The 144,179-nt window shown below is 39.0% G+C and overlaps 5 protein-coding genes and 1 pseudogene across 6 annotated transcripts; 3 read left to right on the forward strand and 3 right to left on the reverse strand.

Annotated features, from left to right (window-relative positions):
- Positions 1–7,904: 7,904 nt before the first annotated feature.
- LOC149832512 (AP-2 complex subunit sigma-like) lies at positions 7,905–11,633 on the reverse strand. Of its 2 annotated transcripts, XM_090012486.1 has the most exons (6): positions 11,486–11,633; positions 11,294–11,392; positions 11,153–11,203; positions 10,719–10,892; positions 9,153–9,212; positions 7,905–8,175 (listed from the first exon to the last, which is right to left on the reverse strand). In XM_090012486.1, the coding sequence occupies exons 1-6, from the start codon at positions 11,486–11,488 to the stop codon at positions 8,134–8,136; spliced, it is 429 nt and encodes a 142-aa protein (XP_089868612.1). In that variant the 5' UTR covers positions 11,489–11,633; the 3' UTR covers positions 7,905–8,133. The 2 variants fall into 2 exon arrangements, with proteins under 2 accessions (XP_089868612.1, XP_089868613.1); XM_090012487.1 differs by lacking the exon at positions 9,153–9,212 and having other exon boundaries at positions 11,486–11,614.
- An 8,261-nt stretch (positions 11,634–19,894) lies between these two features.
- Positions 19,895–22,718, forward strand: LOC149832513 (putative pentatricopeptide repeat-containing protein At2g01510 pseudogene; annotated as a pseudogene).
- Positions 22,719–27,294: 4,576 nt separating this feature from the next.
- Positions 27,295–33,300, reverse strand: LOC149832514 (hexokinase-2, chloroplastic-like). Its single transcript, XM_090014551.1, has 9 exons — positions 32,911–33,300; positions 30,777–30,927; positions 30,476–30,658; positions 29,204–29,278; positions 28,804–28,959; positions 28,585–28,680; positions 28,259–28,389; positions 28,013–28,091; positions 27,295–27,774 (listed from the first exon to the last, which is right to left on the reverse strand). Exons 1-9 carry the CDS (start codon positions 33,177–33,179, stop codon positions 27,442–27,444), a joined length of 1,473 nt encoding a protein of 490 aa, XP_089870677.1. The 5' UTR covers positions 33,180–33,300; the 3' UTR covers positions 27,295–27,441.
- Positions 33,301–38,323: 5,023 nt separating this feature from the next.
- On the forward strand, positions 38,324–40,417 carry LOC149832515 (WEB family protein At1g75720-like). The gene is made up of 2 exons (XM_090013259.1): positions 38,324–38,440; positions 39,899–40,417. Exons 1-2 carry the CDS (start codon positions 38,324–38,326, stop codon positions 40,415–40,417), a joined length of 636 nt encoding a protein of 211 aa, XP_089869385.1.
- Positions 40,418–58,984: 18,567 nt separating this feature from the next.
- LOC149832516 (protein ANTHESIS PROMOTING FACTOR 1-like) lies at positions 58,985–98,494 on the forward strand. Its single transcript, XM_090014552.1, has 11 exons — positions 58,985–59,076; positions 59,190–59,281; positions 94,379–94,479; positions 94,547–94,647; positions 94,742–94,808; positions 94,888–94,987; positions 95,065–95,181; positions 95,251–95,388; positions 95,501–95,585; positions 96,909–96,958; positions 97,206–98,494. Exons 1-11 carry the CDS (start codon positions 59,070–59,072, stop codon positions 97,359–97,361), a joined length of 1,014 nt encoding a protein of 337 aa, XP_089870678.1. The 5' UTR covers positions 58,985–59,069; the 3' UTR covers positions 97,362–98,494.
- Positions 98,495–122,750: 24,256 nt separating this feature from the next.
- Positions 122,751–125,473, reverse strand: LOC149832517 (uncharacterized). Its single transcript, XM_090012488.1, has 2 exons — positions 124,716–125,473; positions 122,751–123,535 (listed from the first exon to the last, which is right to left on the reverse strand). Exons 1-2 carry the CDS (start codon positions 125,431–125,433, stop codon positions 122,880–122,882), a joined length of 1,374 nt encoding a protein of 457 aa, XP_089868614.1. The 5' UTR covers positions 125,434–125,473; the 3' UTR covers positions 122,751–122,879.
- Positions 125,474–144,179: the final 18,706 nt, after the last annotated feature.

The raw sequence follows: 144,179 nt of genomic DNA on the forward strand, positions 1-144,179 counted from the left end.
ATCTTCAAATGGATATCCAGTGGGTTACTGCACTAACCATTTGTTCCCATGGATAACAGTATGAAGCTTCGTAATGGATATGGTTTCCGAACCGATCTTTATACAACAAGGTTTCAAGCTTGGCACATACTAATCTCGTTGAGGTGATGACCCATGCAAAATGTTCGTTCATATGTTTAATGACCCTCTCGTCGTTTTAATCTGACTAGAGGTGCAATCATATCAGATTTAGTGGGACCTTGTTACAAAATCTGACGCATCATGTTAAGACATGGATCTTAAAATTGGATTTAAAAGCAAATACTGAACGAATTAGGGCTTACATTTTTGAATTTATAACCCAAAGAAACCGCACCCAGCACAAAGACCTGGTCGGGCTGGCTGAGCCTGCCATGCCTATGGTCATCGTGCCGGCAGCGTAAAACAATGAGGTTAGGATACCTGCCCCCAGAGCCTATGCTACACATTGGCTTGCGTAGAGAGGCGACGCCCATGAGAATTGAACCTTGACTGCCCGTCTACCTGCCAAAGCACCACCTCACTATTGCACTACCTTACAACCTACACAATCCTCCGTTCTTGGTGCGGAAGCAATTTGCTTAGCTTTACATCCGTCCCAGGGTATCATTTTCAGGACATCTGTAGGACACGCTCATACGCATTGGGTACACCCTATACATGTATCATAAATCTTTACTGAGCGTGACATTGGATCTATCAATTTTTTTGAAACGTCATAAATTTTCGGTCTGGTAGCTTTAGTAAATGATTCACATATTTGGACACCACTTTCTGTCTCATCTAGATATAGATCCCAATTAAATCTGATCTGTTTCCGTGTAATATTCTTGCTATTTTCTTCTTCGTTTTTGTTGGATGCAAATTCAACTCTATTACATTTGATCAATCTCAATCCGGAGTCATCAGATTCGAACGTGTTGCCTCATCCTTGGTCCAACCCATTTTCACCCCAGCACTGTTTTTTTCAATAATTTACATTGAGAAACTGGATCTACGGACACTGGTTTAACTTGTCGAGCCTACAGAGGTCGGACCAGGTGATCGTGAAAACATAAAGCTTTTGTGTTCTAAAATCATCACCGTCCATGGCCTTAATATTTGTGCCATGATGGCATTAGCTTTTCTGGCGGGCCCCACTTTTTACTCCGTGATGAAAGCTACGATGGTAATGATTTCAAAAACACAAAAAAATTGGTGTTTTGAAGTATCACCTGATCTGACCTCCCTTCCCGAGGTTTCACTCTGATGAAGCATGCACCACCTAGGGATGACAGTGGACCGGGGGACAACGGGGCTCCGCCCCGCCTTGCCCCGTTTGAAGCGGGGATGGAGGCGGGGATGAAGGTTAAAATTTATCCCCGTGCGGGGATGGAGGTGGAGATGGACTTAAGTTTTTCCCCCTCCGCCTCATCTTCAATTCTTTAAGGGATGACTATAGACTAAGGGGAAACGGGACTCCATCCCGCCTCACCCTCGTTTGGACCGGGGATGGAGGACATGAAACGGGGATGGAGGCGGGGGTGGAGGTTGAAATCCATCCCCATGCGGGGATGAAGGCAGGGATGAAGGTTCGAATTTTGAAACGAGATGGGAGGTAGAGACCTTGTCCCCCCCCCGCCCCCAGCCAGGTCCACACCACCCCTAATTGAATTGAGACTAGGTGCAATTAGGGGTGTCAACGGGACCAATTAACCCTATAGAGTTGAGTATGGTGATAAAGAAGAAGACCCGAGTATGGATCCGGATTCAAAAGTCTGATTAATACATGGATCGGTATAGTTTGTGAAATTTTATATCAGACACAGCCCGACCCGAGTTCAGACTAAGACCCATAAATTTTCAATGTAAAAATGAAAAAAAAATTATTATTTTGTCGGGTATGGTTCGAGTCTGGTTCATGTAGTTCTTATCGGGTCCGAGTATGGTTTCTCTTATAGCGGACTTGATTATACTCAGGTCAGGAACCGATATCATACCCAAAATCGAGTGCAAGTCTGATTTTACCTGGATCTAGTGTGCTGCTACACTTATCACTTTCCATTGGCTGTTAGGTTGCGCAGCTGACAGACTGTATCTCAAAGATGGATGAAAAATCAGTTGCAGCAGCACACTAAAAGTTTGCAATCACATTGCACCTGATGCCCCTCCTTAATTCGACTCTCTAACTAGGATGATGCCCTTGTGGGCTCCCCACCACTGTTTAATGTTTAGGTAATTGTTGGAGGGTACATTGAGTCGGGATCGGGTGCAATCACATAGCACAAAATTTGTGCATTAAGAACCTGATCGCCCTCCTTCAGGCCTATCCCATGATGGAGGAGGGTGATCAGGTGCTTAATGCACAAATATTTGTGCAATCATGTTGCACCTGATCTTTTCACGGGTACATGGGCCAATAATGAGGGACTCTGTTATTTTCCAACTTCTAATGAGGGGGGGGGGGGGGGGGCTTGTCCAATGTTTGACCTCAAAGAGTGAAATTATTTGATGCCCGTGAGGATGATAAGGACGACAGCTCTGAGACATGGTTTGACCTACTAGACTAAACCATTTTGTTGGCCCCAGCTTTAACTTGGTGGGCCCGGACATTCACCGGGGATGGTAGTCTGGAAAGCGGACCAAAATTCAGGACCTAGACATAGATTTACTGGGCTCAACATGACCCTGGTGAGAATCGGCAATCCCCACTGATTTGATCCCTTGCCTGATTCAGCTCTCTTATAAAGCTGATCAAACTTGATCATGCTTTCATGTTAGTCGGTTGTCGGGTAAACTTGGGGGTTGGGACCAGTCAGGGAGTTGAGCCTGAGAACATGAATCATGAGTCAACTAGTCACAGTTACTAGTAGAAAGAAGAAACTTAACTATCACAAAGTTGAAAATAATTTGGTACCACCAAAGTTGATCAATTGGGAAGCTGAAGACATGTTAACCGGGGCAACGTCATTGAGCATTGGTGGTGTAAGTTAGTTGACTGAGTCCGCCCAAGCACCAACCAGGTCTTATGAGATCAGCCATAACCGCCAAGTCTGTCTTGTCTTGATAAGTTTCATCAAACAGCCACAGCTCAGCTATGGTTTTTTTCTAGTAATTTGCTTGCCCAATCCGAACAGGATTTTGGGATCCAGACCAGCTCAGAGCCGGCTTAGGCCCAGACTATTCACAGGCTGGACAGCCCCATCCAAAATGGACTTGGGTTGGCTGGCCGTCCTGGCCATTAGAAAAGGCAGGCAGCCCATGACCCGGTCTGCCCAGACAGGAGTTTTGAACCGCAGCCCCACGGTCCAAATGAACTAGCCAGTTTGACCAGGCCAATGCCAAACTGCTCGGCTTGGTCCCAGGCTGGCCCATTACCCATAGGGATGGCAATCGGGTTGGGTTGGCAGGTCATGTCGTGTCGGCGGGTTGGTGGGTCAGCATACCTCAATACGAACCCGACCCATTTATTAAATGGGTAACCTGACATGACCCGTTTAATAAACAGGTCGGGTCAACACGACACGGTTAACCCATTTTATATAGAAAGTATGGTACTGCCCGGAAGAAAGGGCTTCGTTGTCTGCTTGGAAGGCTTTGCTTCGAAGGTCGACCTCTGGAAGCAAGACGGTCATGGTAATCCAGATTATGGTTGTTGCCGTTGGGGCTCAATCTCAGTTGTTGGTGCTTGGATTCCATCAATTTCCATTGATGGGATGCTGTCGTAGAATCACTTGAGAAAAAAATGGGTTTGGTCACCAAAGGAGAAAGCGTTTGGTCTACCTTGAAGCTTTATCGCTCAGAGTAGAAGCTATCATCGTTTTCATTGGAAGTTTCAACCCGGATTGAAAGGATTTAGGGAAAAGATCAGAAGGTGAGGCGAGAGAAGAAAGGGGGCAAGGACAAGAGGGAGCTGATGAAGGAGGGAGGGAGCGAATGAGGGTGGTGCCAAACCAAGAGGAGGAACAAGAGGGGGGAGAGAAGAGGGTGGTGGTGTGCGCCTGTGCGGTGAATCGTGATGGCAACAAGATGGAGAGGACTCAGAGGAGAGGTCTCTGACTCTTCGGCTCTCGGCTGCGGCTGGGTAGAAAGGATTCAAGGAAGGAATGAAGTATTTACACTTTAGGAAATTAGGGTTAGATAATTAAATACATACGGGTTGCGGGTGGTCGGGTTCGGGTAAACGGGTTGACTCACCCGCCTAACTCGTTTATTAAATGGGTAAGTCGGGTTGACATACCCCTAACACAAACCCGACCCGTTTAATAAACGGGTTAGGCGGGTCGACCCATTTACGACACGAACCTGTTTGGGTCCGTGAATTTCTATGGGCAAACAAAATCATTTTTTTGAGATCTATCACTTGGATTTGAAATTTAATAGCCTCTGATATTACTATGAATTTTTATGGAGATATAGCTATTCGTTTTGATAGTCTTTCACACTCATGAACAATATAAAAATTCTTATATTATACAGTTCTTGATTTTAGATAATATCTTGACTTGTAAATTTATTTTTTTAAAATCAAGTGCTTGATTATGATATGAGATGTTAATCATATATATGTTGATCTGAAATTTTCCATGAATATGTTGTATATATGCATACAGATTACTTGTGCATAATGGCATATGAGACTGTATGTTAAACATGAAAATTAGGCCAAGTGGTATGCATAATCATGCATGTGTTATTCTATGAAATTTATGGTTCATGCTAAATTGAAATGAATCTCATACATTATGGAGTGTGGTATGTGACATGTGTTATGTTGTAAGTCATGTGAGGTATGCATACATGAGGTTCGAATGCGAGTTAGGTTTGGTGGAACCAATGAGGTGTTTGTGAGTACCGGGTTTGACTTTGTTAAACATGCTCATATACACACATACTTTAACTGAATTCTTGGGTGCTTCTTACTAGAGAGAGCGTTCCTTGAGTTTGGTTCAAATGAACTATATTAGGACATCTAAGTGACTATAGGAGGTGTGGGTTCTTGCCTTGTAAGATTGTGGTTTGAGCTGCTCATAGTGGAGCTTGAGACTGTTGAGCCTGGTGCAGAGTGCACCTAATGTCTAGTTGAATATATTGCAAATAATACCTAATAGCTCATTTGTTCTAGTGACATACTTTAGAGAGGGTAGGAGGTATACTTGTAGACTAACACGTTTTGAAGGCATTGACACTTTTTGAGCCTCCAATAATCGATGTAGGGGATTGAGGCTGTCAATTTATCCTAGGTAGACAGTCAAGCTCTACAGAGTCAGAATCGATTTTCTGGACCACTGTTAAGTTTCCCTCTTGGTTAAAGATCACTTCAGTAGATGTTTTGCCTGACTCTTCAAATCGATGGGTTAATTAAAATATGCAAAATAATAAACTCTCATCTGATTACTGAGTTAAGATTAAGTTATGAATGTGCACTTTTCAGGAAAGGAAAAAGAAATAATGCATTAAATTAGGTTCATAAGTGGTAAAATAATTTATTTAATGTTGACCTAAAATTCTACGCATGTTATGTATAATTCATGGTTCATGCATATGTTGGCATATATGGATCTGTTTGATTGTGATCTTGACTACTAATAATATGATGCAGGTACATCACTTGATGGTAGGAATGAATTATTGTGTAATCCTGTATGATTAAATTATTATTGTTGTAATCTTTAACTGTGTTGAGTTTATATGCTATGATATGCTATGATTTATTTGTATTTGAAAATATGTATGTTTTATGTATTCTTTTCATGCCTATGTGTAGGGTGTTTTTCTACTAGGGTTGTGGCTAATGCTTATATATTTTGATATTTCAACCAATAAATTAGATGACGATGACAGGAGACTTTGGGTGATGTCAAGATGATCATAGTCCTTTAGATTGTTGGATGAACTAAATCATTTTATTTGCTTTATTATTTTTTCTTTAGTTTTGTAAACTCTAATATTTGGAAGACAAATATTTGATTTATTATAATTTAATTAATGATTTGATTCAATTATTCTAGTCTTTCAAGTATGTATTGGTAATTGTAACCCGTCCAAGATTTGAATCGAATAAAAAAAAGAGTTTTCGTTGTGTTCTTAAAAATCTTGTAAAAGGATTTTTTTAAAAAAAATCTTCTAAAATTTTCGGTTTCAAAAATTAAGGCGTTACAAAACTGAGCCTGTTGACACCCTTAATTAGCACCAAAAAGTCTCTAGGAAAAGAGAGAAAAAAGCCAAACTCAAAGAGTGTAACATTTCTTTACAGATTATTGAGGATATATTATCCCTATAATTGCTAAATGGGGAGAAGCTTGATCATGAACAACCAATGTTGGGCTTACCTGGGCTCGTTTATTAATAATAAATATATTTTATATTATATGATAAAGATGGTTGAAGTGTTTGCCGTGGATGCAATAAATTAAGAGTTCAAATCCTATTGCTTACGAGTTTCAAACAGGCATTTATTTTGCAAATGAGTGACTTTGAACTTGGCTCAGTAGATTCAGGTGCCATTACATGGTACATTTTTTGTGCCCTAGGCATATGATCGCTTCCATCAGGTCATGGGCCCCATACCTGATAATGAAAAGATTTTGTGCAATTAAGCACTTGATCACCCTCCATCTTGGGAACAGGGCCTGTCAGGTGTGGGTTCCACTACCTGATGGAGGGCTATTGAGTGCTTAATGCACAAATTTTTGTGCATTCATATTGCACCCCATCCACAGGCCTTATACCCAAGATGGAGGGTGATCAGGTGCCTAAGGCACAAAAAATTGTGCTCAACTTTTAATATATATATATATATATATATATATATATATATATATATATATTGACAGAGAAAGCTGGGGTTCGAAAACCCCCACCAGTTATATAACCATATGGATTCCGTACTCAAGGTGATGTGCACAAACTGCTCCTGCCACACAAGCGGAGCCCCTGTTGGTAAAAAAAAAAACTTGTGGATGCTCGGCTCGTTCAGCTCGGGCCTTTCATGAGCTCAAGCTGCCCTCGGCTTGATACAAGAAATGGGCCAGGCTTGAACACATTTTTCGGTTTGTTAGGCTCGTTTGCCAGCACTAGCGGCAAGTACCAAGGGATCATTCACTGAACAAGACAGTAACTACCACTGTAACGTGAAAGTCTTCTCTTCAAAATGTGCTTCATCTTTTCTTTTAATTCTAGAAATAAAGCTGATTTTGTACCATTGGCAGGAATATGACATAGTGGATTAAACTTCCAGTTTGTATTTGTTGTGGAATTGTGTTTCTTCAATCTGCCCCTTTTGTTTTTCCCTGCATGGCTACCAATGTGAATTCCCATCAAACTCATATTTTGGATGGTCTTATGGTTAATCCAAACACAGCTTATTTGAAGAACTGAAATCCAGAAAGAATAATGCTGAGTAGTAGGACACTCTTCGGTTCCCACTTTTGCTAACCAACACCTCTCTTTTAAACCAACCACCCCTCCCCCACAAAAAAGAAATCATTCCCATACCGTATTGGTTCTTCACCAGGATATTTCCAAGATCTGATTTTGGCGACCACTCCTTAACACCAATGCCACAATCCTCACTCCCCAGAAAATCTCGACAAGGAAAAATCTCATGATATTTTGAAAAATCTGCTTTTCCCCAAGAAAATGTTAGAAATATAAAATTATACAACATATCTAAGTATAACTAAAAATATATATTATCACGAAATTATTTTTAATACTTTTTTAGCATGATGAAATCATGATATTTACAGAATAAGTGATATTTTGAAAATATCACCCGTTTTGGTATTATAAAATTTTAAAATATTGGCAATAATTGTGATGACATAGCTTAGTGTTCTTGTCATTTTAATGGACAAATTTTGAAGAAAATGAATAAATTTTTATTTTCTCACTAGGCAAACATATTGCTTGAATCCACACAGGCCTGTCCATATAGACAGAGAATAGCCATTACATAAACATAATCCTTTACATGGTCACCACAAGAACCCACTCCGCAAAAGACAGTCCACCAATAGCCTCACAATTCATCAATCTCTGCGGAGAATGCATGGTCCTCCTAAGAAGGCTTGCTACTGTTTTTTCTCTTCTATGGCCTCTGTGGAGATGTAAGGATGCAGCCAAGTAGGCTCTTTACTCTTGCTTTTCCAATTCTCCCATCCTCTCAATGATGGCCTGTCAAATATATAAAATTGTGAAGAAGCCGCCCTAAAAGTAGATGCCTGTGCTATTTCTCTTTTCTAGGCTTGTTTCCACCCTCTTTTTTTGGTCTTTTTCGTTGCAAGCTAAAGGAAAAACACTTGAAAGGATTCAAAACCGAGACCACTTGGTTAAGATAGTCAGGTTCTACCAATCCAGCTACCACAGCACCGAGTAAAAACATAGAAAAAGGCAATACGAAGGTTATGAGCACCAGAAATCAGACCTTGTTTTTTTTTTCTATATGTTAGTAAAGGCTGTTAATAGAGGCCAGATAACAGCATCATAACATTGCATATGCACTTGTGAAAACTGGCATGAGCAAACCATGGCTTTTATGAGTTGAAATAAATGGATGGATTTGAGATTTCCAAGGATTTATTCAATGACGGACATTTTACAAGTTCTTCCAAGTTTGAAAAACCAAATTTCTATGTAGTAGAACCTTTCACTTTTTTGCTGTTTTCCCTATAGTTCACACAAGTTGAGAGTTCTATTAGACCCTCACATGTGTTATGTGTGAACGAGATATAGATTGTACCATGTTTTATAAGTTTTACCCATTTGGTAAGTTTCTGCCAACTCACTCATACGCGAGTTAAAATGATTTTTGGGCTGCAAAACATGGAATAATTGAAACTAGGCATTATAAATTTTATCAAAAATGTATTTGTCTGCAATATATAATTTTAAAACTAGACATGGTTCCCAAAATGTGCAACCAAAGATAACTTAAGCTACATTTTCATCATATTTTTGAACTTATTAAGCTTTGCAGTCACCCAAACCATAATTTTCCTTGCACCAAAATGGAAAAAATGACCGGTTCTAATGTAATGGTAGATTTAAAGAGAATGGAAAAAGAAACTTCCAATATTGAGCTAAGACTAGGAAGCAGGAACTAAGAAATTCAAGACATCAAAACCAACACATGAGAGAGAGAGAGAGAGCACCCTTTTGCTTGTTTCTTGCAATTCTCCAGCAAGAATAAATTCATCTAGTATCAAATATACCTGAAACATCAATAATATTTTTGAAAAGTAAAGGTCATCATCATGAATAGTTCTACAAAAAGGAAAAATGTATTATTCCATGCATGAAGAATAAACGCACACACAAATGACATAACAAAGACAACCTATTCCAACAGGATGCACATAGGAACAAAGCAAGACATGTTTGGAAAAACTTAAACATGTACACATTCCCCAAAAGAAATTTTAAGCCCCTCGTGGGAGGTAGAAAAAAGATGATGCAATATAGAGAAGAACCTTTTGCAATCATTATATTAGTAACACTAACTACATTTCTTATCAATAATGATCATCATTAAGCTACATGAGGTCATTGCAAGTCTTCTTTTTTCATCGTTTCCAATATAAAGCTACAACCTCAGTTACCCTACAATCTCTCATATCTCCTATTATAGCCTCCCTCCAAGTTTTCATTGGTATTTTTCTTTAGTTTAATTCCTTTTGCATATGTCATGTCAACCTTTGTCACTAACATTATAATAAGCTTTCGTGCAATATGTCTAAACCACTTAGACAACGATAATTTTTTTTATTTTATTTGAAGTAAACAAGTATATTAATTTTCAATCTTCTTTATTATTTCCTCTATCCATCTTAAAATGGAAACGTTGCAACATGTTTCCAACCAATTAAAATTTCTTATGAGAAGACATAACTGCTAAATAAGAAACTCTTTCCAACCACTGTAGTCTTGTAGCCAACACTCTTTGCACTAATGCAATAGCTTGCCAACTAACAAGATACAATGATAAATATCTAGCAATATTATTCCTTGTCCAGTACAAAGCTTAGTTATTAAATGAAAATGCACTGATTGAAAGCAACGTAGACTAAGGTCATCTACTTGCATTGAATTCAAAAGACAAATCGTTCCCTAGATGTGTGCAAACTACAACCTTTTGAGTTCAAGAATATATGATTTGAAAGTTAATAAAGCAGTCCCACAAAACAAATGAATTCACATAAACATAATTAAGTGGGATATAGGTCTAAAATTATGCTACTTTGACCAACCATATTACAACCTATGTCACAGAAACATGCCCAACACTCAAGGGGCAAATCTTATGTCCGTACGACACGGATCCGAAAGTGGGACATGGTGTGATTCATGTAGGAAATAGTCAACACTGTGTCTGTAATGGATTATATATATGTATGGTTGTGTCCCTGAATCCTAATTTTTTAAAAATTGTTGTATCGTACTAAGCGAATTAATCTGCATGTGACATAGATTAGAACATAAACAAAATCAACAAATCATTCAGAAAAGGAATATCCATGTCTATATGCAGGACATTCCACATTTCTATGATGTAATTTCCTCTTTAAAGCATACCCCAGCTTGCCTATAAAAAAAAGTTCCTCTTAAAACATACGAGTTCGGTGAAATGTATACCATATGACCAAATCAGAAATCGGCATCTCCAACACATGAAAAGTGTTTAAGAGGAAAAATTATAAAATGGAAAGACATGGGCAGACCTTGTGAAAATTGAAGACCAAATCGAGCTCACAGACATTGCTAAAGAAATGGTCCAGTATCTCAACAAATAAATGAATGCACTCCAAGTAGGCCAGCTCATTATCTGTGATATCAACACACATCGAAAAGAACAATCCGGCGTATCGCCTGTAGATAACCTTGTGTGTGCGGAACTGCATATTTCAGAAAAAGAAAAATAATTAGCTAGATAAAACCACGTTTGCGTACCGATTAAAAGATAACACGAAAACAAAATTATAAGAAATAAAGCCAAAAATCCCCCACTCTGCATTCACAACGAAACCGCTCTTCATTCAAAAACCAAAATTGGACACGAACAGCCCTCAAACTGTGTTAGTAGAAGATGTGTTCACAACCAAAAACGAAAAACTAGAAAAGGAAAGAATCAAAAAAGAGAAAGAAGAACTCCAACCTCGACGAAATTGGTGAATTTGGGATCTCTGTTCACCACCAAACGATGGACCTGCGGAACCCAAAACCCATGGGAGAAAATCGCTATTAATCATGACAGAAGTAACGAAATCCCTACAGAGAGAGAGAGAGAGTCTAGCACCTCGTACTCGACCTTGTGCTTCTCCGAATCCTCCAGGGAGACGTAGTACTTAGCCAGGCGGGTCTTCCCTTGCCTGTTCTGGAGCAGAAGAAACCGGATCTGCCAAACGCCAGATAAACAAAAACGAGAAATTTAAAAGCCTCGGTTTTTCCTGCAAGAAGCTTAAAAAAGGAGCTTAAATTGAGATCTTACCATTTCTACCAACTTCCCTCTTTCTTCTTCCTTGGGTCCAAACGGGATCGAGGAAGGAATGAGGGATCGATTTCTTTCTGTCTATAGTTTTCGGTACGAAGAATGAGCGCGGAGAGAGAGAGAGAGAGAGAGAGAGAGAGAGACCTCCTGCAACAGTCTCCAATTTAGGGGTTAAAACGGGTGGGATTCGGTTAGGATCCTGCTAGATTCGATGAGGTAAGATTGGATCCGTATCCGAAAGACAAGTGATAATACTGGATCCATAAAAAATAGAAGTTACATGTAAAAAAGTGTAAATGTATCGGATTTTGATTCTGATCAATTTCAGATCCGAAATAAAATATCGATCCAAATACGACCCGAATAGTAATTCGATTGAACCAATCCAAATGCACATTCAGATTTTACTTAAAAGAATCCAAATCCGGAAATAACATTCGGACTCGGATCAGATATCGGATCGATTTTCAGCCCTACCGGAATTCTCCATTTTTAGTAAATCGGCTCTAGTCACGGTGTTGAGGTTTGTTGCAAGTCTCATAGTGGTTTTTAGATCAGGATTAGATCTGGACCTATATGACACTAGACCAGATGAAAACAGGTCGGATATGGGTGGGATAAAGCTTGACCTGATGCTATATCCATGTCTGAGGGACCGGGTGTCCTGATCTGGAAAGTGTAGGTTGGATCAGGAACAAATATGATCAGGTCCATTCGGATGTCTGACAAACCCAAGTAACCAAATGTAGCTGGATTTGGGTTGAGAAACGGCATAACCTGACTTGTTTTACTTTTCCTAAATAACAACGGGATTTCACGATGGATCCGATACCACAGAACCTCAGATCCTACTTGGGTCCAGAACTTTAGTATGTAGCATGGGTCGGATCCATGGGGATGCTTGTTCGGCCGTCTATTCACATCTCAAAAACCAGGCAGAATTGGTTAGAGCGGATTGGGTCAGAGGTGCCCCTAACGGTATTGAATCCACATGCCATCATGGATGCTGCCCATTTTTAAACAATTCCAAATCCATCCATGTACAGCACGGGTTGTCTTCCAAGATCCAAGTCCGGATCAGGTGCAATCACGTGGCACAAATTTTGTGCATTAAGCACCTGATTGCCCCTGTCCCCAAAATATAGGGTGATCATGTGTTTAATGAACAAATTTTTGTGCAATCATATTGCACCTGATCTTTTCACTCCAAGATCCAGTCAGAGAAGGAGCCGATGACACATACAATAACCCGGATTCATACGAGACATGAGTTTTGCAAATTTTTTAAAAAACTAAGATGTGGATCTGGTTTTGATTTTTTTTTTAACAAAACCATTATATATCTGGATTTAACTGATATCTGAATTTGATTACATGTAAGGGAGGGTGGCCGTGGGTCCCCACCCAGGGTTTTCCACGCTTTGGCACTCGTCTTAAAAAAAAGATTACAATGTATAATAATGGATTTGGTATGAGCATTTTACAATCCCGATTCGAATCTGAGTTTAAATTCATTTAGCCAACATCCTCTAGCTCCCTGGGGGCAAGGGGTAAGGTCACGGAGTTTTTACGCTGCCAAGACAGTGATCGATAGTATGGCAGGAGCAGACAGCACTGCTGGGTCTCTTAGGGTATGTTTGATGGCTTGTCCAGGGTTGGACGAAATGAATAAAAAAGATGAAACAAAACATTGATTCTGTTCATTCCGTAACAACTGTTCCAAGTCCAATGTTTGTTTCAACCGTACTCATAAGCTATGACCCAAAATGTCCGTTGTTTGATGATGATGTGTAGACAACTTGGACAGTCATGGATAATGGGTCGAATTACTTGGTTTTGGATAGTATGACCCAATCTGTCCACCATTTTACATGCTTTAACAAGTTTATTATGGTCAGAACAAGTAGCCGATTTATTCACCAAGTCAGTTGGACGTGATGTGTTTGAGAAGTTACAATTCAAGTTGGCAATAGCTGATCCAGGATTACCAACTTGAGGGGGCCTGTTAAAATGGAAGTTCGGCTAAATGCAAATCAGTTATACAATTCAAATTCAAATCTAAGATTTGAATTTGAATTTTCCAAATCTTCATCCGGATAAACCAAGAGCTACCTTCCTATTATTTCTCATTCACAGCATTGAATGAGATATGATAGCTGTAACGTTACCTTATGTAAATAAATACCATACGTAGGCAGTTATCCATATGTAAATATAAAATGAATGGTTCAGCGTGGTTACGTACCACAGTTTTCACCATCTTAGTTCAGTATTGATCCTCTTGGTTTTAACAATATGAATCCAATTAGGAAATTACGTATAAAATCATGAATTTTTAGTTTGCTGTGAATATGGATTTGAATTTTAGGAACATAATAACCATCAAGTGAAGTTGCATTTCTTATCAAACCCTTTTACACTAGCAATGATTTTAATTAATACAGACATTTGATCAACATTTGGACAGATTGCTTTGTTCTTAGGTCCATTCCAAGCACTCGAGTTGCTGTTCAGTGTTCTTCCGGACATAACTAGTGATAAATTCTCTCAATCTTTGCATTGCATGAGTGCAGATCAACTGTTGGTGGTTCTTCTTTTCCTTGCCTATCACATTAGTTTGCTATTTCAATCATACAAGAAAATATCATGTAAACAACCAACTATTGGTCATGCTGCTTTAGCAAGTTCCAGATGGTGGTGTTACAAGTGTGCAATGGGATTGCATCAACTCTGTGTGGAGCACTGTGTTGCTGTTCAGGCATCATCAAATGATGGATGGTTCAAGAACATTCTTATAGCAGGTGGCACTTTGTGTTTGCCTGGTCTTTCAGGTAAGCTGTTTTGATGAATTTCTCTTTCTTTGTGTGTATATATTTACCCAACCTTGTTTTTTATCTTAATGGCTCCGTATTCCTGAATAGAAAAGTTCTATTTGCTTCTCTCTCTCTCTCTCTCTCTCCCTCTCTCTCTCTCTCTCTCTCTCTATATATATATATATATATGAGAGAGGTTTTAGCACAATTTGTTCACTAAAAACTATTTTATATAACTTTCTGCATCATTGGAATAGCAAAATTTTAACCTGAAATTGATCTGGCCATCAATGTTCTGTTGTTATAACAAGATTCTGCAAGTCGTTTTCTTTGTTCTTATTTTTTCATTCCCTGAAATATTCCTATTTTATGTACTGTGGTTGCACTATTATAACTAAGGTTTCTCAGGTTTGAACACGAATAGAGCCATCTCCCTACTAGCTTGTCAGGAAAATTCTAAAACGCATGGTAGTTGTTGCCATTTACACTAAATCTGTTTATCTGGTTGACTTTTTGAATCCCTTTAGTATGGCACCTTTATCAAACATGGATCAATTGCATTTTCTGTAAGGGCCACCGATGACACTTGCAGTCATTATACCAAAACCTCATTCAATAACATGTTTGGTAAAAAATGTTGCATACTACCCGTCAAAAACCAATCAAGCAGGTAATCCATTTAAGGGAGGCCCATGTTAAGCAGGTAAACCAATCAATCAAGCAGGTAATTTTGTGCATAGTGTACCAATCTCAGCAGCTTCTCATCCTTTGAATCAGGTAGAGCTACCCACCAACTGCATGATATGATGAATGTAGTGTATACCCACCAACTGCAGCCTCCTTAGGAACATCAGGGACCTTCAATTCTACAACCTCATTTCTCTTGGTAGAGTGACAAAGAAAGATCAGTATTTGTCAGAAGAGAAGCCAATGGACCATTCAAGTTATTTTGGAGGAATCCGCCATTGGCAGACACTCCAGAACTTGCAAAAAAGTTCAGATTTTCTGTGCTAAGGCCTGATTGTGATGTACCAAAACCAACCGAAGTGTATACCTGTGGAGGACCTTTTATAGTTGTGGAACTGGAACTAGAACTAGATTTAGGATTCCATTTTCTGTCCAAGATTGCACCACCAGATTTACTGTTCCTGCCTGATTTTGAAGAAGCCTTATCAACATTGCCTCGATGGCTATTTTCAGCTTGATCAAACTTCAATCTAAAATGTACTCTTTTGAAATTATTTAAATGGTGCTTTCTATGGGAATCTGGCTTAAATGCTTCTGATGAACATTTTGTCTGTGGTGTACTTACAACTGGTTCCTTGCTAATAGCTGACGACTCCTTTGGAAGACAAAAAGAAGAAATTCTGGAATCCCCAATGACATCTTCATCCTTTGACCTTATAGAAATAGGACAACAAGGGAAACACATTGCCTCATTTGAACTCACTGTCTCATTTGGCAACGGTTCTAAAGAATGCAAATTTTCAGTGTTTTGAATAGTGGAAGATGCATTGCAGGTGGTAAATTGGGGATTCTACTCACAATAGGCCCAGAGAGAGGAGTTTTATGGGATTGGATTCTTTTCCACACAATTCCTTGAATGCAAACACCTCAGAGAGAGAGAGAGAGAGAGAGAGAGAGAGAGAGAGAGAGAGAGAGAGAGAGATGGTTTTCACCATCTTTCTTTTACATCATTGGAATTAGATTCCACCCAATTCGATGGATCCAAATACACCCAAGTGGCATCAAGTGGTTACCTCGCCGAACTCTCCAATTTCTCTCCCTCTCGAGAGACTTTGAACTACTGAACCATAACCCAAGCCATTTTCCTCCCACATTGGAGACGAGAGAGAGAGAGCAAAGCCATGCCCCCACTGAACCTATGGTGCCACCACCTCCACTCCCTCCCCACCAAACGCCTCTTCCTCGCACCCCCTCCCTCTCTCATCCACACCCCCTCCGTCGACCAAATCGATCGCGTACCTGTACGAATCGGACGATCAAGAAGGAGGGGATCGAGAGAACTAGGGCTCCCGAATGCAGGAATCGAACGACGAGGAGGATTAGATGGAGAGTCCGAGAAAACTAGGGCTTGCAGTCGAGAGAGGGAAAACACTCTCAGACCTCCTGCGAAACTCCGAAGGAGAAGAATGGGGCTCAACGAGGGCTTCCGTTTCAGCACAAGCACAAACGATGGCACGCCCATCGATGCACGAAATTTTTTTGATCGGTTCCCTCTGTTCCTGTTCTTTTTGTAACAGGGGGAGTGGATCGACAATTACACTGTATATTGGAAGCGGCGGACACGCAGAACGCCGTCCGCTGTGTCCAATGTTTGTTAAAAAAATGTTCTAAAAGTCTATTTCATCCCGTGCGACGCACATGACGAGCCATCAAACATGCCCTTAAGGGCGGTTTCTCTTTTGAAAATATAAAAAAAAACAACCTACTAGTTGGATCTGGTATAGGCTTTATGTGACCCAAATCTGGGTCATTTACATCTCTAGTAGGGCAATGCGATCCGGCCTCCCAACAAATTGGGAACCTCATATATGAGGATTTGACTCATCTGAGATCCTAAAAAATACTTAAGATCCTTGAATTTCTGGTCCGATTCAAGGGGAGAGGAAGTCAGATCAGAAATATGTGGATCTTAGATCCGAGGGTCTCAAATGCACCCTTGCCTAATCGGCTATTGAAATGGGTTAATTATGACATTTTTATGTGTAAAAAAATAAAAAATAAATAGAAGAGGAGATTGGGTAAAAGTTTTTACGTGCTTACTCGGTTCCAGGTCCAGAGCTAACAAAAATGTGGCCATCTATGTTTCATATTCGGATAAGGACTGTTTGTGTATCTGACAACAAGGGCCGTATCCAGTTCAGATCTGAAATGGGACTCAGACGATTGTGTCCCAGGCCCAGTAGGTACAATCCACTCAATTTTTACACGGATTTGCAGCCGTATCGGGTCCCATTTCAATCTGATCTTGGCACATTGGGTTGGGACTCGTTATGGTCCATGTTGATATGATAAAGACTTACTCATGAGATTCATAATGTGATGGATTTATACAAGCTTCACCACTCCACATTATTCATATGTGTTCAAGCAGTTTGCAGTGCATAAAAATCAAATGCTGGACACAAAGAACACATCTTCTTGTGCAGAAATTAGTACAGTTGTAGTAGAACAAACAAAATATGCATTCTGTCTGTTATGTTCTATTGTTCTGTTCAATCTTGAACGCGTAATCAAATATACCCGTGTTGTACATGAAAGTTCTCAAAGTTTCAATTACAAAGCCGAAGCAAGAGAGAGACTTGGTGGTTGGTAAAAGCTTGGTTGAGACCGACGGGGGCTCTACTTGTCTGGTAAGGGCAGCTAGTGCACGTCACCTTGTGTTGGGACGTTGCAAGTTCGAATACTAATGATATAATTGTATAACTGGTAGGGTTCTGCCTAACCCCAGCTTGCCTTTCAAAAATGAAAAAAAAGGATGGTTGAGGCTCCTAACTCCCAAGGCAGCATGCCCTAAAGAAGTGGCTTCCTTAGTTAAAGAAAAAAACACACAGTTAGACTTTTGAAATGTTTAAAAAAAAAAAAACACTTCAAGTTTTTGACAATAAGTAAACCCTAGATACTTTTTTTATTAACCATGAAAAAGTTTAAGTGTGTTTTAAAAAATATTGAAAACTTGTGTGTTTTTTATTATCACCCAAAACTTAGGTGTACTTTTAAAATGTTTCCTTATATGAAAAAGACTTTGCCCACTTTTTTATGCCACTTATTTATAGGGTTTATATTGACAACCGTAAGGTTTAACAGGTTGGATCTGATCCTTAATTGTATATGATCTAGTTGTGGACAAGTCCTGATACAAGTCAGATCTAAATTATGTGAACTTGAACAGTTATTGGATATTGGCTACCAAACCACATCATGAAGGGCTTGGAAAAAAGTTTTTTTTTTCACTAAACGGAAAACTGAAAATAAGAGTACAAATCAAATTGGTTCCAACTTAGAGACACCAATCCAAATCCAATCAAGGTTCCACAGGAAACAACCGGACTCCAATCTCATCTTATTATCCAAACTGATCTTGCTTTACTTGGTCATATCCTAAAAAGGAACCATATTCAACTGAGAGATTTGACCAGATTCGATTCACTTTATAACAGAGTTTCAAGATAACTAGCAAAAACAACCCTCCTAATGGAGGGTTTAGACTCTCTCTCTCTCTCTCTTCCTAAAACCCTTGATGTCCCCCCTTGCCCACAAGGGAGTACGCCCAATCTGAACCTTGCATCAAGGAAAACCACGATTTTAAACTTTTGATGTCCCATCAACTTGGTAACATCACAAGTCGCTCCTACCATATGAGCGGAGCTCTTGTGGGCCTCTCATCCATTTTTAAGAAATAGTAAGAGGGAAATTGGAACTTGTAAACGAATAAAATATGTAAACTAGTATGAAGTGAACCTAGGTTTTTATATAGTTTTTTGCAAAATTTGACCCTTGTCCATTTGCTTAGAATCGATTATTATTGAACCATTGTAATCGGATCAAGAAATGTGATTTTGTATATGTGAAAATTTATAAAAAATTTGAGTAGTTGATTTTCAAGCTTTAAAAGATTCTTCTTATACATCATAATCGGACGGATGATCTAAGAGTTTTTCTATAAAACCAAACATCTAGATCACAAAAGTATGGTGAAATTAAAAAAAAAAAATTATAAAAATTTCGATGCATATCAGTTTACATATTTTTATTAGTTTACATATTTCAGTTACCCATAGTAAGAAATAATATTCTTGTATAAGAATAACCTTTTAGTAAATAGGATCTAGAGGTTGCAAAGAGTTGAGCTAACACCAAAACCTCAGTTCTCCTCTCTCTCTCTCTCTCTCTCTCTCTCTCTCTCTCTCGGGAGTGTAAATGAGTCAAAGCCAAATCAAGCATGTTTGCCTAGCGCGACTAGGTCTCTCATCCTGAAGGTAGTTTCTCCTTGTACAAGAAAATGAAGTAAAAAAACTTACGTAAAAATTGTGATTGTGAATCACAAGGTAATGTCAACCTTGAGATCTATTTTCACAGAAGTAAAAAACAATCACAATCACAACATTTACTTTTGAGAAAGTGTGGTGATTGTGATTTACAATCACATGGCATTGTAAACATGAGTTTCTTTTTTTTGTTTTTTGTTTATTACACGGAGAAACTAAACTCGAGAAGAGAGATTACGGTACCTATGGTTGCCATTTTGGCAACATAAAATTATGTGGATGCTTCCCTCAACCTTCATGAAACCTCCTTTAGGTTGTTTCACATTTTCATGCTCAAGTTTAAGCCTAGCTAGCCAAGATGGAGCTTGATTTGGTTTCAGTAACATGCTTTATACCAATTTCAATGTCAATTTAAAGCTTGATTGGTCCTCACCTCATAAGAACGTTTTCGTGAAGTGCCTATTTTAAAATGTAAATAAAGGTATAAAACAAAAGCTTAATCAAAAGTCAAAACAGCGAAAACGCAGTTTTTGAAAAGACGATTCACTTTTATGGAAATTTCTCCAAGGGAAAAAAAAAAAAAAACCATAACGACGTCGCTCAGAGGTTGTGCTTCGGAAGCGAGGACCCTTCGCACCGCTCCCTCGCGCTAATGATCCGACCCTTCCACGCTTCGCGCATCCCTCGCGCTTTTCCCTCGTCTCGCTCGTTCTCGGCGCCATTGCTCCGCTCGCTCGACGACGAATTCCTCGAGATAATCAGCTCTCTGTGCGAGGGCAAGCGTCTGAAACAAGCCGTCGAGTTCCTCCAGAAAATGGAAGAAGTTGGCGTTCGGAAACGCTTCCCCGTCTACGCTCGCCTCCTGGATGCCTGCGTCGACCTCAACGCCCCTTCAGAAGGCAAATTGGTGCACACCCACATGAAGAAAACCGGGCTTCAGTCTTGCCTCTTCATGAACAATCGCCTGCTCAACGTCTTTGCGAAATCTGGGTGTTTGCAGGACGCGTGCCAATTGTTCGACGAAATGCCTCAACGAGATGCCTATAGTTGGAACACTATGATTTCCGGCTATGCGAACCATGGTCGTTTAGACGTCGCGCGCAAACTGTTTGACGAAATGCCGGAACAAAACCATGTCTCCTGGGCGGTTGTTATCGGCGGGTGTGTCCGAAACAGGCTCTTCTCCGATGCGTTCCTTCTGCTTCGGCAGATGGGTCGCTCTGGTTCCCAGCCAGATGTCATCGTTTACACCGAGGTTCTTCGTGGGATGGCTGCTGGTGAAGTTCTGGAATGTGGGGTGCAGGTGCATTCTGTGGTTATCAAGGTGGGGGTCTATATGGAGGAATTGGTAAGGAATACTACGCTTGATATGTACGCTAAATGTGGTGACATGGTCTCTGCCAGGCGACTGTTTGATGAAATGCCTGAACCCGACGACGTGTCGTTTAATTCTTTGATTGCAGGATACACGAGGGATGGTGATGGACGAACTGCTATGGAGTTCTACCGGAAGTTTATTCAGACTGGTTTGAGGATTTCTCAGTTCTCGTTTGCAGCCATACTGAGTGGATGTGCTGGTGATTCTGCACTGCGGGAAGGTGAACAGATCCATGCCCATGTTGTCAAGACTGGCTTTGAATCTAATGTTTTCACGGGAAATGCAATTTTGGATATGTACATGAAGTGCAGGTGTCTTGAGGCCGCCAACAAAGTTTTCTCATCAATGTCTCTGCATGATGGCATCTCATGGAATGGCATGATCAGTGGTTACAGCAGGGAAGGCTACTCCGAAGCAGTGTTCGATTCCTTCAAGGAGATGTTGAAAATTGGTGTTTCTCCATCCCAATTTACGTTCTCTAGCATACTAAGCTCCTGTGCTGGTATTTCCTATATTAACTTGGGCCTGCAAGTTCATTGCCAAATAATCAAAACCGGTTTTGAATCCCAAGTATTTGTTAGTAATGCTCTTGTTGATATGTATGCAAAATGTGGCTTACTGGAATCTGCCAGGTTTATATTCGAGAACAGTTTGAACTGTAACACTGTATCATGGACAGCACTAATTGCTGGTTATGCCCAGAATGGCTGTAATGAAGAAGGTTTGAGGCTTTTCATTGATATGCAAATATCGGGCTTTAGTCCAGATCATGCTACAACAGCAGCCGTTTTAAAAGCATGTGCATGCTTAACTGCACTGAATTGTGGGAAACAGATCCACGCCCACATGACAAAAGCTGGCCTTGGCTCGAATGTGTTTACTGGAAGTGCACTTGTAGGCATGTATGCGAAATGCGGGAGCCTGGATGATGCTGTGAAATTCTTCATGGAAATGCCTTCCTGCAACTCGGTTACATGGAATGGAATAATTGCTGGCTATGCACAGAATGGTGAAGGCAGAAAATCACTTGATTTCTTCTATAGGATGCTAGAAGATGGCACCGAACCAGACAATGTAACTTTTGTTAGTGTGTTGCATGCTTGCAGTCATGCTGGTATTGTGGATGAAGGTTTTAGAATTTTTGAGTCAATGTCCAAAATTCATGGCATCAGTCCAAGAGCTGACCATTATGCCTGCATGGTTGATCTTCTTGGACGCTGTGGGCGTCTAGAAGAGGCTGAGAGGTTCATAGATGAGATGCCATTTGAAGCAGATTCGGTTATCTGGTTGGCTTTACTGGGTGCATGTCGGACTCACAAGAATATTAGGCTAGCCGAGCGTGCTGCTAATAAAGTGTTTGATCTTGAACCTGACAATGCAGCTCCTTATGTTCTGCTGTGCAATATGTATTCATCAGCAGGCCTTTGGGATCAAGTTCCAAGAGTGAGGAAGCTAATGAAGGAGAGAGGAGTGAAGAAGTTAACTGCTTGCAGCTGGATTGAAGCACATTCTTCTACACATGTTTTTGTTTCTAATGACAGGATGCATCCACAACTAAAAGAAATCCATGATAAGATTGATGAGTTGATGGTGGAATTGAAGAAATCTGGGTATGTCCCTGATAAGAATTATGTATTGCAGGATTTGGGGGATGATGAAAAGGAGCCATCTCTGTCTTATCATAGTGAGAAGCTGGCAGTGGCATTTGGGCTTATCAGCACTGTTCCTTTGGCACCCATTCGGGTAATGAAGAACCTTCGAGTGTGTGGTGACTGCCACAATGCGATTAAATTGATATCGAAGATCTCTGATAGGGAGATAATACTTAGGGACTCAAACAGGTTCCACCATTTTTCTGATGGAATATGTTCTTGTGGAGATTACTGGTGAAGGTAAGCATTCTCTTCTTTCTCTGTTCATTCTCTTAAAGCCTGTATTACTAGTAGCTAGTCTGAGCAATGCAAGAAATGGCAGGATCTCTTAATGAGATGAATGAGTTTCTGAGGTCATTTTGAATAAAAGGGTGTTTTATTTCGTTGTGTCATCATTGAATGGGTAAGCGAGATTTTGTTATTTTATAACTTTTTTTACCACCACCAGCATTGCCATCATTACCATACCAGCACCACCATCTACCACCATCATCCACCACTGCCCCCATCTACCATCATCACCACTACCCTCCGATCTTCTTTTCTTCTTCATTATAATTGAAATAGTTGGTCATCCAAACATTCATTTAATTAAAAGTAAAGTCAAGGTTCTTCTTTATAAAATGTGATTAAATTTATATATGTAAATAATAAATAAAAATTATGTCCAAACAGGGATGAACACTGTCTAAACTGCCAAGGGATGGTCTGATAAGCTTTGCTTTTTCCTTTTCTTTTTCAGCTCAGTGCAGCTTCAACCTTGCTGCAGGGTTCGTTCCCCCATGGGTTTCGAACTTGTGACGTCCTGTCAACTTAGTGATATTCACAAGTTTCCCTTACCAGATAAGTGGATTCCTTGTGGGTTAGTGTCACTTCTTCTTTACAGATCATTTTTTTTACAATTTATCGTTAAAAACGTTTATTTTTCATGCTTGACCGAGGCATTGACTCCATCTTTTCTTTTTTCGTTTCTCCCTCTTTCTTGTTACGTTGCATTTGTGCAGGATACCTGCCTTACAACATGGCTTGAACAAGGGTCTCATGGTTGAGGGAGTTCCGTAGTCCATATTATTGCACCAGAGTGTCTACCATGCCATTTCTTCATGAGTACTGTACATATATAACATTAAACCTACTTCTCATTCGTTTATGCCTTCCTGCTGTTGTCTTTGCATTGTTTTATTGACAGGCAAGCTGGGGGATAACCCCTGGGGTTTGAATCCGAGACCCTTCCATTATAATAGTGCCACCTAACCCTCCAACCATCCACTGGTTTTGTGATGACAACAATGGCATTTTGTTTTCAAGATAAATACATTGTTGCACTTTTATAGGCATTATATCTAGGGATTTAAACTGTTCGGGTGCAACCCGATACCCAACCTGAATCTGAGTCCATTAAGCGGGATTGGTAGCCAAATATGGATATTAAGTTTTGCATTCAAACCCGAACCTGAATCCGACTAAAAACCTGACCTGATTAACTATAAATACCAGGTTTTAAGCTAATCAGATCTGGGTTTGGTTTCATCTTTTTTCATCCGAATCTGAATCCGACTCCGAACCTGATTAAGTTGTACTTGGTAATGCCTAGATCTGACCGAAGCCCGAACAGTTTACATCCGTTACGCAGATTATGTTCATTTTCTCTATTAGTTTTTTTTTTGTGACAAAAGAAAACCCTCACGAACTCCCGGTTGAGGACACAACAACCCAGTCTTACGTGTCCCAAACATGATAAAGCAATGGAAGCTCCATGCACCAGCAGGATTTGATCCTGGGCTTCAGCTTGACACAGGACCCCGCTGACCACATGGGTAACCATTGGGTTTTCTCTGTTGGTTGTTATTCCACCCCTTTTTTTATTTTCATTGTTAAGAGCATTGAAAGGGCTGAATGAGCCAGGTTTTCCCTGCTCAAACTTCACTTGTTTGGCACAGTATGTGCTTGGGCTACAGCCTGAGCTTCCACAGCAAAAGCTTGATCCGAGCTTGAGCTGCTCTATCACGAGTTGCCAGCTCAAGATGGACCCAACTCATTTTGACTTAAAGCATATAATGTGTAGCATTCCTGGCAATCATTTTTCTCTCTCTCTCTCTCTGATATATATATATATATATATATATATATATATATATATATATATATATATATATATATATATATATATATATATATATATATATATATATACCAGCCAAATATGTAAACTAGTATGTACTCAGATTTTCATAAGTTTTTTTTCTAAAATTTCACTGAAATGGATGCAATCTAGATGCTTGGTTTTATTGAAACGGACTCTAAGATCATCCTATTATGATGTATAAGAAGTATCTTTTAAGGCTTGAAAATCAATGACTTAGATTTTTAATAAATATTGCATATAAAATCACATTTCCATTCAATAGTTGATTCCAAGCAAATAGACATCTGTAAGGTTAGATTTACAAAAAATCCTATGAAATCTTGATTCATACTAGTTTACATATTTTGATGGTTTTTTTTCAAAGGCAAGCTGGGGTTAGGCGGACCTCTACCAGAAAACAGCTGCCTCATGTGGCAGAGGGATTCAATCCTGAGGCTTCAGCTTGACATAGGACCCTGCCTACCACATGGGGTACCACCTCGGTGGATATTTTGATGGTTTACATATTCCAATATATATATACTCTTTTGAGTCTCTCCTGGAACCTGGTTTGAGTACAAAACACTGCTTAGTCAATTTAGACTCTCAAATTTTACCTGAATATAAAATTAATTTTAACTCAAATTTAAAAGTTAAAACTAAAACAAAATCGCAGGTGTTACAGGTTTACTCGGACTTGACCCAGACTAAACCCGGGTTCAGGTATGATGACAAATAAGAAGACCCGATTAAGGCTCGGGTCTGGACCTGAAGGTCCGATTAATACATGGACCAGGGTATAGTTTTTGAAAATTTATACTAGATTCAAACCCGAATTATGATTAAGACGTGCAATTTTTCAATGTAAAAATGATAAAAAAAATATTATTTTATCAGGTATGATTCGGGTCTGGTTCTTGTAATTTTTATCGGGTCCGAGTATGGTTTTTCTTATAGTAGACCAGATTAGACTCGAGTCTGAACCTGATACCATACCCGAAAACCTGAATCTAATCTAAGTCTGGTTCCACCTGGGTCGAAACCATGCGAAAGTCGTTGACACCCCTAGTGCTAATAAGCCATCATACGCTTCTTTAGTGTAAGGTTGAGGTCCAAAGTTATTTTAGTTTTTTGACATATTCAACTCTTTGACTTAAGATTCTACTGGTGAGACGGGTTAGGGTAGGTTGAAACCCAACCTGGATCCAAACCATATTTCATTTGTATTGTAGGGTGTAGCGTCTATAAAGGAAGAGACATGTATTTCAGACATGAAATGAATGTGGTAATTGCCGCAAAAGTTAGGACATGATGGAACATATATGTTTTTAATAATATAAAATTATATGTTTAATCATTTTAATATATAATTTGTATTTATGAATAAAAAATACAAAAACCATCCCGTGAATAGCATGTCACGTGATGTGTGCCTATTTTAAATCGAACTTGAGTCGTCCACAAGGGCTCCACCCACTTAATTAGGTGGATCGGTTTAAGGCATTCAAGTTGAAAGATTGAAAGGGGAGGGCAAAGAGAGTAATCTAACTCAAAACAGACACAATTAGAGCTTTCGAATGTTTTTTTGATAGGCAAACTGGGGTTAGGCAGACCCTACCAGTTATACAATGATACCATTGGGATTCGAACTTGCAACATCCCAACACAAGGTGGCGTGCACTAGCTTCTCCTACCAGACGAGGAATTAAAGCTTTCAGTTGGTCAGATCTGCGGCTGGAAGATGAATAGCCAGGTATGAGTATAAAAGTACAGACTCTAGTAATATTGAGGTCCGTAGAGCCCTTAACTGGTGGGTTCCTTAAGTAAGGGCTTGGGTATTGGTGATCCGGGCACTCGTCCATTAAGTGACCCGATTCTCGGCGAGGGTTCCTTGTTATCGAAGAAAAAAATATATTGAAGTCAGATTGTAGTTGACTCAAATATTAGTTAGGTTGTGTTGAGATATGATTTTTTCTGATATTTGATTCGGCCTGAGCCTACCCAAGTATATATTTTATATGTATTTTTAAGTAATAGATTTGAATCTGGATCAGGTACAAGTCCATACATAGGAAAACAAAATACAAAGCGAAATGTCCGAGCAGGTTGGAGAGAAGATGCCCATGTATGGGCACAAAATTGACAGTACGGTTTCATGTAGTGAGTTGCTTTAGAGATTTGACCTATTGGTAGTCAGAGATCTAGGTAGGCCTGTCAATAGGCTGGGCGCGACGGCATTCTGACCCAAAGTGCATCCAAGAGGACCCAGGTTCGGGCTAAATGAAACAGGTCTGATTAGCTATTTGGTTCAGACCCACAGGATCCCAGTAGAACATGGACTGAGTCTGATTTATGAATATTTAAATCAGACTTGGGTCCACCCCAAGTTTCTATTAAATGTAACACAATGCCTTTTTTTTTTGGCAAGTAAGCCATATTCAACCAATTATTATGATTTCATAAATATTTAATAATAAAGAACCTCTACAGCTCGTGTCTCAGAGATGCAGATATGACCATCTTCCAGTTCCGAGTACATACTATCTTAGATCTAATGAAAAGATAAACTAAATAAACTAATCTTGAATAATGCTACAGAAATACAAGATGACCACCACCGAGGTGGTATCCCATGTTGTAAGCAGGGTCCTGTGTCAAGCTGAAGGCCCAGGATCGAATCCCTCTGCCACATGGGGCGGCTGTTCTTCTGGTAGGGGTCCCCGCCTAACCCCAGCTTGACTTTCAAAAAAAAAAGAAATACAAGATGACCACACAATAGTTCAGAAACAAAAAAAAATTTATTCCCCGTACAAGATGACTAAACAATAGTTCAGAAACACAACAATTTTTATTCCCCATCTAATACTTCTTTGTTATACTTCAATAGTATGCAAGCAGCTCTTGATGCTTTTGAGTGGCGAAAAACAAAAAGGAATGCAAAAGAGCAAGCTCAATTAGGCACTGCTCCAACAACTACTACACGTACTTTGAGTTTGCAGCTGCTAAGAGTGCTGCACCAATTCCAGAGCCATCCTTGGAATGTTCTATAAACACATGCCTTGACATATCTGGTCCAAGCAACTCGGAGACAGCTTCCTGGATGTACTTTTGATACTGAGGATAATGCTCATACAGGCCTCCATCCATCGCTACAACAGTTCTCTTGCCAAAAATTAAGCCTTTTGAATCTTCTTCCATTTTCTGCAGGACCCCGACAATGCCTGCACCAGCCAACCGCCCACCGCGCTTCACAATGGTGTCGCACACTTCCACAACAATCTTTCTCGCACTTAATGAGCAATCAGTAACCTGTAAGCCACATTTTAATTGTTTAGTTCTCATCAGATAGGATGTTCTCACATAATCAAGAGGACAGTGAGTTGAGTTCAGACTTGCGTTTTTTTTTTCAGGTCGGTTACAAGACTGTGTAACTCGGCTAACTCGGTCAAGTTGCAAGTCTCTCGTGTCTCTAGACCAAAACTCACTGAGATTTCGATCAAGTTACCCAAGTTTCAGATTAAGAAGCAAATTATGGAGCTCAGATTACCCCAACATCATTCAAGATCGAACCAACTTCTTCCAGATCAGGTGAGGCATCCTGCTGCATGGCACAGAGGTCAGGTGTCCTGAAAGAGAGACACACACGGCCATGAGGGTTGCAGCTTGCATGTTTCTAGAAGCATATAATGTGGTGACAAACAACTATATAAGAATAAATCAACCATCAAATGAGCATAAAAAATGTATAGCGCACAAGGCTGGCTCTAACACACAATGACAGAGTACAACTTGCCTTAATGTAAAAGGTGCAGAAAGCTTGTCTGGAACAGAATCCCCAAACAGACCACCTGTTTCAGCCATCTTATGCAGAACTCGTCTTGCAATTTCTCCCAGGTACATGCCCGAGATTGTCTTCTCAAATATCTAACCCATGTAAACATAAACATCGAGGAGTAAAAACTATGGAACCTAAATCAAGAATGGCTGGCTATACTAATACCAAAACTTGGTGACTTTGCTGAGAAATTACAAATTGCTGTTTGCACAAAATGGAGTCATGTTGTGAGTTCTGACAATATCTTTGTTTAATGGATAACTACGACGAACATGTGCACTAACCTGCTCACCAGGGTTTATGCTTGCAGCATCAAGAGCTTTGTCATACTCGGTTAAAGGAAGACCATTTGAAAATGCTCCCCATTCAGTGTTGATTATCTATATATAGACACCAACTCTTTTGCAGTTAATTATGGTTGGTTGAGAGGGACCAACACTCAATTTAGTATCATACAGAAATCTACCTATGCATATAGAGAACTAACACAGTCCATTACCAACCATTTTCCCAGATGCAGGTAGAACACCATTTAGTTTTGGAATGGCATCAACACGCTCAACATAACATGCATTTGTTCCAGTCCCTAAAATTACAGCGACCATCACATCATCATCCCAATAGCGTGCACCAGCTAAAGTCCCCACAGTATCGTTAACCTATCAAGCAGAAACAGAATATATGTGCTACACAAATCAATTGCGTAGAAAATGTAGTACTGAAGCTATAAACAATGCATTTATTCTCCCTTGTAAGGGAGAACATTATGTTAATGCACCTTAAAAAAAGTTATGAAAAAAAAAACACTTTTGAAGTAATCACATGAACTCTTACTTGAAATAACTTTGCGAGAGAAAGTAATATGAACATTATAAACCCAAAGGTGCAACCTGGAAAACCTACCAGTGCAGAGACTCTCATATCTAGACCTTTCCTTTCCAAAGCTTGATTCAAACAAGCAACTACATCCTTCCCTGCCTGTCAATAGGACAGCCCATTGTTAATAATCCAAACTCTATAATAAGGAAGCATACTAAAGATAATACAATAGTTAAAACATAAACTTGTGTTGGGTTGAAAACAAAATCCTTGTATTTGTTTCCAATGGTCAAGAAACTTCCTAGATAATGAAATAGAAGAGATGAAGTTTTGAAAAATAGTAGTTCAAAAACTGAAATATAGCATCGAGCCATCATCAATTTCCGTTAGTCCTAACCTATGTCACATAGGTGAGGGTGCGGATGCGGCACTTTAAAAAAACTTGGGTGCAGGGGTGCGGGGAGGATATATATATATATATATATATATATATATATATATATATATATATATATATATATATATATATATATATATATATATATATATATATATATATATATATATATATATAATTTTTAACAGTTTTAAGTTAACACTGTGTATTTGTGTATGTATATATATATATAATATAGATAAAAATGGACTTGATTAGGGTTAACTGAATCTACTTTTGGATAGAAATGGACTTCAGTGTGGTTGACTTCACCTAACACAAAGGAAGTTGTGTCCAAGTGTCGCACCCGCCTGGGTGCGGGTGCAACGCGGGTGCGGTGCCCTGTTAGAAGAGTCCGTGTGACATAGGTCCTAACTTATAAATAACCTAAGTAACTGTTGCCTAGTCATGCAACTAAACAAATTGTTCCTATTAGCAAAAGTAAAGGGACAACCTAGCTCATTTTGCATCCAGTTTCTATGGGAAATTCTAAGACGCAAACCTATGATGATATGGAAAGTTGAGCAAGTCAAGACCAGTCTGTTTCTTGAGTGGTATAACTTCTCAAGTTAACAAATTTTCCTACCTGCATAAGTCTGCCCCAAAACAAGCTTGGCCAAGTCATTCTGCAAATCTATCCAATCAATTTCCTAGTGACTCTAGATTCCAGGATGTGTTAAGTGGCAAAGTGCAGACTATACCACCATGTTAATTTTTCCTGAAAATCATTCACCGAATGAGTTCCCAGAACAGTTCCATTCCAGCAGTTTCATGATAAAAAGAAATTTCCTACAAATATATCTAGAACACATTAAAAAAATATGTTCTTTAGGAGCACATCATCTCCATTATGATGAGTACAACATTACATCCTAGATGCCATGTAAAGTTGGTTTGTAAAAAGAAACTTGACTACTCACTGTTCCAGAGACAGCAAAACCTTTGGTCCACTTTATTAAAATGCCAGAATCAATGGAGGTCTGCTTCACAGGAAAAGAAAATGTGAAACCAATCTCCCTTTTCCTCCCAGGAGACAGGTGAAACCTCTCACCTTCTGTTTCAACAAATCTCCCAAGCACTGAGGCAATGAAATCAAACAATTCCTGCTTAAATGTACATATGAACTCCATGAGGAAGAGGAAGAAGAAGAAGAAAAAAGGACTACACAAATATTTGGTGTATGGAAGTACACAAATCAAAAGAAAAGGAACAATATTGAACCTCGGTGGTACCAAACATCAGTTCCTGAGGAATGGAAACTTGCTCAAACTCTGTACTGACGACTCTGTCATCCTTCCCTCCCAGTTGCACCCGCAGAACTCGAAAGTTTGTACCACCAAGATCCAAAGCATAATACACACCCTGCTCATTACTTTCAAAAACCAAGAAATGACACAATTAAAGCAAAGGAAATTGAATGAGCTAAGATTAAAATGAACAAATCTGCTAAACCAAGTCCTGAATTGATGCTTGAATTGCCATGAATTGCAACATCAAACTCAAAGGAAGCGAGGTGAAATACTGAAAAGTAATAAATGAAAAAGGAAAATGAGTAATATTGCTAGTCATGAGGGGTATTTCCCATACTTTCCTAAGAACAAACAATATCAAGATCAAGAGTGTGATGTAAGCATGCATAAAATGAAAACCAATCACTTAACGAAATGATCAAAGTTGTAAGTGAAAATCGCGAATTCCGTGCAGCATCAGAAGCCAATGAAAAAACTAAAACCAATTAACTTCATGAATCAACCATTGTTATCCGCCTTGTCACAACATGGGATTGGCATTGGTAGTGCATATTTCACCACTTCGTTCTATCTAATGCATCCAAAGCAATAGAGCCATGAGATTTGACCAAGTAGAAAGGTAAAAAAAACTGTGTCCAATCAAAGAACCGACTTCCCTCAGACCAAGGGTGTTCATTCTAAAAAAGAACGACCATCAGCTATGTAACATTGGTGCTTCTACCGAGCCCATCTACCAGTGTCATACCCATACTGGCAATGGGTACTCCGGTGAATGGTTAAACTGGGTTTCAAACTTAACTTTATCCATCTCATGATCCAAGAAATATGCAGTCTATACATAAAAAATTATCTACTGTTAACTATACATTCGCCCATAACTATTCATTAGTTACCTTTACGCCTTTGACATGCTTTAGATTTTTAATTCGTATTTGACAGTCTATAACTTCATATTTAGAGCATTTTGTAAAATGGAGCAAAATTGTGCAATTTTTCATGTGCATATACGTATAATCATGTACCCATCTTTCTAGAAATTTCTGTGTACTAGCACCATAACTATGTGACATAGACCATCAGCAATAGGCTTGGTACCATCTACATACGACCAGCATTTTGTCTAAGGTTCTCCATCCTTTCCTTTTGAATGCGTCTATGAACACTAAAGATGTAGAATCCATCTCAGACAAATAATCCAATTTTGCATAATATCAGTCCTTTGAATACCCCGAACCAGGAATCTAGCATACCGCTACCCGAAAATCACACAACCAACCACAATATAAAGTTTGAGAATTCCCACTGCAAGCAACTAAAGCTGAATACTTGTTTCTTATCAGATCAACAATTCTATAAAGGCAGAAAGATGGGGTAAAAGTCTTTGGATTTGTCTGCATGGCCCTACTTATCTAGAAAAGCAGGATTGATTGGGATAATGCATTCTTCTCCACAATTCAATATCCCAACTTATAGTTATTCTTCAATAAGTGATTGCCTCCAATCACTCCCATGAATAAAAAAGAGCAGAAAAGATCAACCATGCTCAGAAAATAAATCTCAAGACAACCTGCACAACATTCAAAAGGCTTTATAGATCGATCCCCAAAAAAAATATCAAAATTAAAAGGAGAGCACAAACTAAATTCGTAAATTCCATCTCCAAACTAAACTAAACAAAGCACCAACTTCCAGTCTCCATTTGAAAAATTCGAAAAAAGAACAAAGAAATCAAGGATCCTGATGGTGGGGCACATTGATCCCAACAACAACAAAAATCGTAATTTTTTACTCGAAACCAAACTGAACATAATTCCAACTTCCAACCACCATTTCAAAAAGGAAGAAATCAAGGATCTTGAAGGTGATGTTGGTAGTGCAGATTGATCATTGGTTGCAATAAAAAAGAACAGAAATATTAAAAAGAGAGAGTGAGTGAGAAAGGAACCGAAATCTGTAAATTCTCACGTTAAAATAAACCAAACAAAATTCCAACTTCCAATGGCCATTTTGACAATGCCCCCCCCCCCCCACCCACCAAAAAAAAACAAAAAGGGAAAAAAACCATGAAATTGAGGATCTTGATGATGGTAGTAGGGGTTGCATACCCGGTGGGAAGGGAGTCGACGTAGCTGAGGATCATGGGGAGGTTGCTCCCGGCTTCGGCGGCGAGTCCCGCGCGCATATCGCCGGCCATGGCTCCGGCGACGCTGCGGAGGAGGGGAAGAGGGGTGGCGCAGCCCCTCCGGAAGTGGTCGAGCATGGGGAGAGCCGGAGAACCGCCGCCGGATCGCACGGCACACCGGAACGCCGCTCGGCCCCTCCGTCGTCCCGGCGAGACCAGTGCCGCCGGGAGCACTGCGGCAGCGGTGGCCATCACTCCTTCGTTTCGTTTGGCCAAACAGGGGCCGCTGCTTCAATGGCGCTGGCAGAGACAGCTCACACACTTCCCTTGGGATCGCAGTGAGACCGAGCGAGAGAGATTTCAATTACTTTTCGCATTTATTGCGTTTATTTTTATTTTTTTCCTTTTTTTTAGAAGATTCTTTTTTAATTTTTTCCTTCTGTGTGTATATATATATATATATAGAGAGAGAGAGAGAGAGAGATGAGAGGGTGAGGACATTTCATTTTCACTTTTTTTGCATTTATTAGGTTAAATTTTTATTTTATTTTTTTCCTGTTTTTATGTTCTTTTTTTTTGGGGGGGGGGGGGGGAAGGTATTCAGATTGTCTACCTATCTTTGTGGCTGATTTGTCAAGCTATGAAAAGCTACCCAACTCGTTCCATCATTTTCAAGTGATATCTCGACGTTGTTAGTGTTTCAAGAATAAATATCGATGCCTTATGTCACAAGGACATGCCATTTTGGTAGTATGTCTCTTGCGACACGAGCGGACACGTAAACACCGATACCTATGACTCTATGAGTATGGATAATATTTTATTATTTTAAAGTTTTATTTTAATAAAATATATATTTTAATATTAAAAGATCAAAAATTTAGTTTTAAACCCGCATCGTGCGTTCTTGTCCAATGTGTTTTGTGACATGGTTGACAGTAGGGGTGTCTATGGGCCAGATTTACCGGACCCCCCGATCCGAACCAAACCCTGATAAATAATAAGACCCGATTAAGACTCGGGTCCGAACTCAAAGGTCCGACTAATACATGGACCTGGGTATAGTTTGTGAAATTTTATACCAGACCTTGATTAAGACCTGCAATTTTTTAATGTAAAAATGATAAAAGTATGGTTTTACCCAGTATGACTTTGGTTTTGTTCATGTAGTTCTTATTGGGTCTGGGTATAGTTTTTCATATAGTAGACCCGATTAGACTCAGGTCCGCACTCAATACCATACCCAAAAATCTGGTCCATGTCTAGTTCCACCTTAATCTAAACCAAACCAAACCCAACCGGTTGAGACTCCTAGTCGAGGTTTTATGTTGACAAACACTACGAGTAGGACACACATCATCTGAGCGGCAATCTCACCCAACGTTTACAACCACAAATCTCACCCCTTTGTACTGTAGCTCAGTACAAGTAGGACCCACAAAGGGGTGGGGTTTGTGGTTGTGAATGCTGGGTGTGATTGCTAATCTCACCCAACATTTGACAGGATCCGCTCTCATCTGATTGTATATTTTGGCAAATAAAAAAATGGATGGTTTTTTTTTCTAACTATCTAGAAACAGAAAAAAAGAAATGATCAATTAAAGGTCGAATGGGATATCAGGATGATCATAATTGATGGGTTTAGGGTTTGAATCTCTCTAGGATTTTCTAGCTTGTATTTGAATATTGGATCTATATTAGATCCATATCTAATTAAATAATGTATCAAGATGGGAAACTTGGTTAATTTAGGGTTATCAAATTGCTTAATTTAATGATATCAAATAGCAGGGGGGCTCCCCCATGGTTGGTAGGAGCTGTCAGTGCACGTCTCCCTGTGATGGGACGTTGAAGGTTCAAAACCCGAGTGGTAGATTGAATAATAACTGGTGAGTGTGTCTGCCTAACCCCAGGTTGCCTTTCTAAAAATTAGAAAGTTTCTATTTTGATAGGATTACAATTCTCATATATTTATAGACGAGAAGGGTGAGAGTCAAATCATAGTTGAATTGGAATGTTAATTTCCTTTATTTCTAATTATTGTTTTCACTCATTCAATTACTTTCCTAATTTCTGTTATTTCCTGCGTAGGGAGTAGACGGTAGAGGTAGATTTTCTTGTCACCTCAGATCAAGTTTACATTAGGAAGGCATACAAACAAGAAAGAAAAATGAAGAATTGGCTAAAATCTTTAATGGATGAGCTGCTCATAAAGTTGACCTAGCTAAGTGCAAACGAGGGGTGGTGAGCTCAGCTCGGCTCATGTAGGCTGGTCAAGAGCAAAGAAGAATTTTTTTGAAGGAAGAGTGCCAATGATGATATCAATATGCGCAGCATCAATAAGACAATATATAGGGTTTGAATTATAATTTCAACAAAACTCAAGTCAAGAAACCACATTCAATAATTTGAGCTTTGGATGGTAGAGCCTTCCAATTCGTGACAATTTGACATGGTACCTGCCATTTTGTTGAAGTCCTTTTCGGTCTCAGCTGAGTGATGCAGAGCCAACTTGAGGTTATTCTCTGTCTATGGACACGAGTCACAACACATAATATATGATGTCACGTTCAAACTATATGTTTCATATCAATTTAACGATTTTAAAAAATCAGTAATAAATATAATTTTATATATTAAAATATCAAAACACTATTTTTGTCAATAACAAATCCGTGTCCTTTTGTCCCCACCTTTTCTCTGAAAAGTGAGAGTAGATCAGGTTATCTGTCAAACCACTTTAACATACTGATTTCACATTTTCACCATGTTGGACATTTCAAATTTGGTCCAACCCTAGTAACTCGATTTGACACCGACACACTAATGAAGGCTTTAGTGAAAAGTTAGTAGGAAGAGGCTAAGCTAAAAGTTTACATTTAATATGGCAGGTGAAGGGTTCATATACATTTTAAATATTATGTATATTTAAACTCCGACTATAAAAAAGGGATCTCATTGCTTAATGAGAACAACCAAGGTGTCTTCTTTCTCTCATTTGTGTTCAGGACCCTCATTATCGACTTGACAACCTGAGCTCATTGTGAGCGTCGATAGGCTAAGAAGAACGCCGTGCACCTGCACCGTGCACCAACGCTCGCTCTTTTAATGGCATGTATTCTTGCTTTTTATATTAAGGTTCTAGTTTCTATGAACACCAACACACCATTCATTGCTTCATCCCACAAGGACCATACATTGTGGATGATGAAGATGCTAAATCACTTTTCCTATCACTTGATCCGCTCTGGACAAGTTGTACATTCATGTCTAGAAGACTCTCTACAAGTGTTGTGTCCTTATGATGTAGGGTGTAACCTTATTACTAAAAAAATTTAAATAACAGGAATGTCATGGTATCCTCTAACTTGCCAAGACCATCCTCATCATTTATTTCACAATCATGATTTGACTTGCCAACGTCCTAAGGCGGTTACCTAGTTTGTTGCACAATCCATAGGTGAACCACCAACCTCTGTTGCCTGTCAAAAGAAGAAATTTCTAATTCTGAGCTAAGAAAAAGGGGCACTCTTTTCCTCTCAAAACAGCCTTGAAAATTTTTCCTACCTCCAAATATTTTATGCATCGCCTCTTTGCCCACACATTGGCATGAATCTGTGGCTTGTCAAAAGAAGAATTTTCTCATTCTGAGATAGGAAAAAGGGGGCACTCTTTAAAACTCAAACACCCTGAAAATTTTTCCTACCTCCAAATATTTAATGCATCGTCTCTTTGCCCACACATTGGCATGTCCAATAATAAATTTAAAAACGCAGATTCAATTTGGTTTCTTAATATTCTTTTAAAGGGTTTAAAAAATCATTTGTTTTCAATATTTTTTTTATTTTCAAATGACACCTGTGATCTGCCCCCAAAGAGGTTTGGCATAGTGAGATGAGGCCTAAGCCGCTAGGCAGGTGGAGTAGGCTCAAATCTCATGGGCAAGCCAAAGCATAACAACTCCCTGGGTCAAGGGGTAGGCCCACAGAGTTTTATGTTGTCAGGATAGCTATCGTGAGTAGGCAGAGCTAGCCCTGCTTGGTCTCTGATTCTGAAGACTGTTTCTATGAGTAAATATAAAAAAAAATATTTGATGGCAAAGGTTGATATCGATTGGATTTTTTCATTTTTTATAAGAAACTGATTTACCTAGTGAACCGATTTTAACATCATTGAACAAGGGTCGTTTTAAGATGATAAGGGATATACAATTTGTTGATCCAGGTGCGGAATTTGTCATATTTTGATGTGAAGATCAAGACCAACTTCCCGTGCCTGAGTTACCTCAACCATTCATTCTTTGATATAGACAAGTTCGAGATGCTCAGTTTGGCATCCGGGCCTCCTATATGTTTGTGTTTGTTTCAGCCTCTTTCCTTATGAAAGAGACCCTCTTTCTCATGGAAAGAGGTCTCTTTCTCACATAAGGTGAAATGAACACTCCCATGAGAAAAAAGTGGCAGGGCTCACTCATTAAATGAAATAGCATCAAATATTAAGCCATACTTACTATTCATGAGAATGGGGTCTAAATCGGTATGATGAAATTGAGTCAGAGTCTTAAACTAGTGCCTTGGATTAGGGGCATCAATGGGTCGGGTTTGACTCAAACCCAACCCGTACCAAACCCTATAGGGTCAGGGTTTGGTGATACACAAAAAGGCCTGATTAGAATTAGGGTCAGACCTGAAGGGTATATGATTAATTAATCTATGGAGCCATATATGGTTTGTGAAATTTCATACTAGACTTGGGCTCGACCAAAGTTACGATTAAGATCCACAAATTTTCAATGTAAAAATGATAAAAAAATATTATTTTACCGGGTCTGGTAATTCATGTAATTCTTATAGGATCCAAATATGGTTTCTCTTATGGTGGGTCAGATAGACCTGAGGCTAGACCCGATACCATCAACTCAAATTAGATTTGGGTCTAATTACATCTGAATCCAAACCAAACCCGACCCGTTGACACCCCCTAGGATATTGTCTAGAGGTTTCAAGAATTCTCGTGACGCCCCTTTATTATCGAGTTGAAATGGTATATTTGTTAACCAACACTCAGTGAAGAGTGCGCCCAGGGATTGTTTTGTAATTTTCCAATGGGGGGGTGGGCCCCTTGTGACCTATTTGGGGTCTCCCTCTTGACAAAGCCAAACCTATAACTTCACCTTCAATTCACAGAACACACAGGTGAAGTGGACGTTAAGAAACGAAGCTCATTATTTTGCATTAATAAACATCTCTCTCTCTCACTATCGACCCCTTAACTAACTACTAAACATCACCTCTTATATGATAAGAACAACACACACTTTCGCATTCATATTCCCACATCCTCCTCTCCACCAGCCCAACTCTTTCCTTCTGTAAAGAAACATAGCTTGCACCATCATGGATAACAGGGTGGAGATTGACACACGAGCCCCCTTCCAATCTGTGAAGGAGGCCATCCTTCTCTTCGGGGAGAGAGTCTTAGCAGGAGAAATCTATGCCAACAAGATCAAAGAGGTCTCTCTCTCTCTCTCTCTCTCTCTCTTTAGATTTTTTATGTACTCTTTAGATTTTTCTTTTCAAGATGGATGATTAAATGACTGGAATCTTATTCCAAAATTGGTTGTTTATCTTATGCAGAACTGGATTTTATCCCATATCCATCCAAATTAGATTCAGTTTAGTTGTATTTGGTAAAGCCAAATCATATCCGATTATAATAGGATGCAGATATGATTTTGACTTTTGATACCTGATCCGACAAATATCCAAATTAATTTGATGGATATCTGAATCCATTTACATGTAAAAAAGCAGATCTGATATGAGCTTTTCGCCATTGGAATCTATTTAATTAGCCAACATCCAATTAGTCAAATATGGTATTGGCTACATCATATACGAATCCAAACCGTTTACCTTCCTATAATGCACCTAAAATCAGGAAACTTTGCCCTTCAAAGCACACACCTTATAAACATAGTGAAAAAGTGTCAGTGAGATTTTAGCACTGACAAAATATCACAATATTTTGAAAATATTATGGTACTTTTTGCTTAAACGAAAGTATTACAAATTCTTCATGATATGTTTTTATCAGCAAATCCTCAACAACAGATTTTAGCAAAATTTGATTTTTATTTTTTAGTTATACCCTCATAAAATTTTTAAATTTATTTTATCTTTTCATATTTTGCTAATACAAGCAGGAGAAATAAATAAATTCAATCTCATGTGAAATTAACATCAATTCAATTGCGGTTTTAAACTTTTCTGATCACTATGTCATGACTGGAATTGGTTACTACTTTATCATTATTTTGTTTAACTAGATTTGGAAGCTCCAATATATTTTTGTCTAGACCATGATGACCTGAAAATCAATATAATCCAAGTTTAATTTTACCTTGCGTAACATCACAAACGCACTTAAGGATCCCCATCAACAACAAAAACATTGGAGTTTCATAGTTTGGTCACATTGTGCATCACATAGCATTTTTTTTTTTGAAAGGCAAGCTGGGGTTAGGCAGACCCACCAGTTATTCAATGTACCATTGGGTTTTGAACCTGCAACGTCCCACCACACTGAGATGTGCACTGACAGCTCCTACCAACCACGAGGAGCCACCGTTGGTAACACACAGCAATTTTAGTGGTAAGAGAACATCCAAGTTTTTGAACATGCAATGCCCACGATGACCAAACTAACAGTGGATTTTGTATGGGTGGGTGGTCCATGTAAAATGACAAACTTTTATTTTTTTTTATATTTACACCGAGAAACCAACCCCAGTATCAGAGATCTAGCTGCGGCTGACTTTGCCTGCCGTACTTACAGTCACTGTCCTGCCAGCGTAAAACCCCATGGGCTTACCCCTTGCCCTCGGGAGCTGCCAATCCACCTGACCAACTTGATTAGGCATCTTGAAATACTTCAGTCACAAAAATCCATTCTCTGTTCTCTTCTTTCAGATAAATGTGAACTCAAATGAGTTTGGAAGTGGGTCTTCAAAATTATCCTTCATTGCAGCAGAGCTGGAGCAGACGAAGCAGAAGCTGAAGAAATCAAGAGAAGAAACTCAAGCCATGTCTGAAAGCCTGAACTCTTTTATCGAAGAGCTCGAGGAAACAAAGAAACAGCTCGAGAATTTCAAGGCCAAGGAATCAGAAGATCATCAACCAGAGGAAACAGAGATCACAGACATCGAATTCGTCGAGGAAACAAAGCAGGATGTTGCAGAGTTTGAGCAGAGAAGGAAGACATATATCAGTTTTGTGGAACCCCCACCTTCTATTGGTGAGGTTCTGAGCTCAGGCATAGGTCCTTCTTCAATGTGGAGGGAAGAGGTGCACATGAATGATACATGCTCTTCATTGAAAAAGAAGAAGAAGAAGAAGAAGAAGAAGAAGAAGAAGCCATTGATTCAATTCATAGGAGGGATCTTCTCCAAAAAGAAGGGTTCAGAAAATGTTGCTTCTCTAGTAAATTAGATTACAACATTTTGTTAATTGGCATTTTGTATTCTTAAATCTCTTTATGTTGACTTTATAAATAGGCCAACCTCATGTAAATGGGACAAGGCTTGATGACGATGACCATCATAAGTTTACAAATGAAATTGTTGTGAAGATAACTGGTTTTTGGAACGGATAGATTTTTGTGCTTTGTTTGTATTTTTGTCATAGAGACAGAATTAATTTCCATGGTTGATTTCTGATTTTCTAGATGCCATTTTTGCTTTACCCTTCAAGAACTTGGATTTCTGTTTCTTGTCCTCTGTTTGGTGAACATGTAGATGTTGGACCACAGTGACAAATGTTTATAAAAGAAACAGCCAAATTCGGGTGAGAAATGAAAATTAGCATAGTTCACATGTTTTTATCAGCAAAATATCTTCAAAAAAATAAACACATTCCCTCATTTTTTTCACAAATAACTGTTAAAAACGCATAACGTGATATTTTGAAAATATCACAATATTATGGCGTTTAAAACAGGGATCTAAAACTGAACATGTCAGGTGACAAATCACGGTTGCCCATTGTCAGGAAGCCGGAGCTGGCTTTGTCTGCACAATTATTACATTTAGCTACCTATATTTGTCACCTTTTCAAAGACACACTTGGTCCTAAAACTCAGAGTTGACAATTAAACGACTGAATGCCCCTTCAATTCTTGCCTTTTTTTAACTCGAGAAGAATGAGTTATTTATGATTATACAAAAAAGTATGTTATTTTATCCAAAAAAGATAAAAATGTGATTTTCACGCTATAGAGGGAAATTGAAATGCATAAAGAAAAAGAAAGTTGACTGAACATTTTTTCGTAAATATCTGATAAGTTGGATGGATTTTTGTAATTCACTTTATAAGCACTAAGTGAAGACATGGGAGTGTATACATGGCTTCCTTAAGTTAATTGCAGTGTTGATTTTGTATTCTGTTAGGGTCAGACTAAGCCCAGGAAGGATCAGGTGCAATGTGATCTCTCTCTCACAGAGTGGCCATTGGGTCGGGTACTCGACTGGTATATAGTAGGTTACTGACCTAACAAGGGCCAGGTTTAGCTGTCCTGTGCAGCCCAAGTGTTAGCCTCGAGCTGGCCCTATGTAAGGCCAAAACAATATCTGAATAATGCCTTGATTGGCCCATTTACTAGTTGGTAGGGATGCAAACGGATCGGATTCGAAACAGTTAAATACATGGGGACTACTCGGGTTGGACCTTCCCAATGCCCTCTCTCTTTCTCATAAAGAGGGCTTATACTAATCAAAGAGTAAGTACGAGGTTGAGCAGGAGTGGGCTTCACAATTGAAGCTGTCAGAGCCACCCCATAAACTAAAATCTTTGTCACAGAGAGAAAGATTCCTTCCAGAACGGCCTAATATTTTATGAAAACCCAGGTGTTTCTTGCCTTTTAAACTGACACTTTCAAGTTCTAGAACTGAACTTTTACATGCTTGCAAACTGGTTATGACCTTAACTTGATCGGATTCTAGATGTGATCACCACTCATTGATCTAGTTCAAACAAATTAGGTTTGCAGCATACAAGGCTCAGTTCTAGGTCAACTAAGCAAAGAACACACAGACCTGACCTGACCCAATAAGATGGCTCATGACCCTCAGGGCAGGGCCAAGTTACGGCCTAAATGGATCATGGTCGCCGATGCCTAGCCATTGATCAGTACCCTACTTTTTGGTTGCAAAATGGGCTTTTTGGTTGCAAAATGGGGTCCAAACCCATAATTCCTGCATCTTCCCAATATTTCCACTAATGATACCCTCCCTTTTGTTTATAATAAATGTTACCTTGGTACATTTTGCACAAAGCATCCCTTGTTTAGTTTATTACCGATGCTCTCCATTGATCTCTTTTGAACATGAGAAAAGATAACCACTTTTCCCACTTTAACTACTTTAAATGGTAGAGAGAGCCATCCTTGTAACTTTATTTTTTGTTGTTCCACTGTAAATAATCATCTTGGTCTCCTTACATCATTCACATCCATATCCATGATAGGTCGGCACAAACATCAAAGTTTGCTTTTAGTTTTTTAGTGTGCAAACTTTTACACCCCTCTTTCAGCCCAATAAATGTTCTCATCTTAGTTGCATTTTGAGAGAGAGAGCCGAACTATAACCATCAACATTATGAAACGAAAACAGGTTCAACCAACATTGAACCATGAAATCAAACACGGGCCCAAGACATGCCAAGGAGCCCCAAAAAAGGAAAAAAAAGAAAAGGAGAGATGCAAGGAGAAAAGGAAGAAAGAAACAAGAAGCAAATACAGTTAGGCGACGAGCATCACCCAGGATCATGAATGGTCCCCGGAGGCAGATGGTGTTGCAGATCAGGGATGTTGATGCGGAGAATGACGTATACGTCCGCCAAAATTAGGTTCACCATTTTGTTGAACACTGCCGGAATATGCCGAAAAACAGCGTTGTTGCGAGTCATCCATACGGCCCACCATGACGAGAGAAGCCAAGTTCGCCAAATAATACGCCATTTGTTGCAATGACGAACTGGTTGAGGACCCCACAACAAATCATTGGCGAACGATTCCTGACGCACGCTGACCCCCGGCTTATTCCAAGTCACCTTAAAAATGTTTTGAAAAACAGAGCACTCCCAAAAAAGGTGAAAGGCAGATTCTTCAGCCGCCTCACACAACACACATTTACTCGGCAGATGAAAACTGATGGATTTGAGGAAGTTGTCAGTCTGCACCCGATTGTGTAAGATTAGCCACGCCAGGAAACATGATCTCGGAGTGGGACCCTTGCCCCAGATCAGGTTCGTCGGAAACCGGTCCACCCCCGACGGAAGGAGAGCGAGGTAGCCTTCTTTAGAGCAAAAAGATCCGTTCGGAGCAAGGTTACGACCAAAGAACAGAGACTGCGATTCAACATTGCCATTATGAGATAGAACTGCAGACCATGCTTGGATCCATGATCGGCGAAGCTTTGACATAGATCGTTGACTCACGCTTGTGACCCCCACCAATGATTCCACACCACCGTATTTAGCTAGAAGCACGCTTGCACACGGAGACCCAGGTTGGTGTGCAAGCCAGCTCTGCTTCACGACAAGAATCATACTCCTCAGCCGGGGGTCCTTGATTCCCAAACCTCCCCTATTTTGGGGTAGTCGAAGAGTGTCTCACCCTATTAGGTGGCGCTTGTTTTTGTGACCACGCCCAGACCACAGGAAGTGCGTCACTACCTGAGCTATCTTCTTACTAACCCCCATGGGCATCAGGAACATAGACATAAAAAATTCTGGCATAGCAGAAAGAACGTGCTTGATGAGAGTTAGTCTACCTGCGATAGAAAGATAGGACGCTTGCCAGCCCAAAATTTTTTTCTGAACCCTTTGGATAGTGGTGCTCCAGGCTGCCGTTGATACACGACTGATTTGTAGCGGCAGACCCAGATAAGAGAAAGAGTTATCCGAAACCGAGCATCCGAATATCCGCTGGCCCAAGTCCAACATTGAAGCAGGGGCGTTGACCATGGAAAGACAACACATCTCGTAGTTCAAGGATAGACCTGACATCGATTGGAAAACAAGAAGGACAAGCTTGAATCTTAACATTTGTTGGATGGAGGCCCTTCCAAAGATAATTATGTCATCAGCGTATGTTAGGATCTGACTACGACACTCTTGAATACCGAGAGATTCAATTAGATCACCCTCCACTGCCCTCTTAACCAAGACCACCAGGCCTTCAGAGACGACATTAAAGAGTAACGGAGACAAAGGACATCCTTGTCGAAGACCACGACCAAGTTTGAATTGTTTTCCCTTGACCCCATTGATCTGAAACTGAGATTGAGCATTGGTTACCAGCTCATGCACCCAGCTAGAGAAACGCCTACCGAAGCCCAAGTTTGCCAACATGTTGAAGAGGAACGGCCAATGAACCGAGTCGTAGGCTTTATGAAAGTCAAGTTTCAGAGTGAAAAAGGCCCCCCCGCTGATCTTGAGAGAGTGCAACACTTCTGTGGCCAAAATAAAGGAATGTTGAAGTCTTCTGTTAGGAATGAAGGCGAACTGAGCCTCTGAGAAAATCCTAGGAGCAATTGAACGCATCCTGTTAGCTAAGACCTTGGCGATAATGCGATATAAACTGCCTAACACTGATATAGGTCTAAACCGCGAGATATCCGATGCGGCTTCCTCCTTAGGAATAAGCGACACAATTGCTAGGTGAGAATGAACCGGCAATCGACCATTTCGATGAAACTCGACGAAGACACTAAGAATGTCACTCTTAACGCATTGCCAGAATATGCGAAAGAAATCCACAGAATAGCCATCAAATCCTGGAGCTTTCCACCAAGACGACTCCCGCACCGCCGAGACGATTTCTTCTTCGGTGAACAACCCCTGAATCGAGTTGGCTAGCGCTCGATCCATGGACAAAAATAAAGTTGAACCCATATTGCCACCTACAGCTTGGTTGCAGGAATACAGGTTATAAAAATAGTTGGAGACAGCATTGAGTACTTGATCGCCCGAAAAGGAGACACCATTGATATACAGAGTGTGAATCGCATGTCTTCGATGCCTGTGAGATGCTAACGAATGAAAGAACCTTGTATTCTCGTCACCCGCTTTAAGCCAATTCACCCTTGACCGCTGCTTCCAACGAATTTCATCCTTTAGACGCCACGATTGCACTAGAAGAGTCAGCTCGGCCGATCTAGCATTGAGACATTCAATATCTGATGCATTCATATAGGACGTATCCAAGAGAGACTGATTGATAGAAGCCAGCTCTCGCTCCCAATCCCCCAGATTTTGGAATTTACTTATTTTATTGGAGATAAGCCAAGATTTGATATCGCGGGATAGACGAAAAAGCTTAACCATGCATCTTGTAGCCGCCCGGACAGCAAAACAAGGTCTACTCCAAGATTGATGGACTAACGACTCGAAGCCCGCCTCCTTAAGCCACCATTGCTCAAATCTAAAGGATCTATCGTCGGTGAAGCCTTGACCACATCGGATAACAATCTGACTATGGTCTGAGACAGATGGTGGCAGAAGACAATAAGAGATGTCATTAATAGAACTCAACAGCTCTGACGAAACGAGCACCCTGTCTAGCAGACGGAAGCACGAAGTAGATCGTCGATTGGACCATGAGAAAGCTTCACCAACATGGGGAACGTGGTACAACCGGTTCATCTGAATAAAATTTTGGAAGCCCCTCATTGAAGCCGAGAAATTAACCGGAAAGCTAGAATCGATAGGAGACATAAGGCAGTTGAAATCTCCCATGATAATATGATGATCCCCGAATGAAGCAATTACCCTATTTAAGTCCAACCAAAACTCCTCCCGACGGCTTTGACGGTGGGGACCATACACCATAGTGACCACAGCTGAAATAGTCTGAGTAGGTAAGGGAAGAGTGATGGATATGGAAAACGTACCTTCGTCCACCTATTGAAAGGCTAGAGAATGCTTCCCGAGGATGAGGATGCCTCCCGCATATTGAGTCGCAGGCTTGAAGAAGGAATCTGCACCACGCCAGATTTCGGAGACGACGGAGCTCGAGATATCTGCCATCTTCGTTTCACAAAGAGCAATAAGATCGGGCTTTTCTTGACGGATCCAACTCGTCAGGAAAAGACGTTTGGTGGGGCAATTCAGTCTCCGAATATTCCAACACAAGATCTTCATAATTGAAAGTCCGGAAATACCCGAGGAGTGCGGATCCTCACAGACCGCCTAGGAGAGACCCCAGACTCGCCGGATGGAGATAGCGAAGGTCGATGACGTCTCCTAATAGGGAGACCACCCCACCCAGGAGGAGATAACCCCTCGATCGAAGGAGAAGTGATGTTGATGAACGAGATACGCCCAACATCCGCGACCAAGGTCGGTAAACGATCTGCGATCGCGGCCAAGGACTCACGCATAACAGAATCGACGTTGAGGAGCTGGGCTTGGGAAAGCGCAAGCTTGAGCCGCCGAGCTGCATCATCCACAGACAGACCTAAAAAGGATGAGAGTTGACCACTCAAAGATGACGAACCCGCAATTGATGGATAGACCAAGTTTGGGGAGCCCTCCAGGCCTGCGAAGTCGCCCTTCCGGATGAAAGAGGAGTTCAATGCCAACGGAGCCCTGCAAAACACGGCTAACAGAGGGGCACTTACCAAGCTGATGGAGACCAGGCAAATCGGATATACGATGCACTTTGTTGAGAAAGACGAAACCAAGACTGAAAGGCCATCAACCAGCTTGAAGAAGAAACACTGTCGGATCGAGACTCCGATAATAGGCGACCTGTGGGCCCGAGCAAGGAGAGAGTCCTCCGAGAGATAAGACCTGTTACGCGAGAAAGACCCAAACTCATATGCCCCATAGGTCGAAGCAAACAAAATATAGGATGTTGCAGCTGCCGAGTGGCAGAGAGAATCCTTAGACGCCAAGGCGACACTTGACGGTACCCGATCCCCATCAAGCTCGAAGAAAGGATCCACCAAAATGTTCCGCAACAACATAGCCTAAGACTCAGACCACCCGGGAAGCCACGACAGCCAACATCTTCCTGACCGAGGCCAAGATGCGTCGTCACACCCGCCATACCACTTGAAAGCCCGCCCCGCTTCGAACAACGAGCACAGAAAGGAAGATACTACAGATGATGATGATGCGAGCAGATTCGCACCCCGAGGCTGCAAAATGCCCCCTGCCGACACAGAGACACAAACACCGCCAGGGAGCTGCGGTAGCCCGAACCCCAACGCCCCCGAAGGAGAGCAAGATGACGATAGCGGACAAAGAGAATCTCTGCTCACCCAAGAAGACCTCGCCACTTCGCTAACGGGACCCACGGTATCCACCGATCTCCGTACGACTTGAAAACCGAGTGGCCAACACGACCACCAAGACAAGGAGAGGCGAGATCTCGATAATTGAATCGGGGAGAGCCTGCTTGCCTCACCTCTGGCCATAACAACTCCTCGCACATCAAAAGGAGCGAAAGAAGAGAAAAAGTACCTTCGTCGACCAGAAAAAGGAGAATAAATCGAAGGCACCCCCGAGCACGCGACCTGCATCCCCGATCTACGCCGAGGAGAAAAGGACAGATAAAACGCAGACATCCCCGAGCAAGCCACCTGCACCCCCGAGCATGTCGCAAGCACTCCCTGACTGCAGAAGTCACCAGACGCGGAACCCTTAGAGACAGAGGCAACACAAAGGACAGGCGGGCCCGACACAGCAGAGCAAAAACTATCCCGACCCAAGATGGCAGGCAAGCCACAGGTACGGTCACGACAAAGATGGTTAAGATTGAAATGCTTCCCTGCGAAAGACATCGGAGCAGCCGTAGACGGTCGCATCGGCACCCAAACAGAGCCGATCTTGAATTCCAAAAATGACGATGAAGGATCTTCCAAGATACCAATCTGGACCCAAGGCGCGAAAGAGGCTTTGCGAGGGCGGTGCATACCTCGCGAAGAGGCTCGTCCGAGGGAGGGAAGAGGGACTACCGCCCACGAGTGCTTCAACACTGGGTGCCGCTGAGACCTGAACAACGAGGCGCAATGGAGGCAAGCATGACGCCTGCGAAAGTTGAGTGAAAGGCAACCCGCGCACCACCAGTCACCCGACTTCGCCTATGAAAGACGAGAGCGAGAAAGCTTTTTGGAGAAAGACCGCTGCCAGGTAGCTTTCACCTCCTGCCAGCCCCGACCGTCGATCGAGCTGGGCGGCCTACGAAAGAAAAACGGATCCCGAAGAGTGGCGCCAACAGAGCATGCCTGAAGGGATTCCACCCTGACAGCTCTAAGAAATCGCCCGACATCACGAGCCAGCAGTGAACCGGCGGCGAGACAGGACGCGAAGGCCTCCGATAGAGAGAAAAACACACGAAAAGATAAGCGGAAAGGGAGAGCAACAAAAGCACCTTGGCGGCGAAGGGCGAAAGCGAGTCCCCAATTGTTCAAAGCCTCTAGGATAGAGGATAGAGCATGTTGGTTGGCCTGCAGGGAGTTGGAGGCTCCTAAGCCCCAGAAGAAGAGGGATGAGGGAGGCATGTGTCCCACCGTAGGATTGACGATGGAGGTCGGAATCCTTGACGCCGATGGCCGAAACCCCTTACACTCGGGAGACTTGGAGCTTGGCGGAGGACTGCTTCTAGATGCCGAGGACAAAGGTGTCGGTGCCGCGGACGCCCACCGCCGTGATTCCCTACCGGACGGCCTCCAGCACGAACTCCACCTCCCATCGTGCATCGCTGAGAGAAAGAGACCGAGTAACCTCCCTCAATCGCTCCTTCACACTGCTTTGAGACAGCTGGAAACCCAATCACCGATGCAGAGGAGGAAGGGGGCTGGACCACCCAAAAATGGTGGCAGAGGGGTCGTGAGACGCGGAGGGTCGGAGGAGGATGGACAACAAGATAGAGGTCAGTGAGAGTCACTATTGCTGGAAACTCAAATGCTGATGCGGAGGCCGAAAGGGGATGGACCACTGAAAAATGGTGGCAGAAGGGGATGGACAACAAGAGAGAGGTCGGTGAGATTCAAGATTTGAGAGAGGAAAAGAGGGTCGGGTAACCTCCTTCACGCTTAGAGACTGTTGCTAGAAACCCAATCGCCGATGCGGAAGCCGAAGGGGAATGGACCACCGAAAAATGGTGGCAGAGGAGTCGTGAGATGCTGAGGGCCCTATCGACGGGCGCACACAACAGAGGGCATCAAAGAGCATCCGACAGTGACTGCACTGACTGGAAATGAAAAGAAGAAGGGATTTGGGGTTTTGAGGATTTGGGGTTTGAGAGAGAGAGAGAGAGGACCGTATGCTCTCAGACGGTGGTGGCTCTGCAATGGGAGTGAGTGAGAGAGGTGAGAGTGCTGTGATGGTGGTGGCTCTGAGACAGTGGAAAATCGCCGACGGTGGTGGCTCATAGAGAGAGAGCGATTGTGAGAGAGAGGAAAGAGGAAAGGACTGCCATCTGGTGGGAAGGCGGGGCTGCCATCTTGTGGGGGTGGCAATGGTGGTGGTGGAAGAAGAAGGAAGGGTCGGTGGAGGTGGAACAGAGAGAGAGAGAGAGTCACGGGTATAAGGTATTCAAGGGGGTGTCTTTTGTCAAAGCTGGATCAAAAGGCATGGTGGGGAGCAGAGGACGCCGGAGCTAAGGATGGTGGGGAAGAGACAGTGTAATACCCCGGTGGGAGCAGAGGACGCTGGAGCTAAGGATGGTGGGGAAGGGGAAAAGCCATCAGGATGGGGTGGAGGTGTCAGAGTAATACCCCGGTGGGAGCAGAGGACGCCAGAGCTAAGGATGGTGGGGAAGGGGAAAAGCGAGGAGGAGAGAGAGAGAGAGAGGAGCAAGAGAGAGAGAGAGAGAGAGTGTGTTGAGCTCTACGAAGGAGATGTATAGCAAAGGAGGGAGCTTAGTGATACAAGTGAGAGAAGAGAGAAGGATTGGTGCACCCAAGGTGAACCTATCACCTATGAGGTTATTGGTTCGGGCTCGGAAGGCGCTTGTAAGGCTCACACTTTTGTTGCGGAGAAGATCGAGCCTGGGCTCGGGTCGGAACCCTGTAAGCCATACGATTCCAGCTAAGGCATCCCATAGCCCTTATCACTACTCATCCAATTCACACCGCAATGAAGCCATTGCTGACTGCATAGAGTTCTTCAATCAGTCTTTCAAGAGTGGTGCAGGGAGTGCTCATAAAGGGGATGATATAGTCTAGCCAACTGCAAGCATGGCATGTAATAGATACATGTGGGCGTGTTTGGATGTGACAATAAATCCAGAACATCCTAGACCTTCACACTCAAATCCAGCAAAACTGAATCCCTGGACACAGACGGGTCCATGATGTGATTCCAGCAGTATAGTATACCTTGTATGTTTTATGTCCATAATAGTATGAAACTCAGATCTAGGAATTCCATTGGTTGGTGCCAGCTATTCAAAATTCAACTTTGTAGTAGTTCCTGAACTTGGTTGTTGTCTTAAATCTTTAAGTTGGTATGTTTTAAGTTGTACATGTTAATGAATGGAGTAGTTTTTGGAGCGTCATCAGTTCAACGTTCAATAGCCTCATCTCCACCATCCATTTGAGAGAAATGAACCATTTATAAGAGCGTTTGGATGATTTCCAAAACCTCGTTAAAAACCAGGTTTTGAGTGTAAACCGCATTTATATCGTTAAAGGTGTTCGGATGTTTCAGGGTTTGTGACTACCCGAAGCTACATTGCGGGAGCCTTCGCTTCTAAGCCCGTGACAGTTAAAACCCGTTCTGATAACACCCCCTCCTCCAAACCCCGCTCGATCTTTTATCCCTAAGCTAATTTGGTGTGAATCCTTCCTGCCCTTTAATGAGCCTTCCTATGATGGACAATAGAGATTGGAACCTGTTCCAATTTCAGCATGTTGAGAGTGTTAGTGCAACAGAAGGTTGCACACTTTCTTTTAGGACGGCAGATCAGGTGCAATCACATTGCACATGCACTTTAGTGTGCCACTGCACCTGATTTGCCATCCTTCTGTTGGGACCCACAGATGACAGTCTGTACTAGGGATGGTAGTGGGACCGGGGCAAAGCGGGGCCCCGCCCCGCCTCGCCCCGTTTGGACCGGGGATGAAGGGTATGAAACGGGGATGGAGGCGGGGACGAAGGTTAAAATCCATCCCCGTCCGGGGGTGGAGGCGGGGATGGATGTGCACTTTAATTTTTCCCACCCTGCCCCATCCCCGCCCCGACCACTTTTCCCCGCAATATCCCCGCCCCGCCTCATCCCCGTTTGAAACGGGGATGAAGGCGGGGGTGGAGGATAAAATCCATCCCCGCCGGGGATGGAGGCGGGGTGGAGGATAAAATCTTGAGGCGGGGCGGGGGTGGAGACCTTGTCCCTCGCCCCGCCCCGCCCCAGTGCCATACCTAGTCTGTACTTGGGGTGCGATCAAGTGCAATGGCACACTCAAAGTGTACAATGTGATTGCACACAACTGATCCACCATCTTAAGTTAAGACGTGTTTTCATCATGGTAGCAAAAGGAGTCTCTATCTTCAAGTCTAGAAGAAAAGCACAGATTGAGTCCATGTCTGGTCATAAGCTTCATGAATCTTAAGTGCTCGAGTTGATGTGAGTCAACCTACTTAGGCAGGGCTCCTCCTTAGCCAATTTTGGCTTGAGTACTAGCCCATACAAAAGGTTTAATTAACCCAGCGTGAGGCAACAAATTAAACAGTTCCAGATCAAGTCATGAGCCTAATGAGCAATGACCCTAAGAGTATGTTTGATGGCTCGTCCCATGCGTTGCACGGGACTTCCTGTGCTCTTGGCCGAGGAGATCCGAGCCATTTTTAGTGATCCACCCCCCTGTTACAGAAAGAACAGGAACAGAGGGAACATTTAAAAAAAAAACTCGACTGGGCGCATCGCTGCACGTTGTCTGCCCATCTCCTCTTGTTCTTCTTCTCTTTTTATCCTCTCTCTCACTGTAACCTCTCACTGTCTCCCTCTCAAAAGATCACGAGAAGGAGGGGGGAGAAAAATCCCTCACCCTATGTGCCCTCTCCCTCTCCAACCCACGTCGTCACTATAACCACCCGCATGTTGGACACAACATGCTGGAAACTCGCTGGTCACTAGAAATTCTTAGGTATGCTCTTTCCCTCTCTCTCAAAACCCTCTCTTTGCCTCTTTCTTCACCTCTCTAAAAACCTTTGATCCCTCCTTATCCCACTCTCAAAACCCTTAATCTTGGAGGAACTTGATTGATGATGTTCCTATTTTCCATCTTTGATTATGGCTTTAGCAGAGCTCGGGGAATCCCCTTGTTGATTCGAGGTAGTCAACGTTTGTTGCTATTATTGTTGTTGTTGTTTATTTATGTTCAGCGTGATGATTTCTTGTTCGTGCTGATCACCATTTTTTTTTTTTGCCTATTTTCGAAGATGGAGTTTTCTTCGAATCCCTTAAAATTTTCACTTTGCCATTTTCATTTGAAGAACAAAATTTGTGCCTTTGTTTGGAATTTAGGGTTTTGCAGATGTTTTTGCATAGGCCAAGAAATTAGGGTTTTGGGATTCTGGTTTGATTGATGCAAGTTAGGGTTTGATATAGTTCTCTTGTTTAAATTTTTGTTTGGTCGTTGGAATAGGTGAAGAAGAAGCTACAAAAGTCTGATCAGGGGAGAATTGTATTGAAGCAGGCAATCAAGGTCCTGGAAGCATCAGTCAGCCATCTCGGGGATGAGAAAAATGCGCTCGAAAGAGGTAACAATATGCACACTGTTGGTACCATGTTGCTTAGGCATGCCTGCTCTTGTGTTTATGTTTAAGAATGTGTAGTTTGGATTGAAAGTTGTTGGCATGCATTATTCATCGTTCTTCTCTTTATCAAATGGAAATCAATCGACCTCAATGTGGTTATGAAGAAACCATGATAGGTAAATTTAATTATCTAAAGGGATCTTTGGATGCCATCCACCCTCTTATCGTGAATGGAAGGATAACAACTTATTATTAATTTCTATATGAATGTTTGTATACAATGTTATTGATCTTTCCATAGAGAAGTGGGACAAGGTTTGTAACTTGCGTTGTGCTTTGCAATGCAATTTTCAAACGTATCCTGCTATTTTGGATAAATGGGTGCACTGAACTCTCCTAATGATAGTGGTTTTGTTTATTTTCATCATTTGCTACATGTTGATAGGAAGTGAAGATGATGGAAACATTGCCAAGTTTTCTAACATAAATTGCAGAAGTTCTGTTACTCTTGATTGTTTTTTTCTCATAATTACTTTACGCTAAAATTTTGATCCTTCGTGTTCTTTTTTTTCAGCCTTGAAAGAAGAGAGAATGCGTGCAAAAATTAGAGCGAGAAACTGCTGAAAAGGAGTTGTCTAATAAGAAAGAGAGGGAAATATGCAACCTGAAAGAAGGGATATTTGAATTGCAAAAAAATAATGGTTTGAGTTGTCAAAGCAAAGATGCATATGGTAAACTTGTTAGTCGTATATTGGAATTGCAGAAGGAGGTAAAGAAACTCAAAGACGATCTTGGAAAAGGGAGACACAGAGGAGACTTGGCGAGCAAGAAGGTCAAGCAACAAAGAAGCAAGCATATGCTGGAAAATAGAAAGCTGAGGAGGCGAAAAAGCAAGCAAATGCAGAAAGAATTAAGGCAAATGAAGAAGAGAGGCATGCAAATCTGAAAAAAAATAGGGCAAAGGAACATAGACGTATTGCGAAAGCAGCCAAAAAATAAATTGACGAGGAAGGAGTAAAGGTAGTTAAAGAGAGAAAAAATAGAGGAGGCAAACAAATGAGCGACAGTTGAAAAAAAGGATGATAGAGAAAAGAAACGTGTTGATTTATGACCATATATGGTTGGAACAATTCTTAAAAAGAGAAAAATCTTTATCCTTGTACCCAATGTTTCTTTATCAACCTTTCATGTTCATTATGAATGAATCTCAATATTCTTTACCTTTACTTTCATATATTGTTTTTGGTTGATTTTTTATGTTTGTATGCATTTTTGTTAGACAACATGAAAGAAATTTTGTCACCACCATCGATGAAAGTGTTTTTTTTTTTATACTTTTCAAAATAATCATGGAAAAATAGAAGGAAACTGAACAATATGCCTCATGTTTTAATTTCTAACAGGGTCTCCTATTCTTGAAAATGAATTTTTTTCTGTCTACACCCATAACCTTATGAAAAAGTTCTCAACACTTACCTGGCAGCAACATTTCATTATGCACACATTCATAACTATCCTAAAGTTGAGTCATGCTATTTCTGTTACATTATTGTCAAGTTTTTATGTTTCAAGGATGGGCCCGTCAAGGTAAATTTTTTTTTAAGCTATCCTTGATGGGTCATGCTATTTCTACTAAAAAACTATCATAAACTTGTTAAAACATGTAAAATGGTGGACGGATGGGGTCATATGATCCACAATGAAGTAATTCGACCCATTATCTATGACTATCTAAGTTGTCCACACATTGCCATCAAACAACAAACATTTGGAACATAGCATTTGAGTACGGTCCAAAACAAACTTTAGACTTGGAACAGTTGTTATAGAACAAACAAAACCAATGTTCTGTTCCATCTTTTTTGTTAATTTTGTCCAACCCTGGACAAGCCATCAAACATACCCTATGAACGTGTTTGACAAGAGGGACAAATGTCTTGTGGGCAGGTAGCACTGTGTTTGTTAGGGGGTGCAACTGGCACATCCCGCCAAACTCAACTATGTAGGACACGCTTAGTCTTGCGCTGTGCAAGTTGTCAGTGCATTTCAAACACTGGATACAGTCTTGGCAGGGACCAGTCGGTCCCCACCTAGGCATGTCCTGCATATTGCGCAACACGCTGCAACCACTTGGAATGCTGCATCAAACAAACAAGGGACGCAATGGACCCCCCCCCCCCCCCATTACGAAAATAACAGGGACAGAGAAAACAGTAAAAAAAAAGTGGGGCCTAACTTTTTTTCGGACTCTCTCTTTCTGCTCTCTTTCTTTCTCTCTTGCAACCAGACATCAAGGCCACCGACAACAAGTGGTTGGCGACAATATATATATATATATATATATATATATATATATATATATATATATATATATATACTGTGCAGCGGTCGGGCCTCCCCTTCGGTGCCCTTATCTTCTTCTCCAGATTTAGGGCAATATTGATAGTGGCTGCGGTGAAGGTGGAGCTGGGTGTCAAGGATGACGTTTTCAAGCCAGCAACGACTCTACCCTCAATCGGATTGTGTTTTTAGGGTTTGCAATCGGATTGTTTTTTTAGTGTTTCCCTTTTTTTTGATCTTATTGATTTTTTGGAAATCATTTTGATGTTTCGTGCTTTTGGAAATTTTTCATGGAGCCGGCGATTATCATGTCTCTGCAATGGATTTTTTCTTCTTTTTTTGTTTTTTTTTGTTTTTAAAAATTAGGATTTGATATTTTTATAGTTAATTTGATTTAATAGGATTTGATATTTTTATGATAATGTAATATAACATTGATTAAATCATTTATAAAAATATAACTTTTTATTTTTTCTCAAAATACTCAAATTTTAAACAATTTTCTGTTTTAAATCCAATCCAAGATTTTAGATTATGAATAGAAGATCATCTAAACATTTTTTAGTAAGATCCAATTTGAAGTTTTTTAGTTTCAAATTTTAAACATTTTTTAGATATAAATCCAATCCAATTTGATATTTTTTTAGTTTCAAAATTTAAACATTTTTTAGGTTTAAATCCAATCCAATTCAATCCAACATTTTTTTTAGTTTTAAATCCAATCAGAGTTTTAAATCCAATCTAATCTTAGATTTTAGTCTCAAACTATCAATCAAAAAAGGATTTGAGTATTTGTTTTACGGTTGTTTTATTTTATTTTTAAATTAGATCCAATTTAAGATCCATATATAAGGTTAAAATCTATAATAAACTTGTTAAAACATAGTTAATAATGGGTGGATCGAGTCATATGATTCAAAACGAAGTTATCTGACTCATTATCCATGTGTCCATGTTGTCCGTGCACATCATAAAACAAACATTGAACTTTGGAACACAGATTTTGTGTACCGTCGAAACAAACATTGAACTTGGTACAATTGTTATGGAACAAACAAAACGAGTGTTCTGTCTGTTTTGTTCTTCTGTTATCTGTTATGTAATTTCACGGACAAGCCATGAAACAAGCCCTAAAGTGTCATAGTAAAGATGACCTAATCTGTCGTCAGGTGAAACCCACTTAAAGTGTGCCAAGTCTAATGTTTCAGCAACCGGCTGTGGTTGCTACACTAAGTGGTTCCTTTACTTGCATGCCATGCACAAAGGAGCATTTCAACCAATTTTTTTTTTATGACAGAAAACCCTCATCAACTTGCATGCACAAAGGAGCATTTCAACCCATTTTTTTATGATGGAAAACCCTCATCAATGACCGGGACACTTAATGAATGCACGGTGGTTAAGTTGTTATAAAATGTTATAATGCATAAACCTGAATATGTAAATATGGAGAGCATGAACCGCAACATCCTCACATGGCATCGACCATAACATACCCATCATTGCATCATGCGTGAATATGTGGAATATGATATATTGTTTTAGTAACTGATTCTTATGAATCATGTAAAAGTCAAGTTTTCTTATGAGTTGTTCATGTTTGAAAATATTCTGTATTTGGTTAAAACTAAAAAAAAATATTGTTATCATGTTATTATATCATTTTTTTTATCAAGAATCATATATATATCTTCATTAAAACATAACTAAGATATTTTTATGGTGTAGGTTCAAATGCATTAAGTTGGGATGTTTGCATCTCTTGCTATCTTAACAATATGTATTATTCATTTTTTTTAATGACACATATATTATTCAAATGAATAAATATCATCACCATTTTTTTTAAGTTTTATAAGTTATTTATTGATCCTAACCTACTGCATTTTCCAACACCAAATGTACAAGTAAAATAAGCAATTGGATAATACGTTTATCTAAAACCCAGCTAACGATAGAAAGTAAAATTATTAAATGTTGGACAATGGTTGGTTGGTCTACTACAAGCATGTTATCAAACATGAAACGTCAGTTGGGACGTCGCAAGTTCGAATCCCAATCGTATCACGAAAAAGGCAATCTGACACCAATTTGACTCGTTTAAATGCCTGTAACAACTCTTTGCATACTACAAATGGACAACACCTCATGTCATAAAGCTGAGGTCAAAAATCTCACAAGGGTTCCGTACACCTGGCTAAAAAGGTTGGCCTTGGACGTTCAACCTTTGCATGACGTCGTAAGTAGGGGGTGTCAACGGGTCGTCGGACTCCTGCTGAAATAGGTAGGTCCAAACTCAGATCTGACTAAATGATGCGGGAATTAGATCTGGATTCGGGTCTAACCAAATTTTCAAAAGAAAAAACATACTTGGGTCTGAAAAGAATTACATAAACCTAGGGATGGCAGTGGGGCAGGGCGGGGCGGGGCGGGAGACAAGGTCTCCACCCCCGCCCCACCTCAAGATTAGAACCTCCATCCCCGGTTCAAGCAGGGCGAGGCAGGGCGGGGCCCCGCTTTCCCCCGGTCCACTGCCATCCCTACATAAACCAGACCCAGTCTACACCCGGTAAAATAATATATTTTAATTTTTTTTATTGAAAAATTGTGGATCTTAATGTCAAACCTGAGTTAATGGAATCCTTTTCTTTGTAACTAAACCTGATCCAGTACTGGTCATCGGATCGGGTATGTGACCCCTTAGTCGTGAGTTTGATACATGAGGCTGCAAAGTTAAAGCCAACAGAAAACAATCTCAAGTGGGCAGGAAGGAGTGCTCATTGAATTTAGGCTGCAGACTCTGAAACAGGACCTCTCAGTCCGTAATGGGACGTTCAAATCATAACAATGGCTTCCTCACATTAATGCAAAAAAACAAGTAAAGGCCTATAAAATGTGATTAGTAAGTTGAATTGGGTTGGATCTTGCAAATCCAAATCTGAGTCAAATCCAAAGAGGTAAGGTTGAATCGGAATTTGAAATACATGTGGTAATGCTGGGTCCAGCAAAAAGCTATTACCATGTAAAAAAATCCAATGGGATCAGATTTTGAAATCAGATCGATTCTACATCCAACTTAAAATGTTGGTCCAAACTTTGACCAAAATCTGAAATCAACCTCATTAAACAGATCGGAATCTGATCTAAATGTACATTCGAATCTTATTTGAAGGATCCGTATCCAGAAGAAACATGTTCAAATCGGATCGGATATCTCATCATATCCGATCCGTTTGCAGCTATACATGACATACATGATGGCCTGCAACCTACATGCATAGGTTGGTGTGCCGTACGTTTTATTTGTTTATTGCATGCACCATTGCCCCCAATCATGCCACGTGTATGGTAAAGATAATTGCAAAACTTGCAGAGGTCCCTCGCGGGAGTCCAGATTTGGCGCAATCATATGGCACAAATTTTGTGAATTAAGCACCTGATCGCCCTCCATCAGGCCTTGGGCCCCATAACATGACAGGCCTGTCCCCAAGTGGAGGGTCATCAAGTGCTTAATGCACAAATATTTGTGCAATCGCACCTGATCTTTTCACCCCTCACGGTCTCTCAGTAGTAAAATTACCTAACCATCCCTACTCCTTTTCAAAATATGCAGTTTCTTTTTCTCTGAAGCTTGGGATTTTGGACTAACTTGAGGTTATTTGGATATGTATATATATTTTTTCATCTGAATCCCGGTAGGCAATATCTGTTTAGGTTGAATTAGCAAAAGATTACATTCGGGCCAAATCCAACCCATTTTACCTTCCGGCCCGGGTCCAAATCCTATCCCAACCTCAATGACTGTACAGAGAGAACCGGTATAGGTAAAACCGGTTCGAAATTATTCGGAATATGAAAGGCGGTTAAGGGACCGATTCGGAACAATGAAGGCAGCAATATTTAAGCTGTCCCCTCCCTATTAGTCGTCTCCAAATCGATCGCCCCGCCAAGAGAGAAAGAAAGAAAGAGTCTCTCTCTCTCTCTCTCTCTCTCTCTCGCTCGCGCGCGCGCGCTCCCTGTTCGAGGTGTCAGAATCATGCCAGGTGAGAATTATAGTTTTTTTTTTTGGGTGGGGGGGTTCTTCTTCTATCTCTGTGACGATTTCTTTTTCTTGTTCTATTGATTTCTTCTTCTTCTTTGTTCGTTGGGAATGAAGGGGGTCAACTGGAAAGAGATGAGAAAATATCGTTGGAGTTGACGGAGGAGGTTCTGCAATGCATGGACGTGGGCATGATCTTTAGGGATTATGTGAGTTTGGTCGCTTTCTTTCTTCCTCTTTTTCTTTATTGCAGTTTTCTACGTTTTATCTCCCTTTTTCGTGCTTGATTGGTGGATTCCGCACCGTGTGGGGGTGAATCGTCCTGATGCAATTGTATCAAATCCTCGGTTTCTGTGATCTTTGTTTTCTTGGTCTTGTTGATTTGGAATTGCTATTAATTCATTTGATTCTCTTCTTGTTTAACCTTTCGTATGAGTTTGTGAAATCGAATCGATTGGTGAGTTTGTTATTTTTCTGTTCTGTCACTTCTGTGTGACTTTGAATCATGGTTACATCCGATATTTGGCATTACCAAATATGTCATTCCGCTGGACAGTCATTAAGAAGCTCCCTCTGTCATAGTGATTGACTGCATTTATTGTCCTTTTTTTATTTTATTTTTTCATATCATCTGTATATGATTTTCTTTGGCTGTTATGATGTTTGCTTGGTGGTGGTTCAGTTTTTCTCCATGATTTATACAGGGTATTTTTTTATTATAGAGGGAAATTGATACCATATAGGCATGTTTTTCAATGTTGCGTAGGTTTATTCAACTTATTAAAGTCAAGGAGATAAACATTGGCAGTTGAACCAATTACAACAGGCCCTCGCTTGTATCAGATTATAGTGCCGTCATTTAGGTATTGAAATGGGTTTCAGGTTTTTGAGTGAACCATTAACAGGAATAGCTTCAAATTTCAACCAAAATTGTTTGAAAAAACTCAGTAATAGTAGAAGTCCATTATCATTCTAATGCTTGATTGCATATGTCATGGCATAAGAGTTTGAACTAATCAAATGGAAGATGGTTACACCTGATAATTTGATAAAAATTTCCAAATGGAGAATAGAGTGGTACAATGAGCGACAATAAGTTTTTTGTTTGTAAGGTGTTGAAGATTTCAATAAGTAATATGGCATTATGACCCAATTGAGCACACCATAAGAGAAAACCGAAAAAGTGGTATGTTCACTAGTTAATATGCATATTGGTTTGTTAATTTTGATGGAAAAAAAACTGTAATGAAATAAGAACAAAAGCAAAAAAGAGCCTCTTATGGGCTTACAACAACACAACCAATCCACGAAAGAACCACTTATAAAGAACCACTTATGGATCAATCCACAACACCCACACAAGGGCCAAGAGAGTAAAAATAATGGCTTTTGTATTACACAATGCTTGAGAAAGCATGAAGAAGATACAAGGGGTGAACCCCTATTTATAACAAGAGAAAGGGATAGGGCTCCCAACGGTCACACAACAACTAGTTGGAGCTGTCCCAATCGATGACATCAAAAAGACGGAAAATAGAAACAAAAATAAATAAAATGTACAGTCAGCCTCTAATGGGTTGACCTCTATTACAAAGTAAAATAACCGAAATACCCCTATGGGGTATTTCAGTTTACATATATATATATATATATATATATATATATATAATATTAGAAGCACAATCTTAACACTCTCCTCAAACTCACAGTGTAACAACCGAGAGTTTGCCAAGTAGGAAGTGAAATGTAGGTGACGAGAACACTTTAGAGAAGAAGTCTGTCAGTTGATACTCTGATGGTTCATATGGCAATGTGATGGTCTTCAGAAATTTCTCACGAACGTGGTGACAATCCATTTCAATGTGTTTGGTTCTTTCATTGAATGTATGATTGCTTGCAATGTATCTTGTGCTCTTGTTGTAGCAACATAATCTCGAGGGTTCTACAATGTGAACTTTCAAGTCTTTTAACAATTTTTTCAACTATACTAATTTATAAGTAGTTGTCGTCATGACACAATACTCTGCTTTAGTGGAAGAGAGGAACATTTTCTGTTGCTTTTTGTATCTCCATGAAATTAGAGAATTACCTACAAAAATACAGGAACCAGTGATTGAGCGTCTATCATTCACATCCTATTTCCAATCTGAATTAGAATATGCAATAACTTTTAACGGGGATGGTGATGAAAGAAATAACTTATAATTGATAGAATTTCTAATATATCTAATAATTCTCATTACAATACTCATATGTACTATAGTGAAATCATGATGAAATTGGCTAGCAAAATGAATAACATGAGAAATATCAGAACAAATAATAGATAAATAAGATAAAACTCTAATCATTTGTCTATATGGAGTTGGATCCTTCAGAGGTTCTCCATCATCTTTTTTCATCTTTGCATTGATGACCTCTGGAGTATCAACTCATTTTTTATCTGAGAGTCCTGACCGTTCAATGATCTCTACTGCATACTTAGTCTGCGATAACAAGTAACCACGAGGTGAGTAATGTTAAAATAGAGCATGCACATGGATCTGGATCCAGATCCATACACACACCAATCCTTTTAACTATGCAACTGACATCTTTCTCATTAATGGCATTTATGTAATATGAATGTTATGGTGTGATATTTTAGTCCTCATTGTAAAAGCTTTTTAATGTAAAGAGATTAGGGCTTGGAGGCTGTGTTTCACGTTTGCCGCCCCGGCCATTGTTCATCTCCCTCTCTCCCTTTTCTCTGTTTCTTGTGCATGCTGAATAGATCCCTCACGATATCTTATATGGTATCAGAGCTTCGGTTGCGGAACCCTACCAGAAGCATGTTCAACGAGATCTGAAGAAGCAAGTTTTAATTCATCTTCGTCATCTGCCTCTTCTTCTTCACCATTAACGACTGCAACTTCTTCTCCATCAACGACTGCATCAACATCATCCTTCAACGACTGCAACCTCTGATTTTTTTCTTTGATTGCAGCTTCTTCCTCCTCTTTGATTCTTTCTGCAATAAATCTTTACCTCCATTCTGAATTTATTAGCTTCGTGCTATCCGATTCTTTTTTCTAAGTCAAATAAATTCTGGCCGAAATCTAAGCTCTGAACCTTTTGCTTCCCATATTGCTGAAGTTTTTTTTATTGCTGGACGTTCATATTAGTTTTTTTTTTATGCTGCTGTCGTAGTCTAGCATTCACGTTCATATCAGTTTTTCCACAAAACTATATTGTTGTCCTTCATCTTTTTCAATCAGCAATACAATTAGTGTTTTCTGTGCAACGTCTATAAGCAGATTGTAACAGTTTACACTCTCAATTCTGAAACTCAAAAAAAAAAAGGAAGAAGAATTTCTTTTCAAGGTATTGGTTGCACAAGTACATGTTTTATTGAAGCTCTGCTGATTGATTAAGTGATTTCAAATTAATTTGTTTTTTTTTCATTCGTCTTGTTTGCTTATTCGTTGTTCTATTGATATGGATTACTCCTCGTCATCCGGTCCCTCTGCAAATTTCTTAAATCAGCTCGTTACAAAAAAATTTACTCATTCTAATTTCTTAACATGGAAGAGACAAATACTTTCGTTTATACAAAGTCAGGATCTCGATGAACATCTGGATGATTTTGTTCCTGTACCACCACAGCTTATTTTGCAGAAAACCAAGGATGAGAAATGTGACACTAATACTAAATCTATTAAAAATCCAGAGTATACAGCTTGGAGAAAGCGGGATCAGTCTTTGGTTGCTTATATTACGTCAACACTCTCTCAAGAAGTGTTGGCTACTCTTTCAGATGATTGCACTGCGGCAGATCTATGGAGTAAGCTGTCTCAGACATACTCTCAGATATCAGAAGCCCGAGTTATGTACTTAAAAAATGAGTTTCAAAGTTTGAAGAAAGGCTCTATGACAGTTATGGAATACATAGGCCGCTTGAAGAATATTACTGACCAATTGGCTGTTATTGGAAGTGCTATTTCAGATAAAGATAAAGTACAACTTCTTAATGGATTGGGCCCTGATTTTGACATGCTTACCACAACTTTGTCATGTCTTTCCCACTTGCCTAACTTTGATGACTTTCAAGCGAAACATCTCCAGCATGAGATGATTATGAAACAAAGGGCAGAAATGAATTAGCTCGTTCTCGTTCAGTTTTGGCCATGGACACTTCTGTAGGTTTTGGACGAGGGAATGGAGGGCATCAAGGAGGTAGAGGCCGAGGACGTTTTGGGCAGGGAGGACGTGGTATCTTGCCTACACCTAATATTTTGGGTGTTTTTAATGCAGGGAATCAGAGGAGAGTGCCCACTTGTTTCTTATGCAACAAAAGAGGACATGTGAAAGCTGATTGTTGGTTTAATCTGCAGAACAGAGAAAAAATAAGCAAAATTGAGGATAAGTCAGCTACTACTGTGGACATGAAAGCACCATCTACAGATGTGCAACAACTTTTGTTATCCGCATTGTCACAGATGACGATCAAGCAAAATGAACAAGGAGAATGATATGTTGATTCCCGTGCTGTCACACATGTCATGGGTAATGTGGGTAAGTTATCTCACTTATTGCCTTATCTTGAAAAAAGGTAGTATAGTTACGAGAGGTGAAACTTATCATTCCATTAGTCATACCGGCAGTGCACATATTTCTATGTCAAAGTCCTCACTTTACTTGTCCAATGTCCTTCTTGTCTTAATATTAAAAAGAACATTGTCTCTGTAGCTAAACTTGTTGACGATATGAATTCTTCAGTCGAATTTACTTCCTCTTCTGTTTATGTTAAGGATCTACGAACGAAGGAGACGTTCGCTAAGGGGGAGCGATAAGGAAACATGTACGTCTTCAAGGAGATTCCCTCAGTTCCAGTTCTCCAGTTGAAGCCGTCCAAGCATTCTTCAGAGTCTTTGTCTTTTACTCCATTGGAAGTTTTTAATTCATCTCATTGTAATAAGCCAGACATCTGGCACAGTCGCTTGGGACGTTGTAGTCGGGGTTTTGTTGAAGGTCTTGTATCTGATGGTCTTCTTCCAGAGTCTAGTTTATGTTCCTCTTTAAAGAATAAAAAATGTTCATCTTGTTAACTATGCAAAAGTCATGTTCTTTCTTTTCATATTATTAATAAAAGAGCTTCAAAGCCATTTGAAATTGTTTGTTCCGATGTTTGGGGACCCACACCTATTCCTTCTCTCTATAATAGTCGTTACTATGTTATCTTTATTGATTCTTATTCCCGTTATACTTGGATATATTTCTTGAAACATAAGCATGGAGTTTTCCAAATATTTCAAGAATTTCATTCGCTGGTCAAAACAAAATTTTCCTATGATATTGTGCATTTACAGTGTGATGGTGGAGGTGAGTATTCATCGAACGAGTTTATTGCCTTTCTTCGGGATAAAGGAATAAGTCGACAAGTTTCTTGCCCCCATACCCCTCAACAAAATGGGGTTGCAGAGAGGAAACACAGGCATATTGTTGAAATTGCGATGAACATGTTACATGACAGCAATGTGCCCATTAGTCTCTGGACAGAAGTTTTTCACACATCTGTTCATGTCATAAATCTTCTTCCTATAGCCCTTCTGGATTGGAAATCCCCTTATTATATTTTATTTGGGCAACATCCCTCTTATGATGAGCTGCGTGTTTTTGGTTGTGCATGTTATGTGCATATTGATTCATTTTTGCGAAATAAGTTTTAGGACAAGGGTGCTAAGTGCAGATTTGTTGGTTATGCAGATGAATACAAAGGCTATCGATGCTATGACCCTACTACAAAACATATTAGGACCTTCAGGAATATTGTTTTTGATGAGCAAAATTTTCAGAGTAATGATTATGAAGAGTTGCCATCTCGAGAAGTGGAGGTATATGATCCATGGATGAGCACAGATCTTTTTGCCAATACAAGAGAGACATGCCAGGCGACTTATCCTTCCTTCGACTTGAGTAGGGAGTTGGATGACTCACAGATGTATGTTTAGCCATCTTCAGTTGAGCCACCTCCAGTTGCACGCTTCTATGGACAGATATACACTAGAAGGGACAAAAATACAAGACCGAAGGATGTGAAAATCATCTCTAATGCTCTGACTCAAAGGCCGTCACGCATCAGGCATCCTATTCAGCGATGGGTGAGTTATGAGACCTTTTCTCTTGATTTTCAGTTGTTTCTGTCTCAGCTCACAAAGCAGAATGAACCCACTTGTTTTAATCAAGTTCTTCAATCCCGTCATTAGATTGAGGCTATGAATGAAAAAATGGAAGCTCTTCATGAGTGTCAGACTTGGGAAATAGTACTTCGGCCAGAAGGAAAGAATGTAGTTGGCTCAAAATGGGTTTATAAAACAAAATATAAGCCCGAAGGAAGTATTGACAGATATAAGGCGGGACTTGTTGCTCGGGGATTCACACAACAATATGGTGAAGATTATGATGAAACTTTTAGTCCGGTAGTCAAAATGGGCACAATTCGTGTCATCATATCCTTAGCAGTCGATTGAGGATGGAAGCTTAGCCAGATGGATGTTAAAAATGCATTCTTGCATGAAAATTTAGAGGAGGAAGTATATATGGAGCAACCTCCTGGGTATGCCGAGAAGGATCCTACTGCCTGAGTGTGCAAGCTAAGGAAATCTCTGTATGGGTTGAAACAGGCGTCTCGTTCTTGGTTTGAAATTTTCTCTATGCAAATTCAAGGCTATGGTTTTAGAAGATGCTCTCTAGACCACTCGCTCTATATTTACCAGAAGACAAACATCGTTACACTTCTTCTTATATATGTTGTTATCACTGAGAGTTCAGATAATCATGTGCAATACGTGAAGCGGTTTTTGATGAAAACTTTCAAGATGAAAGATTTAGGAGAGTTGAGGTACTTCCTTGGTGTGGAGGTTGACAAACAAAATACACTCATGCAACAAAAATACACTCTTGATCTTCTGGAAAGAGCCGTGATGACGAATTGTAAACCAGCCAACACTCCGAGTGTATTACATCAAAGGCCGAGTTCTGAAGATGGTCACCTTTGTGTCAACCCTACAATGTATAGAAGCCTTGTAGGGATGCTGCAGTTTTTGACCTTTACCAGACCTGATATAGTTTATGCTGTCAATCAGGTATCTCAGTTTATGCATGCTCCAACGAAATGTCATATGGAAGCTGTGAAGCACATTCTACGCTATTTAAAAGGAACTATAGGTGACAAACTTGTTTATTGCAAGAACGATAACCTACATAAAGGACATGAACTCATCACTTATACAAACGCAGATTAGGCAGGGGATCCAGATGAAAGACGATCTGTCTCTGGATATTGTGTATATATTGGACACAATTTAGTGTCTTTGAGCAGTAGAAAACAAAAAGCAGTGACACAATCGAGTACAGAGGCTGAATACAGGTCGATGGCTGCAAGCACGACAAAAGTTACATGGATTAGACATTTATTGAGTGATCTTGGGGAGACAATTGTTCGATCATTTCTTTTATGCGTCAATCAAGCGTAATAAACATTGCGTGTAATCCTATTCAGCATAGTAGAATGAAACATATTGAGATTAATCAACATTTTATATGGCAGAAAGTCGAGATGAAAGAGATAGAACTGCGTCATGTTCGAACAGAAGATCAAGTGGCAGACTTGTCTACCAAAGGGTTAATAACACATCAATTTTTTCTATTGAAGAGCAAGTTGTACATGCTCCAAAATCATGTACAACTTGAGGGAGGGTGTTAAAATAGAGCATGCACATGGATCTGGATCTAGATCCATACGCACGTCAATCCTTTTAACTATGCAACTGACCTCTTTCTCATTAATGGCATTTATGTAATATAAATGTTATGGTGTGATATTTTAGTCCCCATTGTAAAAGCTTTTTAATGTAAAGAGATTAAGGCTTGAGGTTGTGTTTCACGTTTGCCGCCCTAGCCATTGTGCATCTCCCTCTCTCCCTTTTCTTTGTTTCCTGTGCAGGTTTAACAGACCCCTCACGATATCTTATAAGCCACTTCTATTCTAAGAAAGTACTGTAAAAAACCAAGATTTGTCTTATCAAAGTTGACTTTGAGCACATCTTTGATATGACTAACTCATTGCTTATCACTTCTTGTGATAATCATATCATCAACGTAGAAAAGTAATATCACCATTTCTATATTGGAAGACTTGACAAACAACACAGTGCCAGTATAACAAGATTTAAACCAAGTTATGTCATCACATTACTGAATTGATCGTGCCAAGCCTTGGAGCTTGCTTTAGCCCATACAATGCTTTTCATAACCAATTTTTTTTTCATGTTCTAAACTTAATCCTACTGTGGGATTCATGTAAACTTTTTTATTAAGATTTTCATTCAAAAAGGCATTTTTCACATCCATTTGAAAAATGAGCTATTTATTAATTGATGCTATAGAAATAAGAGTTCTAACAGTGGCCATTCGAGCAAAGAGAGCAAATGTCTCATCATGATCTATTTCATATTCTTGACAATATTCTTTGGCTACTAACCTAGCTTTATATCTTTCTAATGTCTTATTAGTTTTAGTTTTAATCTTATAGACTCATCTACATCCTATATTTTTCTTTCTTTTAGGTGTTGTTTGAATTTATCAAGTTTTTGCTTTTTCTAAAGTTTTCAATTCATCATTCATTACCTTAATTCATTCTTGATAATTTTTAATATCATGGTAAGATGATGATTTTACATATGAGTGTATAGCCATTCGACATGCTATATATATGGGTGCAAAGGAATCATAGGATACAAATCTACTAGGAGCTTTTGAAATTCTCATGTATTTTTTAACACTTAAGGAATTTATATCTTTATTTTGAGAATATCTTTTTAAAATATATGGAGGATGGTTTTCGGTACGTCGAGTATATTCAAAGAAATCATAAGATACAAATCTACTAGGAGCTTTTGAAATTCTCATGTATCTTTTAACACTAGATGAATCTATATCTTGATTTTGAGAATATCTTTCTAAAGCACATGGTGAATGGTTTTCTATACGTCGAGTATAGATTTAAATTTTATTATGAGGTTGGTCTATATTATCAAGACCCTCATTCATATTTCCATGTGCATCATGAGTGTCCTCATTGTCACTCTCGTGCATATCATGAATGCCATCACAACTCCCATATTCATTGGCAAGGTAAAAAAAAAATAAATAGTCACAATGCTCTTGGATTTTATCTTTACTAAATCCATTTTCGTTTTTAAGAAAAGTGACATTTCCTGAGACATATAGCTTGTTCCTTTTAATTTCATAGCATCTATACCGTTTTTGATTTTTGGCATAGCTTAGAAAAACACTTGGAATAACTTTTGGGGGAAAGTTTGTCATTTTTATCAATAAGGACAAAGCATTTACAATTAACTACTCTCAATCTTTTGTAATCTGGAGATGTTTTAAATAATTTTTCAATGGGAGAAGTGTTTTCAATAGTTTTTGAAGGCATCCTATTTATCAAATAAACCGCCGTAAGACCCGCTTCGGCCCAAAACAATTTTGGAACATTTCTTGATATAAAAAGTGTTCTAGTAGTCTTAACAATATCTCTATGCTTCTTTTTGGTTAGTCCATTTTGTTGAGTTGAAGGACATAATTTTTGATGAATAATCTCATGTAGGTCAAGATAGTTTTTGAAATCTTTTGATACAAGTTTTCTTTCGGAATCGGTTTTAAAGATTTTAATATTGGTTTTAAATTGAGTCATTGTATAACAATAATTTTTTTTGGAAACAATCAATTACTTCAGATTTGTGATTAAGAAAATATATCTAAGAGTGTGTACTATAACCATCTACAAAAACAACATAATAAGGTACTCCTTGTTTGGATATAACCGGAGCTGGTCCCCGTACATCCGAATGTACCAACTCAAATGGTTTCTTTATATAAAATGACTAGGACCAAAAGGTAAAGATTTCATTTTACTAATAATTTTATCTTCAGAAACAAAATCTCTTTCTTTATAACTTGTAAGAAATGAAAACAAATGTAATTTTGACACACTAGGATGTCCTAGTCTCTTGTGCCAATTTTCTATGTCTTTTTTTTTTTCACAAAATTATAAAAAATATGTTTTGATAATTTAAGATTGTCCATAATATAGCGATCTCCTCTTCTGCGGTCTTGTCCAATCGATTTCTCGGATAGAGGATCCTGTATCAAACAACCATTAGATGAAAACAAGATTTTACATCCATGATCTATAATTTGGGAAGCGGATAAGAGGTTTAAATTTAATTTTGGTGGTATAATATTTAGTACAAAAAATGTTTGATATTTTTGTAAAGACTCAAAACCTTTGATTTTCAAAGAAGTTATATCGGCAATTGAAACATAAGAATTATTTGGGTTAGTATGGCATTCAAATAGTGTAGACTCACTTGGGGTCATATGAAAAGAAGCATCAGAATCAAGAATCCAATAAGTCTTATCAGGATCAATGCATGTGAATACGGCCGCACCCGAGAAGGAAGAAGCTTGAATCTTTAACATTGGTTATAGTGCCTCCATGAGTTGTGCCAAGGTTTATGAGCCGATGCATTTGGAGTCATCTACACCATTTCTTTCAAGAGATGGTCTTGTTAAAATATTTTTGTATTTATACTTTTTAATTTTTTTGTAATTTTTCTTTTTGTTTTTGGTATCTAGTTCTATCTAGTTTGGTCAAGTTCCAGCCAACTTTTTAGCTGTTGGAGTTAGTCCAACGGCTAGAATTCTAGCTGTTGGAAGTTCCAACAGCTAGAAAGGGAGAGCTCCTCATGAGCTCTCCTTAATACTCTTATATAAATAGGGGTGCATCCCCTTGTGTAAATTATTCCTCTAAATGCTTTTTAAGCATTTTGCTCTCATAAATAAAGTGTTATTTATTTTTATGATTTTTCATTTATACCCTTTTATGGGTCTTGTCTAAAGTATCTTTTAGATATTTCCTTTTGAGTAGATTCAAGTGCATTCGTGGAGCCTACCATTTCATTACATGGTATTAGAGCTACGAAACTCTTAGATCTTGAAAAACTTTCGCCTCGATTTTTGTGCCCTTGTGTAAAGTGAAAGTTTTCCTTTGCACTTGTATTGAGAGAGAGAGAGAGAGAGAGAGAGAGAGAGAGAGAGAGAGAGAGAGAGAGAGAGAGAGAGAAATCGATTGCGGCTGTCACGATTTCAGTAAAATGGAATCGTGACCTAAACTTGTGTATTTAAGTTTACATTACAGTATGGGTCCGGGTCTGGTGTATCCAGACCCGATAAATGCAAAAGGGTTACATGGTCTTTACATGGATCGGTTACACGGATCGGGTCGGATCCTTTGCACCTTTTTCACCCCTCCTCAAGTTGATCATGGTTTTGGACCATGAACAACTTGCTTTTAAGCATCCAAAAGCGATCTTTGGTTAACCCTTTGGTAAATATGTCTGCAACCTGTGTTTCAGTGCTGACAAACTCATGCTCAATCTCTTTTTCTTTAACCTTCTGTCTCGCAAAGTGTTGGTCGATCTCAATGTGCTTGGCACGATTGTGATGTACTGGATTGAATGACATGTTGATAGCACTTTGATTGTCACAGAGCAAGGTAGTGTGAGAGATCTTTTCTCCTACTTCAGTTAGAAGATGCCTGATCCATGTGACTTCGGCAGTGGCAGCAGCCATGGATCTATATTCAGCCTCAGTGCTTGATCTAGCGATAGCTTTTTGTTTTCTACTGCTCCAAGAGACTAAATTTCTTCCAATGAAGGCACAATATCCTGATGTAGATCTTCGTTCGTTAGGATCTCCTGCCCAGTCTGCATCACAATATACAGTAATTTCGTGCTCGTCTTGGCCATATGACTGTGGTAAATATATCAATCCATCCTCAATAGTCCCTTTCAGATATCTAAGGATCATCTTGACCGCTTCCATATGTCCAGTACGTGGCGCATGCATAAATTGAGACACTTGATTGGCTAAATAAACAATATCAGGTCTAGTGAATGTGAGGTATTGTAACATTCCTATTATGCTGCGATACCTGGTGGGGTCATCACACAGATCTCCATCATGAGCGCTAAGTTTTTGATGAAGTACACTCAGAGTTCCTAGAGGTTTGCAGTCTTTCATGCTTGCCTTGCTGAGAACATCTACGGTGTACTTGTGTTGAGTGAGTGTCAAGCCATGAGCCTGGTTATCAACTTCTACACCAAGGAAATAGCGTAGAACTCCAAGATCTTTCATTTTGAACCTTTGACCTAATAAGTCTTTTATTTCTTGGATGTGGTTCGCAGAGTTTCCTGTGATGATAATATCATCGACATAAATTAATAATAGAGTGGTCACAGGCGGGCTTTTAAAAATAAATAATGAGTGGTCCAGCATGGAACGCGAAAATCCATGTTTCTGAATCTCTAGCGAGAAGCTATCAAACCAAGAGCGAGATGCTTGCTTCAGGTCGTAGATGGCTCTTTTTAGCTTGCATACATGGGTTTTACAATTTTGTTCTTGATATCCAGGGAAATGATAATTCGAATGCATTTTTTACATCAAGCTGACTCAACTTCCATCCATGTTCAACAACCAGGGAAATGATAATTCGAATCGTTCTCATTCTTACAACCGGACTAAAAGTCTCATCATAGTCTTGCCCTGCTTCTTGAGTGAATCCTTTTGCTACAAGCCTTGTCTTATATCTTTCAATGGTTCCATCTGACTTGTACTTGATTTTGTAGACCCATTTGCATCCGACAACATTTTTGTCAGGTGGTCTAGGAACAACTTCCCATGTTCCACATTCATGCAAGGCTTGCGTTTCATCATTCATGGCTTCTACCAATTTCATAGAAGCGGCTGCTTGATAATACATGATGGGCTCTTCATCCTTATTGATGGCAGTTAAAAACAGTTGAAGATCCAAGGAGAAGTTGTTATAACTAACCCACCTGTCAATAGGATGTCGTATGCGGTTTGATTTTCTGGCTGCAAGAGTATGAGGAGTAGGATTGGCGACTGAGACATGATCTGAATGGCTTGATATTGTCAGTATCTGTTTAGAATAGACAATGCCTTTGTATCTGCCCGGTACTTCTTCTGCATTCTGTGACCCCGACGTCCCATTGTTCTCAAACACCTCTTCTTCTTGTTGCACGCAATCTGAGGAACATGCTTCATTGGAGCTAACAAAAAGTTCTGAGCTCAGCCAAGGATAATAAATTTCAGTTGACATATTCGTTGTGTCAGCTCCGTGATCAAAATTTTGTTCATCAAAGACAACATTTCTTGAGGTTCTGATGCGTTTGTTGGTGGGATCATAACACCTATATCCTTTGTAGTCATCTGCATATCCCACAAATCTGCACTTTTGGGCCTTGTCTTGAAACTTGTTTCTCAGGGACTGATCGATATGCACATAGCAGACACATCCAAAAACACGCAGATCATAATAACTAGGATGAGTTCCAAAAAGACAGTGATAAGGAGACTTATTTTCCAGAATAACCATAAGCAGTCTATTTATCACATGCACGACAGAATGGAAAGCTTCTGTACATAGGTTGATGGGAAGATTGCTGTCATAAAGCATACTCATAGCACTTTCAACGATATGCCTGTGTTTTCGTTCAGCAGTTTCATTTTGTTGAGGGGTGTGAGGACAGGACACCCTTCTTCTTATTCCGTTATTTTGAAGAAAAGAAATAAAATCACGGGATGAGAATTCCCCACCTCCATCACATTGGAAAAATTGAATGGACTCAAAAAATTGATTTTTGACAAGGGAAAGAAAATTTTGAAACAAAGAGAAGACTTCCGACTTATTTTTTATGAAATATATCCAAGTGTATCGAGAATAGTTATCAACAAATATTAGATAGTATTTGCTCTCAAATCCATAGGCAATTGGGGCGGGTCCCCATACATCAAAACAAATTATCTCAAAAGGTTTTGAAGCTCTTTTATTAATGGATTGAAAAGGCAACACATGACTCTTGCAAGAAAGACAACTGGAACATTTGTGACTGTTCTCATCCCTATTGAGACTTTCTTTTGGAATGAGATTATTAGATACAAGTTTCTCAATAAAATGACTCCCACAATGTGCTAATCGACTATGCCATAAGAATGACTTATTACATTCAGAAATACTAAAAACATTAGCAAAAGAGGATGAACACGACTCTAATGAAGGCTTTGAATTCAGGTGGACAGGACGAACAACACGACAAGGAGCTTCTTCAAAGACATACATATTGCCTCATCTCTTTCCTTCAGCGAATGTTTCCCTCGTGCGTAGGTCCTTGACCTGCACAGAGAAGGGAGTGAATTCAACTGAAGCATTATTATCATCAATAAGTTTGGAAACAGAGACAATATTTTTCTTAATGTCAGGAGCATGAAGAGCGTCAGAAAGAGTAAGGGTGGAATATGACATGGGAATAACAGTTTTTCCAACATGAGAAACAGGATGGTGAGATCCATCTCCGGTGACAATCTTACTTTTTCCAAAATAAGGAATGGGATTAGAAATCTTGCCTGCATCACCTGTCACATGAGTCGCTGCCTCTAAGTCGACAAACCAAGTGCCTTCACCACTCTGCTTCAATTTCAACTCTGACAAGGCATATATCAGCAGATCTTTAATCTCTCCATTATTTGAGAACTTCCTTTTGTTTTCTGTCTGTGGACCCTTTCCTTTATTCTCTGGATTATGCCAACAATTCGCCTTGATATGCCTCCGTGTTCACTTCGCCCTTGTCCTCCTCGTCCTCGTCCTCTACCATAAGTCACTCGTGTGGCAAAAACTTCCTGAGAATTTGTGTGAATGTGAGATTCCTCAAAGAACCCTTTCAGAGTCATCTCATGCTGAATCAATTTTGCTCGCAACTCATCAAAGGTAGGAAGGGCAGGGAGACACAATAGTGAAGTGACGATCATATTGTAGTCGGATCCCAATCCACTCAGAGTCTATTGTACCATATCACTGTCACTCACCGCGCATCCTATAACTGCAAGTTGGTCTGTGATAGTCTTCATGTTGTTCAGATATTCCATGATGGTCATGAAATCTTTTCTCAGCATCTGAAATTCCCTCTTAAGAAAAACCATTCTCGCCTGCGAAACTTGTGAATATGTTTGAACCAATTTTTCCCAAAGTTGCAGAGCAGTACAATTGTCGGGAATTGCAACAAGGACCTCTTGGGACAAGGTAGAAGTGATATATGCAACCACTGACTGATCTTTCCTTTCCCAGTTGAGGTACTCTACATTCTTGACATACACAATTGAACTTACTCCTTTGTCGTCTTTTTCCTCTCTCGTAACAAATTCGAGTGGAGCGGGAGTGGTTCCATCAATGTGACCTAAGAGACCTTGACTCCTTATAAAAGGAACGATTTGTCTCTTCCAAATCAAGAAGTTTGAGGTAGTTAACTTTTCAGAAACGAGTTGAGTGAGAAAACTTGAAGAAAGATTGGATGAAGAAGAATGAAGATCCATGAAGAAAAGAGTTTTAACAATAAAAGGAACCTTTTTTTTTTGTTACCAGAGTATTCACAGAGTGATCAGTCTGCAGCCAGAGAGGTTTGCTGATCGTCTTCCTTTTTTTTTTTTTTAACGACTGAGTAACTCAAAGATTGGCGACCAAAGGCTGTCAGAAAAAGGACTGAGTTTTCTCTTCTACCTTCTGTAAGGTTGGATATTTAAGCAATGGAAAAAAAATTTCAGACTGTATTTTCAATGTGGATCCCACTCGTAACAGTCAAAAGAAATATGATATGAGAAAGGATAAATGAGAGCAAAAGGAATGAGAGTCGAATCAAATAAGAGGATGTCACACAGCAGGCTGGACAACAAAAAAGTTTAGAATCCCAAATTTGATGTCGCAGGTCTGCCCGAAATGCACGATCAAACCCGGATATCTAGCCCAGTAGAAGAAGGGATACGCAGAAAAAAAAAATTTGAATAAAGAATGAAGTATAGGTTGGGTTTTAATTTGATCTTAGTGGAACAGGAGATTCACGTGAAACGAGCTTTTCCCTTTCTTTGATGTACAGGGTTTTCATGAACCAGGATTCACGTGAACTCTTCGTGAATAGCTTAGGGATTCACGTGAGACGTGAATCCACTAAAAAGGAAAAGAAAAGACTGGGAAAACAGAAAAGGGAAAAACGAGAGATAGAGATTGAGAATGGAGGTAGAGAAAGAAGAAATCTGAAGGAGAAAAGAAGATGGGAGATGAACGAATCCTCAAACCTTTGATCTGTCGCACCTTTGGAATCTTCTTCAACCCCTAGATGGATAAGTTTTCCTTTGCACCTGTATTGAGAGAGAGAAGAGAGAGAGAGAGAGAGAGAGAGAGAGAGAGAGAGAGAGAGAGAGAGAGAGAGAGAGAGAGAGAGAGAAATCGATTGCGGCTGTCACGATTTCAATAAAATGAAATCGTGACCTAAACTTGTGTATTTAAGTTTACATTACAGTATGGGTCCGGGTCTGGTGTATCCAGACCCGATAAATGCAAAAGGGTTACATGGTCTTTACATGGATCGAGTCGGATCCTTTGCACCTTTTTCATAAAGGTGTGTTATTACCTTGTTCTTACAAAAAGTGTTTCGTTACTTGCAAAGGAGTGTTTCATCGCTTGCCAAAAGAGTGTTTTATCACTCTTCTATCGACTATAAGAGGATCCATTTTGAGAAAAGGACTTGAGCAATAACATTGTATTGCATTCCTTTCTCCCTTTTTCTCTATTTTCCTTTTTTTTTTCTTCTTCTCCTTACTATCTTCTTCACACTGGCCATGATAAGGTCACCATCATACCCATGAAGTTTAATGATACTAATTATGTGATGTGTGCTTCAATTATGAAGCACCACATATGAGGACAAGGCTTATGGGGAATAGCGGATGGTTCCGATTCGGAACCTAAACTATCTCACCAAAAAAGAGGGTGATAACGAAGTCCCTCTAACGGAAGAGGAGAAGACTAAGGCTCTAGCCTCTTATGAAAAAAAATGGAAAGAGTGGATGATAGGACATTCTATGATAATGTCATGGCTTATTATTAGCATAGACATTAAAAAATGTTCTAGCCTCGCTAAATTTGAACATGCCGATAAGGCATGGGAATACCTCAAAAATATGTATTCTCTTAAAGATATTGCCCATGTGTGCAATCTTCAAGAAAAAGTTCGGACATTAACTCAAAATGACAAAATTATTCGTGAATATTATAACGAGTTGTCCGAACTTTGGGAAGAGTTGGCTATTCTAGAGCCAAAATGGCATTGCGTCGAAGATATCGAGATTGTAAAAAACAACTCGATATGGAACACTTTTACCAATTTGTGAATGGATTAAGGCCGGATTTTGAATCCACCAAATCGCTCTACTTCATCGTGGTAAAATCCCTACTATTGTGGATACTATTGAAGAACTAACTATGAAGGAAAATCGTCTTAGAAAGAGTACTCCAAAAGTTGATGATGATTTAGTTCTAGCTGTGTCTAGATCAGTGAATCATACTCGCACTTATAGACTGCCTCATTTTGGGAGACAAAGTGGTGAGTTTGACAAAAGAAAAGTTAGTTGTTATCATTGTCATGAACCAGAGCACTATAGGCCTCAATGTTCAAAGCTAAAAAGGAGAGACGAAAAGAGGGTTGCATCTGTTGAAACTGAGCCAAAAGATCAAGATGCACCTGTTTCCATGGCTCAACTGATGGTGATTCTTCAACCTCTTTTCAAAGGAGTATCCTCTTCGACTGAAGCCTCAACTGGAGCGGCAGTTGCATCTATATCCTGTCCAGGTAACTTTCCTTAGCTCTTAGATTCTGGTGCTTCATTTTATATGACCCCAAATGCTAAATGTTTATCCGAATGTCTTAAAAATAATTCAAGTATATCAAAAGTCTTTACAGCAGATGAAACATCTCTTGAAATAAAAGGAATAGGATGTTTTGAAAGTTTTCAAAAATCCAAAACTTTTTGTATTCCAGAAGTTAGATATATCCCCAAATTAAATTTGAACCTTTTATCTGTTTCACAAATTTTTGATTATGGATGTAATATATCATTCTCTTCTGATGGTTGCTGGATACATGATCGCCAGTTAGGGAAGCTGCTTGGGGAAGACCATAGAGAAGGGGGACTATATTATATGGACTTTTTGGAACTACCAAAGAATGTATTTTGTTTAAATGTTCATAAATTAGAAACAGAATTATGGCACAAAAGACTTGGCCATCCTCATGTCAAAAATCCAATACTTCCCAAGTTTGGGAAAATTTTGTAAATCTGAAAATTTTGCTTGTTAAGACTGCATTCTTGGTAAAATGAAAATATTATCTTTTTCTAGTAGAACCTTTGTCTTTACAAAACCTCTTGAGTTAATACATTCGGACGTTTGGGGACCTGCACCAGTTATATCTAAAGGTGATTATGCGTATTATGTCATCTTTGTTGATGACTTTTCTAGACACTTGGATTTATTTTCTTAAACATAAATCCGAAGTTTTTGCTCACTTTCAAATATTTTATAAAATGGTCACAAACAAATTTCAAAGTAATATTTTCATTTTTCACACCGATTCAGGGGGAGAATTTATGTCTGGAGAATTTAAAAACTATCTTAATCTATATGGCATTACTCATCAACGATCATGCCTACACACCCCTCAACAAAATGGTCTTGCGGAACGCAAGCATTGCCACATTATGGAAACCACTCAGACTTTGCTAATTGCAAGTCAAGTTCCAAAAGGTTTTTGGGCTGAAGCTGCTCTAACTGCCACCTATCTTATTGTTAAATTATGTATATATAAATATATATATACATATACTTATATATATATACATTAGTATATATATATAAGTATATATACGTATATATGTATATATACATAATAATATAGCTTTTTCCTGTTTTGTATAAACCAAAAACCCGATAGGGGTGTTTTGGTAATTCCACATGTACTTTTTTCTTTTTTACCTTTTTTCTTTTTCCTCTTTTTCTTTTTTAATTTTTCTGTTTTTACTTTTTGGAACCATAAAGGGGCCCCACCTATCTAGTCGTTGGGGCCCCAACAATCATATTTATGACCGTTGGGGCTCCCAACGACTAGAAGGGAGCCCCCTTTATGGTCCTCCTTTAATGCTTTCCTCCTCTATATAAAGAGGAGGTTCCCCCTTGTAAATGTATGGGTTTTTCACCCTTCTCTTCTTTTCTTCAATAATATCCAACTTATGACTTTAAGTCATTTTCTATTTTTGAGAGTTTTGTGTGTGCACATTTGGTGTTTGTGTGCTTGGCTCTAGTGGTCACTCTTAAAGAGTGCCTTTTGCTCTATTGGTGCTTCCGCCTCTTCTCATTACATGGTATCAGAGCTCGGTTGGTGATTGGGCTTTTCTTTTGTCATCTTGGAACGCGTGCCTCTCAAAGTTTTGAAGAAAGGAAGTATATTTGGTACCGATGGAATGTGACTCTAAAGTGGAGCTTTCTTTTAAGCTAAATGGGTCCAACTATCTCATGTGGGCCTCCACTATGGAAAATCATCTAAGAGGTAAGAAACTTTGGGGTTTTGTTATGGGAACTACTCCCGAACCCTCTCTTGTTCTCACCAAAATCGAAAATGATGTTGAAAAAGCTTTAGATGGTGATGAGCGCATCAAAGCCATTAATGACCATCAATCCAAAATTGAGGATTGGGAAAGTAACCATGCCAAAATTTTGGCATGGTTTATGAACAATGTTGATCTTAAAAATTGTGCGAATATTGCCAAATTTAGAAGGGCCAATGAGGCTTGGTTTTTCCTTAAGGGTATGTATACCCAAAAGGATCTTGCTCGACAATTTTTTTGTCAAGAAAAAATCTGTTCCACCAAACAAATGGATATGAGTGTTCGAGACTATTTTAGCTCTCTAACCCCTCTTTGGGATGAGCTTGTCCTTCTTGAGCCTAAATGGGTTGTTCCGCAAGACATTGAGCTAAGAAGGGAACAAATTGAAAAGGAGCACTTTTTTCAATTCTTTTATGGACTTCGCCCGGAATTTGAACAACTTAGGGAATCTCTTCTCCATAGAAGCAAAGCCCTACCTATTGAAGATGCCCTCGCCGAGATATGTCAAGAAGAAACTCGACTTGGCTTGAGCTTTAAGAGTGATGATGTTTTGGCCGTTACGAGGCCCAGATCAAATGTTAAAGCATATAGACCTTCCCACTTTAACAAAAATAATAATGGGCCTAGAAAGGGAATTATATGCTATTATTGTAATGAACTGGAGCACATTAGACTGGTTTGTCCAAAACTTAAGGGAAAGGTTGCCGCGGTTGGAGAAAATTCTCCAAAGAAGGAAGAAAGTACCAAAGAGGGAGATATCAAAGAAACTCTTAATCATATCTCCGAAGTTCTCCAACACCTTCTCAAGACTTCTCCTTCAACATCCGGAGCCACCATCGCCTACTCTTCATTACCTCCAGGTATGTGGATACTAGACTCCGGTGCTTCTTTTCATATGACATCTCATAAAAACTCTCTTTCAAATGTTTTTTCCGAACCCATGTCCTATGTTTCAACGGCCGATGGAACATCATTGAAAATTGAAAGTATTGGAACACTTGACTTCAAAAATTCTCAAAACTTTTTTGTTCCTAAAGTAAGAATCGTTCCAAAAATTAATTTAAATCTTTTTTCCGTTTCCCAAATCACCGATCATGGATGCCAAGTCTCTTTCTCACCTAAAGATTGCACCGTGCAGGATCTCCAGTCAGGGAAGCTGATTGGGCAAGGCCATAGAAGGGGTGATCTCTATTTTATGGATTTTTTGACGCTTCCATCTAAGTCATCTTGCAATCTTGTAAAAGACAAAAGTATTGGAATTTGGCATGAGAGACTTGGTCATCCAAATTTTGTAAAAATGTCTCTTTTTCTTTTTTTGAACAATACTTGTAAAAACAATCACATGACTTGTAAAGATTGCATTTTTGGGAAATCTAAAGCTACTCCATTTCCTCAAAGAAGTTACTTTACCACTCGGCCATTTGAACTTGTTCATTCCGATGTGTGGGGACCCTCCCCTATTTTATCTAAAGGAGGTTTTTCGTATTATGTGGTCTTTATTGATGACTTCACTCGATTTACGTGGATATACTTCCTAAGTCACAAATCCGAAGTCTTCTCCTTCTTTAAAGAATTTCATGCAATGGTTAAAAATCATTTTTTTGGAAATCTGTCTATTCTTAGGTCCGATTCGGGAGGTGAATATATGTCTAATGATTTTTAAAGCTACTTAAAAGAAAATGGTATTTGTCATCAACGTTCTTGTCCCAACACTCCGCAACAAATTGGTCTTGCGGAAAGAAAGCACAGGCACATAATAGAAACTACAAGAACGTTATTGATTTCAAAAAATATCCCAAAATCCTTTTGGGCCGAAGCGGTTCTAACCTCAACATATCTCATCAATAGAATCCCTTCATCCTCTTTGAAAAATCTTTCTCCATTTGAAAAACTTTACAATATGTCTCCCGATTATAAAAGATTAAGAATTTTTGGATGTAAATGCTTTGTTTTAACTCGCAAAAATGATAAACTTTCTCCTAGGGCTATTGAATGTATTTTTTTGGGATATGGCGAAAAACAAAAAGGATATCGATGTTTTGACATGCTTAAGAATAAACCTTATATCTCAAAAGATGTCACATTCCTCGAAGAAGAAAATGGTTTTTCGCACCAACCAAATGAAAATATTGACTATTCCTTTTTATTTGACTTGTTACCTCAAGAAAACATCATAGATGATCATGTTGATCCTAGTGAATCCCTTAATGAAGATCTTTTTGAACATCCAAATAATGATCAAAACTTAGAAGAAAATGCTTCAAGACAAATACAACTCTACTCTAGAAGGAATGAAAGAAATCCTCCTTGTGCCCTTGAAAATTCTTTCAAAGTGAGTCCATAGAAGAGACCTCTCAAAGAAGATCAAATCGTATTCCCAAGATACCAAATAGATTTGTTTCTTATGACTCTTTTTCTCCTAACTTTCGAGCATGCCTACTTGCTTTTCACTCCTTTCATGAACCATCTCATTACAATGATGCTAAACAATATGCTCATTGGAATGAAGCTATGGAACTTGAACTTAATGCCCTTAAAAAGGCGCAAACTTGGGAAATCATTAATCCTCCCAATGGCAAGAAACCCATTGGATGTAGATGGGTGTTTAAGGTAAAAACTAAGAGTGATGGTTCATTAGAAAGATATAAGGCTAGGTTGGTAGCCAAAGGATATGCCCAAGAGGATGGGGTAGATTATGATGAAACTTTTGCCCCAGTTGCTCGAATGACTAGTGTTCGAGCCCTTATTGCTACAGCCTCTGTTAAAAAATGGCCAATCTTTCAACTTGATGTTAAAAATGCCTATTTGAATGATAATTTAAATGAAGAAGTTTATATGGAACCACCTCCAGGTATGAATTTAGATGAAAAAGTTTTAAAATTAAAAAAGGCTTTATATGGACTTAAGCAAGCTCCTAAAGCTTGGTATGACAAGTTTAATAATGTATTAATCAAATTAGGTTTTTCTTCTTGCTATACTCACACTGCTCTTTTTGTTAAAAGGACAGGTGACTTCATTATTATGCTTTTGCTGTATGTTGATGATATGATCATCACTGGGAATGACAAAACGGGAGTAAATGATGTTAAGTCTATGTTAAAAGATACTTTTGATATGTCTCATCTTGGTTATTTGCGATATTTTTTAGGAATTGAAGTGGCTTATTCCGCGCGAGGATACATCTTATCTCAAATGAAGTTAGCTGCAGAAATTTGTACCAAATCAGGAATATCTGATGAAAAGAAAGTTGAGACTCCCGAAGTTATCAATTCGAAATTAAGACTTGAAGATGGTGTTCTTCTTGAAGATCCAACCCCCTACCGTCAATTAATTGGATCCCTCACCTATCTATCCATCACACGTCCAGACATAGCTCATGCAGTTCATGCAGCGAGCCAGTTTCAGCACGCACCTACTACGGTTCATATGGCGGCCGTAATGAGAATTGAGCGATATATCAAAAGTACCATCTCTAAGGGACTCTTCTTATCCTCTTCCTCATCTCTTGAATTGACTGCTTTTACTGATGCTGACTGGGGAGGAAATCCCAATGATCGTATCTCAATTACGGGTCTTTGCATTTTTTTAGGAGAATCTCTCATCTCGTGGAGATGCAAGAAGCAACAGAAGGTTTCATTATCATCTACTGAAGCTGAATATCGGGCTATGGCGTGCTTCCGCCTCTTCTCATTACACTTATTAATAGAATGCCATCTTGTTCATTAAAAAATATATCTCCAATTGAAAAACTTTATGATTTAGCTCCAGACTACTCTAGATTAAGAGTTTTTGGTTGCAAATGTTTTGTATTTACAAAAAAAATGATAAATTTTTCCCTCATGCAATCTCATGTGCCTTTTTAGGATGCCTTTTTAGGATATGCTGAAAATAAAAAAAGGCTACAAGTGCTATGATCTTCAAAATGACAAATTATATGTATAAAAAAATGTGTCTTTTCTAGAAAAAGGAAGTTTTTTTGAAAGTGAAAAATCCAAAGATATTACTGAATGAAGATGATTTTGAATATAACTTTGACAATGATAAAGTCCTATTATTTTTTAAAATGATAGCGAAGACCAAACCAGTAGGGATGTTGGTCTGCAATATTCAAGACGAAGAGTTGGAGAGCAACACTGACCATGTGCATTATAAAGGTTTTCTGAAGTTCTCCCTCGCAGGACTTCTAGAATTTCTCGACCTCCCGAAAATTTTGTCTCTTACGAATCTTTTCACCCTTGTATAGGGCAGCCCTTGCATTAATCCAATCCTATGTTGAACCTTCCTCCTATTCTGAAGCCAAAAACCATGAAGAATGGGTTGAAGCTATGAAAATAGAATTTGATGCATTAGAGAAGGCCAACACTTAGTCCATTCAAGACCTTCCTCTCGGAAAGAAACCTATAGGTTGTATGTAAAGTGAAAACCAAAAGTGATGGGACCCTAGAAAGATATAAGGCACGACTCGTAGCCAAAGGTTATGCTCAAGAGTATGGTATTGACTACGAAGAAACCTTTGCCCCTGTGGCTCGTATGACCACCGTTAGAACTTTAATTGCTTTGACTTCTATAAAAAAATGACCTATATTTCAAATGGATGTCAAAAATGCTTTCTTAAATGAGAGTCTTGTTGAAAAAGTCTACATGGAAGCTCCGCCTGGTATTAGTATTCCTAAGGGTAAAACACTTCGTCTTAATAAGGCCCTTTATGGCCTCAAACAGACACCAAAAGCCTGGTATGACTGATATTGGATTTCATTCTTGTTTGACTGACACTGCCTTGTTTATTAAGCAATTTGATGCAAGTTTCATCATCCTTCTTCTTTATGTAGATGATATCATCATCACTGGAAACGACAAATAGGGAGTTACCAATATCAAGACTCTTCTTAAAACTCATTTTGAAATGTCTGATTTAGGATTATTGAGATATTTTTTAGGAATAGAAGTTGCTTATTCCCTTCGTGGGTATTTGATATCTCAATCTAAATTTGCTTTTGATATTGTTTTCTGGCCTGACATTACAGATGATAAGAAGGTGGACGCTCCAGAAGTGATCAATGTTAAAATGAAAATTGATGATGGAGAGCGTCTTGATGATCCCATTCTATTCAGACAACTTGTTGGAGCACTTTTCTATCTCTCCATCACTCGGTCAGACATAGCACATGCTGTACACACAGCTAGCTAGTTTCAACATGTTCCCACTTCTGTTCACATAGGAGCAGTTTTACGTATTATTAGATATTTAAAGAGTTCTCTCTCACGAGGACTCTTCTTGTCTGCATCGTCATCATTAGATTTAATTGCTTATACTGATATTGATTGGGGAGGTGATCCTAATAATAGACACTCAACCACTGATTTCTATGTATTTTTAGGTGAATATCTAATATTATGAAAGTGCAAGAAGCAACAGAAGGTTTCTCTTTCCTCCAGTGAAGCTGAATATAGAGCTATGACAATCACCACAATGGAAGTTGTTTGGCTCAGGCAATTGCTCGCTGATATGGGAGCTGAAGCAACACAGGCCTCACAAATGTGTTGTGACAACAAGAGTGCAATCTACATCGCAAACAACCAGACTTTTCATGAGCGCATCAAACACATTGAGATGGATTGTCACTATGTTAGAGAGGAGTACTTGCATGGAACTATTGATCTGCCATATGTGACGTCAGAATACCAATTAACAGACTTCTTCACCAAGCCTCTCGCGGCTCCCAGATTTCACTTCCTCTTAGACAAACTTTCGCTCATTGTACCGTAAGTTTGAGGGAGAGTGTTAAAATGTAAACAACATATATAATAATAATATTATTATAATAATATTATTATATATTTTTGTATTTATACTTTTTAATTTTTTTGTAATTTTCCTTTTTGTTTTTGGTAACTAGTTCTATTAGAACTAGATACATCTAGTTTGGTCAAGTTCTAGTTGGAACTTGACCAACTTTCTAACTGTTGGAACTAGTCTAACGACTAGAATTCTAGCTGTTGAAAGTTCCAATATCTAGAAAGGGAGAGCTCCTTATTATCTCTCCTTAATACTCTTGTGTAAATAGGGGTGCATCCCCTTGTGTAAATTATTCCTCTAAATGCTTTTTAAGCATTTTGCTCTCATAAATAAAGTGTTATTTATTTTTATGCTTTTCCATTTATACCCTTTTATGGGTCTTGTCTAAAGTATCTTTTAGATACTTCCTTTTGAGTAGATTCAAGTGCATTCGTGGAGCCTACCATTTCATTACAGGTCCTATCGAAGCCACCTTCTTATTATCTCTTTGATCTTCTTTTCTTCTTTTAGGGCAAAAAGGCTTGATATATCCCGATTCGTAGCAATAATAATATATTAGTTTGTCACTCTTCTTGTATTCATGGTTGCTAGGTTTTACCTAATCTAAAGTGGGAACAACCATTCTTTATTCTACCTATGTCAAAGGAGCTTTCTCATTTTGGAGTCCTTGACACAAAAAAATGAGGGTGAAATTCAACATGAAATTAATATTCAAGTAAATTGTTGAAAAACTAGATTTTCAGTTATTGTAGGATTATGAAAAATGCTTTTAAATGCAAGATTTGAATGAAAGATGAGTAGAAAAAAAATTTGTGGAAAGAAACTGTTAAACCAAAATCTTTATTTATGCATATGCAATTAGTTCTTGTGTGGTCAGATTGGAGAGAGTGATTAGGCAAATACCTGGTAAGATGTTGACTGGCACTTAAGTTAGAATGCCATCTGTCAGAGTGAAGGTTGATACTTGATAATCTGTCTGGTTGAATACAACCTGAAGAGTTTTTAGATTAGACAAAGGATCTGAAGCGTGGAAAGAATAACAGCAGTGAAGGTAGCAAAAAGATGTTTTGATGACATGGGGGAGGCTAGGAACTTTATGTCCATCCCTCATGCCCCATCATTGTCAGAATGAGGGTTTAGAACTATGCGAGACAGATACTCCAATTTAATTCCGTGTTGTGCTCCCCCAATTTAATTCCGTGTTGTGTTCCCTTATATATGTTGGGATGATTCATGAAGATTTTTTTTTGAAAAATAGGATACCACAACACAGTTTTTTTTTTGTAATCAATACAAAGCTATTTTTTGATATTTAATATATAAAACATAGTTTTTGTTGAAATATTATTAAAAATATTACAATAATATTAAAATAATGTCCATATGTGTCAAGGTCATGTCAAAGTGTCATAGCATGTCTGATTTGTGTCATCCATGACACACACCCTCTAAATGGCGTGCCATTGTGACTTAGCCTCCAATTTACTCCTATGTCATGTCCGCTTATTTAATATTCTTAATGAAAAATCACATGAAAATTTTGTGTCCCATGTCCTTTTAGCCATGTCCATGTGACATAGGTTTAGAAGGGGATGTTGGCCTCTTCTATGGCTGAATTATAAGCTTCGATTCACATTCCATGAAGGGTTGAAAGTTGTTTCCTATGTCACACAGATACCCCTTTTTGACTCCTGTTCCATATAAGCAGCATTCATCACTTAATGAGGAAAGCATGAAATTCACCCATCCTAATAATAGGTAACTGAGCCATGGTAGTGTATGTTGTGAAAGAGTCACACTCAAAACCAAGGCAGTCAGGTGCATAATGAATCTGAACTAGAAGTTTTCCAATTTCCGCCAAGTGCTAACTAATCAGTGACACCTTTAACTTTGTGAAGATATTATTTCGTCGAGTCCTTTTTTGTTTCCCTCAAGTTCTTGAAGTGTTTTCTCATCCATGTGTCTTATTTGAAACTGATTACTATATATGCCATTTAGAAAGCTTTCCAAAAAAATGCTGAATAAAAAAAAGTTTTCCAAAGAAATGATGAATGAAGATAATTATGTACATCTAAAAGAATTTTCTCAGTGAGAGCAGTGACAATCCAACTTAATAAGTTGATCTTGTTAAACCTAGTGAATGCACATTGAGTTTAACAAGCATAGAGACATTACCAAAAATGGTGAGAAATTTCTCTACACATGCAAATGTGCCATCAATGAGACCTTCAAGATCATTGCTAGACAATGGTTTTGCTATTTCCAAAGAAAATAATTCTTTATATCAGGTTTAATAGAAATTAACTTGGAAATGTTGGAAGCTAGGGTACAAGGAGAACTTGGTCTCATGGGGGCTATGATGGTGGTAAAGAGGAACTGTGATGACATTTGATGGTCAAGACTCTTGCCATGAAGACCAAGTTCCAGACTGGTTAGAGAATAGGGATTGAAGAGGAAAAGCAATGCTTACATGAGTGCTCCTTCTATGTGCTATTTTTGATATTGTTAACCTCCACTTAGTATTCCACAATATCCTGATTTAATACCTTTGTTTAGTCCAACTATACAAGGATTGATTGTATAATCATGGGTAATAATTTCTCCTCCACTTCATGTGACAAGTTACTCTTTATTCAGATATTGACATATTGTTAATAGATCATTCTTTTGTATTTTTAAGATCAGTAATAAATATTACTTGTTGAACAATTAGCTTGAATATAAACCATTTTTTTTAAACTATTGTCTTTTTAAAGTTTTATATCCTGATTTTGTTTCAAGGAGATTAAAATGGGGAAACTCCTGTAGTGGTAAGGTAAGAGCTGAGCTTAATCACTTCTAATTAAGAGAAATACAAGTAATAGATATCAAAGCAATAGAGTTCCAACCATGAGAGAGCTAGTAAAGAAGACGAAAAGAGAAACTTCATTAGCTTTGGAATAAAGAGGTACACTACATAAAAGGGACAACCCCCTTTTTTGGTTACACTAGAAGACAAAAATTGTTGACCTTCTAACCTCCTATACAAATACAAAAATGCCCCTTATTAAATAATACACGTACCACTTTGAGAGGGTAGCACAAAAAAGTACATACAAATAGTACATTAGCATATTACACTTCTCAACACTCCCCTTCAAACGAAATCATCTTAAGTTTGGAAAGAAAGCCAAGCTTTTGATCAATATATGAGCAACTTGCTCCTTTGAGCTCACATACTCTAATGAAATAACTCCATCTGCATGAGCCTTGTAAAGTAATGATCAATCTCAATATGTTTGGTTCTCTCGTGAAATTCAAGATTTTTGACAATGTTAATTGCATTCATGCTATCACAATACAAGGAGGTACTTCCACAAACCTCCACTCCGAGCTCCTTAAGAAGCCATCTTATCCAAGTGATTTTTGCAGTAACTTGTGCCATGACTCTGTATTCAATATCAATAGTAGACAAAGAAACACATTTTTGATCAAAGAACTACCAAGAAAAAAAAAACAGAAACCGGTACTTAGTCTATCCTCCAAAATCTGAGTCACAATATGTTCTAATATCTACAGGGTATGAAGCTGAAAAGAACATGCCAAAATGCATAGTGTCTCACATACTGAATTATTGTAACTGAGATGGAGGTACTAATAGGTACTAATAAACTGACTAACTGCATGTGTCATGTCAGGTATAGTGATAGTTATGTATATCAAACTACCTACAAGCTGCCTATAAAACACACGATTTCTCACCATCTATAGCTCTCACTTGACATTTGCCTCCATAGGAGTAGCCACTCTCTTACAGTGATTCACAAGTCTAGCCTTTATCACTAGGTCTGTTGCATACTTATGTTGAGACAGATAGAGTCCTCTTCTTGAGTATGCTATTTTCAGACTTAGGAAATACTTCAAATATCCCAAATCATTTCAAATATAGTAGCCAGACTTTTCTTAGTGTCCACAATTTTCTGCACGTTATTTTCAATAATGATCATATCATTAACATACAAAAGCAATATACATTTTTCATGCTTGGAAGATGATACAAACAAAGCAGGGTCATGATAACTTTGCTTAAAACCAAGAGATTTTACTGCATTGCTAAACTTCTCAAACCAAGCGCGTGGTGCCTATTTGAGTCCATACAAAACTCTTCCCAACTTGCACACAAGACCTTGAGTATCCTTGAGGCAACTCCATATAAACCTCCTCCTGCAGATCTCCATTTAATAAATCATTCACATCTAGCTGCCAAGGGTCTCACTAACGAATCACAGCAACTGCAAGCAAAGTCCTTATTAGTGGTTATATGATCCACTGGAGCAAAGGTCTCAACAAAATCAATGCCAAACTGTTGGTCATAACCCTTAGCTATAGGCCTTGCCTTGTACCTCTTAATTGACCCATCTGCCTTAGTCTTAACTTTGTATACCCACTTGCATCCCATTATGTTCTTGCTAGGTGAAAGATCTACAAGGTTCAATGTATGCATTCTTTTCAGAGCTTCCAACTCCTCAACCATTGCTTGCTGCCACTCCTCTTTTGAAGCTTCCTTTGCATAAGAACTAGGCTTGACATAGGATTGAATTAAAGCAAGAAAAATAAGTTGTTAATGAGGGAAAGATTCATAAGACACAAAACGAGTAGGGGGAATAGATACTCTAGTGCTACGACGTACCTGAGGAAGAGAAGGTAAGACTCTTGTGTGCTCAGGATCACCTGGAAATGGATCAAAATTGGTGTTTGAATTTCTTGTTTCCTCTAATTCTATCTAATCCATAAAAGATATCTTCACCAGATTGTCTTTCCTTCTAGAGTAGGATAGACCAAATCTACCACCTTCACCTTAAGTTATCTCCCCTTGAACTCCCACGTTTCTTTTCACCTTTGTCTCAGGAAAAAGGTTTTAAGAAAGAGAAATCACTAGTGTCCTTTTCCTTAGGTTCAAGTTGGCTGAAATAAGGTGCATTATGAAAAACCACATGCTTAGAAATCCATACATGCTTCTCCAAAAGATTATAACACTTATATCCTTTTTTACCATGAGAGAATCCCAAGAAGAAACATTTACAGAGTGGTAAAAACTTATCTTTATATCTACTAGGCAACAAAACAAAGCAAGTACACCTAAAGACTTTTATCATACTATAATTAGGCACATATCCATATAACTTTTGAGATGTAGATATACCTTTAAGAACACTTGATGGCACACGATTGATTTGATATATCACCATACAAACTACATATGCCCAATATTCTTTAGGTATATTCTTATTAAAAAGTAGTGCTCTAGTGGTTTCTAAAATGTGTTTATTCTTCCTCTCTGTCACACCATTTTTGTTAAGAGTATACAAACAACTTTCGATGCTCAATTCCTTGGCTCCGCAAGAAGCTTTCCAACACGCCACTAATATACTCTCTACTAGTGTTGGTATAAATAACTTTAATTATAGCAGAGAATTGATTTTCAACCGTAACACAAAATTTATTGAAAATATCAAACAACTCATTTTTATTTCTTATGAAGTAAACTCAAGTGAATATGGTACAATCGTCTATAAATATAACAACATATAATGAACACCCTTAGACAAGACAAGATGATTTGAGTGTACAAGATCAAATTGATTTTTTGATTCTCTCTCGGACCAAATGACAAAGCATGACCCTTTGTCAATCTACAACTTTTGCAATTTTGAACATGATCATAAACAACAAACTTAAAATCTCCTAAGCATCCTGAAGTAACTAAGTATTGCAACCTAAAGCTAAAGATATGTCCTAATCTCTAGTGCCATAAAAAGGACTCATTTAGACTAGCTACTCCCAAACCAACTTCACATCTATGTCACAGGGATTCGGCTAGCAGGGTGCCGCACCCGCGTCGACTCGACTCGACGCGGGTGCGGGTGCGGTACCGGGTGCGGTCAACCCGATCCTGGGTGCGTTGACCGCACCCAGGATCATTTAAGTCCATTTTTTTTTAAAAAAAATTTGCCCTATGCTGCGATTTTTTTTTAAAAAAAAAAACTGTTGACAGCAGCTGACAGCAGCTGTCTGTCAGCTGTGACAGCAGCTGTCAGCTGCTATTCTGTTTTTTAAAAAGCAGCTCTGTCAGCTGGCTGACAGCTCGATTTTTTTTAAAAAAAAGCAGCAGACAGCTGCTTTTTTAAAAAAAAATCGATTCGTAAGGGAGGGGAACCCCGACCCCCTATATATATTGACATTTTTGCCCCTGCCGCACCCCCGCACCCGGGTTTTTTGGAAGTGCCGAATCCCCGCACCTGCACCCGCACCCGCACCCGCACCCGCACCCGCGCCCGCACCCATGTGACATAGCTTCACATCTACTTTGTTTGCTCATATCCTGCTAATCCAGATAGTACAAATCTCCCTTCCTATGGCTAAATCCAATCCCCTTCCCATATAGTTGATCTTGCACAACACAATCGACAAGAAAAAATCTAACATCATAATTAGATTTGGTTATTTCACCCAAAAAAAATGAGATTCATGGCTAAGGAAGGAACATGATAAACTTGAGAGACATTAATTTTTCTTCCAGAAAAAAAATTAAAAGAGATATTATCAACTTAAAAAATTACCATAGAATATCCGTCAACAGTGCAAAATACACCATTGCAGGGGTGACAATTGGTTATGATGGACTCATGGGTTATCATATGACAAGATGCCCGACCATAAGAACTACCAAGAATATCTACATAAGCAGTACCATAAGAAGAAGAAGAGCCAGAGGTATAGGCTGACTGCGCAAGAAGTTGGAGCTGCTGAATTTGCTGCACCTGCTCCAATAAATGCTGCTGAGTACTACTCCCAAGCTTAGTAGGACTCTTCATAGAAGATACTTTAATCTGAAAACCAATGTTGCTCACATCTGATGGGCTAGTCTTAGTTTGAAGGCTTGAAGCTCTCTTCCTCAGTAGAGATGGCTACTACTACACCTTTCTTCTTCTTGAGCACAAGTCAAGAATTCTTCATGTGCCCAAAACTTTTGTAGTAATGGCACTGGATGGAGTTCATGTCTCCACAACCTCCATTAGACCGGCCTACAGATCGACCTTCACCTCTACCCACAAACTGACAAGTCACAATTAACATACTCTCTGATGAGGTCTGACTGCCAAGAGACTTGAGCTTAGTCTCTTCTGCAATAAGCTCACCCAAGGTCTGGACCAATGTAGGAAGAAAGGACTGATGCAAAATATTGTTGCGTACATAATCAAATTCAGGACGCAGAGCCATGAGAAAGACTATCACCTGATTATGGTCCCTGGTCTCTACATCCTGACTCTTACATTCCACATATTTACTACATTTATCACTCCTTAAAATGGCCATCATAGAGGTCAAGGCATTTGATGCCTGCTGAAAATGAGCATAAAAGTCCTGAATGGACTCATTTCCCTGCCTCAAGGACTTCAACTCCTATTCTAATTGGTATCTTTTCTTCGCCTATTTAGATTGCTCATAGACCTGCTTCAAATATGCTTATTCATCATTTACATTTTCATATTTCATAATATTTACTGAAATATTATGCTCCACAGAGCCCAAAAGCTATGACTTTACTTTGGCATTGTCCCTTTCCCAATCTACAATATTCGTCTCATAGTTATCATCTCCTTGCTTGACCTTGACTTTGGTGTCATCCAAGAACCCAATGTCCAATGTATCCTTACCCCTTTAATAACAATTCTTATAAACTCCGCCCAGTATGAAAAATGAGACCTATCAAATTTTAGAGGGATAATTTGAATGTTTTCTTTCTTCTCCATACTTCAACCACAAAAACAAAACCAACAACAATCACAAGCTACCAAGAGTAGCACTGGAAACACCAACCCAACAGTCAAAGATTGCAAGATTCACACCAAGAAAGGAGAAGAACAAGAATATCCAAGAGCATGCAGTCAAATACAGGCATCTAATATCAAACAAAAACCACACTATGCTGAAAAACAGAACTACAACCACCAAAATGAAAGTCAACAATCACATATGCAGGTGATCTCTCATATGCATACCCAAAGAACCATCAAATCTCAAGCACACCACCAAAATGAGCCAAAACAACATTTCTAAAAGCTTCCTTACATAAAAACGACCAGATTACATTAAACTAAGGTCACCAAAAATATTAATCTGATCAGAACAACCAGAAATCCGGATCCGGTCACTATTCACGTCACTATTCATAAAATCAGAAAAATTTCCATATAAAATTGAGTATACCTCTAATCAGTATGATTCTTGATTTAGAAATCATCTAAAATCAATATTTACCAAAGCCCCAACTCAATCGAACCGAACTGCAACAAATGTACGAATGTCCTTGAGGCACATAAAACAGGGCACACACCATATGCACCAGAATGAAGTTTCTTCTAGATGATCACCAAATACCTCTATCTAGGGTTGGGTATGACTCTGATACCATATCAAAGCAATAAAGTTCCAATCATGAGAGAGAGAACAAAGAAGATGAGAAGAACTTCATTACCTTTGGAATAAAGAGCTACACTGTATAAAAGGGACAACTCCCTTTTTGGTTACACTAGAAAACAAAAACTGTTGTCCCTTTAACCTCCTATACAAATACAAAAAATGCCCTCATTAAATAATACATCTACAACATTGAGAGGGTAGTACAAAAGAGTACATACAAATAACAATACATATGATACATTAGCATATTGCACTTCTCAACAATAGATTGGTATCCATCTTGAATTACGGACAAGTTCGCTTCTATTTTGGCATGCTTGCTAGTGGTCATTTTTACCTCGCACAATGTTGAACATCTTGTTTGTCAATATGTTTGTCCTCATTTTGAGTACCACTTGCCTATCCAGTTTGTGACTCTTGTGAAATTGCTAACCGTTAGTTGTCCTTTCTATCTTTTGAAAATCAACTAGTAGATGTTCTCTAGACTACATTTATTCAACATTTTTAGTCCACTTGCATTTGTTGTACTTAATATGTGCAACAATTAACCTACAATAGACCTTCCTAGATGATTGTCATAAAACCGTTGGCATGATGATCTAGAGTGTTTCCCAACTCTCATTGCAAATAGGTTAATGCTACTGTAATGCAAAAGATCCTAGTTGGGTAGATTTGAGGCTACGGGTTGTTGCATGTCACACGTCAAAATGTTGTGTGAAATCATGGAAGATCCACTTCCTTGAATTTTGTAGCAATGAGCATGCTAATTGTACATATACTGAGCAGTTTTCAGCACTTTTCTTGAGTATTGCTCAAGTATAGATGTTCTTGTATTACTTTGCAGATGTGATGAATTTTGGCTTCTTAGGCATACACGTATGGCCAAATCTGGAATAAGAGCTTGCAGAATTATGCTTCTCCTTTTACTTAACATGTGTTTTATCCAGAGTTACCGGAAGCGCCTAGGTAAGTGGGGAAGCACGAAACGTCGCGCTTCCGAAACGCACGGGGAAGCGTCATTTTTTAATGGGAAGCACGCTTCCCCCATTTTTTTCAATTTTTTTTTGTATTTTTATTTTTTTCGCTTCCCCCTCGCTTTCTAGGTCACTTCCGGTTCGCTTCCTAGGTCGCTTCCGAGACGATTCCCGATTTGCTCCTAAGTGGTCCCACGCTTCCCGCTTCCTAAAAATTTGAAAATGCCTCGCTTCCCGTATCGCTTCCTCAACTGGCAACCATGGTTTTATCATCTCGATCATTTTTGAAGGTTTGCCTCACTTAGCAAGCTGCTGTTGCATGTGATGTTTATTTTTCTCTTTGTTTTGGTGAAGATATATTCTTTTATAGGTCTTAATGTATATGCTTGAGCTCTAGGTTTTATATACTCATCAACCTTCTGAAGCCATTTTTCTAACATTCATATTGGTGTTCCTAGAATTGTAAGATTAGCTCACTGGACTTCCATAGAACAGCAAGTTATTTGGTAACAGCTAGTGATGACGAGTCGATCCGCCTCTATGATGTTGCAAATGCTACGTGAGTCTTTCTTTCTCACACTTTGTTTTTTACTTTTTATAACTGGAGTTTCAATTTTCTGTGGCAGGATGTTGAAGACTATTAATAGCAAAAAATATGGTGTCGACCTAGTTTGCTTCACTCCTCATCCTACAACTGTTATATACTCCTCGAAGAATGGTTGGGATGGTATGCAATGGTAGCATACTATTTTGTATATTGCACATGCACAGACTTTCAAATCAATTATGAAAGTTACTCATTACTGAATCAACTGATTTAGAATCACTGCGGCTTCTTTCCCTGCATGACAACAAGTACCTGCGTTACTTCAAAGGCCATCATGACAGGTATTCCATGATCAGAACTTCTGATATTACAAGGATATGCACATAAATTATCTGAATTTTATTGTTTTCCTGTCACCAGGGTTGTATCTCTTAGCTTATGTTCAAGAAAAGAATTGTTTATCTCAGGCTCTCTTGATCGAACTGTCCTACTTTGGGATCAACGTGTTGAAAAATGTCAGGCAAGTGCTTGTGAAAAAGTAATTGGTTGTGAGTTCTAGTTCCTTTATGGTTAAAATTATATTTTGTTCCAATATAGGGTCTCCTCCGTGTACAAGGAAGACCTGCTGTTGCTTACGATGATCAAGGTATGGTCTTTGCCATTGCCTTTGAAGGGGGGTATATAAGAATGTTTGATGCTCGTAGGTATGAGAAGGTAAGTGCTAAAATTTTCATATTGTGGCACACTTATTGAATTTCTGCGAATAAGTCGCTTTTTCCATAGGGTCCATTTGAAATTTTTTCTGTGGGAGGTGATAAATCTGAAGCCCATGTGGTGAAATTTAGTAATGATGGAAAGCTAATGCTTCTAACCACCATAGACGGGTACATTCATGTGCTTGATTCGTTTCTTGGCACGCTGGTGAGTTCTCTGCGCTGCTGCAGCTGTTATATAACAATTAGCTTTTATTTCACGGAGAGAGAGAGATGATAAAGTTATGTGATGCTTTTCTTTTTCTTCTCGTGTGATGTAGATTTCCAGTTTCAAAGTTAAACCAGTTACGGGGGGTGGCACACTTGAAGCGTCCTTTAGTCCAGATGGGATGTTTGTCATATCTGGTAAGTTGAAGTTGATGCCCTCTCTATGTCATCATCAATGATCCTTCGAACTTCTGTTGATTCTCCTGTAACTGATTTGTTTGTCTAATCCCTAACTTTTTAAAGCATCCTCATCTTCATTTTGTTTAGAATTTCTGCGTCAGGTGTACTAGGCCCACATCTCATTTATTTGCATACTGCACATCAAGGGCTTCCGCTGGTTAGAATTCTTTATGAAATTTAAGTTCTACTTGTTATTTATCACCACAATTAAGAAGAGATTGCTGAGTCCAAGCTCATTATGGTCTGCCTAGTCTTGAGTGGTTTCCCATGGTGGCCCTACTGAACTACCAAGTCAAAGCTTCACCATATTGAGCAATTTTCATGAACCGATACTGCCCTTTGCATATTTTGCATAACCAATCTCATTTCCCTGTTTGTGCCTTAGTTTTACAATGGTCCTAATATACAAGCACAAATGGTAAAATCAGCAAGGACCTCCATATGAATTTTCAGTTATTTCCAGCAAGAAAAATTAAAATAGCATCATAGTTTCTAACTTTTTTCATTTGAGAGTTGACGATAGAAATTTTGAATTTACTCTTGGGCCTACATTTCAAAGGACCAAGTTAGCACTGATAATAAAGATCTCTTCCCCTAATTTTGATAGTTGCATTGCTTCTGAGATCTATATTTCCAAGAATTAGGTCAGCACTGGTGGTAGCGCTTTTCCCCCGTTACTTTCTATAGGATGTTACTGGGAGAAGTGTATTTAGTAATGTCATCTGCGGTGTTTCTTAATAAGAATGCTATTCTTCTGCACCTTGTCATAATCATTTTGTTGGCTTGTGTTATTTCTAATTGCCTGCTTAGCTATTATGCTCTATTTTTCGGTGGTTTGGTGTCAAATGATCATCCCTATAGATCATTGTACCATAAAAGCTACTCTGAGGTGCGAACTTGCAACCAAATTGAATTGACTTGCCAATCTGAAGCGCACTCACTGAAACTTTCAAGATATGGTGACTCAGACTGGCTCAACCAAGGGAGTAGAAAATTTGGACCTGAACCATTTGTAGGTGCTGAACATTCTGGGAGTTTCATTGTGCTTTTCCTAGCTAGAGTTCCAGTTGTCATTTTAGCTAAACATCCATTTTTTATTTCTTATGGTTCTTGCTTGGCTGTTCTTTAATCACCACTGATGTGGTGTTAATTAACATAAGTTTTCGTTTTAAGAGATTCACAAAGCTGATTTTAGTTCATCTATAACTTTTTTTTTGACAGGCTAATCTGTGACAGTTTAGAATATCATGAGCTTTTTTTCCAACTTTTTTGGTTTTGCAGGTTCAGGGGATGGAAGCGTCCATGCTTGGAGTGTCAGGACCGGTAAAGAGGTACCATAATCATCCTTCTCAACATAGAATATTGTTTCATTCACTAGGACCAACGTTCAAAATCATGGAATCTGATCAACCTGCCATGTTTGTGGCAATGTGTCACTCTAAGTCGACAACTGCCAGCTCTCATCATGGTGAAGTCCATAAGGAGATCTTGGATGATGAGTTTAGTTGGAGTCTTGATTCTAGTCGAGCCATTTATACAGATTGGTCACTCGGGTCTATTTGCTGGTGTGATATGCAGGTTGCCTCATGGATAAGCACCGAAAATGATCCTCCTGTAATAAAATGGGCTGCAGGAGGGCTCATATTTGCAACTGGCTCAACTGAATTGTCATTCTGGGTTCCAGATCTAACCAAACTAAGCTCTATGCTAGGAGCAAAAGTAGCACCGCTATAAGTGTGCTGAATCTCCCCATATCTTGTTTATTGGCTATCGTAAGTTTTATCTATAACCAGTTACATCCCTCGAAATCTGAAAATTTTTGGGATGTCGGTTTTATGCTGCCATTGATCTTATACAGATTTCTAAGCTCTCTTGCTCCTCTGACAATCATTTGCACAGTTTTCGGATGAACAGTAAACTTGGGATATTCAGGCTGTTTTGTGTGTATATCATCATTGTACTTTGTATGTGTATATTAAAAATTAATGTTACTTGAGATTTCTCTCATCTATTGAGTTGATGTTGGTTCTTCTATTCCTTGTTCTAATGTGATAAATTGTTCAATTGTTTCAATGGACACAGACTTAAGAGGTGGAATACTGCGCCAACTTTTATGAGAGTTCAAGCTTATTAAACTTTATAAATCTCTGTGCCATGACATGGAAATCATCATCATGATGCAGCTCCATCTATGTCCGAGATGGATTGCCTCCTGAATGACATTCGCTCCAGATCATGAAAGCATAAGGCCAGTGACCTATAAAATTACTCTTCTATCTGTAATTTCATCACAAAAAAAGGGCGAAGAAAGGGAACAAGTGCTTTTGTCATGAGGAACCTTTGAAAATGTCAGGGGGTGACGAGGGAGAGCCATCGAGTTGGTATAGGCCCAAGGAAGGTCCAACAAACCGAAAGACGATCCAACCCCCAACCACTATGAAGATGGAGGCATAAGCGAACTTGTTGACCCAGAAGAGGAGGCCCTTCTCCCCAACGTAGAGCTCCACTGCCTTCTCTGAGAGGGTCATGGAGTCCCAGTCCTTTGGTGCAGCAGGGGCCTTTGGTTCAGCAGGTGGGATGGCACCTTCCTCTTGGTACAGCCTGGCCCTTCTCCTTGTACCTCGCCTGAACCTGATCTCCACCACGGGCTCTGCAGCTGCTGCACCATCACCACCGTCTGCAGGGTCTTGGCTGGTTTGTGGGGTGTTGGCAGCTCGAAGGTGATGGGTTCGCAGGCGTTCCTTCCTGCTGGGGAGGGTGTGCAGCTGCCTGACCAGTGACCGGTTGACAACCAGGAAGCCGGATTTGGGGCAGAGGACGGCTGGTAAGACATGGAAGGCTTCCATCTCTCTCTCTCTCTCTCTCTCCACTCAAAAATCTGCGTTGATTATGAATGTGACGTTTCGTTATCTTCTTGAAACTTGGGGAATAGGGATCCTGTCATACAACATGTGATGTGATCCATACTGCGTCCATCCTAGCCGCCCAACCAACGGCTATGATTAGTCCACATTCTCACCCGCAATGTGGACTAATCTTGGTGGCCCAGATGCATCGGCAGGATGGCTAGGATCCATGTAGGATCAGTTCTTGGTGTTTTGGGGTTGGACCCTGGACCTTCCCAGGACCATATCGTGATCAGGCTGTGAAGTGAACCAGATCCAACCATGCTAGTTTTAAGTATATTTGCATGTTATAAATAATTTTTTTAAATTATACATGATATCTTTTCTCGGCCCAACATAAGTCGAATCTGACGATATGATATTTGGTATCTTTGACCTGATCCGCCATCCCTTTATGTGGCGTTTGTGTGCCATGGAAACATGGCGGTTTCTGTGGAAATGCATGAAGTCTTCGTGCGGATTGCAGTGCGAGCATCCTTCTGTAATGCCAATGACTGCAGCTTCTTCTGTAAGAGCTTTTTATAACCTCCCCTGGGGAAGTACAGTAAGAGGAATAACCTATCTTCTATCTAGCTTTGAGCCCGGTATCTTGATTGCTGCTATTGTGATTTACCCGGAGCTGGCGATGGGACCATTGTCTATGAAGGGGATAAACTGCTTATTTCATTCCTAAACCCACGCACCCTTGAGTGGTGAAGAAATCAGAAGCTATGATGGAAATAATCTACCATGGAATAACTTATTCTAGTGTACATTATGCAAACATATATTATTATCTCATCATAACCTATTTATTTTTAATTTACAGTCATCTGCCATTTATTCTATAATTCAATAGATCTATGAATATGAAAAAACCCATTTAAGCTTATCTAGCTGACTATGACTTAATTGAAAATCCTGTATTTTACATATCCATACAAACGACTCTTGTTCCCCCCCTGAGTATTATTGTGAGAAAAAGTGTTTCAAATCATTGTTATTTGAAGTTCTGAACAAGCCTTTGTATCCGATGAGTGGAAAAAACATAAAGTCTCTATTCAAAAAAGAAGGAAAGAAATAAATAACATTAAAGTCAGTCTATCCTGAGTGTAATATATCTTTTGGATTCAGACCATTTTCACCTCGGGTGTAAATTAATAAAATCTAACTTTAGCTAATATCCAGGCTCACGTCCAACCCAAATTGGATTAGATGAGTGTGTTCAAATTTGAAGAAGATTTTGATCCATATATGAATCCAAAGCCAAGCCTATACCTAGTAGTTTGGTCTTTTGAACTAAGGGACGAATCTACGCTTGTAAGAAAAGTCAATGCCCGTGTCCCTTTTTGGGTCTATATTTGAGTTAAATTTTGGTTCTTGCATTGGGTGGGCATCGGGCCGGCAGCCGGCCCAGACCCGTTTGGAGCCTGGCACGTTGGGTTTTGAGCATGACCCAGGCCAGCCCATTTATTGGTTTTCAGCCCGGTTTTTAATGAGCTTTAGTTTGAAAGGCAACCTATGACTCGGCCCGCTGGCCCAATGGACCAATGTTCAGTGGGCTGATCTGACCCGCCCAAGCCATCTTTAAGTTATTTTCAAAAATTAGGTTAACAAATTAATTTCAAAAGCAATAAATTAATGAAAAAATATAAAATTATCAATTCTGCATTAGTTTCAATACAATTAATGTAGCTATTAGATTTAATCTTAGTATTACTAAGCAATTAATCAGGTAGATCAGGCTCATCAGGTCAGCTCAATAGCTCACAATCCAACTCGAACCCTGCCCATTTATATAACGAGCTGGGTTTTAGTCTAGTAGCTAATAGGTCAAGGTCTAAAACCTTGACCAAAACTCAGCCCATGGTGAACTCTGTCGGCTTGGCTCAAGCAGTCCGACCCATTGCCCACCCCTACTTATGACAATATTCAAATAAGCACCAGGTGTCACGGGCATAACATTTTTCGCCTCGGTCCGAGACACCAAGAGTCTAAGGTGAAATTTGATTTTTTTAACATAAAGAAACCACGTGGGCAAATTGCTGGGAATTTGGAACAAATATGGCAACCGGACTGGTTAGAGTCAGATTTATTGTGACAAATCTCGCGAGTTTTATGAAAATTTCATGAAAATATCACGAGAAATTAACTGAAAGTTAAAGCAGAAATTTCTCATGATATTTTCAATTTCTCACAATTTTTTCATCAGTAAACATGATATTTATGTTTTTATCGGTTATTTAAAAATCACTTTTTTAATTTATTTTTGTTGCCAAGATTTTGCAAAAAAACACTAGATTTTACAATTGTTTTTTATTTTTTAAGAATGTTTGGCTGCCGAGATTTTGCCTTTTTTTCTACTTTTGTCACTATGCAACGGAGGAATCAGTTATATGCAATATGACCTGATAGGGCAACTTACCCATATTGGGCTTCACCACATTAGGCTTGTGCACATGGTTAGGGATGTCAGTAGTTGAGGTTCACTTCAAATTTCCAATCACCAATTACCATTTATGGGCACATCTAAAATACAATTGACATCTAAAATAGTTTATATTTAAAAACTATCTGATCAGGGTAAGAAGCCAATTGTGTCTAGATCTGCCCCAGATATGTCTAAACTCTAAAGATATATTAATTATCAATATTATGCAGGATTTATCAATGTGTGACTGACATGATGCGTGCAAGAGTCGGTAATAAATTGCAGTGTATAGCTAGCTTAAAAAAACTTTAGTTTTACATTTGGGAAAATGAAGAATCTTGATTGGTTGGTAATAAATTGCAGTGTCTATTGATATGAGGTCTGCTACCTAATAAATGCACTTGTATTGGTTGGTAATAATCCACAGCCGGATAACTACCTAATAAAATGTAGTTTAATCTTAGCTCAACAGAAGTTTCTGTGGGAAAAAGAAAAATTTTGATTGGTTGGTAATAGATTGCACCGTGTCTATTGAACAATATTGCTATTGACATGAGGTCTCCTACCTCATAAATGGTCTTGTATTGGTTGGTAATAATCTACATCCCAATAACTGCCTAATAAAATGCAGTACGATCTTAGCAGGTACTTCTTATGTCTTGAATAGCAGAATATCATTATGTTAGGAGATACCCATTGAGGGCAGTTTTTAGTCCTAATAGTTGCATGAAGGTTTGCTGTTTTGTTTGGTTTAAGTGCCCATTTTGGTTTTGATTAGTTTGGTAGTGCATATATCAATGTGTATAGTAGGATATGAGGTATGTTGCCTAGTAAAATGGTGTATGCAAATCTCGTAAGGTGTTTCTTATATCTGATTAAGTAGATAGGAAGTAATCATGAGAACAATTAGCAAAATCTCGTTTGAAGTACTTTGTTTCTTGGAACGATAAATAAAAAGGAAAAAATATTTTGTTTTGCGGGAAAGGAGTCGCACCCTGCACAAGTTTAGCGGGAGTATCAACTTCGGCCAGAGTCATCGGAAACCTTATTTAAACTGCAGTTAATAACTACTTTTAGCTATGGCTTTCAACAGTCCTAGTTAATACTCATTATCTATTTTATAGTGAGTTACTTTCATGTGTAACTTAATAGTATACTATCAATGTAGATGGTAGGATATGAGTTCTATTGCCTAGAAAAAATGACATCTATGATAGATTCAAGATCGGGTGTGTGTGGGAAGACTCGAGGAGAAGAGGATTGTGAAGTTGATTAACGGTCTGCATCAGAGGAGATTCTTGAACCTCTTCAGATGTATTTGTAGAGGCAGGGGCTAGATAATTTAACCTCCCCTAGGTAGCCGTTGTTTAGCTTAACTGTCTCGTTGGATTTCCAAACATGCTCGAAATCCAATGTGTAATGGGCCCCACCATTATCCTGGTGGTGCATATCTCAATGACCCACTAAGTGGGTCATTGGATTTCATGTGAAACCCATTTGACAACACTGGATCCATACCAAGATCCAACATCTCTCACTTGGTCATATGGGGCGAACACCCATATTTTAACTTAACTAGTGCATTATGTATTACACTCATGACATTATGAGGTTTACATACGCTAGTTGAATTTCTCCTTCATGATATATCCCTATCATAAGGTTGTTCACAAACTAGGTTGTTTTTCAATCATGTCATAGATTTCAAGTATTCACCATTTACTGCATATTAAGTCATGCAGTCAATGAATATATCATAACTTAAGTCTCACATAGTCATGGGGTTCTTTTAGCTCTTCCATGACTATTCCACAGGCATGCACACTAGTGGAGTACTATGAAAATTTCTTAATTTATAAATATGTGATTTGCTAAATATAGCAAATACTCTCACTTTTCAAATCTTATACTCCTATTTTTCATGTGCATTATCACATGTTGATCACTACCTAATTATTTTAAATCAATATATGCAAATCCAATAGTTATAAGTGTGTCTGACCAACACTATTTAGCATTTTATGCATGAAAATAAAATACCCTTTCATGCATTTATACAAACATACCATAGGAAGCATTATTATTTAGCATAATATACACATAAATATCTTCACATACATGTGTAAAATTATAATTTCGCTTCCACTTTTTTAATGCATTGCATTTAAGCAATATTTGCATTAAACCATGACATCATGTGATTTTACCTATGCTAGTTAGATTTCTCCTGAGGTTATTCACAAACTAGGTTGTTTTTCATCATGAAATAAGTCATAAATCTCATACCCAAATTCAATTTAGATTTGCACCAGATCCATATCCAATGAGAGTTCTCTCATTATCATTTGGATATGCCAAAATATGATAAGCCAATTACCAGGCTTTAATCAAACTACAAGTTTAAATATTTAAGTTCAGATCCATTACCGGATCCACACACACACACAAACACACACACACACACACACACATATATATATATATATCCAAATCTATTGGATTTGTAGGATTCCATTTTCAAATTTGATTTGAGATGTTATCTATCAAGTCCAACATGATCCATATTAAAATGGATCTTCATACAAGTTTAAATAAAACTATGGATCTTACAGGATTTGACCATGATCCAAATTCATATCTGCAACCATATATTTTAAAATAGCAATAAATCTATATTACACATCCAGTACTCTACTTATCTGGATCTAATCGTGCAAATCCTGGATCCATACAAAATATATATCATTATTAGATCCAAATATCTCACCAGATACTATCCAGATTCAACATGCATCAAATCTAGATCCATACAAAATATCTGCCAGAATATATATATATATATATATATATATATATATATATATATATATATATATATATATATATATATATATATAGATCAATTCTGGATAGACATTCCATATCCAGGCAGAACACTTATCTGGATTAACCACAATCTTGAATCAAATTTAGATCTATATCCCATATTCAGGCATATCACTCAACTGGATCCAAACTAGATCAAACTAAATTCATATTCCATATCTGGGCATCCAAACCCAATACTAGATCCGTTCAAGTTCAACAACATCCAATAACATTGTCTAGATCCAAAACTACTTCGACTAGATCTATACCCAATTAATTAGAACTATCTAGATCCATACATATTTAACTATATAATATTTTACTAGATCAAATTAGGGTATGTGTCCTCTTACTAGATCCAAACATCTGATCTAATATTGATCATGTCTAATCTTGACCCATACATTATATTCAATAAATCTTATAATTAAACTTGATCTATATAAAAGAAAAATTGGATGAAACCATACTGAATTCATATATTAACATGAATCAAAACATAAACATAATATTAAACATAAGAACAATGCAATAACTTAAAGAATTTCAACATCCAAAAGTTTTACCGGATCCAACCAGGTCTTTTACAAAAATACTTGTATCAACTATATCCAAACCTGCTAGGATGATGCTCTGTGAGGTATTCTGCTAACCATAAGCACTTTTCTTTTTTTTTGAGTGTCTTGGTTCGTTGCCTTACGTTTCCTAAAAAAAGTGAACAGGAAGAGAGCAGCTGCGCCCCCTTTTTCAAAACCTTTTCTTTTTGTTTTTACCCATAAAGAAGGGAGCCCCATTAGGGTTTTCTCCCTTTTTTAAGGAAAGGAGAAACAAAAAAGATAAAATGGGGGAAGATGGTTGTAGCCATCACCACTGCCATCACCATGAAGTTCGGCAATCGCCCGACCGACACAACCACCCCTCGAAAAAGGGGTTTCTCTACCACCTTTCGGCCTGTCCTGGTGGAAAAACCTCCATCACACGATCCACCATTGTTGTCTGCTTTGCTAGCAGATATATTGTCGGCCGAATGCTGATCCCCTTGGTCTGCTGCATCCTTTTCTCTGGCACTTGTATCTCCTTGAGGTCTCCAGCTGGGCGAAGAGATCGACCAAATCGCTAATGTCGTCTCCTGGCTTGACCAGAGGTACGTCGAACCCAACCTCTGCAGATTCAAACACATCTATGCCTGCAACTTGACACCTTAGATTCTTGTCGCTCACTCATCATATGAAACCCCATCACGCGAAAGATCAGGGTTTCAACATCCTTTTTGGTAGGATGGGTGTGATCGTTATCTCGGCCACCTTCTGGGCCTGATCGAAGATGTCAACAAAAATGCCTTGGCCCAAAACCTCATCACCCAAGGAAGGAGAGAACAAATGAGGGGGGGGGGGTCACCGTTGCCTTACTCTGCACCTCACCCACAACCCACATCAAGGTTTAGACTCGGTGGGTTCTTTAGGTGGCCTTTGTTCTTCTGGTGGTGGGTGCTTGGACTTGGAGTAGAGAAAAATCGTGAAATTATGCTATAAGATGCGTGCTTTCATCGTCGATTTTAGGGCTTCCATCTGCCCGACCTGCAACAACATTCTTGCACCATCAAAGGACATTCGTGGCAATGACAGGGTGACGACATTGAGGCATAGTCGATCCTTAATCATGAGGTCATCGTCCAACATCTGGATCAACCGGTCGTCGAGGCAGAAAGATTTTGGCAATGTGGCAGTTTGGGAGAATCACCAAAAAACTAAGATTCTTGATAGAATTCGGCAAATTCGTGGGCCGGTTTGGGGATGCAATGGTCGACGATGAGGTCCGACCACTATGAGCATTGATTGATGCCTTAGTGGGTGTTGTTCTAGCCGATTTCTTCTTCACAACTTAATTTGTTTTTTTTTTCAAAGAGAAAGACATTCTTAGGTGGGATTCTTCCGGATGGCCAATCAATAGTTTTCGTCGAGAGTTACTTTCCTCCGTTGACATGTTGATCTTTCGGTGAAACCCCTCTTTCTCACAATACTTTCCTTTTTTTAGGGTTTCCCTCTCCAGTGTTCGATGGCCTCAAGTGACCCAAAGAAAATATTTTTTTGCTCACCCCTTTTTTCCGGTTTCTCTACGGTCGCCGCCACGACCAAGGGTTCTCAAAACTGCCTGAAAGGATCCTGGCATAATTTATTCGACAATGAGAGGAGTTCCTTCATCGTAGCAGTTGTATCTGTTGGGTGTGATAGGAGAGGGATGCCACCCGACTACTTCCTCGGTACCTGCCAACGAGTCATCGGTGGGATTCATGGTTTCGTCGCCTCTATTGCCTCTCGTGCTGGTCAGAGGCACTACGACCAGGGAGGTGACCCAGTGAACTGCTGCTCCACTCGTATCACATACACTGCCTATGATGTCTCTCCCGCTGCAAGGTTCTACCTTCTCGGCAGTCTGCGGATGACATCAGATCAGCTGGTGCTGCCGCTAACTCTGCCATAGGCGACTGGTCCTCCGCTGCCTCTCTCATGATGCATGTGCAGCCTGCAGCGTCTATCCCACTATAGAGTTCCGCTACCCAAGGCATCATCCAAGCAAAAAATCTGCTTTGATATCATCTGAAAGGAGTGTCCCGGGTCAGGGTGGACGTATTGAGATTGTCTTTGAAGAGATAGAGCAGAGAGTTGTTGGCATTAGGGCGATTCGACTCCATCACCTATGTTGCACCTTATCAACGAAACAACTACTGATCTCTCAACTAAGAGCGTTAGGTTCTGGTCAATGAATCTTTGTACGCACACACTGAAATAATAGCTCTGATACCATTAATAGCATAGGAAGACTCGAGGAGGAGGATTGTGAAGTTGATTAACAACCTGCATCAGAGGGAATTCTTGAACCTCTTCAGTTGTATTTGCAGATGCAGGGGCTGGAGAATTTAACCTCTTTTGGGTAGTCGTTGTCTAGCCTAACTGTTTTATTGAATTCCCAAACATGTTGGGAATCCAACATGTAATGAGCCCCACCATTATCCTGGTGGTGTATATCTCAATGGCCCACTAAGTGGGCATGTGAGACCCATTTAGCCACACTGGATCCATACCAAGATCCAACAATCTGATATTACATATTATTATGTCTAGTTAAAGCCCTAATCTTTTCATTAAGATTATGCTTAAACTTTCAACCAACCCGAAATTTTGTCCGATGAAACCTGAACCGTATCCAATCATACCCAATTAAAGCCCTAATCTTTTATGCTTAAACTGTACAGTTGCTCATGGCTCGGCTCTCAAGCTATATGAACCAACAACAAACAAGTTCATGCCAAGCCGAACTGAGCCGAGTCAGGAGCTGCTCGATTTATTTATCAGCCCTAGTCCAGACCACCTAAATAAAAACAAAAAGATGACTGCTTGTATATTGGTATCTTAGGGGTAGTCCCATCTCTCTTTAATTTTTTGACAATTCCAATTTAGAACTCCGATTTATGCTCTTGACTGTTCTAATTTCTGAAATTCAAAATTAGTGTTTTTGAACCGCTTGAATTCAGTGCAGTATTCTGATATATATATATATATATATATATATATATATATATATTATTCATCTTTAAAATAGACTGTTTTGATATTTACTGTTTAATAGTTATAAAAACAAAATATGTTGTTTATTGGTTCATATTGATGGTATTTGCAATCTAGTGGTTCTAAAATTAGAATAATTCCTGTTAGTGGCATATTATTGGAAATATTCTAGTATCTAATTTCTTGACTTCAGTTAATTAGTGATTGCAATTTATTGCAAATGTTATTTATGGTTTTGTGAGATAAAGATTATTGAATAGAACTATATAGTCCAAAAACATTTCAAAAGTTTTCATTTGATATTGAAATTTCACACACCACAAGAAAATATGGAATTAGCGACGACATTTAGCGACAAAATCATTCCGTCGCTAACTAGCGATGGCTTAACGAGCAAAATAAATCCGTCGCTACAATCAATAATCTTTACGAAAATAGCGACGAAACTGAATCCGTCTCAAACACCGTCGCTAATTAGCGACGGAGTTTGCAATGTAAGGTTTTGTCGCTAAATAGCGACGGATTAGGCGACATAATAGATTCCGTCGCTATTTTGGTATTTTGATTTACGACGACTTAGCGACGGAATTATTCCGTCGCTAAATGTCGCGTAAATCCCTAATCCCATCCCTCTTTCTCTTTTCCTGTTTCGCTGTCTCTTCAACTGCTCCCGCCCGCCGCCCTCTCCCTCTCGCCGCCCGTCGGCCTCTCTCCGGCCCCCACCGTCCGTCGCTCGCCAGTCGCCGCTCCCCGTCAGCCTCCCGCCACCGCCCGGCGACGCGCAGGTAAGCGCTTCCGTCGGCAGGGGGTCAACCACCCCCCCCCCCCCGCATTTCCGGAAGGGGGTTGACCCCCCTGCATTTCCGGCAGTAGGGGGTCGACCCCCCTGCGTTTCCGGCAGCAGGGGGTCGCCTCCCCTGCATTTTCGATAGGGGGTCGACCCCTTGCGTTTCCGGCAGCAGGGCGCAGGGGGTCGACCCCCTGCGTTTCCGGCAGCAGGGGGTCGCCCCTCTGCGTTTCCGGCAGCACGGCGCAGGGGGTCCCCCCCCTGCATTTCCGACAGGCAGGGGTTGCCCCCCTTGCATTTCCGGCAGGAGGCCGCCCCCTGCGTTTCCAATAGGGGGTCGCCCTCCCTGCGTTTTCGGCAGGCAGGGGGTCGCCCTCCTGCGTTTTCGGCAAAGGGGTCGCCCCCTGCGTTCTGTGAAACTGCATCTGCCTCAGGTTTTTTTTTCGGCAGGTGATGACTTCATTTTAACACAGTGTTTTTTGCAGATTTCTCAACGGAACTCGCTTGTGCCCCGCCACCCGTGGTAAGTAAGTGACAAAAACAATGCAAATCGGGTAAATACCCGTGGTGAGTAAGTGATGCAAGCGCATCACATGTTATTTAATTTATTGGATGTAACACTTTATTGTTCACACACTCACTTAGTTGTTGATATCTAGGATTGCTTTGTTAGAGTTCGAAGATCATGCTTAGCATGATTTTAATGTATGAGAATAGAAGTGTTCTTATTTTTGGAGTACGAATTCTATGCTAGGCATGGTAGTAGTTAGCGGGATATAAAAGTGTGTTTGCTGCAGGTACATATTTGACATTTGTTTGATATGAATGATTTTGATGTATTGCAATGTTTGATGTGATTGTATCCATGCTTGCATGTAGTTACTTTCAATTTGATCATGACTTACATGTGAAATTGTATAATGAAAGCATGCTTCAAATGAATGTATCGTGTCATGAATAGTTTGCACATAAAAATATTAAGTTATCAATGCATGCATCATAATTCTTGTGATTGTATGACATCATATATTGCATGATAAATTTGATATTTTCTTCATCATAGTATTCTGATGGTTCTCTTTTAACTGGTTAGGATACTATTTGTAACATCATACGACAAAATGACTGCAAACCGTGAATGGATGTATCGTAGGATAGTGGACAATGAGTTATCGCATGACTATATGGATGGTGTTGACAGTTTTATTGAATTTGCAACGGCAAGTGTCAGTACAGTGGATCCCACATGTCGGATTAGGTGTCCCTGCAAGATTTGTAAGAATAATCGATTTATAGAACCTCATGGCATTAGACATCACCTATACATGAAGAGTTTTGTGAGTGATTATCAAAATTGGATGTTTCATGGAGAAGAATTTAGAAACAATTTTGATGCACAGGTGAATGTAGAGCACGATAATCCATATATGAATTTGATATTTGATGTCGCAGGAACAAAACTGGGTTCTGCTATGAGTCCTAGTGATGTAAAAACTGCAGTAGATGAAGAATCACCAAACGATGCAGCTAATAGATTTTATGATTTACTTAGAGATGCTGATGAGCCACTTTGGAACGGTTGTGAGAGTCACACTATCTTGTCTGCAGTTTTTCAACTAATGAATTTGAAGTCCGAGTATAATTTGAGTCAATCATGTTTTGACCGTTTGTGCATGATTGTGAAGAGTATGTTGCCCAAAGATGAGAAATTGCTACAAAATTTCTATCGTGCGAAAGTTATGGTCAACTCTCTAGGTATGGGGTATAAAAAGATAGATGCTTGTCCAAATCACTGCATGTTGTATTTCAAGGATCAGGAAAACAACATATCATGCCCGTCATGTGGGCATCATCGGTTCAAGCCAAAGACAAGAGGCAATGGTAGCACGAGATCAAAGGAAGTTTCATACAAGTCGCTTCGCTATTTTCCTATCACTCCTAGATTGCAATGATTGTATATGTCTTCAAGGACAGCTAAACACATGAGATGACATGCAAATAAAGTTCGACACGATGAAGACAAGATCACGCATCCTGTTGACGCTGAAGCTTGAAAGCACTTTGATCGTACTCATCAGAACTTCGCAATGAAAGTGCGAAATGTTAGACTCGGTCTATGTACAGATGGATTTAATCCATTTGGGAGTAGATCAACTCATACTCATGCTGGCCAGTATTTGTAACTCCATACAACCTTCCACCAAGCTTGTGTATGAAACGTCCAAATCTTTTCTTGTCTCTGTTGATCCTTGGTCCGACCTCACCTGGCCAAAATCTTGATGTATATTTAAGGCCATTGATTGATGAACTAAAAGTACTGTGGGATGATGGTGTTACCACGTATGATGCCCACAAAAAACAAAATTTCAACATGAAGGCCGTTGTTCTATGGACAATCAGTGACTTCCCTGCATATGGTATGCTATCTGGTTGGAGCACACATGGGAGGTTGGCTTGTCCATACTGCATGGAGGATTCCAAAGCTTTTAAATTGAGACATGGAAGGAAGCCTTGCTTGTTTGAGTGCCATCGTCGATTTCTACCCAGCGATCATCCGTTCCGACGGCAAAAGAATGCGTTTAAAGCAGGCACAACTGAAACATAAGGCCTATTCTCAAGATTGTCTGGCATAGAGATTCTAAGAAGATTGCGATACTTTCCAGATGTATTAATAGATGCCCGCAGTCCTACACCCTTTCGTGAATTTGGGAAGGATCACAATTGGACGAATAAATCTATTTTTTGGGAACTACCATATTGCCGACCCTATTGATACGACATAATTTGGATGTAATGCATATAGGAAAAAATGTGTTTGATAATGTGTTCAATACAGTAATGAATATTAAAGGAAAAATGAAGGATAATCCGAAGGTCCGTATGGATTTAAAATTAATATGTAAAAGACCAGAATTGGAACTCAAAGAGTATAATGGCAAAGTACTGAAACCAAAGGCAAAGTACGTGCTCAGACCTGATCAAATAAAACATGTATGTCAATGGTTGAGACAACTGAGATTTTCAGATGGATATGTTTCTAACATTGCTCGGGCTGTGAAGATTGACGATGGACAGTTATATGGGTTGAAGAGCCATGATTGTCATATCTTTATACAATGATTGATACCCCTAGCATTCCATGATATGTTAGACAAACCTATATGGGGGGTATTGTCTGAGTTGAGCAGATTTTTCAGAACATTGTGCTCATCGGAGGTCGTAGTATCAGATATAAAGAATCTCGAGGACTCTGTCATCACCACTATTTGTCTGTTAGAAAAGATATTTCCGCCAGCATTTTTCGATGTTATGGAACATTTGATCATACATCTGCCATATGAACTAAGGGTTGGTGGCCCTGTGCAATATCGATGGATGTACCCATTTGAAAGGTATATGTTTTTTTATATTTGTCTCTTTAATGACAGATATTTAAAATTTGAAATGTATATTCTTGTCAGATGCATTCGACCTAAAAAAAAGGTTCGTAATAAAGCAAGAGTAAAAGGCTCTATTTGTGAGGCGTACACTTTAGAAGAGATTTCAAATTTCTCATCTATGTACTTCGAACCTCATATTCCAACACGTTACACATGCCCGCCCCGTAACGATGATGGAGAACAAGTAACTGTAGCTGACAAGCTGTCGATATTTCAACCACTTGGGCATGCATTTGGTAGTTGCCGATCAAGGCTATTGCAGATCGAGAGCAAGATGCAACACACATCTATATTCTTTTTAATTGCTCAGCGATCGACCCATACATCGAGTAAGTATATGTATATGCAACTCAATTATAAATCCTTTTATGTTCTATATGTGGATACATGGCTCAGTAATATAAGTATTTGTGGTTTGCAGACTATTTGATCTGGAGTTGCAAAGCAAAGTTTCACATCTCACTGATGCAGAAGTACAAAAAGAACGTGAAACTAAGTTTGTGGAGTGGTTGAAATAGTTGGTAAAGAAGCTAACATAAATTTTGTACTTATAAACAACACTAAGTTACTTAATTGATCGTGATCGCAATCATTGTTTATGTCTGTGCGTATGTTCGCCATGGTGATGTTAAAGATCAATGCATATGTGATTTAGAAAATGGTCCGACCAAAGTTGTGCAATGCTACCACGTGTATATCGTAAATGGTTATCGATTCCATACAAAAGATTACGGTATAAACAAATCAACGATAAATAGTGGCGTGTGTGTAAAGGGTAGCAGCTACGATGAAAATGAACATGATTACTACGGTGTTATAGAGGAAATAATAGAGTTGACTTACTTAGGCATGAATAACAGGGTAACTTTATTCAAGTATCATTGGTTTGATTCAACTGCAACAAGACTCGACAAAGCTTCAGGCATTGTGGAGGTGAATCATAAATCCAGGTTTGGAACATATGAACCATTCATATTAGCCTCGCAAGCTCAACAAGTTTATTATACTTCATATCCGAGTATAAAAAAGTCAGATAGAAATGAATGGTGGGCAGTTTGCAAGGTGAAGTCCAAACTATACCCCGAGTATGATCAGTTACAGGAAGATGAGTTAGCTGAAGACATCGATTACTATCAATCAGATGATGTCTATGACTTCACTTATGGTCACGATGTTGCGCATGATATGCATGTCATATCTCCATTGGCCGATGAAACATTCATAGGGGAATGTGATCCAAATGATGTATCAAGTGTATGGGCAAACAATGAAGAAGAAGAAGAAGAAGAAGAAGAAGAAGAAGAAGAAGAAGAAGAAAGTCAAACTAGTGATGAAGAAGAATTCTCAAGCTAGTGAGCAAAATCTTATACTACAAACCTCTATTTAAATGCATTGCAGTACTTGATGTGAGTTGTATTGCAATACTTGGTGTGAATGATTAAAAATTTTATTTGAATGTATTGTAATACTTGATACGAATGATTCGAATGCATTGCAATACTTGATGTGAATGATTTGAATTATTTGAATGTATTGTAATACTTTATGCAAATGCATGAGTTGTATTGCAACACTTGATGTGAATGATTAAAAATTTTATTTGAATGTATTGTGATACTTGATATGAATTATTTGAATGTATTGTAATACTTGATGTGAATGATTTGAATTATTTGAATGTATTGTAATACTTGATACGAATGATTCAAATGCATTGCAATACTTGATGTGAATGATTTCAATTATTTGAATATTTTATAATTTATGCAACAAATGATTTGAATTATTGCAATACTTGATGTGAATGATTTGAATTATTTGAATGCATTGTAATACTTGATGCGAATGATTTGAATGCATTGCAATGCTTGATGTGAATGATTTGAATGCATTACAATACCTGATATGAATGATTTGAATTATTGTAATACTTGATGCGAATGACTTGAATGTATTGTAATACTTTATGTGAATTATTTGAATGTATTGTATGACATATGTTATTTGTTAGAATATGGTTTGTGGAGGTTACAGTGGTCGCTCATCCAGTAGTAGCTAGGCTCAACCTTCATCTTCACGGGCTCTTGTGATAGGTATATTGATTAACTAATTAGATGTTTGATTAGTTCAAATGCGCATTCTGAGAACTTCTAACGTATTTTTTTATAGATAATGTTTCGCCTATAGATGACCCACCTGCACCAGTTGATCACACAAGTCACGAGCCAACACAGGAAACAAGGTCTTCTCAGTCTGGCACAAGAAGACTCATTCGAATAGTGTATATCGATAATCGACCATAAGTATTTTGTTTTCAATTATTGCATATCTTATAAATATTTTATATTGATATTTACTGTGTAACAATTTATGTGCAACACGAGGTTTGAGCCACAAGAAGTAGTACGGAAGATTAGGAATTCACTTCTTCAACATCTACCAGGACCGGTTGCTTAATGGAAAGAGTGCCCAAAGGAGGTGTTAGACAGATTGTGGTCCTCATTCACGGCATACAGTTGTTCCTCATAATTAATGTGTTTCATATTTAATTTATTTAAGTAATGTCTACTAACTTTCTGAAAATATTTGTAGGCTTCGAATCGCTTCGCAACTACGGTGGAAGAAAATGATGCAAGAAAGGTGTGGCAGAAGGTGGCTGCCAATCGATTTGCAGACATGCTGCACACTATGAAGACTGCAGCAAAAAAAACATCTGTCGTAGTAGATGATCCATTACTATGGAAGGGCCATGGCCCTATTACTATCAGGAGAGATTACTGGGATGAAATGTGCGATAGGTGGGCGAGAGATGCATTTAGAAATCGCTCTGCGAAGGCTGCACAAAATCGATCGAAGATGCCCGAAGCCCATCTACACACAGGTGGATCTAAGACATTTGAGAGCCACCTGAAGAAAATGGTAACTCATTAATATATAATATTAATTTTATAAGTATTGTTGCAAACTTGTGTACTAAATCTTTTGTCATTTAACTTCGCAGGAAGCAGAAAAAGGAGGCAGTGTACCATATAAAGATGTGTTTGTTGAAACATATAAACGGAAGACCACGAGAGTCTTCGTATCAGAGAAGGCGAGAACGACAACGGTATGTATTTATTCTATTAATAATCATTGCAATATATATGCAAGTTATCATAATGTTATCATTAATTATTAATGAATACTTTAAACATTATTTTGTAGGAGGCATATGAGCAACATATGGTAGAGCGATATGGCGATGACGCTACTCAACATCCATCGTTTGATCCTACAGCATGAGTGACTGCAGCAGGTGAACCAAAAAAAGGTCGCGTGTTCGGGTTTGGGAGTAATATGAACACTTCACCAGTTATGACTCACCGACTTCTTGCGCCGACATAAGCTCCAAGCAACAGACTATTCTTTCCGGTGATGATGTACGCCAGATCGTTAAGGAATCACTGAATAACTACTTCCATGACACCGTCGCCCCCTTTCTCCGAAATGAGATCAACAATCTTGTTCTGAACAGAGGATCTTCGATTCCAGGTCCCTCTCAGGTATAATCACATATTCAGTTTTTTGTTTGCCTTAGAACACATATGAGCATAATCAAATCACATATATAACTTTTTGCCTGCCTTAGAGCACATATGAGCATGATAGAATCACATATAGAGTTTTTTGCCTGCCTTAGAGCACATATGAGCATGCTATAATAACATATAGAGTTTTTTTATTGCCTTAGAGCACATATGAGCATGCTATAATCACATATAAATTTTTTTGCCTGCCTTAGAGCGCATATGAGCATGCTATAATCACATATTCAGTTTTTTGATTGCCTAAGAACACATATGAGCATGATAGAATCACATATAAAGTTTTTTTGACTGCCTTAGAACACATATGAGCATGCTATAATCATATATTCAGTTTTTTGACTGCCTAAGAACACATATGAGCATGATATATCACATATTCAGTTTTTTGACTGCCTTAGCACACATATGAGTATGATAGAATCACATATAGAGTTTTTTTATTGCCTTAGAGCACATATGAGCATGCTATAATCACATATAAAGTTTTTTTGCCTGCCTTAGAGCACATATGAGCATGCTATAATCACATATTCAGTTTTTTGACTGCCTAAGAACACATATGAGCATGTTATAATCACATATTCAGTTTTTTGACTACCTTGAAACACATATGAGCATGCACAAATCACATATAGAGTTTTTTTACTGCCTTAGAACATATATCATTTATGATAGAATCACATATAATTTTTTTTGCTTTGCCTGCCTTAGAGCACATATGAGCATGCTATAATCACATATTCAATTTTTTGACTGCCTTAGCACACATATGAGCATGATCGAATCACATATATAGTTTTTTGCCTGCCTTAAAGCACATCTGAGCATGGTAGAATCACATATAGAGTTTTTCTAGCTGCCTTAGAACACATATGAACATGCTATAATCACATATGAGCATGATAGAATCAAATATATAACTTTTTGCCTGCCTTAGAGCACATATGAGCATGATAGAATCACATATAGAGTTTTTTTATTGCCTTAAAACACACATGAGCACATGATAGAATCACATATAGTGTGTAATTTATTTCATTATATTTTGTTTATCAATACTGACTGTTCTTTTCTTGTGTAGGCTGCTAGCGATAATCAGCGTAACGGAGCTGAAGGGACAGATAAAGGCAATGAACAAAAAGACGCACAAAATCTTGGCGATGATTAGAGAACTGTGTTGAAGAAGTTCTATTTTTTTATGTTTCCTAATTGTAATTGTTGAATAGTAAATAATTAAACTTGTTAATTTTAAGGTGGAACGATTAATTGTTGTAGATTCTTTTTATATGAAATTTTTTGTGTGGTTTGTTTTTTATTTACAAGAAATATAAATTGTACAGGAAATAATTGTACCATTCTCGGTATTTAATTTTCAAATAAATTTTTTTTTTCGTATTTGCGACGGATTAGCGACGGAACCATCCGTCGCTATTCATATAAATCTAGCGACGGCATAGCGACAGACGTAAATCCGTCGCCAAGTCGTGGTCGCCGTTTAGTACCGGCGGATTGACAACGGAATACAGCGCTCGTTAGTCCGTCGCAATTAGCGACGGACCTGGCGACATAATAAATTCGTCGCCAGTTAGCGTCGAAAAATTCATGACGTAAGCATACCGTCGCTACGCCTGTTAGCGACGGATTAACGATGGAATGTGGTCGTCGCTAATCTACTGCTTTGTTGTAGTGACATCCAACACTTTTAAAATTGTTGAAAGTTTGAAAGGTGCATGTACAAAAGAAAATTTACATTAAACTTATTTTTACACACACACGCAGAGGCATATATATATATATATATAGGAGTCGCGACCTATGGCCTTAGGTGCCTACGTGAGCGAAGTTTTCTCAAATCTGACTATGCAGATGCACTCGGCATGGTCGATTTGCTAAGAAATGACACTTGGGACATGTTTTTTCGATAAAAAATATGATGGTTTAAGTATTGAATATTTATGATATTTATTAAAATGTTACACTGTTGATTTTCAAATCTTATAAAAACCTATCAGTGCTTAGAATAAAATAATGCAAGAGTTCATTCCTATAAAATCAAACATGTAAAACACATATGTATGGTCAGATTTGAGAAAAACATAAAAAATAAATCCTTCAAAAATCCTGGTAAGCATGGATCGATCGGTATAAACAGCTATTCTATATACACACACACACGAGAGAGAGAGAGGACGGGCAAAATGTTGAACGGTCATCCAGCATTAATCAGGTATTAGCGGCAGTCATTGATTGTTTGGGCGAAAAAACGCCCGCCACAGTTCTCACGCTCTCGTCCGATAACAGTGGATGAAATCTCTCCCTCTCTCTCTCTCTCTCTCTCTCTCTCTCTCTCTCTCTCTATATATATATATATATATATATATATATATATATATATATATATATATATATATTTCTGGTTCTCCCCCTTGGCAAGCCAGAATTCTATTAAAATTAACCAACTTTGCATGCAAACTTTTACTAAGCTTTTATTTCCCCCCCCCCCTCTTTTACCCGCCTTTTGTTGCTCCAGATCCCCGTAGGATTGGATGTAAACCTGCACCTCCATTAGGATCCAACATCAAACTGTCCAACCAGCACACGTATATTATTCCTACTACTACTAGTAGGAAAGAACGTGGTGCACAAGAAGATAGTATTTGTTTATGGCAAGTAGCTATAAGAGAAATGTACAAAATTCTTTCATCTCGGAACTAACCATGCGAGACAATTAGATGTAGACAAACCCTACAGGAGTAGCGAATGCGTCCATGTCAACCGAAAGCAAACCCCATTACATAAAGGAAGGAACCACTTCTCTCGTGGGTGTCATATTCCACTATCGCCTCTATGCTTGTAGCCACAAAGAAAATTGCCATACAACATATGAAACTGCACACTGTCATGCAAAGATGACATCAATATCAGTTGAAACGCCACATAGAAAAAAGAGATTAGTGCATACAATGTTCAGAAACAACATGAAGCATTTTTTATTTGAAAGGCAAGCTGGGGTTAGGCAGACCCTTACAAGTTATACAACTATACCATTGGGTTTTGAACCTGCAACACCCCCAACATAGGGTGACGTGCACTAGCTGCTCCTACCAGACAAGCAGAGCCCCCCCGTTGGTAGCATTTTGATATGTTGGCTTGACAGAGCTAAAGTTTTTTATCCCAGCATGCGTGAATGGAACATATGGTTCTGAAGGAGATTTGATGTAATTATTTGATAACTTAGCCCTTGCATGCTATGACCTGGAATCTATATGAACATATTACTTCATCATTTGACCAAATATTTTGCATATAATACAAATTCACACCATGAAATACATTGAAAATTGGACTCTCTCTCTCTTCCTTGTGGGGGTGAAAGCAACTCCACTAGTAAGATGTGACCCACAAAGAGCCCTTAGCCTTGGAGAGTCCACTAGTACAAGCTGGCCGTGGAGAACTTGCCTTTCCATGGCCTACAAATTTTTTTCTTTTTCTTTTTTTTGGGAGGGGAGGGGGGGGGGGGGGGGGGGGGGAGACATTGGCAGTTAGCTATCAAACCATTCTTCCTTGTTTCGGAGATTGGCAGTTTGCTATGAGCAATTCCTCCTTGTTTCCACATGCTTTACTATTTTTATATAAGGGCCTACCAAAAGACTATATCTCTACAACTGACGAGTAGGCTTACAAATTTTCAAGGTTTATTTTAGAAATTTGTGGTGTTTCCTTCACAATATTTTTTATATGCTATCCTAAGCTTTGCCCTCTTTTGAAGACAAGGAACTAATGAGCTAGAAATCATATGTGCAAGTTATATCGACTCAATCTAATCACATAGATGGGTTCATCATGGTTTGTTTGCTAAGGATCAACCCATGGATAGTGCTTTTCTAATGTAAAAATGTGAACTTTTGAGTTATGAAATTTTGGCACATTGTGGGCCATTGATTTTTGGACTCTTTTAAAAACCTAATTACTTGTCGTAATCACATGATTCAAAATAAATTTTCTACTAAACAAACCATGATCTACAAAAAATTTAGAAAATAATGATTTCTACTCATTAGTTCATTACCTTCATTAGTAGCCCCTATATATATATATATAAATGGGAGACTATCCAACTAAAAGAAAGGTCCAAAATCTATAACCAATGATAATCAACAATGTTTCTCCTCTAACGATCAATTTTTTCATCGATCAAACTTTACGTATTGGATTTTTATCATTCATTTAGCAAGCAACATGTTTTGGATTATGAATTTTTGATGTTTAAATGCATTTTTTAAAGAGCTAAAAGTCAACAACCCACAATATTTTGTATTATAAAGTTTTAAATGCATTGTGATCTGTCTATTTTTTATGTTTCGGAAAACATGTATATATATATATAATGACATAAAGTCTTCATGTAAAGCATATTTCTTTCTAAATAAATTATAAAGAACAAATATATGAGATCCGATCCATGAGATGCTCAACATTGGAGAAAGAGAGTCATTCAGATTCATCTTGGTCCTAATTTTGTTTAGACTAGCTTCTTAGAAAGTATTAGTGAAATCTAAGGGTGGGCATCTGCCGGGCCCAGACTCATCTCCTTGCACATCGGGTTTTGGGGTGATCGGAACCCAAACAGAGCCCAGCCCAGTATTTGCAGGTCAGGTTTAGGCATAAAGTCTTGCCCATTTGACCTGCTAGACAGGGTAATTGGGTTGGATCAGTCCAAAAGCTAGTCCAGACCCAATTCAACATACTTTTTTTCACAAACTTTTATGTTCTTAAAATTTTAATCTATCAGGTTGGCCCAACAGCCAGACAGGCTGACCCAGACCCAACATGATAATTATCGGGTGGGTTTTATGCCTGATGCTTATTGGGCCCAGGCCAAAAATTTGGCCTAAACCTTGCCCATCCACCGTGGCCTGGTCCCGAACCTGCACCCACCCCTAGTGGAATCCAACTAGAATGTGCTAGCTTGTATGACCACAGCCACAGGTGGGATCCATACATTCACAGATCAATATCTATGATTTCCCAATGTTTACTGGATGAGTCAATTTTGGTTCACATCCTGTGATATGAATGTTCGGATATTGCTGTAAACATCCAGATGCCAACCTTTATCAGGATAAACATATCGGGATATGGATTGGATTTCTTGGCTCAAATAGTAAAGCTGGAGCTGGGAGGTAGTCTGTAGAATAATCATAGCCACAAATCTCATTCTAGATTTTTTCTTCACAAAGGAAAAACTTGTGAGATTTAAGATAAAATAATCTTTTGAAAAATATTGGGAAACATTTTTTTATGGATAGTAATAAAAATATAAAAAAATGAAATCAATATCAGCAAAAGTGTTAAAATTTTTAAAAGCTATAAAAATTGAGACAATATCAAGATATATTGGGAATATGCTTGATTTTCAAAGCGTTGTTGATATTGGTGACTATGGCATGGTGACCAACATGGAAGTCTGTTCCTAATCTAATTGATTTATACAAAAAAGTACAAAGAAATTCTGATGGATTTTTAGGATTCAACCTAAATGGATACTATACAACCTGATCTTGTTCTATCCAGTTTGGTCCAAATCTGAAACTGGATCCAGATAAAGAATCAGGTCCATCCAGTTTTACCATTATTCCAGTTAGGTCAGTGACAGCACCTACCTTGACTGACTCATGTAATATATGACACACTTAATTATTTAATATCTGGGGAGAACAGAACCTAATCTCCAAATCCCAGTTCATTTGTGAACTGTCTTCTTTCCTATTTTTTCCTCCTCCACGTGATTAATACATAAAAAACTTCTTCTAGCGTGCCATGTATGAAGATAAGAAATAAAAGAAAAAAAAACTGCCCCACTTGTATTGTTATTACTTGCTAAGTACTGCAGTACAATTAATATAACAGCAAGGCAAAATATTGCCTTTTAAAATGAAGATTATTTTATATTCATGAATTGAAAGTGACAAAATAGCCATTAATCAATTTCTGATAAAACATTACAACCCCTTCATATTAACTTATGTTAGCACTTTAAACAATGTGAAAAATTTCACAAAATCCTTTTTACTAGTTTAAATTAAAGGAGAATTACTTTCACATGTAATTAAAAAAAAGGGCATTTGTTTTACATATGTAATTGCATGAACTGATTGAAACATAGATGTCATCATCATCTGCATCAAGTCATGTCCCATAAAGACTGAATTGCTAATAGACACTGTGTCATTGGTCAATAGACACATATCGTGGCTAAATGTCTCCCCCATCATCTTTGTTCATGTCGTTTAGCAGATGGCCCTAGATGCACTCATTGATCATCCAACGGTTGTGAAACTTGTAGTACCAAAAAGGTCACGGTTGCTCTAGACAAAGATGGTGGTCTCTCTCTCTCTCTCTCTCTCTCTCTCTATATATATATATATATATATATATATATATATATATACCATATGCTTTGGATAGCTGTCTAACAAATTTACTCCTAGAAGTAAGTAATATGACATCCCCAGAGTATGTTAATAATGCAAACTAGCTAGTTTTACATTGGTCATGCCCCCTCAGCATGTGATATTTTTCTATGATCACATTTTCCACTTGCATGAAACAACATGGTTGAGTGATTTTGAAGCATCCTCTGCTACACTGAAAGATGAATGGAAAAAAAGTGAAAGGTAAAGAGTGGTAGCGATAGGTTTGTCTTCATCTTTTCAGTTAAAAGAAGGCCTTGTTACCAAGCATAAAAGTAGAAGTATACAGCTTTTTTATTTATCATCTAGAGCTTTTAATAATATTTTGCTTCATTAATTCTAGCTTGTTATTGGGTTTTCACTTTTCACTTTTAAAGTTTTATCTTTGATCTTTTTCTAGTGATTTCCTTTTCGAAAATAAAAAGGGCAGGCCACAGTTCCAAGTCTTATTCTAGTGACTTAGCTGAGTCAAAGTTAGCCAACTCGGTTCAGTTGACTCCCAAGTGCTTACTTTGGGTTTTGACTTGCAATTTGCAATTTGAGGTATAGACCCACTTGGGTCTAGGCTCATTAATTTGGGTACTATGAGGGTCATAGGTAGACTCGAGCTCAGTCACACTCACCGATCGAGCCAATCAACAATTGGTCAATCTCTAGACTCAACCAACTAAGACAAACTCATCTTGGAGTAGGCTCACTCAAAACTGGGGCCAAGACCATCCGTATCAATAAGAGATATTACCTTCCCCTGATTCCAAACTTTGCAAACTATGGTGTAGATTGTCAATAATAGACTGATTCGAACCCAATTCGATTCGATTCAGACCGGGCTTTTATTTTTTATTTTTGGAAAATGGACGCAGATCAAAAAATGATTCTGACAACAAGGTCAGGTTGTGTACGTCTTACCCTTACCCATCTCCCATCTTAAAATGTCATGTTAATCAAATGGATCATTCTCAAACCCGATCCAATTAGAAACAGATGACAATGTGCCTTATTTGTCAGTCTCATAAAAGTGGAAAGACATTTTGGAAAACCTGTCAAAAATAAATTCAGGCAGATCAAAATATAAACGCGGAAAACTGGAAATTTCAAAATTAGCTAATAAGTATTAGATTATAAAAATACAACAAAATAGAGAGAGAGAGAGAGTACATAAATACCCTCAAAATCTACATATTTACATAAATGTCAACCGTGTTATCCTCACTACTACTGGACCCTGTAGATCACCACAAAGCATGGCAGGATGGCCTTTGGATCGAAGACATAAAGCTCATCGAGATTCGAGTAGACACCTGCTGGACCCGAAACCGAGTCGAACCGTTCCCCGGCCGACCCGCCAACCTCCTCTTCCTCCTCCTCCTCTTTGGGATCCACCATTAATGCAGACCCTCCTTTCCGGACCCGCCCCGCGATAACCCGGCAAACCAACATTGCCCTCCTGCCCCGGGAGGCTTCGGTCGCCACCATGCAATCGTGCGCTCTTCCGCTGGTGGCCGTGGTGCAGAGGCCTCTCCCGCCGTCCATCTTGGCACCGAGCCCGTTTCGTATCGCGGTGCAGACCCCGCATCCAGGATACGACCCGCAAAGGCTAGTGGATCCCCTGGTCCCAATGGAGCAGGAAAAGGTGGTGCAGTAGAAGCGCAACAGCTCGTTGCCGTCGGCCACGCACCGCGGGTTCCGGCGACTCGCCCTCGACTTTACGGCGTTGCGATAGCTCTCGAATCGGGCAATGGTCCTTTGGGTGTTGTGGACCTTCAGGATCCGATCCACTTGACAGACGGGGCTGTCCCTCTTCAACCAGCTGGATTGGAAGATGATCTCCACTATGTGACGACCCGAGTCATCGGGACCCAGCTCCGATACTGCAGAAAAAATATCCAAATGCCCCCTTTAGACTAGTCTAAAATCTCTCTTTTCGTGTGAGGGATGAGTTTTTGCCAAACCCCCCCTTCTTCCTTCCTTTAATTTCTTTTCAAGGTGTACATAAATCCGAGTTACCTCAGCGGACACAAATATTTGAAACTAATCCTCGCTTTTTCGAAATTTGAGAAGAAATTAGACTTGTAAAGAAACAACGATGAGTTCGGGAGGTTTTCGGTTCCCAATAATAAAGAGTATTTTAGTCATTTAATAAGAATGCATAGACCTCGCCCGCGAAAGTTACCCAAAGCGCGGGAAATTTTAACCAACGGGGTTGGTGAAATGTTGGCACAACATTACCAAAATACCCTCTATAGAATTACCCTTCCCACCTCAAATAAACTCTACTCTAAAGTATACTATAACTATATGGGTATTTTAGTCATTTAGAAGGTGAAAAATGTTTTCACCGAGATTCCCGATGATTTTTTGCTGTGGCATGGAACGAGACACGGATGAAAATAACCTTGAGGTGAGCAAAATACAGGAGATGACCTTCTAAACTCCATCTTGGGATCCGTCCTCGCCCTCGACGCAAGAGCTCGGGTGCATATTCTTTAGCAATTTCCGAAGCAACAAATTTGACGATTATACCCCTACACATAGTACAAAACGACCACCCCTATTGACATGAAGATGATTCCTTTCTGGGAAAAGGGCTGGCACCATCTTGCCTTCTAGAAGCCAACCACCCCCCCCTCCCCCTGCGGCCCTGCCTCCACTTGATGGCTCCAGAAACGACAGTGCCAAGAGAAATCAAAAGGGTAAAATGGTCAATTTGGTTAATCAAGCATATTCTGCGTCAGCGGCATAAAGCAAAAGTAGGAGACCATTATGGTGTTCCTTATCAATGCATGGTAGGGGACATGGAGGTCAAATATAAAGAATACCAAGGGTATTTATTTAAGATACCCTACGAGCAAGCAGATGAGCTCGAGAGCAGTTTACGAGCTCGTTTGATAAGCAACACTTGAATATTATTCATTAATAGCATTTTTTTTTTTTGTAAAAATTTTCGAAGAAAAACCCTATTTTTTCAATATATCGCAAAATTTGTATGTGATTTGATCGTCAAAGGGACGTGAATGTCATTTTGAGTGCTGGATAATAATTATTGTTTACCTGCGTGCCTGATCGCCTGGTGCACCTCGAGGCTCTCGGGCTTGACGAAGACCTCGCCGCAGTCGGGGCAGGCGCAGATGGACGGCCGAGCGGAGGGGTAGCGGCTCGGATCGACGACCGCCCTGCACTCGTAGCAGCCGGAGAGCCTCGTCAGCGGCATCCTTCTTGTCGGCGCGACGAGCGGCGCGGACTCGTGATGGCCGGAGACGCTGGCCTCCGTAGCGGAGTCGGAGTCGGAGCGGTGGACGACGCGCGCGTTGGCGTGGGGCGCGACGTCACTGAGGGTGCAGAGCGACGAGCAGGAGGCCAGCTTGGCGTAGCCGCGCTTGGTGGTGGTTGTCAAGTTCTTCTTGGAGGTTGTGGTAGTGGTGGCGGTGGCGGTGGGGTCGTGGACGTGGGCTGGCTCGGTCTTCTTGCAGGTGAGGAGGTTCTTGAAGAGCTCCCATGAGGATGGTTTCTGTGGAGGTGGTGGTTTCCTTCGGCGTTTGGAGCTCGAGTGGTGGTGAGTAGGAGTGGTGGTGGGGGTGGCGAGGAGGAAGGTGGAGAGGAGAAAGAGGGAGACAGAGAGGAGGAGTCTCAGGAGGGATGGTGTTTCTCTCATGGTCATGGTAGAGAGAGAGAGAGAGAGAGAGAGAGAGAGAGGCGTTTGCTCTTTTTCTGTTAGATAAAAATAGGAGCGAGACGGAGGGCAGGCACGTGGGGGCAGAGAGAGATACATGCAAGTTAAAATAGGAGAGAGGAGGAAGCATGTGGGGGCAACTCTCTCTCTCTCTCTCTCTCGGGATGAATTAACATTAACAAATTTTTGTACGGGCATTTACTAGATTGGCCTAGATTTCAGCGGTTTGTAGGAGAGAGAGAGAGAGAGATTTTGTTAATTAATAGGTCATGCTTGACCTGTTGTTAGAGTCGCTCAACACCTCGAAAATGATGTCAGAGGGGATACTCAGAATATCTTTCGTGTCGTATCCTGTTATATATCATCTACAGAAGGGCGTGTCTGGTGTCCTTTTGCTGTGTGCTTGTGGGTTGCGAGGAGGTGGTCATCTCCCATTTCTCTTTTGGCATTAAATTTGTTTGGGGTTGAACCTCAGGCTCTGGAAGTACGACCAGAATCAAGTATTGTGTTTTTGGGTTCCTCTGTTGTAGTTCTGTTTTCCATGGTTACACCTAATTTTAGATGTCAAACTTTTTCTGGGATTTTTTTTTCGGTATGAAACTGGTGAATATGTGTGTGTGTGTTCATGTGAAAGACGTAGATGCTGGAGTGCATGAATGTGTTTTTGTGCCTACTACACTCACTTGCAGAGAGGTCATTGACAATCACCCTATTTACTGAAGGGCAGATATGATATTTTATCTAGAGTTGTTTTCATTGAATTTTAGCAAACCAATGAGTGGTCCAACTGGAGATTTATAAAACTACAATGCAGCACTCGCATATATTGTTTTTAGTTAGGCCACCAAAAACATTACCCATTATTCGTTTGGTTTTGTTATGATCAACATTTGCTATTTTTTTGTCCTTTTTTATACAATCAGCATTAGGCCCATCTAATTGACGTCTGATTTCTTTTTCCCAACATGGCTAAAAAGCAACATCTTTCTATTCTGATTCTTTTTTTTCATTCACCAATTGGGGATTAATGCCCCCTCTCCAAATAGCAAGTATTGGATTATATCCCCCAATCAAGGGGTTTATCCTTCCATTTGGTGCATTCCTCCTCCTCTCTCTCATTCTGTCGATCCACCATCTATTGGTGGCTGCAATGACCATGCTGGCAAGTGAACTTTCAAAGAGAGAACAAAATCTGTGAGGTTTTCTAATAACAAACGCTGCTTTATTAGTTTTTGACCAACATTTTCTAATGAATATATGGATGTCCAGGCTGCCGTGATAGCTAACAATCCATCTCTGAGCTACTACTACATATCTTAGTTACATCCCGAGACTCTTGCCCAATGTTATTAGTATCGGTGTGTATCGGCCGATATGCATCATATCGGCAGAAATTCCGTACGATGCAGGCCTGAATCGACTGTTTTTTAATAAATGTAAAAAATACTAAAAAATACTTTTTAATATTATTTTAATAGTTTTAACATGTGTCACGTTATGATTAACACATAATAAATTTTTATTACTTTTGGGCAGGCCGATACAGAACGATTCAGTTGATCATCGGGCCGATACAACTGATTCGGTGGCCCAACGATTCAGGGCCTATACCGATACTGACAACATTGCTCTTGCCATCAGATTCTTCCCAGTTGAGCTTATGAAAGATCTCTTGACATGTATACCATATTCCTTGCTTGATTGGTTCCAAAGGCTTCCTGCTCATGTCATGGATGATTTTACTTCTCATGTCCCATACTCTGTTAATAACTAGATGAAATGTTAAAACCCAACATCTGAGTAACCATTTCTACTTGAAGTTTAGGCCATGCCACCATTTGAGTGTGTCAATAATATTATCTTGTAGTAAATTGCACCTACCAAAGTTATGGAGAATGAAATCTCGGATCACATGGAACACTCTAGGAGTAGATGGATATTGGATTTAGGTGCTCCAAATCATAATGAGCAGCAGTTGGCTAGAGGGAATCCAAACTTCTGTAATCTGTCCAAGGTCAGTAGACTACTTTCTTTGTTCAGGTACAAAACATTAGCGCAAGAACCTCTTTGATATCGGGAAATAACTCTGTCTCTCTCCCTCTCTTTGATATCATAGTATTTTGGAGATGAAAAAAATGATACTTCAACAGTTCAATGATTCATTCACCCGCTCGTATCTTTGGATTCCCATACAAAGTAAGAAAGGAAAGAGCACAAGGGCCAGACAGCGTTCATGTAAAAAACACCAAGAACCTGAATAGGAACTTCTGTAACCCTGCAAAACTGCACATCTTTTGTGCGGGATCGACGTGGCCAAGCATGGCTGCCTCCCATCTGTTATATTTATTTTGGATACATGCTCTATTTTACATGTACTCAGTCTCTGACTTCCACTTTATATTCTTCGATAAAAACAAACTAAAATAATTACTTATATTTTTGTATGCATAGATGGTTTGATACATTGCTCCCGAACCTTCAGTTACTTAAAGGTAAATTAAAGGCTTCTTGGTGAAATATGAAAGGAAACATGTGTATGAGTTTCTAGGTTACTATATATGGCCGTTGGGTCTGGGTACTTCAACGGATCTTATGTGAACATGGGTACATACATAATAATTAGAGGTGCGAACGGACGCCCCCCTGTTTGAGGGGCAACTGGGACTTCGGGTTCAGGGGACTAGCATCGGAGTTTTAGGCTGTCGGCATGACGACCCTAGGTATGGCAGCCTGAGCCAGCGTGACCAGGTCTTCATGCCGGGTGCGGTTTTCGTTATATATGTTATATATTCAAAAAATAAGTGAGACTTCGGAGAGGGTTGTGTATGTTCGCCTCCGATGATTCACTGAATCCCACATCCGTGTTCGGGGGATCGAATGAGCGCCATGTATTCATGCACATGGGGCTTGTATTCCCGTGTATGTTGACATAACTTTGCATCGGACTCTGGTGTTGTTGCAAAGACTTAAGTACCCTTTATTGCTATTCTTCTCATAAAGTGATGGTTTGAAAAAATGACAAAAATGCCCTTCATTCAAAAAAAAAAAACAAATAGTTCAAAAAAATGACAAACATGTCCTCCATCCAGAAAGTCGAGGATGATGTTGACTCTTCAAAGTCTTCTTCTTTTTCTGTTCAAAAAAAGGACAAACATGTCTTCTTCTTCTTTCTCCGTAAAACACTATAAAACCCTTTCTCTCTCTAGAGAAGAAATCAAGGGAAACAAAGAGTTCTTCCTGGAGAAGGCCATGAACATCAACCCTCTCACTCTCTCTCCCTTTTCTCTCTACTTCTGTGCACATCCAACAGACGATCCTACATTGCTCCATCGTCATATTCTTCTTCTTCATTCTTCGTAAAACACTGTAAAACCCTCTCTCTATGTAGAGAACAAATCAAGGGAGGTAAAGGGTTCCTCCTGGAGAAGGCCATGAACATCAACCCTCTCACTCTCTCTCTACTTCTGTGCACATCCAACAGACGATCCTACATTGCTCCATCGTCATCTCATTCTTCTTCCTTCTTCGTAAAACACTGTAAAACCCTCTCTCTCTGTAGAGAACAAATCAAGGAAGGTAAAGGGTTCCTCCTGGAGAAGGCCATGAACACCAACCCTCTCACTCTCTCTCCCTTCTCTCTCTACTTATATGCCTGATTTAGAGTTTTTGCCCTTACAGGAGGGGGGTCCGGGGGCTCCCCCCCCCCGGCGCGGATCCCGAAATAATGATTTGTAGTATTATCGGGCTTTCCTACAACAATTTGTAGTATTTGTAGTGTCTTCCGTAAATCGCGAAACGCTATAGCGATTTGTAGTGTCTTCCGTAAATCGCTATAGCGATTTGTAGTGTCTTCCGCAAATCGCTATAGCGATTCGCAAATCGCTATAGCGATTCGCAAATCGCTATAGCGATTTGTAGTGTCTTCCGCAAATCGCTATAACGATTCACAAATCGCTATAGCGATTTGTAGTGTCTTCCGCAAATCGCTATAGCGATTTGTAGTGTCTTCCGCAAAGTAGGAGCAACTTGTCAGAGCCATATCTCCCTAACCGGAGGTCATATTCCAAATCCGTAAAAAGTGGTGTCTTCGTTATTGAGTCTAGTTTATTTCTGTAATTTTTCAGCAATTTCTATTGTCATTTCATTCCCCATTTTAACTTTAACGATACATTACAACCACAATCATCAAAAGAAAGATTGCCCAAGCTAAGAGTCACCGTTCTCGCCCTCCTCCTCGACAGCAACCCAGTCGGTGCAGTCACGCTGAGGATGGCCAGCAGAAGCTCCACCACGTCGTCTTCCTCTCCCTAGCGAGAAGGTCTCAGCAGAGCCGTCGTTTCGGTGATGGGTGTTCATCTCGTTCCGGTGACGGGTATTCTACGAAATGTAAATCCCCCCTTCTGTAAGGGAAAAAGGCCAGACCCTTCTCCTGTAAGGGTAAAAACTCTGAATCAGGCTCCACAACAGTAAATGTGCAGGTCAGTCGGTGCTTGATGGAGCAATGTATGATCTTCTAATGGATGTGCACAGAAGTAGAAATAGAAGGGAGAGAGAGAGAGTAAGAGGGTTGATGTTCATGGCCTCCTCCAGGGGAGATTTCTTTTTCGGATAATCCTCCAGTGCAGAGACTGGGTCTTAAATAATCATCTTCGGGGCACTTAAGTCTTTACAACCACTCCTTTTCAAGAACCGTCATTTTTTTTTGCACCATTGGAGGAGAGGGTACTTAAGTCTTTGCAATCGCATCAAACTCCAACGCTAATTAATGCTGACAAACATGGGGATACGAGACGCACATGCTTACATACGTGGTGCTCTTTGGGACCCCCGATCATGAGATGTAGCTAACTGCCCTGTTCGGGGGGGGGGGGGAACATATAACCTGCTTCGGAGACTTCGGGCTTTTGCACCAATAATCTCACGAGTGAGTGAGATCGGTCAGGTTAGTATTATTGGTTACCTGACCCAACCCGAACCCAAATTCCCTAGTATGGGCATAAAAAGTGATGACCCTAATAATATTCAGGTCAACCTGAACCTGACCTAATTAAGCAATATGAGGAGTGGGTATGGGTTATGATTTTTGCTGGGTACCCGATCCAGCCCAAGTGTTCTATATGTATTTCAAGTAAAAGTAGCAGGCCTGAAGGCATAGCATATTATATTACCCATTTCTTGTGTAGAGAGAGAGAGAGAGAGAGAGAGAGAGAGAGAGAGAGAGAGAGAGCAGAAGTAACTCATGCAGTCATTTGAGCGATTTCTTAAAAGGTTAAGCGTTTATCTTAAATTTTTTCAAAACCAGCTAAATGTAAATCTGCTTACTTTAGGCACCTATATGAAAATTACCCTTTTAATTTAGTAAGGGGAGAAGGGATTCTTTTCCTTCGTTAACTGCAGTTGGAATTAGTGCCAAACTGAGTTGCATTAGCAGAAGCCATGTTTTAGCAAGTACACATTTGTTTATGCCTCAAAGTTAGGTCATAAGATCAAATAAATCTGCGTGTGCGATAGAAAATTAACTAAACAGTGGAGGTACAACTATTTGTTCATATACTTGACTCAAGCTCAAAAGTGACAAATCGGCGCCCTGCGGAACCTGATATCGTAATTGATCTGCAGTTAATATGATATTTTCTAAGCTAGATCAAGATTTAACCCAATATCATGCTTATTAATTAAAAATTAAAAGAAAAAAACAGTGGCATTACCAAGTGGAAAACTACCCCAGAAAGAGAAAGTACTCATGGAGTTTTACACTGTTGACTCAGATCTGCAGTCAACATGACACCTCTTGGCCTGTAATGGCGATTGATCTCTATACAACATTAAAAAAACCAGAAGAAAATGGTGGCACTATAACCCAATGAGCTCAAGTTGGCCAAATTCTGGAGCCCAAACCACTTGCAGCTTTGGACTCGTAAATGACTTTTTTTTGTTATATTTATTAGGAGAAGAAACCACCCCCAGGATCAGAGACCTAGTCACGCTGGCTTTGCCTACCATATTTACGGTTGTTGTCCGTAAAACTCCGTGGGTTTACCCCTTGCCTTCAGGGAGTACCTTGCTTTGGCTTGCCATGAAATTTGAACTTAGACTACCTGCCTAGGTCCCATGCCACTACCCCAAGCCCCTTTGGGTCACTCGTAAATGAAAATTTGAGATACTTAGCCTAAATACTCTCTCTCTCTCTCTCTCCAAGTATTAATATGGGTTGATGATGTTACTATATTGAGACCCTTCCTAGGTTGCTTTAAGCCATTTTTTTGTAGCATTTTCATCCTTGTACCATTTTTTGGTCACTTTTTATTTATAAAATCTTACTAAAAATGTTTTGTTATCACTTGCTTTTAGGATTCCTGCAATTACTGGCGTTATATGTATGTGTGTGTGGAGTGGTTGGAGTCAAACATTATTTCATATCCAAACATTGCTGGCATGTATGTACCTTTTAGGATTAAAATTCTTATAGATGATCAGACTATCAGGTGCAACAAGCACACCTGAGCTTCTTTAATGCAAAAAAATTATTTTGATTGATATTATATGTTTGCTAGTCATGTGCAGATAAGGATGTTAAACTGCCCCCACATACTTCTGTGATTGGGGTAAGGGATGGGGCTATTGGGTGTCAAATCTCTAACAACAGACATGCCTTGCCGATTCCCTTCTGCCATTTAAAAGAGTGCACGTTTAATTCTGACCAACCAATGTTGTTTCTTTTGTTAGATTAGACTCAGCCCAAAATGAATTAACTGTCCAAGTTAGACAAAGATTAATCTGGCTCACAATATGGATCTTACAAATTTTTTATTTGAATCCAAATCCATATCTGAAAAAGTCCAAACAGGTAAGTAAGTCCTACTCCAATATGATAATGCATTCGCGTCCTATTCTTAAATTTTGTATCACAGAGAATATATATCTATATATATATTGGATCCTAATCAATGATCTGCCAAATCCAATCATTTGGAACCCTGATTTCAGACACGACCAAGTTCATGAATTCTAGTGCCTCTACTGGCAGCAGGAACATCAGGGTATCAAATCAGAAGTGACCAAGTTCATGAACTCAACATGATTATTTGAAAAGCATTGGAGTTCAGGAACTTGATCAAGTCTCCTGTGAATAAACATGACTTCTGAAGAACATTAGAGGTCCAAACCCAAATTAACTATAGAAAACTCTTGATTTGATGTGGACTGGCTCATATAGGTCAGGAGCCATCATTATTAAATGGTGACCATGCTCTACTTGTTTGATATTTTGGGGTCCTTAACAACTCCATCTACTATATACAAAGCAGTTCAATCTTTATTAGAACATCTACGATATTCTCTAGCCATGATCATTGGTTAGCTCATGACACTGAAAGGTGTTTTTTCCTCAATCTTTATTAGAACATTTAAGATCTCATCATTGGCTAGACCATCATGCTGAAAGGTGTTTCGAGTGACGCTTTTCTATTTTATTTATTTATTTATTTTTCTGGTTCAGGCCACTCGCACAAACTGGAGAAATAAATATGCCCCCCAAATAAGAAAGAAGGTTTATTAATGGTGTAACTTAAAGAGAATACCTTGTAACATATACTAAGCAAGAATAAATAAATGAATAAGTAAAGTCGCTTCACTTCCTGTGATTCAAGCATTGGATCCAAATGCATGCCTCTGGGCTACTTTCCATCAAAGAATTGGATGGGGAGTAGGAACAGTAAAATGAAGTTTGAATACGTTACTTTGATACTAAGACCCTTCTTTAAAACTTGAGACTATTCTATTAATTCTTTTCTTATTAGACCGTTGGAGGTTACTTGGGGTATATTCATAAAACTCTTCCGGTTTTAAGCCACTTGACGAAGCTGTAGTGGGTCGGGTCAGGCCAGTATATATATATATATATATATATATATATATATATATATATATATATATATATATATATAGAGAGAGAGAGAGAGAGAGAGAGAGAGAGAGAGAGAGAGAGAGAGAGTTGAACATATTAGGTCTCATTTCTGGTTTTGCCCCATAGGTTAAGGGTTTTATAATAGATCTGAACCGTTAGATGTATTCAGCATGCTCTATTTAGTGGGAATCGACTCTTGAATCATGTTTTTTTGACAAAAAAACATGCTTTTCTGAGATGGGGAAACTGGTACCTTCATAGCCATTGATTTTAGATCACCAGAAAAACCTATATACAGGTCAGATTCCAGCTATCCAAAAACCGGTTTCCAGGAGTTCAAACAGGTCGGCTAGATTTTCCATGGGGTATTAATCGAAAAAGCGGGTATCCATATGGCTCGTCACATGGGGTATTAATCGAAAAAGCATAACATACCCCTGTGTGGTCTCAGTCCGCTATGATGTTGAATGTTTGTGCTTGCCCACACGGTAATTAACAAGAGAAACATAAAGTCAGTTCACTCTTAGACGTGTTTAAGTACACTCAATGATGGAAGTTGCAATTGTTATAAAATATATGTGAGTCATTCATGTGATGCATAGTTGTAGCAAAGTCTTCTTCATATTTCAATAGTTATAACATAACTGTGAACCATGTATTAGATGTATAGTCTCATTAATGCTTTCACCATGAGTTGGTTGTATTACATGAATTGTTAATATTTCAATATCATTATTGTGAGTGTGTTGCACATATATAAATGTACACATGACACTGACACACATTTATATTGATATAATATTTCTTACTTAGACGGGGTGTAGTTTGACCCATCTGAATTATTAGTTTTCAGGTAGCGATTAAAGTTATCAGAAAATTATGAATGCCGCTACAGACGAAGCCATGAGACTTCATTTTTGTGATCCTGCATTAACTATGATAAACCTTTCGTTATTGTATTAATGGGATTGTAATAACTTTAGACATAGCATTTATTGATGTCATTAAATATTATTCGAGTACTTTCTGTGTTACCCTCTAACTCGCTCAACTATTCGACCAGATAAGCTAATTGGTATTCCGCTGTCTTAAAAAAAAATTTATTACAAAATTTTTCCATTCAAATTGTTGGGGTGTTACAAGCCTGCTTAAATGATGCAACGCCGAATCACTCGAGCCACCGGTTTCGCTAAAGGCCGAACCGACTCGAGTTATACTTTACCATATGAAGGTGAACTAGCTGACCTGTTTGAACTCCTCACCGAAAATCAGATTACATCTACGGTGTTAGACCTGAGAAAAAATACTTAAAACTATGATTTTTTTAAGGAGCTTAACTAGACCTAACAAAAAAGGAGGCCTAAGGAACACATTACTTATATATATATATATATATATATATATATATATATATATATATATATATATATATATAGAGAGAGAGAGAGAGAGAGAGAGGGGGGGGGGGAGGTGGTAGCTGCTAACTACTTTTTTAGGGGTTTTTCACGTTTTTCTTAAATCTGGCCATACAGTTGGTTTTATAGAAATCTACTCTTGAATTACCTGATTCTTATATGCAGGAATTGTATACAGGTATGTATAATGTTTAGAAAATAGGCTGTTTAAGCTTTTTCTTAATATTCAAGGCTTACAAAGTCATTTTTTTTATAAAAAAAACATGAACAAAGTGTTGTTTCCTAGTAAATGGACCATTTTAAATGCATTTGTGCAATCAGATTTTAGAAAAAACATGAAAAAACTTTATATATATATATATATATATATATATAGAGAGAGAGAGAGAGAGAGAGAGAGAGAGAGCATAGGTGTTTGAGCATTAGATGCTTGCGATAAGTGCTTAATGCATTTTTTTGCTCTTTCGGTACTTTTTTTTGCAGTTCCGACCCCATAAATGTGTTGGCCACACTACAAGCAACTTGTGGATTAGCGACGACCTAAATCCGACGCTAATTCGTTGCTAAGCTGTTTAGCGTCGGATTAGAGACAAATAGTTTTCATCACGAATTTTTCGACGCTAATTAGCGACGGAATATATATGCTGCCCATTCCGTCAATAAGTAGCGACAGAATGTATCTGTCGCTAAGTTGCGACGGAATAATGAATGCCAACATCCGTCGCAAGGTCGTCGTTACTATACAGCGATTTTGGTGTTGCGACAGATTTATAGTCATCGTTAATTTGTCGCTACATTCAACACTAATAGTAATTAGCGACGGATATATCCGTCGCAAACAAGAAAAAAAATAAAAAAAATATATTTGAAAATTAAATATCGAGAAAAAAATTCTCGTGATACAATTTATATTTCCTGTATAATTTAAATTTCCTGTGAATAAAAAACAAAGTACACATCAAAATACATATAAAAGGAAACTAGAACAATTAATCGATCCATTGTAAACTTCGCAAGTTCTAATTATTTACAATTCAACATTTATATTTTTGAAACAAAAAGAAGGTAGAACAAATTCAATACATGAATCTAATCATCGCCAAGATTTTGTGAGTCCGCTTATTCATTGTCTTGATCTGTCCCTTCAACTCCACTATGCTGATTATCGCTAGCAACCTATACGAGAAAAGAAAAATCAGTATTGATAAACAAAATATACTGAAAAAAATTATACTCTATATGTGATTCTATATGCTCATATGTGTTCTAAGGCAGTAAAAAAACTGTATATGTGATTCTATCATAATCATATGTGTTCTAAGGCAGTAAAAACTGTATATGTGATTCTATCGTGCTCATATGTGTTCTTAAGGCAGTAAAAAAAACTTATATGTGATTCAATCATGCTCATATGTGCTCTAAGGCAGTAAAAAAATTGTATATGTGATTCTACCATGCTCATATGTGTTCTAAGGCAGTAAAAAAACTTTATATGTGATTCAATCATGTTTATATGTGTTCTAAAGACAGTAAAAAAATTATTTTTGTGATTCTATCATACTCATATATATGTGCTCTAAGGCAATAAAAAAACTGTATATGTGATTCTATCATGCTCATATGTGTTCTAAGGCAGACAAAAAACTGTATATATGATTATATCATGCTCATGTGTGTTCTAAGGCAATTTAAAAACTTTTTATGTGATTCAATCATACTCATATGTGTTCTAAAGGCAGTAAAAAAACTTTATATGTGATTCTATTATGCTCATATGTACTCTAAGGCAGTAAAAAAACTGTATATGTGATTCTATCATGCTCATATGTGTTCTAAGGCAGTAAAAAAACTTTATATGTGATTCTATCATGCTCATATATGTTCTAAGGCAGGAAAAAAGTTGTATGTGTGATTATATCATGCTCATATGTGTTCTAAAGCAGTCAAAAAAATTGTATATGTGATTCTATCATGCTCATATGTGCTCTAAGGCAGTCAAAAAACTTTATATGTGATTCTATCATGCTCATATGTGTTCTAAGGCAGGCAAAAAACTGTATATGTGATTATATCATGCTTATATGTGTTCTAAGGCAGTCAAAAAAACTTTATATGTGATTCTATCATGCTCATATGTGCTATAAGCTAGTAAAAAAACTTTATATGTGATTCTATCATGCTTATATGTGTTCTAAGGCAGGCAAAAAACTGTATATGCGATTATATCATGCTCATATGTGTTCTAAGGCAGTCAAAAAAATGGTATATGTGATTCTATCATGCTCATATGTACTCTAAAGCTGTAAAAAACTGTATATGTGATTCTATCATGCTCATATGTGCTCTAAGGCAGTCAAAAAACTTTATATGTGATTCTATCATGCTCATATGTGTTCTAAGGCAAACAAAAAATTGTATATGTGATTATATCATGCTCATATGTGTTCTAAGGGAGTCAAAAAAACTTTATATGTGATTCTATCATGCTCATATGTGCTCTAAGGCAGTCAAAAAACTTTATATGTGATTCTATCATACTTATGTGTTCTATGGCAGAGAAAAAACTATATATGTGATTATATCATGCTCATATGTATTCTAAGACATTAAAAATATTATACTGAAATATTATATAAAAGGTCAGTATTGATAAACAAAATATACTGAAAGAAATTATATGCAATGCCCCTAAGTTAAGATAATCAAAGTTACATGAAATCTAACGACATGTAATACATCACATGAAACTTTCATACCTGAGAGGCACCTGCAAACGAAGCTCCCCTGTTTTGCAAAAAACTGTTGAACTCATCCCGGAGAACGTCGGCAATTGTTTCATGGAAGTAGTCATGCATTGTGTCCTTAACGATCTGGCGTACATCATCCCAAGAATCAGTCGGATGCTTGGAGTTGATGTTGACGGGAGAAGTCTTTGAGTCGTGACTAGAGGAAGCGACGACTGGTGAGGTGTTCATATTACTCCCAAACCCGAACACATGACCTTTTTTAGGTTCATCTGCTGCAGTCACCCATGCTGCAGGATCAAATGATGGATGCTGAGTCGCCATATCGCTCTACCATCTATTGCTCATATGACTCCTACAAATAATGTTTACAGTATGAATTAATAATTAATAATTATAATGTTGATGATAACATGTATATTATAATGATTATTAATACAATAAATACATATTGTTGTCATTCTCGCCTTCTCCAATACAAACTCTCCCATGCTCTTACATTTATGTGTTTGAACAAACACATCCTTGTATGACACAATGCCTCCTTTTTCTGCTTCCTGCAAAGTGAAATGATAAAAGATTTAGTTAACAGGTTTGTAACAATACTTATAAAATTGATTTGTTTATATATTGATGAGTTATCATTTTCTTCAGGTGGCTCCCAAAAGTCTTAGATCCACCTGTGTGTAGATGGGCTTCGGGCATTTTCGCTCGATTTTGTGCAGCCTTCGCTGAGCGGTTTCAAAATGCATCCCCAGCCCACTTGTCACACATTGCATCCCAAACATCTGACCTGATAGTAGGAGGTCCATGGCCCTTCCACTGCAGTGGATCATCTATCCTACCAGATGCTTTTCTTGTTGCAGCCTTCATATTGTGCAGCATGTCTGCAAATCGATTCGCAGCCACCTTCTGCCACACCTTCCTTGCATCATGTTCCTCCATCGTAGTCGCGAAGCGATTCGAAGCCTACAAATATTTTCAAAAAGTTAGTAGACATGATTGTAACAAATAATTAAATATGAAACACATTAACTATGACAAACAACTGTATACTATGAATGAGGACCACAATCTGTCTATCACCTTTTTTGGATACTCTTTTCATTGAGCGATCAGTCCTAGTAGATGTTGAAGTACTGAATTCCTAATATCACGTACTACTTTTTGTGGCTTGAACCTCGTGCTGCACATGAATTGGTACACAATAAATATCAATATACAATATTTATAAGATATGCAATAAGTGAAAATGAAATACTTATGGTCGATTATCGATATACACTATTCGAATGAGTCTTCTTGTACCAGACTGAGAAGACCCTGCATCTTGTGTTGACTCCTGACTTGTATGATCAACTGGTGTAGGTGGGTCATGTACAGGCAAAACATCATCTGTAAAAAAATACGTTAGAAATTCTCAGAATGTGTATTTCAACTAATCAAGCATCCAATTAGTTAAATGATATACCTATCAAAGGAGCCCGTGAAGATGAAGGCTGAGACTGACTACTATTGGATGAACGACCACTGTAAGCTCCACGAACCATAGTCTAACAAATAAAAAATATCATGCAAGACATTTAAATTGTTTTAAATCATTCATATCAAGTATTTCAATACATTCAAATAATTCAAATCAAGTATTACAATGCATTCAAATCATTGGAATACCTGCAAATCATTGCAATACATTTCAATATATTTAAATAATTCAAATCTAAGTATTGCAATACTTTCAAATTATTCAAATAATTGGAATACCTGCAAATCATTTAAATCATTGCAATACATTCAAATCATTCACATCAAGTATTGCAATACATTCAAATCATTCACATCAAGTATTGCAATGCATTCAAATAATTCAAATCATTCACATCAAGTATTGCAATACATTCAAATCATTCAAATCATTGTCACACATTTCTATAGATTCAAATAATTCAAATCATTCACATCAAGTATTGTAATACATTCAAAACATTGAAATACATTCAAATTGAGGTTTGTATTAGAAGATTTTGCTCACTAGCTCAAGAATTCTTCCTCATCAATTGTTTGACTTTCATATTCTTCTTCTTCTTCTTCTTCTTCTTCATCTTCTTCTTCATTGTTTGCCCATCCACTTGGTATATCATTCGGATCACATTCTTCTATGAATGTTTCATCGATCAATGGAGATATGACATGCATATCATGCACAACATCGTGACCATAAGAGAAGTCATAGATATCATCTGATTGATAGTAATCACTCTCTTCAGTTAACTTGTCTTCCTGTAACTGATCATACTCAGGGTATAGTTTGGACTTCACCTTGCAAATTGCCCACCATTCATTTCTGACTTTTTTGTACTCGGATATGAAGTATAATAAACTTATTAAGCTTGCAAGGCTAATATGAATGGTTCATATGTTTCAAACCTTGATTTATGATTCACCTCCACAATGCCTGAGGCGTTGTCGACTCTTGTTGCAGTTGGATCAAACCAATGACACTTGAATAAAGTTACTCTATTATTTATGCCTAAGTAAGTCAACTCCATTATTTCTTCTATAACACCGTACTAATCATGTTTATTTTCACCGTAGCTGCTACCCTTGACACATACGCCACTATTCATTGTTGATTTGTTTATACCGTAGTTTTTTGTATGGAATCGAAAACCATTTACGATGTACCCATTGTAATATTACACAACTTTGGTCGGACCATTTTGTAAATCACATATTCCTTGATCTTTAACATCATCATGACGGACCTACAAACATAAATAATGATTGTGATCACGACCAATTAAGTAACTTAGTGTTGTTTACAAGTGCACAATTTATGTGAGCATCCTTACCAACTCTTTCAACTACTCCACAAACTTAGTTTCACGTTCTTTTTGTACTTCTTCATCAGTGAGATATGAAACTTCTCTTGCAACTCCAGATCAAATCATCTGCAAACCACAAATACTTATATTATCGAACCATGTATGCACGTATAGAACATAAACAGATTTAGAATTGTGTTGCGTCTATATATACTTACTCGATGTATGGGTCGATCGCTGAGCAATTAAAAAGAATATAGATGTGTGTTGTGTCTTGCTCTCGATCTGCCAAGAGTCTTGATCGACAACTACCAAATGCATGCCGAGTGGTTAAAATATCGACAGTTTGCCAGCTACAGTTACTTGTTCTCCATCATCGTTACGAGGCGGGCATGTGTAACGTGTTGGAATGTGAGGTTCAAAGTACATAGATGAGAAATTTGAAATCTCTTCTAAAGTGTACGCTTCACAAATAGAGCCTTCTACTCTTGCTTTATTACGAACCTTTTTTTTGAGGTCAAATGTGCATCTGTCAAAAATATATATTTCGTGTTTTTAAATATCTGTCATTAAAGAGACAAATATAAGAAAACATATACCTTTTAAATAGGTACATCCATTGATATTACACAGGACCACCAACCCTTAGTTCATATGACAAATGTATGATCAAATGTTCCATAACATAAAAAAATGTTGGCAGAAAAATCTTTTTTAGCAAACAAACAATAGTGATGATAGAGTCCTCGAGATTCTTTACATCAGATACTACGACTTCCGATGCGCACAATGTTCTAAAAAATCCACTCAACTTAATCAATACCCCCCATATAGGTTTGTCTAACATATCATGGAATGTTAGGGGTATCAATCGTTGCATAAAGATATGACAATCATGGCTCTTCAACCCATATAATTGTCCATCGTCAATCTTCACAGCTCAAATAATGTTAGAGACGTATCCATCTAGAAATCTCAATTGTCTCAACTATTGACATACCTCCTTTATTTGATCAGGTCCAAGCACGTACCTTACCTTTGGTTTCAGTACTTTACCATTATACTCTTTGAGTTTCAATTCTGGTCTTTTACATATTACTTTTAAATCCATACGGGCCTTCAGATTATCCTTCATTTTTTCTTTAACATTCATTACTGTATTGAATACATTATCAAACACATTTTTCTCCACATGCATCACATCCAACTTATGTCATATCAATAGGGTCGACCAATATGGTAGTTCCCAAAAAATAGACTTCTTTGTCCAATCGTGATCTTTCCAAAATCCAAGGAAGGGCGTCGAACTACGGGCATCTGTTAATACATCTGGAAAGTATTGCAATCTTCTTAAAATCTCTATGCCACACAATCTTGTAGGTGAACCTTCCATTTCAGTTGTGCCTGCTCGAAATGCATTCCTTTATCGTCGGAATGGATGGTTGTTGGGTAGAAATCGATGATGACACACAAACCAATAAGGCTTCCTTCCATGCGTCAATCTAAAAGTTTTTGTATCTTCCATGCAGTACGGACATGCCAACCTCCCATGTGTGCTCCAACCAGATAACATACCATATGCAGGGAAGTCATTGATTGTCCATAGAACAATGACCTTCATATTGAAATTTTATTTTTTGTGGGCATCATACGTGGTAACACCGTCATCCCACAATACTTTTAGTTCATCAATCAATGACCTTAAATATACATCAAGATTTTGGTCAGGTGAGGTCAGACCAGGGATCAATAGAGACAAGAAAAGATTTGGACGCTTCATACACAAGCTTGGTGGAAGGTTGTATGGAGTTATAAATAATGGCTAGCATGAGTATGGAGTTGATCTACCCCCAAATGGATTAAATCCATCTGTACATAAACTGAGTCTAACATTTCTCACTTCCATTGCGAAGTTCTGATAAGTATGATCAAAGTGCTTCCATGCTTCCGCGTCAACATGATGCGTGATCTTGTCTTCATCATGCCAAACTTTATTTGCATGCCATCTCATGTGTTTAGCTATCCTTGAAGACATATACAATCGTTGCAATCTAGGAGTAATAGGAAAGTAGCTTAGTGACTTGTATGAAACTTCTTTTGATCTCGTGCTACCATTGCCTCTTGTCTTTGGCTTGAACCGAGGATGCCCACATGACGGGCATGATATTTTATTTTCTTGATCCTTGAAATACAACATGCAGTGATTTAGACAAGCATCTATCTTTTTATACCCCATACCTAGAGCGCTGACCATAACCTTCGCACGATAGAAATTTTGTGACAATTTCTCATCTTTGGGCAACATACTTTTCACAATCATGCACAAACGGTCAAAACATGATTGACTCAAATTATACTCAGACTTCAAATTCATTAGTTAAAGAACTACAGACAAGATAGTGTGACTCTCGCAATTGTTCCAAAGTGACTAATCAGCATCTCTAAGTAAATCATAAAATCTACTAGCTGCATCGTTTGGTGATTCTTCATCTACTACAGTTGTTACATCACTAGGACCTATAGCAGAACCCAGTTATATTCCTGCGGCATCAAATATCAAATCTATATATGAATTATCGTTTACCACATTCACCCGTGCATCAAAATTATTTCTAAATTCTTCACCATGAAACGTTCAATTCTGATAATCACTCACAAAACCCTTCCTGTATAGGTGATGTCTAATGCCATGAGGTTCTACAAATCGATTGTTCTTACAAATCTTGCAGAGACACCTAATCTGACCTGTGGGATCCACTATACTGACACTTACCGTTGCAAATTCAATAAAACTTTCAACACCATCCATATATTCATGTGATAACTCATTGTCAACTATCCTATGATACATCCATTCACGGTTTGCAGTCATTTTGTCGTATGATGTTACGAATAGTATCCTAACCATTTAAAATAGAATCATCAGAATGTTATGATGAAGAAAATATCAAATTTATCATGCAATATATGATATCATACAATCACAAGAATTATGATACATGCATTGATAACTTAACACTTTCATGTGTAAACTATTCATAACACGATACATTCATTTGAAACATGCTTTCATTATACAATTTCACATGTAAGTCATAATCAAATTGAAAGTAACTACATGCAAGCATGGATACAATCACATCAAACATTATAATACATCAAAAACATTCATATCAAAAAAATATACCTGCAACAAACACACTTCAATATCCTGCTAACTACTACCATGCCTAGCATGGAATCCGTACTCCAAAAATAAGAACACTTCTATTCTCATACATTAAAATCATGCTCAACATGATCTCCAAACTCCAACAAAGCAGTCTTAGATATCAACAACTAAGTGAGTGTGTGAACAGTAAAGTGTTGCATCCAATAAATTAAATAACATGTGATGCGCTTGCACCACTTACTCACCATGGGTATTTACCCGATTTGCATTATTTTTGTCACTTACCACGGGTGGCGGGGCACAAGCGGGATCCGTTGAGAAATCTGCAAGAGACACTGTGTTAAAATGAAGTCACCCTCTGCCGAAAGAAAAAAATTTAGGATAAATATCGAAGTCGGAAGGGATTTCGGCGAGGCGGAACGCCTCCCAGGCGTCGACCACCTCTCCGTTCGGCCAAACAGGTTTTCGAGTTTGACCGGCTAGTCAGTAGGCCAGCGACGTACGACAGCGGCACGAGGTCTCCGGAGGCAGTGATCATCCCCCAGAGCGGCAGACACAAAGTGATGCCGTGGTTTAGGAACCCGGCGATCGTCGGGCGCCCCCCCCCCCCCCCCCCCCCCCCGCCTGTTGCCCCCCCTATCGAAAAAAAAATGTGGCAGGAGGAGCGACCCCTTGTCGAAAAAAAAAACAAGGCAGGGGGCGGCCTCCTGCCCGAAAAAAAAAGAGGCAAGGGGGCGACCCCCTACCGGAAAAGCAGAGGGGCGACCCCCTACCCGAATAAAA

The sequence above is a fragment of the Nuphar pumila genome, chromosome 7 (genome assembly GCF_984573655.1).
Source record: "Nuphar pumila chromosome 7, dmNupPumi1.hap1.1, whole genome shotgun sequence".
NCBI lineage: Eukaryota > Viridiplantae > Streptophyta > Magnoliopsida > Nymphaeales > Nymphaeaceae > Nuphar > Nuphar pumila.

Coding starts and splice junctions, on each gene's coding strand:
- LOC149832512 (XM_090012486.1), bottom strand. Junction 11,204..11,293: donor AGCACAAGGTCGAGTACGAG/GTGCTAGACTCT, acceptor TGGGTTCCGCAG/GTCCATCGTTTGGTGGTGAA. Junction 10,893..11,152: donor AATTCACCAATTTCGTCGAG/GTTGGAGTTCTT, acceptor TGAAATATGCAG/TTCCGCACACACAAGGTTAT.
- LOC149832514 (XM_090014551.1), bottom strand. CDS start 33,179: ATGGCCACCGCTGCCGCAGTGCTCCCGGCGGCACTGGTCTCGCCGGGA. Junction 30,928..32,910: donor GTCGACTCCCTTCCCACCGG/GTATGCAACCCC, acceptor GGTTTTTGAAAG/TAATGAGCAGGGTGTGTATT. Junction 27,775..28,012: donor CGATCTTGAATGATGTTGGG/GTAATCTGAGCT, acceptor TGTGGCTTACAG/GTTACTGATTGCTCATTAAG.
- LOC149832515 (XM_090013259.1), top strand. CDS start 38,324: ATGGATAACAGGGTGGAGATTGACACACGAGCCCCCTTCCAATCTGTG. Junction 38,441..39,898: donor ATGCCAACAAGATCAAAGAG/GTCTCTCTCTCT, acceptor CTCTTCTTTCAG/ATAAATGTGAACTCAAATGA.
- LOC149832516 (XM_090014552.1), top strand. Junction 95,389..95,500: donor ATTCGTTTCTTGGCACGCTG/GTGAGTTCTCTG, acceptor CGTGTGATGTAG/ATTTCCAGTTTCAAAGTTAA. Junction 95,586..96,908: donor TGGGATGTTTGTCATATCTG/GTAAGTTGAAGT, acceptor TTGGTTTTGCAG/GTTCAGGGGATGGAAGCGTC.
- LOC149832517 (XM_090012488.1), bottom strand. CDS start 125,433: ATGTATCTCTCTCTGCCCCCACGTGCCTGCCCTCCGTCTCGCTCCTAT. Junction 123,536..124,715: donor CCAGGCGATCAGGCACGCAG/GTAAACAATAAT, acceptor TTTTTTCTGCAG/TATCGGAGCTGGGTCCCGAT.